The sequence below is a fragment of the Sinohyriopsis cumingii genome, chromosome 18 (assembly GCF_028554795.1).
Source record: "Sinohyriopsis cumingii isolate HCF-2022 chromosome 18, ASM2855479v2, whole genome shotgun sequence".
Classification (NCBI taxonomy): Eukaryota; Metazoa; Mollusca; class Bivalvia; order Unionida; family Unionidae; genus Sinohyriopsis; species Sinohyriopsis cumingii.
Genome location: NC_142978.1, coordinates 78,750,035 through 78,875,351, shown reverse-complemented (window position 1 = coordinate 78,875,351; position 125,317 = coordinate 78,750,035). Strand labels below are relative to the sequence as shown.

General features: G+C 35.0%; 1 protein-coding gene across 6 annotated transcripts; it reads right to left on the bottom strand.

The window, feature by feature from the left end:
• Positions 1-7,745: 7,745 nt before the first annotated feature.
• Positions 7,746-121,463, bottom strand: LOC149777124 (sarcoplasmic/endoplasmic reticulum calcium ATPase 1-like). Of its 6 annotated transcripts, none has more exons than XM_089941808.1 (28): positions 121,133-121,462; positions 120,885-120,902; positions 120,679-120,761; positions 100,472-100,576; positions 95,634-95,772; positions 95,164-95,244; positions 92,049-92,134; positions 87,951-88,017; positions 69,899-69,987; positions 67,261-67,344; positions 66,622-66,715; positions 65,742-65,872; positions 63,998-64,086; positions 61,632-61,734; positions 59,421-59,678; positions 58,697-58,814; positions 56,676-56,776; positions 55,238-55,360; positions 53,819-54,031; positions 52,847-52,940; positions 50,036-50,162; positions 46,147-46,349; positions 44,755-44,840; positions 41,399-41,532; positions 34,275-34,392; positions 29,359-29,476; positions 20,561-20,584; positions 7,746-10,827 (listed from the first exon to the last, which is right to left on the bottom strand). In XM_089941808.1, the coding sequence occupies exons 1-27, from the start codon at positions 121,248-121,250 to the stop codon at positions 20,562-20,564; spliced, it is 3,003 nt and encodes a 1,000-aa protein (XP_089797934.1). In that variant the 5' UTR covers positions 121,251-121,462; the 3' UTR covers positions 7,746-10,827; position 20,561. The 6 variants fall into 6 exon arrangements, with proteins under 6 accessions (XP_089797934.1, XP_089797935.1, XP_089797932.1 ...); XM_089941809.1 differs by having other exon boundaries at positions 7,746-10,000; XM_089941806.1 differs by lacking the exons at positions 20,561-20,584; positions 41,399-41,532 and adding an exon at positions 40,071-40,204 and having other exon boundaries at positions 7,746-10,000; positions 121,133-121,463.
• Positions 121,464-125,317: the final 3,854 nt, after the last annotated feature.

The following is a 125,317-nucleotide window of genomic DNA, read 5'->3' as shown; positions in this document are numbered from 1 at the left end:
CGAGTATTACTAACTGAATTGTTGATGATTTACGATTTGTACTCTAAAAACGTATTCTTTTAAAATATACCGGAAACCGGAACTAATGTTCAGGAAACAATGTTATGATTCAGGTACGTGATTCAAGACTAAGATCTGACGTATATTAATGTCAAGAAGAGAGAAAAAGAATCGTTCCCCCAAATAATTGTTTTCTTTATCGACTGTATAATTTAAAGAACTTTTTTAAACACTGAAACGCAATCTTTGTGGGGGATAAACCAACTAAGGTCAAAGAACTGTAATAATGTTTGCTGCTCCTCTGCAGTCTCTCCTGTTCTTTCATACGCTGACGAGGAGTCCGATTTCACACGAATGAATCCGTCAGAAGGCACTCAAGTTCGCCTGCTCACATTTATTCAGATAACAGAGGTATGCATTTGACGTCAGACAAAATGATAAATACTAAATGATTATAAAAGCAAATCAAGTGGATGATGTTGATCACAACGATATTTCATGTATGGTTATGCAGTAGTTTTTATATGTACGCTTATATCCGGTTTGGTGACTGAAGAAGCAACGAAACAAAAGAAAACTCACAATAATTGTACATAATCACCAAATTGTAAAACGTAGGACACTTACCTACATTTGATATTGTGTTCCATTTTTATTCAGGAAAATAGCGTAAATGTAAATAGTAGATATGATCACTGGATCCTAAAATGAGGTCACAATGACATCTGACATTGTGGAATATACTTTCATGACTGTATAAGCATCAGTATCCCAGAAACCGAATTTAATGTACAAGTCTATATGACAATTTCAGCGGAAAATATATGTATTATTAACCTACTTTTGATATCGCTAAGTCTTTCTAATTAGGATGCATGCACGTGTCATGGTTCATGATTATATAATGAATATTGTCTGAGAAACCAAAATATACAGGAGTATGTTTGCAGGCCGGGCCCTAGGATGTACAGGGCCCAAGGCAGCAAGCGATGAGCGCGGGGCCCAAGGCATTTGCCTCGTTCGCCTTGCTCTATGGCCGAGCCTATATGTTTGTTAACGATTACATGGCCACCACCCACTATAATGCCGGGGGTATAGCATAAAACATCTTGCATTTTCGTGGCAAGCGAGTTCATAACAGAGAGAAAGAGAGAGAGGCGATTCGAAATCGAGTAAGAGGAATGGTTAATCTGATACATTACCACCTCATCAATATGCTTAGACCTCGCAAATTTATGAACTCGTCCGAAATCTTGATGATCTTAGCTTAAATTGGTTAAAACCGGACCAGAAATAAGACCCTTAGCGGCTTAATAAACTTAGCTAATTTGATGCAGGACAACATCATTACTATGCAAGAATCTCGTTCATAATTGAACTCCAAGATCTCGATGATACAAGCCAACATTCGAAGTTCGATGAACATAGGATCATACACATGGTCTCCTTTGTGTTAAGAACCAATTGTTGATTGAAGGACGACACGTAACGTACGCAACACCATATTATGAGTTCCACGCTGCCAAGTGAGCTTACTAAATCTTACGGGTAATGTAGCAGCTTTATCCTATTTATGAAATGGTAGCGTATCAGATCTGTGTATTACTACTGCCAGTTCAATTTAACTTCGATATATTTATCTCACCGATGCACAAATCTAGTCTATCACCGAACGGTATTGGCATAAATTACAAAAAAGAGTAGATTTTCTAAAAACGTTCGGGACATTTGCTCATACAATGTCAGATACTGATGGACTGATATTGCTTCATTTAAAGGGAAGACAACTTCCGTCGTAAAATCTAAGAGTAAAGGTTTTATTACACATATATAAAGTAACGTGTCCATACAACACGGATGCCCATTCCAATCTGGTGCAAAAGAAACTGAAGAAACCTAAGTTTAATATGCAATGGTAATGTTCCAAGTTAAGGAAAGTCCATTACTCAGTCAAATGTTGTCAGAAAACGTTTAAGATCAAACTTGACATACGTTTCCTTAACATAAAATATCATTTCAATTTTATTTTCATCATCTGTGAAGACCTTCAAAAACACAGAGCAGAAATGAAATTCGTGACTATGACAAAGCATGACATGACAGAAAAAAAGACATGGTTAACGCTGCATGTTCCTTCTATAGATGGTAGCGGTGGATATGATCGTACGGAGAGGCAAGGCCGTCGCAAGATTGCGCAAAACCTCACCTTTAGCAGTGTCACGTTTACTCAGCACAAGTTCGTAAGTCGTGTATAAACTAAGTTATTATTACAAGCCATGGTTTGATCTCTAAACATTGCCGCAGGCTAGAGTTAATCTCTTACGCAAGGTTACCGTGACCAGAGAGAAGACCCGACATCTTGAATTGGCACAGGTGTTAGGATCGTGCGACTTCCCACCTATGTGTTACAGTTTAGTCCTAAGATTAGCGGAACCCGCGAGAGACCGGGCTGTGTTCTAAATCCGTCCCCACGTGGACAGACAGTGAGAAGGACATTTGTTCGCTAAGTCTGATAGGATGGAGTCAAAGCGAAACCCACTCGGAATTGAGATAGAGGGTGTGATAACAATTTCGATCCAAATTATAACTTCTAACTAGCAAGCGAAAATTTGGTCTCGCCCATGAAGATTGCTGAGCAATATAGGACTACTCCGAGGCAGCCACTCGTAATTTGGCGGTAAAACTTACGAGATTCTAAGGAAAGACAAAGCTTCGTGAAGGTCAGTAAGCTATTTGCTCGATTTTTGCAGAATATTACGGCATTGCAATTATGTGTAGTATGTATACTTAATAGGATTTTTCTAGTACGTAGAATTACCTTTGTAGTGTTTAATTTGCATGCGTATTTGAGAAATGAGTTTCAGTATTATGTAGAGTATGATGTAGATTGTTAGTTTGTGGTCAGAATTAATTTTGTAATTCGCTATTGGGTTACTTCGTAGAAAACTAATGCATTTATTCATGTGATATGTTATATTTTACACATGCCTAAATTGTGAATTTGGAAAATGGTTGAAGTGTGTAAGATTAGTTAATATGGATCTATGGATATATCAGAGCATGGATATTTGAATAATTGTGTACTTTTAGTTGTAATGTAAAGAAATGCGTCTGATTGCTGTGATATTGTTTAGTATATTGGGATTAGGAGTATATACTAATGTGTCGCAATTTATTGATCTATGTATGAGAAGTAATTGATACCGTGCTTTTATTACGACGCTGTTTTACCATACAAGAACGTATGAGTATTTCGATGTGAATGAATGCGTGACTGAAGAAATTTATTAGCCGTTATCTGATGATAGACTGGGTGTAGTGTGAGATGAGAGGGCTAAGGAAAATATTGTACCGTCCTTGTGTTTTCACAGGAAGCTATTTTGGGGGACAGAACTTCCGGTTCAGTTGAGTCCCGAGTCTTTAAGAGGGGAGACGGAAGTGAGACTAGCAAAGCAGTCGGAGTCGACAAGTCTAGTCGGTGGAGAGAGTCGATGAGGAGGAGGAAAATGAGTAGAGGAGAAAGTGGAGATGGAGTATAGGCTATCACAGGGTCGAGCGGAACGAGAGTACTTGGGAAATTCGAAGCACTGGACTATTGAATTGTTTTCAAATTGTTATTCGTTGAATTTCACTTTTTAGTATATTCAATCATTTAACCGTCGGCATTGCTGACTGGGGTCTCGGAGTTTAATATCTATCTTTCACTAATTTAGCTTCCAGCCAAAATCTAGCTTGGGTGAGACTTATATAATAATTTAAGCACCCCACCCCAACCATAACACTGACCACAGTGGCGGCATAACAAACCCATCCCGCTACAAGCGTTCCCCGCCATCGGAAAACTCCCAATGGCAAACTGTTTATTCTTTCAAATAATAATCATGACAATAATTACTAAACGCGTGTATTTCAATTTAAAAAAAAAAAACGTTTTTTCAAAGTAACATACGGAATAAAAGAACATGATCCGTGAAATACCCCCACTTCGCGCGGCAAGGCGCCCTTATCGCCCGCCTCATACGAAGGTCCTGAAGAGAGTACTGGCCAAAACACCCTCTATTCGAAGTCACGGTAGTGAAATTCCATGCTTGTCACTTCTCAAAACAGTTTCTACGGTTTTTCTACAGAGAAATGTGGCCCTAGACTCTTGGCTTCAAAATCTTATAGACAGCGCTGCCAAGTTGCACAAAGAATGTATCGGAAGGGATCAGTTATTGACTGCAGGTCCACACTCGCATACCTGCATGACAAAAGTCCTAACAATCCATCCAAAATGCATTACTCGTCTAGAGGAGCTTGGATTAATCAGAACACACGAATGCATTGCCTGCCAGCGATTTGTTTACACGTCACATCAATCCATTATGTATTTGGGCATCAATTAGCAAATAATTAAGATTTGCAAACAAAACAAATACAATTTTGCATCTCACGTGTACCTTGGCTCAAACCACCTTACAAAAGAAGAGTACGGTTGGTATACCTGTATGTAGATGGTATACTTATGTACTAAAAAGAAATTGATTTTATCCTCAGTGACATTTCTGGAAAATATGACAAATCGTTGTACAAGGGGAAGAATAGACTTAAGATTATTGCAGCTCTCTGTGGACTTCGAAATTACAAGTTCAGGGCTACAAGTCTCCTAAATCTTGGGTTCAGGAAAACTCAAGAGGAGACAAGGCCAGCATCAATGACTGGAGGCAGAAGCTCTTACTATTATTAATGAACACGAAGGTCAATCAAACAAGAACTTAAATCATGGCCAAAAGAGGTATACTGTCATCTGCACCAGCTGGGGTCTTCTTATTGTGACCATATATAAGGCCGGACCTTTGTGAAAATATTTGTGTAAGTATATGACTTATTTATTGTACTGCCTTGCACATTTGTGGTTATGGTTGTGCCAGTGTTCCATGCTCTTGAACGTCATCACAATTCATGATAGAATAAGCAAAAGGTATATACGAAAAGAAAAAGATGTAGGTTTACAATGATGCCAAGTGATGCTGACGTACTACGCATTAGAAAAAGCTTAGAAGTTTACTTTTAAGGATTTTGTATAATAAGGCAAAACTTCATCCGTTCCGTTAACAGTTCGTTTGATTTTACACTTCCTCTCCTTTGATTTTTAAGCCGGTCGAAACTGCACACTCAAAGACAAACTTTTGAAAGCTTAGGGCGAGTCTCAGTTGTAGTTAATGGGGGCGGGGCTATATAATAACATCAGAATCGGATGGAAAATAAACGTCAATTTTTACCCCTCTGCTCATTCATGGTTATAATAATCATAAACATTATAGTGATACATTAGTCTCTGTGAATCAAAATGTTGGATTCAGTGGCAGTAATAAGGACAGTTTGTCTTTTACCTCCATTACATAAAAAAATGGTGTAAATCTCCCGGCCTTTAGTTCCAACATATTTTACTGCTATAAATAAAAAAATTACACGAGGTGACTGGATGGAAATCCAGTTATAATAGCTTCGAAAATTCCTCTCGTGTGTCACGCTACAATCATAATAGATATGTATAAAAACATAATTGCAAATTAACAATTCGCTACTTTAAGAAGTGATCCAAGTAGGCCCAAGGTCGCTTAACTGACATTTTCCAAACAGTAAAATGTAAGAACGGCTGAATAAATAAAAAGCCCGGGTCAGTAAGGTCTTTACTGAAGAAATTTCTTTCACTGCTGTTGATTGCATACTATCTTCAGTGAAAACAACTAATGCAAGGTTTCTCTATATTTTGCGTCCACACGGCACATCAGCACCAACCGTCCACTACTAAAAGTCCTCTACATTTGGATACTGTCAATGTCAGTCAATTTGCTGCTAAACTATTTTCAAGATAAAGTTTTTCATTTTTTATTTATGTTTTAAGTAACGGTGGTCATATCTGCTGACGGATCGGAATCATTTTTTTTACAATTATTTAAATGTGTTCAATTTTTTATGCTTTCCAACAAATTTGGTAAAACTCCCTTTATACAAAGGAGTCGCTTAACGTTGTATTCGTTTTATTAAATGCATCTACGTTTGATGGGGATCAACAAATTATTTACTTTTTTGAAAGACCTTAATGCAAGAATAAAGGTCGTGTCATTCTGTTAGTCATATTTCGTCGAGAAATCATCCAAAAGTTGTATTAACAGAAGCCATAATTGGACTGCAGAATGCATTTTGTTGGAATAAATTTCAGGTTTCTCCGTACCAGGATGTTGCATGTTAAATTTTGGTCCAAAAATCCGTCTAGCAGCTTTTGTAGAATCCTTCAACGCTTTTTCGTTTTTTAATAACACACACACACACACACACACACACACACACACACACACACATATATATATTGCAGCATCGTATGAATTTGAAAGCTTTTCATGTCGAGATGCCTTCTGTTTAATTTGGTCACTTCTTCTGCGTTATGTCTTTTTTTTTTTGTGTGGGGGGGGGGGTGTACGCGTTGGAGAGGAAATCGTTTAAACGGTTGTTTTTTTTTTCCCATTGATAAAGGCGGTCATAGTTTATGGCAGATCGGCGTCGTTTATTAAATGCGAAAGCCCTGCATTCCGGTGTAATTTCTGTTAATTTTGCGGTGTTGTAGTTACTAGATTTTTGGCTTTATCTGAACTGAAAGCTCAAAGTAATTTTCATAAACATGCAAGTAGTACTACACTATTAGCGTTTAATTTTGGCGCTGTTTGCATTTTCAGCTAGTACCGCCAAAATTAAATCCCCACCAAATAACCACTATGCAGTAACTGTTTCGTTTGCTTTGTGGCAGTAAATGAGACGATTGAAACGTAAAAATCTTCCATGTGCCAGTGGAGTGTTTTCTTCTAGTGCTTTAGAGACTGATAGGCCTTTTTAAATGAGTAAAACTATCCAATTTAATTAGCTCAATTGTTTATGCTATACAAGTCTTCACCTTGACAATATATGTTTACATCATGATTTCAACCCCACCAAGACCCAAATTTTTCGTTTAAAAAAAAAAACAACAAAAAACAAAAATAAAAAACGAAAAAGAAAAAGAGAAATAAATAACAGCGGTCTAATAATAAGCCTTCATATCAGGAACCACTTTCCGTTCTATTGAAGATTTCAAACCAAAAGCGAAAAACTTGATCTGCCGGTGCATATAGCTTCATCGAATGTATAATACGGATATTTTAATAATATCAGTTTCCATTTGACTGAATGTCAACGACGACATGAGATAATTCCTCCTTTTTTCTTTTTGTTTTTACGACAAAGGACTATACAAAAAGCAATAATTAATTTTTAACATACGGGTTAAAGCCCCAGTTCTGATAGGTGAATGAATTAAGTTCTCTTAAACCTTATTTTATCTTCTTTTGAAAATTGTAAACCACAATAATTTATCAGGTAATAAAAATAATTCTCGGTAAATGGGGCAGATAAAAGCTAGAATTATTTTATGACACAAATTTCTCCAGACACAGTTTGTTTTTCAACTTTTGTTGAACCATTGGGATAAACACCGGGTAAATAGCCTCTTGAAATGAAAGAATGATGATTTATGACCGTTTTATTTAAGGTATGACATCCATAATAAAGTTATGGATTATATCTGGAAAAAACCCGAATATGAACGGTTACGGTATCCAAACCCAAATATGGACATTTACAGCACCAAACACAACTATGGGAATTAAAAATATCAAAACCCATACATGGGAATCAACAGCATCATGGCCCATATATAGAAATGTTACAGATTTAGTGCCCGATTTTTTTATTAACGGAAATAAGCATAATTATAACATACATCATGAACTGGTCTGTATCTTTTTATTTGTCTCTGACATAACACCAAAGCTGCCCTACTAAAGGATTGGGTCAAAAGGCCTGAGACAAGATAAAAAGGGCATAATACACTTATACAATATTGCTATCTCGACATTTTAACAATATCTATATTTCCGCCCTATTAACAACTGGACTTTTTAATTTTCATAATAAAAACGTAATTAACGCCTTTAAAAAAAAATTCAAATCAGCTCTACATTATACGAAGTTATTCTGGGTTGTACATTAAGTTTGTATCGTATGCTGCATATATAATTATTATAATTAATTCTGAAAACAAAATGGCACTGAATTGATTTATAAGTGTACTATATTTTCTATTATAGGTATGGTATTTTTGTTTACTAAATGGTGAAAGTACAAGATATACTACAAACAAATTCTCCATTTTTTAAATTTGTTTAAAAAAAATAAACTCCCCGATAGGTGAAACCTACATATTTCATATTTCTAATTTAAATGTGTTACAGTCATTGAAAATCATCTAATGTGGGATTTACAATATATTATATATATACACAAAAATCCACAGTTACAAATCTAATGATGCCATGGAGTCTTTAAGATGGATTTAACATTGGAACTGTCGTATCATAATCTTTCAAATAATCTTGATTTAAAAAATGCAAGAATGATAAATAAAATAAATATAACATAAAGCTCCACTCAAAAACACTTCAACACAACGTATCTTTAACAGGGATAACACACACATGTAGGTCCAGTGGTAAAAATATATCTGTTTTAACACGCTATGACGATTCATACACACACTCTCAGTTTAGTAACTCCCATCATTTAGTTACGTCGTACATTGAAAAGCTGCACCTGAATTAGATCTTATTTTTTAACATGCAATTTATAAATTCGCCCTCACTTTAAATGATTGGCAACGAGTCTCTTTCTGAACAATAAATAAAACAAATTTGAGTACACGGCTCATTTATCTAATGTCCGAATTTGTAGAAGTTTCCCATAAACTATCAGTTCAAATTAATTCATACAGTATGTATTCTTATTGTGTGCAGATACACCAATACTTTGCGTGCAACATCACAAAATGCTGCTTTAAATTTATTATAAACGCCCTAAACAACATACACAGACACACACACACACATGTTGAAATCATTGAACTTCGATACCATATTGCATAACACATCGGTATCTCCATCAACGCACAACCACAATTCGTATTTTTAATCTTGACAGTTACATGACAATTGGAAAAATACTGCAATAATTTCGTGGCCATATCACTAATATCGTGTTGAAAAATAGAACTTGTTGGCAGTTTAGTGTCTGTAAACATTAGATACACAACAAGCGAAACAATATGTCATAGACCAAGTTCTGTTAGGAATAAAACAAATCTCTATATGAAGATAATGCACTGGCAGTTACAATAAAATCTGATTTTTAAAAAAAAAAACGTTTCCAGGATATTGCGTGAATTGCAAAAAAATTTTTTTTTAAAAACTTCTGTGGCGATGGCATGAATCATATTCAGCTGCAAATACGCAAACACTTCTGCTCATCGATGTCGTTTCGTTACGACCTTGAAATTGAAGCATTTTGGTCAATGAAGTCGTTGCATTACAACGTTGAAATTGCAAAGATTTACACTGACTATATCCATACAACGCTTTCAGTACATTTCCGGCTGGTAGCAACCTTGTTTCCAAGAAAACTTACTCGATATGCAAGTTTATGGTACCCGTATAAATTCTCTTTCCCATGTAGTTGCAAACAAAGTCCTAAAGGTTTTCAAGCAATAATACAGCTACTGCGTGGCACTGAAAGGGCTACAATGTTGAGACTATTTCAGGCGCAGCTGAATTCGTTGTACGAGTCATCGATCACGCAAAGAACTCCCAAACTACAGTTTCACACTTGGTAATAGTGAGGTAAAGGTTACAGTGCTAGCCTTAACTACTGCAGGTATTTTCTGGTCGGGTATACCACTCAGAGCTTGGTTGGAAAAGACTTAAAATTCCAGTCTTCAGAATATATCATGAATAACTAATTTCTTCGTTGAATAGACTTTCCTGTAGTTCTACTGTCCACGAATGCCTCACTGAAATCCACACGAGAAAACGCAAAGGTGTTCCTCCCTAAAGAAACTTTTTTGCCTTGAAAGGATCTTCAGCAAGACTGGGAACCGCTGGAAGAAGGTAGTATGCGCTAAATTAGAAAGCCTTTACTTGCTTACAATTCACGATATCATCACCTCAAGCCGTTGCAGAAACAAAAAAAAAATATAAAAAATAAAAAATAAAAAAAAATCACATATTCGAAAGCAAATACAACAGCGAAAAATACACAAAAATCACTGAAAACGTTTGTATACATGCCAGCAGCTAACTACAACTATCCTAATATTAGCTACATTGTTATAACAAGAAGAAAAAAAAACCAAATATCCTAAAGTACAGAGCTGCATGCATACACATTAATATTTCCATCAAGACCAAAATGCGTATGTTGCGCAATTAATAACATTAAAAAAAAAGTAAATAAAACGCTGCCAGCTAAAAAAAAAAAATGAAATAAAATATGCAACTACAATCTTTCCTTGGTCATTACAAAGCATTAAACATTCGAAAATGTGCTATTATTCTTCACACAGTAGGCTAAACTACAGCATAGTTATCAACCGCACGCGTCCATTGTGCAGATCTTTTAAAATTATGTTCCAGTAGATTCCCAAGTTCCAACCTCAAAATGCGAATTTGACGACACGCATCTCACATAACAATCAAGTACACTACGCTACAATACACTACAAGAAAGAGTCCAGGACGAGATCAAAGGCTAAGGCTTCCAGATTAAGTCATATTTTGTCCACTTTATCGGCAGTCAATGGGAACCAGAGGGGGCGAAGCTAAGGATTGTACAATCATGACCTCTGCTCTATCGGAAGGATGAGGAGCATAATGAAATGTTTCTATGGCGACGTCACTCAACAGCTCCCGAAAAAGCCTGGGTATTCTGAAATCCAAATTAAGGTTCATCTTAGAATTGTCGGTCAGTGAGTTATACCAGTTTCAAAGGGTTCAGCTCGAGGAAACTCCGAACAGCAAAAAGAAGCTTGCAGGTTGTGACGTGGCAAAACAAGAGTAAATCAGGTTTGAAATGAAACGTAAAAATTGAAGAAAAAAAGCAAAACAAGTCATGCCTTCAGGAAAGAAGAAAAAACACAGTAGAATAACGGGAGGAGGGGAGAGCCCACAGTGAATGAATGTCAGGCTTCATAGAAAGAACTCTAACTTATAATTTAGATTTGTACAAGTGCAAAAACATGCATGCAAACATATCTCTAAAAAAAAATCGGTTATGTTCTATACATAGTCGATCACAAGATGTTAATTCATCCAAACCGGGTTGATTTGGAAATGCAGTAAATAGGTTCAGAAATATCTCCATGAGAGACTATGACGCTTTATTTGTGACCCAACTCTTACGTCACCTGACAGGAAGCTAGCAAGAGCTGGAACATAACTTAGTGGAAATATAAGGCAAAATGCAAACACCATAACACAATACATAATAGTATTACACATGCACAAATATCAAACACTGGCGATACATCAGTTCTAAAACCGATTGCATATTTGCGTTTAAAAAGAGAAAACAAAAGCAAGCTTTGATTACTGTTGGTGAAAATAATCTAATAGCACCTCTTACTGGAGCAATTAGTTATTTTAAATGTCCCCTATTAAAGCTTTGATATAAGTTATTATTTGTGATCAAGACGCATACACGTGAAATAGAGAGTACAAAAGAGTTTAAGCCATATATCAAATAAAAGACTAATTTCTAATGGTATTGCAGTCTGAAGCTCCAGCATTTTTTAGGATGTCCAAAACTTGAAATGTTCATTCCAGCTCAATCTACCTTTTTCCAGTGTTACATAGGAATGTTATATTCCAAATGCAATACATATTTACAATCAACAATATGATTCACGTCCACCTACTAGATTAAAATAACGGTAGCACTAAAAGATTTTCATCTTGAGAATGGACCTCTCACAAGCAATCAAAATCTATATAATACAAACTAAGATTACATCGGTTCGTTACTTATTTCTAAATATTTCCTTAATATCTGAAATGGTGACCTTTGTAGAATGCGTGTTACCTTTAAGATCAAATATCTGTCTTTTCATTGTAAATACCTTATAAACATCTTGTGTTGATTGTAAAACTTCTCTGCTGCTGCGTATTATCGTTTTGGTTAAAAAATAATTTCACCAGTGACGAATTTAGCTGTGTCCATTTCCAACATAAGCTACTCAAATTGTGAATTATTGAAAATAACTTGAAATAATCTACTGTCGTAATTTTAACAAATATGCTAAACAGATACAATATCCCGAATGTTCCCAGGTTTCATATTACATAATAAGATTAGCACATTCAATACTAATTAACCTGTAGAAATGGTATTAATATATGTATTCGATAATACACCATCAATAATTTTATCCTAAAAGTTGCATGAACATATATTACATATAAAAAGAACATAACGCTAGCATTATACATACTGTATGATAAGTATTCAGTCAGACAGATGGACCCATATACACAGATGGTGAAAGTATATCCAATATACCACCAGCTTATTGACAGGGTAAGCTCACAACCAATGGGGTATGACCCATGGTCAGTACTGGATATACATTTATGTCTGGTTATGTCGCATGTCCTTCAAACCTATATATGGCTAATGGGTATGGATCTCAACAGTTTATAAATTGTGCCCCACAGGAAGCTTACCCACAAGGACCATCCCTGGGTCAGGACCAGAGAGTTTAACCCAAAAATCCAATGTACTTGTCGCAAATGCCTTGAAGATGACAAAAACCAACTTTCAGATCTCTACCTACAAAACGTCAAATTTTTGGTTGAAAAAAAAAACTATCCCCAGAAATGGTTTACATTCCACAGTTATAATTAAATTTTGTAAACCTCTATCTTTATCTAAAGACTACCCCCAATCAGTTCACCAAGTTTAAAGTGCGAGTCTTGAACGGTGTATGAGATACAGTGCATTACTGATGGAGACACTGCATTACTAATGGAAAGACAGGCTTGAAGACAATTCCCACCTGTTTAAACGATGCATGGGAATAAAAGTCGTCACTTTATATTTTCACTTAAACATTATCACTGTCAACAATAGTTACGAAAAGATTTCAAATACTATCAATAATTAGAGAAAAATCTTTCGTTGATTAATAAGTACACCTTCTATGACATGAGAAACACAAAATAAATTTACACATCTCTGAACTTGACGATATAACTAATAATTATATACAATAATAATACTTGACAAGACTTTCAGTTTAATTTTCAATACTAATTATACTTTCAATTCACCTATAAAAAGCAGAAATTCTAGCTAAAACATTTTCAGCCAACCCTATGAATATGACATTCCAATTGTCTTTTAATTTTTCATCAAGCATAAATTTCCATTCAACTGTCATGATTACTATCGAAGACACGAGTGTGAGGTACATACAAGTAGTTAATCTGTGAAAAAAAACTGCAAGCAACCTATACACATGGCAGCTGAACATTTTTATTATAGTTTGTGGTTTTTGTGTCAAATTGTCTGTATGTGATTTCATGCTATTTAGTGATGGCAAAGTCACTACTATTGCTAGGTATTAAAAGGCTACAAAAATTGGCAAAAGGAAAATTTGATTTCTTCCTTTCAGATGATAATTTAAAAAGTTCCTGAGATTATTATCTATATGATACTGGACGGCAACACAGTTTCTCAAACAAACAAACATTCATTCAAACAATCAGTTTCCAAGAACAAAAATTTTGGTGTATTTTGCCAACAGAAATTGGATGCACTGTAGGTAACATGTATATATATATATATATATATATATGTGTGTGTGTGTGTGTGATTCTTCACCATAATAGTAAAACTTCACTCAGTGTTAAGCTAAGTGTGCAATTGCTGTGGATTCCAATTTATAAGAGTCACTGCCAGCCATATTTGCTTGGATAGTTCTGTTAAAAAGTGGTTTTAAAGGTCCTTTATACGATGTTACCAAACAAAAATAATGAATATAAACTAAAACAAATTCATGAAGTATAATGTCCTGCTCAATGATTCTGCAGTACATGCAATGTGCAATGAAAAAATATTGAGTAAAGCAAATGAACTGTAGTTAAAGATTAAAAGTTTTCTAAAATAATGCTAATGACATTACAAATTGTTTCAGGCCATGCAGATATCATGCACAGCCGTCATGCACTCGATTAAATGTCAAAAGGTACGCTTCCACTCTCCGCGGTCATTTCTAGTAACGATAATTTGAACCATTATAACAAATGCATACTGATTCTTCCATCATTAGTTTATGTAAAAACATTGTGATTTAAATCTGCTGCAAGCACAGATTGGAAATCATGCTATTAACTAGATCATTAATAATCGAGCGTTTATAGCAGTAACTGGTTTGTGGAGAAAAAAATTCTTTCTCAAGTATCAACTTACTTTGTCATTTCCATATTTATTATTTCTCCGTCTCCTCGATGTCTTCACATATGTACAGACGGTTTAACCACAAAACACGTTTCTTCTTCCGGGATGTGGGTCTTCCTTACCCTCTTATTTACATGGAATCATCAGCTTTTACGGTAACTTCCGCAGTTGTTCGATTATGTATAACCAATATCTGTGCAGCATTTACAGAACTCTTTACATTAACGCTTTTTTTTCAAATATCAAAGTTTGAGTTATCTACTTAAATCCCAATGTTTGACAGTACGAGTCAGAAAATTTTGCTTTTATAAGGACAACAATGCTCAAGCGTTTTCTGAAATTTTTTTAATTTTATCATATTATGCATTAGTGTTTCTTTACAACAACGAAGTCTCTAACGCGTTTTAAAATCATGCTACTTTCAGATCTTTTTTAGAAAATTTAATGTCACTTTCACATCTTTTAACTGGCACTGCTGGCCAGATTTCAAATAGGCACCAGGTATAATGATTTGGCAGTAGTATTTTCTCGCTTACAAAACCCACCCATGTGATTAATTCTTACCGAGATGTGTCATTGCTGATCATGCTTAACCTGCCCGTTTAATTGTAACTCAAACGTTTAATTGTAACTCAAACGAGCAAAAGAAGAAGAAGAAAAAAAACCTGCAAAAAGCAATCACAAAATATGTTAAAAAATAATGAGCAGAAATGATATAATCCGCCAGTAACTTGTGTGACGGACACACCACTTTAATACGGTAGTCAGCACTTGTACACCTATTATTACATCTATCAGTATGTTATACACCACTTGAGAGTAACTGTGTAATAAGAGAAGACACTTTTCTTCTCTTTAGCTTTGACAAGCCAATTGCAACCGAGCTAGATCTTTCATACCCTGTTCATCTATACGACCGACAAGAGATCTCAACTCTTCCTGTTAAATTGGATCTAAGAAACTTCACTCAAATGCAGATGAGAATCATGAGACCTTAAAATTGGGCCAATATGCAAAACATTAAATATACAAATAATCAGTAAATTAATTATAAAAGAACCATAACTCAATGTTCAGTGATATATATATAACCACGTGCTATGGAATGTTTCTTGATCCCCTCGAAACACTGGATTGGTTGATACTCTTTAACTTGAATATGAATCCAAACATAGCGTTTTGTAATGAATCTGCAACTTTTATATACAAAAGAATAACAAACGAAATTTTAATATTTCTGGTGTGCTGATCTCTTGTCAGAGGAAATATGCCGATAAAAATGCTACAGAAGAAAGAGATAATTCTACTTAGTTGAAACTGAAATTAGGAACAAGTTCTGAGGAAAACTTACAAAAATTCCTATATGCATGAAAGCAAAGTTTTGTATTCTCCAACCTATCCATTTCGACTAGACCATTATCACGTACTCAAAACTCGCGCAAAAGAAACCAGTTAGTAACGATAAAATATTATACACACTCACTCGTGGTTAAAAACAAAACAGGAAAATAACTGAAGACTAATCTCAGTAAATGATTTGCATGAAGATCCATTAAAGGACGGGCAAGACTGCTTACATCACTGTGGTCTAAACCACAGATGTATTCACTTGTTAAAATAAAAATCAAACTCAAAATAATGTTTTGAGCAGAATGCATATAATTATTTCCTATGTATCAAACACTGAACCGCAGAAAGCTTGTTAGGTCAAACATGCTGGAGGGAGATTAACACTTCGTGACACTGTAAACTTGAATACAGAGAAATGTAAAAAAAAACCAAAAAAAAAACCACATGCAAGTAATTTCAACCGAGAAGTACAATTAAAAAACTTGATGAAAACGTGATATGACTAATCGAGCAACATAATAACGAGGTAAAATGAATATAAAACAAAACAAAGTGACGTACTAAGAAATTAACTACCGAGGCAGAAATCATTTTAGCTTTTTCACGCCAGAAAAAGTTTATATTTTCATGTGTGTAATTGCGAAGTAAATATTCAGTGTGATTACATGGGTCTTCAGGTGAAAAGAACTCTTGCAATCTGGTCAACAAACCATCTCGTTACAAGAATGACAAGATTGGGACATGCTTGGTTCCAATACCAAAATCAGCTAAAAGCCAAAATCCGCAAAGCTCTTCACTTCCCTCGGCATGATATAACCTTCATAAAAGAGTTGCTATGCAGGAAAATCAAAAAATCCCAGGTTAACTATACCGAAGGCAACGCCAATAATCAAGATATTCCAGCTGTATAAGCAGCAACCATGTGCATGTTGCTGAAATTATTTGTATTGTGTAAAATATGCCTGACCAAGCTTTTTTAAATATTTCAACTCGAGCATAAATTTGTTTGCATCCGTCATTTATTTTTCTTTTGCTTTTTCATTTTATGGGCAGACAAGGTATTTAAAACAGTACAGACATATTGCTACGTCCTCTCAAAAGGCCTCTACGCAGACTGCCTTATCTGGCTTCGAGTTCAGTAAATTAAAGCGGAAATATAATTAGAGAACCAGTTATACGATAAGTCAGCCACCCGGGGTCCTTGGTCGATGGGTGAAAATTGAGATATAATGTCTTGAAACGACAACATCAACCATCAAATAAATTCTCAAGACAGTTTTGGAATGGAACAGACTAGATAGTCAGTATCTATGCTGTTTGTTGTAACAATCAGCCCTAACAAACTGCATAGACCCATATCTGCCGTTGCATGATGCAACGGCAGGTTCGATTCGAGTCTATGCAGCTTGCAGTTTCATGCGACTTGGACGTGATTATATACGATAACCATTTTATGTAATTTCACTTAATTTCCATGGGAACAACTTGCTCAAAGTATCTTAGTGGTCTAAAGAAATGGGAGAAAGGCAACCCAGTGACTAAGTGGACTTAGCACTAAAATCTAATAATTTCAGATGCATCAGGATTTGGTTAAAGAAGAAAATAAAGTGGTCACCAACAAACTTCCCAATCTTGAAAATCCATTAATCTTTTATGAACATCATGTTTGCAAACGTAACTCATTTGACATAAAAAGTGAAATTTATACATCCAATCTTCATTAAACATATTGTTTGCTATAAAAAAAATACACGTACAAAATATAGTAAATAAAAATGAGGTTACCAAGGAATTCTGAATTATTAAATTATCATAAGCGTCCAGAATGAAAAGCTAAGAAGGAAAAAAAAAGTTTTTTTTTTTTAAAATTAAGAATATTCTGTCATATGATTAAGTCAAATCAAACAAAACTCGAAAATTGTGTAGTCGTTCTAAAAAGTATAATTACTCTGAAAGTCGGCGATTTTCTGAAGCCGGAACTTACTTAACGACCACTTTCTATATATGGTATATTGCCAAAATAAGATCTCTGAAGAAGTCTATTTCGTTTAACAGTCTTGAGTAAGAGGTGCAAGATTATTAAATGTTTAAATTGTCCTGCCCATATAAAAATACGTTTAGCAAGACAATAATATATGAATGGCCGCCAGAATTGATTTCACAACACCAATGACAGATAACTGCTGTTGCCAAAGAGTGGGACTATGCCAGTATGCAGAAAATATTACATTATGAGGGGAGACCAATTATTAATTCATACTCTCAAACTGCTTAACATTCAAATATAAATGCTTAAGTTATTCTTAAAAAAAATAGGGCAATTTAATTTGTACTTGATATTACTGAATGTACTCGTCAACAAAAATCCACCCCACCCCAACCCCACCAAAAAAGAGGTCTAAGTGGGCCTGACTTCGTTTACCATTTCATTATGCAGGCTCGTGTTGTACTGTGCAAACATGTCATATGCAACATATCTCCCAAACCTTATATCACGTTATATGTACATATTGTTCTACATCCCCATAAAAATAGGTTATAAAGAAAAAGACAATTAATCTGCAATGTATCTTACTCATAATCGAGGTCATTCAAGATCTTGCCGAGTTAAACACATTCATCAATTTTTACAGAAGATGGATGAGACTTGTAGTCTCTAGACCAACAAGCAGTCAGTTAGTCATGAGCATGGCATATACTTAATACTCGATCTCACTTATTACAGAACTGTCCACGACAATGATAATATAAACTTATATACCAAGATGGAGCATTCTCCAACTGAAATTTAGTCTCGGGAGTGTTAACAAGCTCGGCCAGTCAGATACAAGATTACCGAATGCATATATCTTGTTCATATCCAAACTAATACAACATCCTGATAATACAAAATAAGTTTGATCCAAGTCTGATCAGTAATTTAGTTGCTAATGTGTCGACTAGCTCAGCCAATCAGAAGTTAGGTCACATCACCAGTATGCATAAATTTAGTGCATAATCACACTTGACCAGATCTTGTGGACACCTCATTTGATCTCTCTAGAGATGCAGATAATACGAACAACTGGCAATCAGAAACAAGATCACCTCATAAGTAAGCACAGGTCTCACTCGTAATAAAAATCAAACATGTTGACGTTACTGGCATATTTACTAACTTGGATTAAAAAAGGATAAGAAATACTGTCAAGTGGCAAAAAGCACGGCGAATGCTGTGCAAGATCACCTCGTTAATACGCACAAATGTTGCTCATACCCCTCCCCAACGACCTATCTTGATGATATAAGTTTGATATTCTTATTTACCAAGTTTGATAATAATACGATCAGAAATAAGTGACATAAAATGTTCATTACCTTGGTCAATCATATCTAAAACACCTCATTAACTTGTGTAGACCTAGTCCATGTTTGTACTCATCACAAGTCTTGATATTTCAACCCATTTACCAAGTTTGATCAAAAGTGAATCAGAAATAAAGTCTCTGCAGTGTAACATCTCAGACAATTATTAATATGTATTAATCCAAAGTGATTTTCATTATAGAAGGTTATATTCAAAGTTTGATCAGATGAAATGTATGGTTTCCAGAATGGTAATAAGTTCTGCAAATTATATACAAGATACCTTTATTAATCTACATGGATATCGCTCACTATCGAACATGTCCGTGCCGATATTATCCCACACTACAAGTTTGATCATGAGAGTATAATGATGGTTCCCAGAAAGGTAATAAGCTCAGTCTATCTGATGCATATCACTCATTAATGCAACTTATCCAAGATCTGGGAGAAATAACTATATAATATGTCTCATCAACACCCCCACCCTACTACCAATGTGGCAACAAGCTTACCCAATCTAATGCAAGATCACCTATGTTAACATGTTATCTCGCTCTTTATTGAACTTCTACAAAAATATTTTTTATATAAGCATATATTCCAAGTTTGATTTTTTAAATTATAAATCGGATAAATACTAGACTCCACCACTGCAACAAGATCAGCCATACCAGATGGTAGATCATCTCCTCAGTATGTGTTATCTTACTCATTATTGAATTCATCAGAGAACTTACTGAAACAAGCAAAAATTCCAAGTTCAACCAAAGCAGGAGTAGAAATACGGCCTCCACAGTGGTAACAAGGTTCACCAATCATATGCAATATCACATCATTCACGTGCATGAACCCAGCTCAAAATCGCACTCGTCCGAAATTTTGATGATACAAGCCCATGTTCCATATCCAAATGAAATCAGATCTGTATAGGAACTCCAGTGTGGTAACAAGCAATTGCTGATGAATGGACAATGACAACTAATGACGCACGAGTGACGTAGGGCTATGCCATACGCTCACTTGGCTTTGCAGCCAAGCAGTTTTGAAAAAAAGATGTATAACATGAGCAACATGTTTAATTACTGGTCCGCACAAGCGTCCTCGTTTCATTCAGCTCCTTTAGGCAATGCTGAAAACACAACATACAAACCTAATACCATTCAAGTTTTACGTCTGCACAACAAAGCAAAGCCACAAACATTTTTTGCGAGAAAGCATTTTATATATCTGCAGTTTGAAGACCCATTATATTATTAAACTGCTAAATTCCTTCAACAAGTTATGACTGTTTTTAATACTTCATTTTATTTTTGAGTTACTCCTAAATTTTGTGGCATGCATTCTACACTATACACAACAGTTCTAACTTTTAACAAATAGATGCCATACTAAAGGCAGTGCAGCACTACCTTAAGAATTAGTAACGTTGTACACAATTCACACGAATCTGCGCATGGCACTTAACAAATGTGCTACTGATCTATGCAAATACAATCAAGACCAGTACCTTAAATCCATCTGCTGACACCATCTAAATGTAAGAGGGATGGATAATACAATTAAAAGAAGGAATGGTAATGGGTAGGGGAAAATCAACATGAAACAAACGAGACATTTATCTGTATTTATCCGTGTAGATGCACATCCAACCACAAGCAGCATAAAATCTTTGAGGACAAGTTCGAGTAGAAAAGGAGGACATACACATTAAAACGGACATTTTTGGTGCAGGTGATAATACATAATTTTTACATCATTTAAGAAAGTTTGATTACACAAGTAATTTTAGGACTTAGGCTAAGAAGAACTTTCAAAGTGGGTCAGAGTGAAGAAGAAAATACTTATTTTAGCTAGATTTAAGACGGTCAAAGCTATCTTATGCACCTTAATTATTTTGATTTTATCTGCTTAATGCCTGTACCTTAACATCAAAAGAATTTGTTTTTGGTGGGATTGTTTTTTTGGTTCTCAAGTAATGTACTAACCAAAAATAGAAGAACCAAAAAATTTATATTTGTCCTTAAAAAATAAGAACATTTTAGTTTTTTTTATATGTAAAATTGGCGTTTTTTAAAATGATCTCAGTCATACATTCACCTAAGAACCATTAAGATCTTTAAACATGTGCAAGATACAGACTCTATACACACCATTTAAAAATACAAACCCAGCCTTGACTGAAGCACATAATAATGCAAGGCCTAAACGCCAAATGATATCTACTCTGAAGGCCATTTTTAGCCCCATAAAAGGTACAATGAAACTTTGTTTTAAAATTATGTCAATAATATATTTGTTTGCATGTTGAAAAAATGACTATAACTTGGACCAAGAACAGGCCTTATAGTAAGTACATCCTTCTTTGAGCCTAATCAATCCAAAATAACTTTATCTCAGGAATGTAATTATTTTCGTTGGCTTAAAAAGAATCTTAATATCCAGAACAAGCTCAAATATTTTATGATTTGCTGAAAGATCTGGGTCTAAACTGTTGGCTTAAAATAATATAATGTGTGAACAGCAGAAACTTGAATCTTTCAGCATGTTATTTTAAAGCAAATCTGGGTCTGCTTGCTACTGGATGAGCATAATACACAATGAAACACTAACAGTGACCAAAGTGATCTAGCAGTAATGCATTTTATCAGGGTTTGATACACACACAAGAAAAAGATGCAGTAGAGTTCAGAACTTTTCTGCTTAATATGAAAATATTTCATTGATATCATGTGCATAAGATCCTTTACTGAGTGGAACTTGACCGAAAAAGAATACTGAAGAGTCATCGCGAGATCACTCTGGTCTTCTTAGGTAAGCAAACAATTAAAAATTGAATCGTTTTCTTCACCAGTCATAAACTGCCTAGTCCTGGACTTCTGGACTCAGTGTATGAAGTACCAAACTCTCAAGTCAGAATAACAATCTTTTATTTTCTGCTTAGAAAATGTAGTTTTACTTTTAATGGAACATGTTTAAAACTAATCCTAGTAATAATTTTTAAAATATATGTCCCAATTTTATCTGTGGAGTTGGAAAACATAAAATGTATGATTTGCGTATATGCAGTGTTTCGCATACCATGCTTGCCTGTGATGTAGATCTGGTGAAAAGTGATATTTACTTAGGGTTATTCCATAATAAGGCAAATGGTGGATGGGGAAATGGGAATTGGGGTGGGGTGGTGTTGTTAAGGTTGGAGTGAGGTTTTGAAGGCACTTTGTTAAAGACTCAGAACTTTAAGCCATCAAATTAATGACATAAAACACCTTAGTAGTCTCATTAACTACACACCACAATATTTAAAGTAAGTCGTTTCTAACCCTACCCTCTCCACCTTTGATTCTGGAACAACCCTAATGACATAATAAAGATTTATTTAACACCAAATGTATGCTAAATATTTCTCTCATTGGGACACAAGAGTGAGAAAGAAGAGAAATAAAACAAGAAACAAGCATTAAAGTACAAGTCAACCAGGAAATGTAGGCGTTTGGTATGAACTATTTCAGATACAGGTTTAATTTTTTTGAGAATTTGATTAAATATACGTTTACCGCATCAAAAAATATTCCTTAGATGATCATTCTATAAATACTCAGCTATATACCCACCCTACGATGGTAGTGATCAGAGCTAATTTTCCTCTTTTCTAGACTCAATTCAGTGCCACTTTCTCGTTCTAAAAGTTCACAATGCTTGACAATTTTCATCTGGATATTTTGTGATGGCAACTAAGATGCAGATCACTTAACAGTCAGTAAAGAAAGGCAATGGTGAAAGTTACTTTAGTACTAAATTTGAGAACACTTTTTAAAATCAGTAAAGAAGGTAATGGTGAAAGTTAATTTAGTACTATATTTGAGAACAATTACTTTTTAAGATCAGTAAAGAAAGGCAATGGTAAGAAAGGCAATGGTGAAAGTTACTTTAGTACTAAATTTGAGAACAATTACCTTTTAAGATCAGTAAAGAAAGGCAATGGTGAGTTACTTTAGTACTATATTTGAGAACAATTACTTTTTAAGATCAGTAAAGAAAGGCAACGGTAAGAAAGGCAATGGTGAAAGCTACTTTAAGTACTAAAATTAAGAACAATTACTTTTTAAGATCAGTGAAGACAGCTACATAACTATGTTGACATATACTTTAACACACTGCATACGGAGGATTCTGGAGTCCAAAGAATAAAATGAACATGGGCTGGGGTAGGGGGACAGATGGTGTCAGACACATTCTTGCAATAATTAAATCAGCAAATATAATGTTTTCTCATAAGAGTTAGATGTAGATTGATACAAATTTACATGTTATATTATGAGTGGAAATAAAGCAAGTTATTTCAGTATATACTTCACATGCAAGGTTAGTCCCTGCCAATATACTATGAAAGTTCTTGTTACTGCATAGTCAGACATTAAATAGTTTGGCTGTCTTTAAACCACTTTACCTGCTTGTAGATCCTTCTAGACCAACTAGTTAGATTAATTTAACAAGTGTATTTTATGACACAGAATATACACCAAATCCCAACCTGCATGGACTCAGATCTGACATTGCTACAAATAATTTCTAGCAAGCTGTCTTGATCCTGGCCTGGTATTCTCAAAACATTTTGACAAAGAAACTCAAACTTAAGCTCACGCTCCAAACACAATGAAAGTCAACAGCTTTAACCAGAATGAAGTCAGAATTACAGAATATTTAGATTTCTCTTAACCTGGGTTTCTCAACTTGGCTTGAGCTTAGTTTCTTGTTCAGAATCTTGCAAGAAGATGACATAATCTGCCAGCATGAAATGCTATGGGTCCATGATAGAACTGCAGCTGGGCAGGTGCTACACTTGGGTAAGACATACCATATACACTGGAGTATTACTAGTATCCCACAGCAACAACACTGACACTGATCTGTCACTACATACTGAGCCAATAAATAATTAGTCAAACAGATCACAGATCCACTGCCACATAATTCAATGGCAAATATGAGTCTATGCTTTTTGCAGCTGGAGCAAACTGCTAAGCGAGTTTACAGTATACACCAGATGGATTTTGAAAACAGGAAATAAATGCTGACAAAGAGGCTCATTTCCACAAACTTAGTAAATTAATTCTTTTGACTAATATTTTTGAGCATATTTTTTCTTCCAATCCTTAAAAAAAAAAGAAAAAAAAAAAGAACTATGTATGTTCACTGTAAGGCTCTCAACGCCATAAAAGAAAACACTGTTAGCAACTAGTTTGTAACTTCTCTTGACTCGTATGGCCACAAATTTTACAATGACATTATAACCATTTTGTTGAAGTCAAAATTTAATGCAGGTTCAAAACTTCTGCTTTTTTTAAAATCTCACTTAAAAGTAAACTAAAAACTCATTTTCACTTATTACATTAATAATCAATATGAACATGTGACTAAATACAGACCTTCATTCAAGATTGAAGTCCTTGATCAAGTCTCTTGTTCAAATAATTTCAACTCACTGTGATCTTGGGAAGGAAGAATAAGCCCAATTTGCTCTCTTGCACATTGTGTGAAGCAAGTGATGGAGGCAGGAATTGTAGTGGGCTCCATGGTTACGGTGTCTGACTCGTGACCGAAAGGGTGTGGGTTCGAATCCTATCATCAGATCAGCCCAGGATGGCTACTATGGTCTAACATGGGACAAGGCACTTTACTCAAACTGACTTGGTATGAAATAACCTACTCGTGTTGCTGTGCCATAAAATACAATTACCAACCCAAAACATGTATATGGAAACACTGTCATGAGGAAGGTAATGAGCAAGATTAAATTGAGTTATGAATATAAGGCAGAGGTATGAATCCCAACAGTCAAAACCCCTCTTTCAGATAGGAAATAACATCTGGTTTAATTGCTATTTGCGGGGATGGGGGTGGGGGTGGGGAATGAGGGTGTCTTAATGTTGTAATTAATTCAAAATGGTTCACAATATTAGGGAAAATAAGTACTACAATGCTCTGAAAGGTAAACATTTCTCCCAGCAGAGTTAATACGTACAAGTTCAAAGTATTACAGATAAAAACGAACTATATGACAATGAGGTACAAGGGGAGAGAGAGAGAGAGAAAAAAAAATAGGTATGAAATGAAGTCAGAGAGAGATAGTTAAGAGTAAAGCAAGAGATACAGGACAGGAGGTACAGTATATACTCACACACAAGTCAAAACCAACTGCAAAGTGCACAGAACCAGAAAGGTCAGCACATAATGTGCTGTCATATCTGGGTCTATACAGCTTGTTATGAATATTCACTAGTACAAATGACATAGACCCTGTTCAGCTGGTGCATAATGCAATGGTAAATAAACTTTGCACTTGGAGCCCAATTTGTATGTGAGTATAGCTGGTATAAATATGACAGTGATATGTAAGAGTTAGGAACAAGAAGACAATGATCTGAATCAAAAATTTATGAATTTGTACTTAAAATGAAAAATAATTTTCCACATACTACTGTTATTTTCAATTAAGTGCGCAATTCTTATGTGTTTGCTGCAGAGTTTCTTTTTTTGAAAGAAACATCTCAATACATACGCACAATTGACTCTTTCTCAATAATGATAACCAATTAACAAAATTTTTTTCTCCATCGTTTATATTCTCCTTTCATGGAATGTCATTTCTGATGGAAAATAATACATATATTTACTGTGTATATTACAAAATGTACAAACATCATGGAATAAATACAATAACATTCCCTCTGCAATTACAAATATTTCCTGCATGACAAGGCAAAATGGGTGGCTTAAATACGACAATTTTTTAATACAAAAGAGGTTTTTGTGAGTGAAGGTAGGGGTGAAACTGATGCTAATGATGTATACATTCAATATCATCAATTTCCATATTAATTTATAACAATAATAACGAAATGAATAAATATTGTACATTATGGAGTTTTATATAGTGTTCTAAATCAAAATCAGAAACAGCTACAGACATTATGCATGTAAATGAAGACTTGAAAAGCAAATATAAGTTTCAGATTGATAAAAATTCCAAACTTCAGCATCAAAATGAAGTTTGCATGCCTCGTGGTCACTAGTCAAACAGATTATACCCTAAGTGTTCTGAAAAGAACTACACTTTGAATTAAATTTATACTATAACTGTGCCCATTGTATTGATATACTCAGCATCACAGATGAATTAAAAGGCCACCCATTATTACCTCCATGTTAATGTTAAAGCATTCTGGAAAAAATTAACATTTTGTTCTGATTTCCTTTTTCTCTCTAAATTCCTCTAAGTCAACTGAGAAAATCTGCACTCTTTTCAAGTCTATGGATATTTATTCTGACTGAGACAAACTTCATTCAAAGACAAGAACTAATCGTTATTTTTCCAGACAAAATCCTATTTACAATTTTAATTAAGTTACAAGAACTCCTGAAGAATAACAAGAATCCAAATAGACTTTAATTCTCGACTACTTTGTTGTTAGAGTTATTTTACACACAAGTCACAAGGGTCAAGGTCAGGTAATTATTTTATGCAGAACATTTGTTTTCCAAGGTCAAGTATGAAAGACGGCTGCATGGCAGCAAAATTTCAATCCAGATTTTGTTGGCATGTACAAATTTTCCAGAAAACTGACAAAATAGGGATAAAAATGTAATAATTCAGACATGTATACATCACTTTCCACTTTTAACATAAATTTTGTACTTCATTCACACCAAACAAGTAACACAAGGATATGGAATATAGGGGTTCAAAATCCTACACTAACAGGTATCACCCAAACTCAACACCATGCTAAAATTCAGTGAATACATGCATGAATTTGGTCCCTTTCTAACGTGTCTATCTTAATAGAATTCAATCTTCATCTTTTTTCATCAAAGAAAAGTCTGAAGACAGATTCAAATAACTTTATTTCTGTCTCTCCTGAGCACATTCAACCAGCTAACTAGACCTGACAAAATAATGTAATTAATTTTATTAGTTAATCAAATTGGCAGATGCTTTTTTTTAAAATCTGTATGGATACAATCTCAAGAGCAAAAAGTGAGAATATGTGAAGCAATGCCATTAAACAATATGCAAGAAAAATCATTAATGGCTTAGGAATATCATTTGATTTCTGCAAGTTACAAAGAAAAATATCCCCCAAAGCAAATCAAATCATTAAAAACAATCTTGGAGTTATGTGTCTTACAATGCTATATATTTGGTAACTATAGGCTTCCTCAAAGAACTATGAACCTTGCCATTTAAAATTTCAATTTTTGTAAGTCATATAAGCAAAATTAAAAACTATGTTTATTGTGATATCTTCATGCCCATAAAAATGCCTAGTCATTCTTGGCTTGTTTTGTTCTCTACTTTTTAATCTATAACCATAGCTCAAGCAAATTCTAAAACAATAAAATGAGATATTCTTACATTCAAACCATTTTATACATTATACTCTCAACAACAACCCCAATGAAGCAATAAAAAACCTGGATCTAAAAGGAGTGATACAAGTTATTTCACAATAAAAATTAACAATAAAAAACGGAAATATTTAAAATCTATTGCTTAACTTTTTCGATGGATGCCATCTTCCATAAAATCTCATGACATATTGCAATTGAAATAGCACTAAGAATGTTATGGGCGAGGAAAAGTTAAACGCATATTAGAAGGTGGAAAAAATATGTAGATCTGTAAAATGGTGGAACAATTTCACAAAACTCTGAAGAGACCAACTTTCATCTGACAGCTCTTTTCTGTCAGCATCAGATATTTTTTCTGACATATTGATGGAATATGAAAATAGATCAACTTGTGACAATGACCCCTAGACAGTGAAAGCAAATCAAGGACAGTTAGTAGCTATGTGATGTGATGTTAATATGAAAGCGACTGAATGAAGCTCCACCGGACCTTATTGCTGGTCAGTTGAGGGTAATTGTAGAATTAGAAACTCACACAGACCACTAAGTATTAAACCAGCAGTGAGAATCAATGTTTATTTATACCCGAGCTAAGCCATGAGAGTTTTAGCATAAGCAAATCTAACAGCTATGTAGGCTTAAAAAGTTCAAACTATTAAAAATTGTTGCATCCAATTCCCAGTAAGTTGGTAATTCAATCAAGCTGATTACATTTTTGAACTCAATGCCCTAACTTCAAGTCTGAACAGTACAGGCAAATCACACATGATATGCCTGTCTCCTAGACTTGTCCCTAACAATGACCTAAACCTTTGAGCTAGGGGCTTGACAATTGCATGATACAGTAAGGCTCTGGGTCAAGTTTCATAAAATTATCCGTTGGTCTTCAAAATGTGAAAATGTGGTCAGGAAACAGGCCACTGATTGACATTATCCCTTGACAGAGACACTGAGGCAGGGGACTGAACTGGGAATACCTGTTAATTGATACAGAATTAATAAGGGACAAGTTTCATTAAAATATCAGATTCAAAAGTTATATCATATATAGATATAGATCGCTGATTTGCATTTTTCCTTGCTAAGATTTTGACCACAGCAAAGGGCATGTCTAAGGTATATGACACACTGTCTAGTCATGATAAATAACTGGTTCAAGTTTCACTAAAGAATATCTTCAGTGATTCAAAAGTAAAGCACTGGAAAAGGATACAAGTCAGAATTACTTTTCTTCTAGAGGGCACCTTCATCTTGAGACAGTGAGTATGGATAAAACATGCAACGTGCCCTCTATATACAATATTACTTTACTTTTATTAAAATATCTTCAACTGTTCACCAGATTATCTCCATACCAGATGCAAATCATAGAACTTTCACCAGCTTCGACCTTGACCTCAAGACAGGAGATACAACTATTGTATACAACACTGTCTAGTCATGATAAATACAGGCAAAGTTTAATGAAAATCTCTCCAATAGTTACAAAGTTATGGGCCAGAGAAGCAAATGCTACTGGATGGATGGACATCATCATATATTAAACATAAGTGCAGGTGTTTAAAAAATGCTTATGAACAAACATCATCTTCAGAAAGATTAATGACTGAATTACTCTGACAATTCAGAATGTATATTACCATAATATTCCCTATCGATAATATGCAATATAAGTAGCATAAATATCTTGGATCACAACTTTGCATGCTCATTTACTTAAAGCCGATTCCAGAATGAACAGGGAAAAGAAGAAAAAAATTCACATCTAGCAGAAATTTCATATTTTAAATTACTCTATCACTGCTGCCATTCCTCAAAAGGTCATAATCATCATTCCCAAATAAACACTCCACACTAAAATTAGCAAGGAGAATTCATAAAGAATATTTTTACCATCCGCAAACTTTCTGGCAATAAACTTAAGTGTTTCATCAATGATGATCACTGGAAATGATAACTTCAAGACAGCTGCCCACTGCACCAAGTTCAGTGGAGTGATCTGGAAAATGGTCTGAAAGAGAAAACAATATCCATTGCTTTTTTTTGTCCTGCCCCCAAAAATGTTAACATACTTAAATCTCATGTGTATCAATTTTAACACCTTTGTGAAAGTTACATTTTTGTCTATACTTGAATTCATACAATAGGAAGTGGGGAGAAATGTCCAAGTTTTTTGCTGCGTCTTTAAATTCATGGGATTTTTAATTACTAAAAAATCCATACAAACTGTTACCCCATTAAAACTAGTGAATTCATAGTATTTTGATTTTGGACCTTTGCTTCAACCATATCCCCAGAAAAACTTGCATGCAAAGTCTAAGGTTATATTTATTGAAATGATAAATAAAGGATTTAACCTCTTCATTTTTGCAAGTCTAAACAATGAACTTTATTCTCCCACAATCCCACTCCTAAATGATAATCACAAAGTTAAAGCATTAAAATTTGCCAATCAATCTGTCAAGTAAATATGTATTGTAAATTTATAATGCATATAAAAATTTTGAAGAAAACATCTCATTGAAACTGTGTCCACATTATACAACATTATTTCTGCTTACAAAAGAAAGAATGTGCAGCCTTAGTAAGCCAGTTTTTCTCTCCTGGCTTATATAATTTAACATCTGGCTATTTTACTAAGCAGGTTCATGCAGAGTTGTAAACTATTTTCTAAAATGTATTTATCCTGTTCATTTTGTCTATCTTACCCAAGACTGGTAAAAGTAATTGCCAAATATCAAGGCATAAATAATGTGCATATACCAGCCTCATAATGAAAGTCACCTAAGATCTTGATGGTTGTACTGAAATTAGATGAGAGGTCACAAGGTGAGCCAATCAGATGCAAGACCACCTCATTAATATGCACACATCTCATTTATTACAGAAATTGGAAAAGATAATAATAAGTCTATTTACCAAAAACTGGAGCAATTCCAAGTGAAATTCATTCTTAAGTTTGGGTAAAAAAAAATTAAAAAACACCTCAGATACAAGATTATCAAATAAATATGCATAGGACTTGTTCAAAATCAAACTTATCCAAGATTTTGATTACACAAGACTATCTAAGTTTGATCAAAATCTGATAAGAGACCGAGCTGCTAGTAAGCTAACTGGCTAAGCTAACCAGATGCAAGATTACCTTACTACCCTACCCTGCTCTACTAGATTATCTTGACGATACTAACCAATTTACCAGGTTTGATCAAAATCCTATAAAATAAACAGTTGCTAGTGATGCAAAAATCTCAGTGAATCAAATGCAAGATCACTTTATTAATATGCATGACCTATCTCAAAATAAAACATCCCACATATTGATGCTACAAGCCTATTTGACATGTCTGATCAAAACCAGGTCACAAATACACTCTAGAGTGGTTAGTAGCTCAACCAATTGGATGCATGATCACCTCATTAATACACGAGGATCTCGCTCATATCAAACCTGTGGAAGTTAAAGCTGATGTAAACGCTAACTATTGTACATATGTTATGACATAAAAACAATACATATTCCAGACATTTTTATACGGCATCACATTATAAGTTATTCTGTGGTTTGGGTTAGTTTATGCTGGGCATTGCAAAGAAATGAGAAGAAAAAAAACTATATAGCAAATTCATTCCCAAAATTGCATTACTTAATTATTTTAATGCTAATCGTATTTCTAATTTATTTCATCTACTTTGAATGTTACATGTTATGTTTCAATTTTACTTTTTTTCAGCTTCAAATTACAGCTTATTCAATTTAATTCCTAAAGTGTATTATCTGCTTATCTAAGTAACTTGTTTTGATGAAATTTATGAATGATGTATCAAAAATTATTTTTAAAAATCGGTTTCACATTTTATTTCCACAAGGGAGACAAATCAGTATAAAATCAAAACTCTAACTGCTCTTCTTGAAATGCTTTCTTTTCTAGAGACACCACAGCCCCAATAAACTGACATCAGCCAATTTCTTGCTGAAACACCAGCTCTTTTTTTACCTCTTTCTTCAAAGTACTCTCAAAAAGTATCATAAACACAGAAATATTATTTACAGCTTTAACCATGAACTCTAGAACTGCTGTTCTCATCTTATCTCCTGCCAAACTGCAACACAAAAGTTACTTAAATTCAAAACAAGACTGACCATGGGTCAAATAGTCTGTGCAGACAGTTTTGTTCTTTACCTACGTCAGTGAAGTGCATCTTGTCCCAAACCTGTGATTCTCAACTGTACTCCTCAGAGGTTACTTCCCTTGCTTATAATAGGTACAGTATTTTTAAATTTGTAGTAGTGTTCATTTTATCAGGTGGGAGATCAACATTAACAGTAGGATCTTGAAAGCTCTTTACCCAGGACACTTTTCCATCAACCATACTTGAATTCTATTAACATGATTTTTGATGAGGAGATTTATAGAATTTTCAACTTTTGGTAAGAGCAACCATATTTGCTGGTGGATTGCCGTTGTTGATATAAATCTGAAATGTCTTCATGCCTGGATGATTTCTGTCATGTTATAATCAACAGTTTTAAAGAAAGTTGTTTAAATACTTTTCTCTTGCTAGTTATGTGGCCATATTTGTTGGCAGATTGGCATCATTTGTACTTGAAAGGTCTTCATGCCAGGACATTTTCTGTCACGTTCAGTAAAATATAGCCTGTGGTCTTGTAGAAAAAGTCTAAGTTTGGAGATTTTTAAATTTTTTGGTCACAGTAACTTTTCTATAATTAGTATTAGTAGCTATAAATGACAGTAAATATGCATCATTTACTAAAACTGGAAAATGGTTTCCTGCTAGAATGCTTTCTGTTGACTTAGACAAAATTCTGTTCTGTAGGTTTTGAGAAAACTTATTTAACGTGTTTTAGTATTTTTAGTAGGTATGCTCAGATGCACTGTGCCAAATGGGTTAAAAAAACCTGACTAAATGATTCTGTATAAGTTTAAACAGTAACTGGTCGTAGATATTTTACTTAAGGTGGAAGATGGACAATGTCTGACAGATGCAGCCCAAGTGAGCTTAAAAAAAATCAGGATATTATTCTAAACATGATATGTATAACTAGAAGAAATTTTAGATTTGCATGCACACACTTGATCTAACAAATACAGTAAAATCTTCCAATTATGACTACTCATCAGATTGGGAAGGTGATCTAATTTGCAAGAAGGTCTTTCTTTAGAGGGCAATTCTGCCCTTCTACAATAAGAATTGAAATGACCAAATATAATGGCTGCTATTCTGGACTGGTCCCATTTCAAGGGTCACATGGTGAGGTTTAACTGCCCCCATTCATAAACTGCTTATAATTAAGTGACTGAAAATCATCTCATTACCTACCCAATAAATTCTTATATGAGAAAATTACTTTCTAAAGAAAGGGACTGATGCTCTACTGGCTGACAAAAATGGCCAGGAATTCAATAGTGGAGTGTTGATACCATCTTTGACATTTTTCAGGTATAACATGGTTTCCTAATTAACTGCTGTGACAGAACATACTGGATCTTATCTTGGCATCATTTTCAATTAGGACCAACAAGGAGTCATAAGAGTCTTCTAGTGGAAACCCATGCTAATAAGACTTTCCATTTTGGTGGAGCAACAATAAAAAAGATTATTAAGATGGATGCCATGGTATCTGACATCAGACTGGCACCATTTCTATTCAGTGTGAAGGAGACATCATATGAAGACTTTTGGTGCAAGCACAATGTTGACAAGACCAACCATCTAGAAAAGGCAGTGATAAGATTTTTAAGATGGCAATCATACAATAAGTTGGATCAGAAACCATTTTCTTTTACAATGAACTAGGCATCACAAGAAATCTTTCAGCAAAAACCTCATGTTAATATGACTATTCTTTCAGAAAAATAGCGATAACATGATTTTCAAGATGACCACTGTGGCAGGTAATGTTACTATCTGAATGGCACCATTAGGACCAACAAGACATCATATGAAGCTGCTTAGTAAAAAAAGCCGATAAAAAAACTGATAAAACCATCCATTCTGTAGGAGTACTGATATTTTCAAGACAGCCATTGTTGTGACCATACTGGAAAAGAGAGCGACATCATTTTACTTTTGGACCAACAATACATAATAAGAAGGCATCTGTTGAAAACCCCGTGATTGTTTATATATTCGTCCATTCAGCAATAGTAGCAACAAGACTTTTAAGATTGCCAATGTGGTGGCAAAATTAGATGTTCAAGCAGGACCATTTTCATTTAGGACCAACTAGACCATGGGATGAATGTGGGTGTCAAGTTTCACAGCAAACCTGTAAGAAGTTTAGGACAAACTGTCACAAACTTGTGTTAATTGATGGACTGATGACAGATGATGGATGACGGACAAAAAACCATCTCATAGGCTCTTTTGGTCTATGACCAGTAGAGCTAAAACTTTACAAATCAAAATGTCTATTTCCATTCATCAAGTGATAGTTTTTGGTATTTACCCCTGGCTTTTGGTCCTTTTTTCAAATCCAATGAAGTTTTAAAGAGTTTTGTTTTAATCAAATCAAATTTAAACCAAATGCTAAAATGTTGTCTTTCTGATTACAATACGTCTACCCAGATAACAAAACTTAGCCTAATTACATGAAACTTACCCTAACCAGGCACTGCTGAGGCCAAAAGTCTGCTATTTTATAGAGGTGGCCACCTGAATGGAGATTCAAGCAGTATCACAAAGGCCTAACAGGGACCAAAATATTAGGCCTATCTACAAATGAGACTGCCTACACAGGGGATGTTTAATACGTTCAGTAATAGTGGATCATACAAAATACTTACTGCCATGAAGTCAACGTAGAGGATGAAGAAATGAAGGCCCATGGAAAGAACGATGGCACCAAGTAGCCATTTGTTGATCCATGGAGGCATCACTATCAGAGACTGGTTCTCACTCAAGCTGGAGAGGGAGAGGCAGACAATCATCAAAAAATGAAATTCTGAATCACTGTTAAATTCAGCTGACCAATCTTTTTTTATTAACAAAATAAATATCACTAACATCAAAAAAGCTCACCCATTCACAATCACACACACACATAAACATAAATATAAGCACACACACACACACACACACACACATAAAAGAGGAAAATTTACAAGTACAAGCACATAAAATAAATGTACACCTTTTATAAACTTGTACATATGCATACATGGTCTTGCCTTCTAAATAACCATGTAAAATTAATCACAACACACATGAGCATTAATTCATGCTTGCCAGCACACAAATGAAAAGTTTATTTCTTTACGAAGACAGGCACTGATTCTATTATGCCTATTAAAAAAAATCCCACCATGCAGTATTTATCTAAACAATAAATAGCTGGGTCTTACCAAACAAAATGTTCTCTTTCAAAAACCAGAAATCAGGTTATCAGGTACAAATTCTTTTCTCTCAGCAAAACTGAATGAGATCATATTAAATGCAATATAGATTGGAAATCTTTATAGCTTTTTAACTTGTCTATCTACATATCCATTGCAGTTATCTACCTGATTCTTCTATCTATTCATCCAATTCCTATACCTTATAATTTCACGCAAATCCTATTAATGTTTAAACAAGATTCCAGTATCTTTTGACAACTTCAAACAGAAAAAAATATGAAATCTACAACCACAGTAATAGGAAGCAATATGCTCACATAAATATTGCCCCGCCTCTACTGAATACCACCCCTATCCCAAGATGACAATATAACTATACTAAAAGAATCTGTACACAGTTCTTCTGTGTAACAAGAGTTTCAAATTATCTGCTGTAGTGGACATACTAGATGGCAGATTGGCATCATTTTCATTCAGGACAAAGCTGAAAATTTTTTTCAAGACAGCTGTTAAATCAGCCATATTGGATGTACAAGTGGGACCAACTAGATATCATAAGTCTACTGGTGAAAAAAACATGCCGATATAACCATCCATTTGGGAGTAGAGTTAATATTTTCAAGATGACCACCATGGTGGCAATATTGAGGGTTAACTTGCATCATTTCATTTAGGACCAATTAGATACCAAAAGAACTCTTCTGATTAAAATCCCCATGTCAGACTTTCCATTTAAGATTAGAGGTACACTTTTCCAGAATGCCACCTGGGTGGCCATATTGGACATCAGATTGGTATCATTTTTAGTTTAGGAGCAATAAGACATTACAAAATCTTCTTTTGAAATACCCATGTTGATACGACTTTCTGTTTTTGAGGAGTAACAAGATTTTCAAGATGGCTGCTGTGGTGGCCATTTTCATCAAGGACTAATTAGACATCAAAAGATAGTTCTTTTAGTGAAAACCCCATATTGACATGACCACCCATACAACAGGATGTTCAAGATGCCCTTTGTAGCAGCCATATTTGTTACCAAATTGGCACCATTGTCAATTATGCTCAATTAAACATCGTAAGAAGTCTTTTGGTGAAAACACCATAGCAATATGACTTTCCATTCAGGATATGTAGTTTTAACAAGACTTTGATATTGGACTTCAATTGGGCACCATTTTTTTTATATAGAAACAACTAGACAAAAAGTCTTTCAGTTTGAAACCCCATGTCAATATAACCATCCATTAAAAAGGAGCAGTGATAACAAGGATTTCCAAAAGGCTGCAGCAACAACAATAATTGATGTCCAAGCTGCACCATTTCCATTTAGGACCAACTAGACAATTGCACGAGTGTGTATGTTAAAGTTTCATCATAATCTTCCTAATAGTTTAGTGATAGTTTTAACAAACTTGTGCTAACAGATGGAGGATGATGGACATCAGATGACAGACAAAAGAATATTCCTTTAGGACTTCTGGCCTATGACCACTGGAGCTGAATATTACGGTAGCAAAGTGATTTTTCAGTATGCACATATTCAGGTGATGACATTATTTACCAAGCTTCATGGCAGTCCATCATAAACTGCAGGACAAGTTGCACTAATAACATTATGTCATACACTGACCTGGCCATAAAGTTAAAAAAAAGTCAACAACTCTAACAAAACTTGTGATAGAAGATTGATTTGTTGACGTGCATCTTCAAGACATGACCATAATGTTATATATAACAAGTTTCGTGGCAATCCACCAAGGAACCTCTGTTAGGAAACTAAATTAGAAGAATATGGGCATTCAGAGGCCATGACTCCTCAACATGATAATGTAAAATGTTTGAAATTCAACTCATCCAAGGACTAGTCAATACAAGCAACACTCCATGTAAGTTGACTGAGAAGTGCCATACCCTGTTCTAAAGGGAGTACAGGAGACACTACTGATAATGCCATGTAAAAACATGATATTAATTAACAAGGGCCATAACTTTGTCAAAATAGTGTGCATGAGATAAAATCCATAAAACACATCTAGGTTTAAAAGACAATGTTCTTACCAAATCCCATAAAAATATATTTAATAGGTCTTCAACTATGCTGACAAAAAGCAACATTCCAAGGGTCTATGTACAGAGAAGAATTAGCTTGACAAGGGCATAACTATGTCCTAAATCAAGTGGACAAGATCAATCCCATTAATGGTACATCTAGGTCTTTGAGAAAATGTTCATACCAAATTACATCTGAATATGTTGAATGGTTCTCATGTGAGGCCAGTTACAAGCAACATCCTATGGGAAAAAGAAGTCAATTGTCAAGGGCTATAACTCCAATTAAACTGGAGGTGATGAGACAATGCTTCCAAAAGGCACATCTAGTTACAAATAATAATGTTCATACCATACTGCATCAGAATATGTGACATGGTTCTTGAGCTTTACTGTTTTACAAACAACATCCCATGTGAATATTTGAAAGTTAACTGTGAAGATGTTCAACTCAATCTAAAATTGGGTTGATGAGGCAAAACCCATAAATGGCACACCTAAATCAATGAGGAAACATTCATATCAACTGCATTAGACTATAATAAACTGCTCCTAAGCTAAACTGGTTACAAGTATCTACTGTTATGGAGACTGAAAACTGATTTGCTCTGTGGTTCCAACAAGAAAATGCCCATGTGTGTCCCAACAAGATAACTGCAGTACAAGTCCTTGTTAATAGCTGGGTTTTTTTGCGGTGTGTGGTGGAGTGGAAAGGATAAAATTACCCCTTGAGGGTTTTGGTTTGGTTTGGCATGTTATGATGCATCAAAACTCTTAAGGTTATACTGTGCCAAGGCATGCATAATAAAATGCCCTTCCCCAAGGATACAACTGAACAGATGGCAGTAATCAAACCTGCATCCTTCTGGTCATAAGTACAATGCATTAACCACTGCAGCACCCCATCGTTGGACAATTACTTCACAATGGCAAATTCTATATCCCATTAAAAAAAAATATTTAAAAAGGAGTCAATTCCTCAAATGAGATTTAACTATTGGTTAATTAATGATGTTCAGAACTAATGAAATCTGTATTAAACCTGTTCATAACATGAAGCTTCTGCAAAATGGGGATATTTTCTTCATGTAAATGCACATAAATATAGGTATTTACTTTCAACATTGATGCTTCATGCTTTCTTTCAGTCATTAAATGTTTCATGAATTATTCGAAAAGTTTTTTTTTTTTTTTTTACCAATATGTTCTTCTAATGAGGAATATTAACAACACTTTTTTTAGTAATATTTTCACCCAACTATGATCAAAATCATTTTGAAGACTCGTAAACTTTAAAATAAAGGCTCAAAAATGTCACAATTTTTTTAATTCAGCATCTCCAAAAGAATTTTGTTTCAAGCAATCATGATAATAAAGACATGCATGTGATTTAAGTTGCCATAAACCTCTTGAAGAACAATTGGCACTAGCACTGAAGGCCAAGCAAGTTTTTTTTTATGATATGCAATTTGTTTTAATACAGAACCTGATGAAGAATTTCATATATACTCTTCTATGTCACTTTTTCATCATATACTGTATAGAAGTACTTCGGCATATACAATAAGTTTTAAAATGACTATATTTAAGGTGAATATTTCTGGCTGTTACCAAAATATCACACTTTAATATACAATTTCAAAATGTGTTGAAAATCCAACTCATTGCAGTGAAAATGCAGTAGGACTTGTTGCACAGGCTATGAATGTAAATCTAATACTACTAAACAAACTTCCACAAATCTATAACATGAAAGTCAATACTCGTTTAACCATGAGCTGTGCTCACACCATAGGTTTTTATGTATCAAATTCACTGACCATAGCGATACTGTTGACATAATAAGGAGCCAGGGGTCAGGGTTAACATGCAGGAAGTTCTGCATATTGCACCAGAACAGCAAGACAGTGGCTCCACATCAACAAGGGGGGACTACTCTGCTGGACTAGCATGTTAATTTCACAAAAATGAGCACCTCTTCCTTCTTGTTAAAGATAAATTACAAAGCTATAGCTCCATTTTACTGATAAAATGAAGCATTTTAACTGAAATGAAACAAGGTAAACCAAAACCAGAAAATAATCTCCTCTGATGTTGCTCACAATTCCAAAATGAAGCTTCTGCAATACAGCTATATAAAACCCATCAACAATTTTAAATTTTACTAGTAACTTCATTTTATCATTTTGGCCACTTGTCATAAAATTATGCAAAGAAAAATATATATACACAAAAATAATGATCAACACGTATCAAAGGAAGGACGTGGTTTTCTTGAGCAGTGGAGTGTCTGGTTTGGTATCTATAATTATTCAGAATCAAACAAATTCCTTAGAAAACCTGACCTATACGAAAGTCCAGACACTGCCCCCCTTGTTGAAAAACATGCAAATTTGCAGAGATTTATCTCATTAAAATAGATGTATAAACAGAAAACAATCAGCATGACTCATTATCCCCCTTGTGATGTCAGAGAACACAGCATGCTGAAACTGGTAAAGCAATGAGTCTAATAGAGGCTTAAATATTTTCAGGTGTATATGGCATAAAGATTACACCATAGCTTGAAAATTATCACAACATGCTTCTGCCAACATTTTTTAACAGGATCCCTAAAATTGTAATGATATAATGATAGGCAATGCTATGTTCTACGAGGGAGAGAGATTCTCTGGCCTTTCTAGGAGATTGATAACAGAGTGTATAAATAAGCTAATATAAAAGAAATTACCAAAGATACTGAACAGCCTACTGGTCAATGATCATTTTTCACAATATTTGTTTAATCAAGCTGAAAAAGATCATTTATCAAGAAACATCAAACCAATTTTGATCAGAGGAATACTGCTTTAAAACAATTTTTAATTACAGAAATATGTAATGAAATTAGCTTGCACTATGACTTGTACGTCTATGGCTTAGAAACTTCAAAATCCTTTTTAAAAAAAATCAAACAATTTAACCAGATGTTAAGATATTAAGTGAATTTTAAAAAAAATCTAAATAATGAAGTATTCCAGTCTAATAGGAATAACTTCATATAAAAAAAGATGGTATTATATATTAGACTCATTGTATGCACAGCAAACTTCCTGCAATCTTCAAAGAGCAGACTGGTTCCTAAATCTTCACAGAAAATCATATTCCCTGTCAAGCGATATTAGAACCAGTCTAAACTGTTACCTGGCTCCTTACCTGTTGAGTGAATTAAGCATCTCTATGACGACCAACACTGACAGTGCCATTGTCATTGGTGCTGGATGGTCGAAGACCTCACAGTCTACTCCAAAGAACCTTTCATCTTGGGCTAAACAATGAGCATGGTGGGTCTAGATTGGTGGAAAGTTCAAAGGTTAGAGGTTAAACAATAACCATGGGAAGCATGAAACAGACTTTTTCAACATTCAGAAATGTATCATGGAAGTTATGCAGTTCAAAATTGTAATATTCATTTGCAATGATTTCAGCAGCTTTTTCAAGACCCTATAAACAATACCCACCAAAATGCAAACAATGTTAGTTATTCTTACATATAAATTTTTTGAGGGATTATCAAATAAATTTTACCAAAATGTTTATGTGTTGGATGAGCTGACCATCAAGTATGTGCTTATTAAGGGAAAACTCAGTATGTAATGCTGCCGACTTAATTCAACTTTATTAGAAAGCTCCATGTACAGTTAATGTCTTCCATGACTATGTTCTACAATGTTGAGGAAGCCTGCTACCAACATGGGGGCATAGATTTTCACTTCTGTCATGAACAAACTTTCATTCAAGAAGTTTTTAACATCATAAGAAGCAATGAAAACCTATGTACCTTCAATGTCATTAAATGAATACCACCATAAGCCAAGCCAGTACAACTGGAATTTTGAATCAGAATAATGGTAAATTTAAATGGGCAGGTTAAGATAATATATAATTATTTCTTATCTGAATATGGCAAAAGAATAAAAATAATAAGTAAAAAAAAAAAAGAAAATAATTTTTGTTTCAAGTGTTCAATTTTGTAAACACTTATTTTCTAGAAACCAATCATGTACAATTAAATTGTCTGAAAAACTTATATACAAGAATTTCTTACTCCTTTTTTCATCATAATAGCCATTCATGAAAGTAACTTGTATACACACTTGTAAGTTGAGACCATCTGCAAACAATACAGATCCTAATCTGCCATCGCATAATATGCAAGCAAATCAGTATCTACATTGTTTGTTCTAATGATTACTCCTAGACTACTACATGGACCCTGATCTGCCAGTGCATTATGTGACGGCAGAGATGGATTTGTGCAGCTTATGGCTGAGTTCGACTTACAAGCAAGTATAGATGGGAAGAATGTCCTCTTTATTGTTTTTATTACTTTTCTTACTGTGCCTTTTTTTCTTGTGCTAGCTTGTTCTAAGATCCCAGGGTAGTGGTTTGCTTTATGGTATCAATACAAACAGATGAATGTATCAATCAAAGAAATCTCGCTCCATACTGAAGAAATTGGGTTTTGTGGGGCAAATAGTTACCTGTTGAGTGCATTCAGCATTTCAATGGTTACCAATACTGACAAAGCCATTGTCATGGGAGTGGGGTGGTTAAAGATACTACACTCAATCCCTTGGAAATTCTTAGGCTCAGCAGGGCATTGCATATGATGTGTCTGTTGAGAGATCAACCAATTTCCATTTTAACATGAAACAATAATACATTTATTTATTTTACCTTATGAAACATTGGTGTATCTGTGACAAGAAGCAAATGTTAATTCTAGACAACTACAATGATATTAATCTAGTGTAAAAAAAAAACTCCATTATTAAAAAGTTTCTTTCAAGTTGCGAAACTGAACTTGGTAAGCTTTAACAACTATCATCTTGCGTTTGAACCTCAATTTTGAATAAATGAACACACTTGTCAATGTACACAACACACTGCCTGTTTGAGTAGCAAGGAGACATCTATAAACTCCAATGGGGAGATATCTTAATCACGTGCATCAACTTGAATTAAATGCCACTTAATGTCAACTGAACAAAATTGTGCAGACCTTTAGAAAAATGATTTTACAAACCTCAAAAGTTATCCAAATTAATTTAGCATTTGGACCTTAATTATTCTGCCTAAACAAAATTTACATTTTGCTGGAGTGTAAGATGTTTCACGCAATACAATTAAGTGACACCTCAGATATGCAGGCCATATAAAGTGAATGATATTTCATATAGAGAGCATGTCCATTAAATGGTATCTCAATTATGCAGAGCATGTCAAGTAAATGATATCTGAACTATACATGGCATGTGAAGAGAATGATGTAGCAGCTATAAAAAGCATGTCTAGTAGATATCTCAGCTAAATAGAGTATGTCAACTAAAATATATCTTCATATTAAGACCACTTCATGTGAATGAGTGAGATAAATGAGGTAAATATAGTAAATTATACAAAATAATTATTAAAAACTCTCCATGACAAGATACATTTTAAAATCATTTATCAAGTTATGACAATGCTTCCATTAAAAAATAGCACCACCATTTTCCTTGCTGGAATGCATCAGTTTAATTCTAACAAAGGTTGTCTTTCACAAAATACAGGCCCACATCCATTTAATGCTATGATTTTCTTTCTGTAGCTGATTTATCATAGCAAAGAAAAGCCTACCAATAAAAAAAATAGTAGCTTTCCATTCAATTTCCTAAATTACAAATATTTAACAAACGATAGAGATATTTATTGTTAGAATTAAACTTTGCTTAATTTCTGAATATCTGAAACAAAAATTTGTATAGTCAATACAAAATACTCAATGAAATGAACACTATTATATATATATATATATATATATATATACACACACACACACACACACCTGCCAACCCTGACGAGTCTGTCTCAGTAAGGCAGTTGATTTTTTTCCGTAAGATTGACCAGTTTTCGGTAATGTGTAACAAAATATAAATAACTGCTATTGTAAAGCTGGAAAACATAATTAAAAGTTTGCCGCATCGCCGCTCAACATTATCTTTAACTGAAACGTTTGTAATGTACGTGTACACTATATTTACCAATAGTACAGCTGCACAAACTCTAGTTCCAAACCCTATGCAGCTCAATGACTTGTTGCAATCTCTCAACTTGACAGAATTCTTGGAAATTCTTTTTCATTTCACATTACGATGGCAATCATATCTCCCGCCAAGAGACATACCCAAACTGGTATGTGATGTCCAATAAATGTAATTGTGTCCTTTCCAGCTTTTATTCACAAGAATCTGAATACTCCTTTTTATTCTTCTGTGTTGATTATTAGCACTTTTCTAGAAGCCTAATTTCCCCTTTCGTCTTAAACATGCATCACTTTCTGGACGTTATTTTAAAAAATTCTATAATCAACAGTTCAATCATGCAGACACTTCTCATGAACAAATAGGTGCAGTTTAAAGCATCTGGGATGCTGCTGTAAAGTTAGTCCAGTTCCCTGGCTAATTTTACTAATTCTAGGATGAAACCCAGATCCAAATAAAACACAGCTGAACCAATTATCCGGATTTTTCATCAACAATAATTTTTCCGTAGTTTTTGCTTATATGCTGTAAGTCCATATTTTACAAGTAATTTTCGTAAGACTTACAGCAAAATTGTAAGAGTTGGCAGCTCTCTCTCTCTCTCTCTATATATACACACACAATACTTACCTTTATCACTGTATATGTTTCAACTTATCCAGGCGATACAGGATCTCCAATCTCCAAGCGTACTTGGGTACAAAAGTGTACAATTTAATAAAAGTTTCAACTGAGTTGGGCAACTACTGTAGAAGCGACGTGACTTTAAATAAGCCAACACAGCACCTAAATATTGGTCACAATGATGACTATGTAAAAGATGTCTCAAACATTTCTGGTTATCTGCAGTTTAATGCCATTTTCAGTGCATAAGTTATACATAGCAGCCAATATATTTTGTGGATGAAGAAGCTGGGAGACCCCACGAAGAAACACCAACCATGGGAATCTACTGGCAAGATTTCACATACATTTTGATCGGTAAATGGCAAGTGCTTTAGACCAATTGGTGATACAGGTCATACCATTTATGGAAAAGACAATGATTGCATATGCCTGAAAACAGTTCTTTTTGACAATTAATATAAAAGGTCCATTTTCTTCTCTCTTAAGTATGAGTTCCTTGTTACATTGAGTCTCCATTTACAAAACACACTGAATGTATGCTAAATGATGTTTTAAAATTAAAGCACAAAAGTTTAACATACAATCTAAATGTTAACATTGAAATCAAAGCAGCAACTATGTAATCAAAGTCTCCCACATGTGACAATAAAATTCTTGTAGGATTGCAACCCATGCCATTTTTTTGTTGTTGGTCTCAGGTGGGTTATCTTGGGTCGTTTATCTGTCTTTTCATAGCACATGTATTAGATTCAGCATTGTGCTATACATGTAACTGACAAACCTCAGCTTGAGAATCTGACGTCAATTTGAAAAATGTAACGTGCAAGACAAGTACGAGCACTCATGATGGAACTATTTTCTTCCCCCATTACATGAATCATTTGTCCAATTTAATAACAATTGGTTGTGAAAATAAAGTACTGGTGGTAGACACCAAGACAAAGATATCCTAGTTGGTGCCAACCTCAACAAAGATTCAGTTCATCTCACTATTCAATATAGGCATGACAACAACAAAAGAACAATGGTTCCATGGAACACAGTGGCTTGTCTGCAAAACATGATATTGTGTAACTCAATGACATTGCCAACAGGAAATTAGTACCCACATCTTGCCATGACTGAATTGGCAACACATCAATATGTTACATATTGCCAGTATTCAAGTTTTTACACTTGAATCTTACCAGTTGATAGTAGTTGAGTTTTGGTCCGTCTTCATACACCATGAACCACCATGCAGCTGCCCCCACTGTTGCACAACCCACATAGACTGAAACAGAAAGTGATTTTACATGACAACCCTTCGCATCTATCCTCATACAAATGTGCCTCGAAGAGACTGATGCTATACTGGTTGAAATAACTACAGAGTATTGAAACCATTATGATATTCCTGAAAAACTCCATTATGCCAGATTTGGTAACAAAACAGTTTTCTTAAGTTTGAGTTAATATGTTCATGTGATACCCATATAACTGGGGCCATTTCATTTATGACCAGCCAGATATTTTAAGTCTTTCAGTGAAACCCCATGTCACTACTACTAACAATTCAGGAGACATAGCTATAACAAGAGTTTCAAAATGGCTACTTCAGCAACCATATTGGATGACCGATTGGCACATTTTTCATTTAGGACCAACTAGACAGTAATAAAAGTCCTCAAGTAAAAAAATCCCATGTCGATACAGCTATCTGTTTTGGACAAGTGGCCATAACAAGATTTTTGACTATAAAGGCCATACTGTACATCAGAATGGCATCATTTCCATCATGGACAACCGACAGGAAGAAAAGCAGTTATTGCCATCCATTTTGAAGTAGTTATAAGATTCAAGTCTTTGATCTACTCCATATCAAATACTGATCATTTGTTTAGGAGAACTGGTGACAAAATAATTGTCAAGATGGCCCCAATAGCAGATATAAATATTTGGCATCATCTGTATTCAAGACCAACTAGACATTATATTAGGTCTATCATGAAACCCAACACTGATATGATTATTCATTCATTAGAAGCTGCTATAAGATGTTTAAGAATGATGCTACTGCAGTCATATTGGATGTCTGTGAGCCACCAGTTTCATTTTCGAATAACTAAGCCCTGACATGAATATGTTTAAAAGTTTAGTGACAAGCCTCTCCATTGTTTACAAGTAGTGATAACAAACTTGTGCAAATAAACACCAGAAGAAAAGCCATTGCACAACCTCTTCTGAGGTTTCAATTGAGCTTATAAAAGGGGAATTTTGTTGGAAGGCCCTTTTAAAAATAAAATCTAAAAGCTGAAACTTTCATGTTTAATATTTCTGAAACAAGTATCAATGTGCCATCCCAACCATAACTGCATCAAAACATCATTGTGCAATTGTTGTTGTTATTGTTATGGGTTTAATACCATTTTTCAGCACATCATAGGCTATACATGGTAGCTGGTATATCTGGTGGAGGAAGAACCTGGAAAACCACTGCCCCATGGGAAGCTACTTGGAAGCTTTTTCACATACCCATGCTGGCTGAGCATAGCACAATTAATAATGAAAATATGAAAACAGGACTGCTCTATGATTACCTCCAATAGCCATGTATCTGAAGAAGAGCCAGCCGGTAATGAGGGATTCCTTGGGGCTCCTTGGTGGTCTCTTCATGATGTCCATATCAGGTGGGTTGAAGCCAAGGGCTGTTGCAGGGAATCCATCAGTCACCAGGTTTACCCACAACAGCTGTACTGGGATCAGGGCCTCAGGGATGCCAAGAGCAGCTGTCAAGAAGATACTGAAACACACAAACCAAAAACAGTGTTACTACAACAATATAGATAATGATGTCAAATAGATAATCTTCATAGCTACTGATGTCCTGTACCAACTAAATAAGAGTCCCTTGAAGTCTAAGAATCCAGTCTGATTTGTCCTTTTATGCTTTTCAATGAGTATTAAGTATTGATGAGTACTGAAACCATACGTGATATTCTTTAGGAATGCTAGCATACTAAATTTGGCAGTATAAATATTTTCCTACAAATTCAAGTCAATATGTTCACAAGCTATCTTTGACCTTAAACCTGATGTCATGAAGATCATTGAATTGTCTTGGAAACTGTCAAGATAAATCCACATGCTAAATTTGGTTAAATCTATAATTAATAGCTTTTGGGGGAAAAAATTCATTGGAATCATTTGAGTTATTCTTCACAAAATCAGTTCAATAAAAATAAAACGCATTTGTGTTATCAAGCTCATTTGACAGTCCAGCACAAAACAAAGCCAAGATTTTTTTAACCCTAAAATCAATATCTGTTGTCAATTTGTTTGCTGAATGCAACTAAATACAATATCTAATCTAAATTCATTTGTACATCTACATGTGACTGTGTTCATAAGCTTAATAAAGTACAAAAAGGCAAGCAATCCCTTCTGACATGATGCCTAAGTCAGTCATGTCTTATTTTCATTTTCCTTCATAGAGGTCTAAAAATATTGGTGGTCAGATCTGCACTTTGTTCATTCCAAACAAATGTTCAGTAGTGATTAAAACATTTTCAAGATGGACACTATGACATCACGCTGGAGGTTTGATAAACACAATTTTCAATCAGGACCAGCTACGTATCGCTAGTGTTTTGGCAAGATGCCCATGGCAATAGGATTTGTTCTACAGAAGTAGCCACAAAAAATATTTAGAATAGTTATGAGGGCACCCATTTCAAGGTTCAGCATCATTTCAACATAGGCATTACTACATATTTAAAGCAATAAGTGTATTAAAAAAAAAATAGTGACTGAAAAGAATTTCCAGAAATCAGAAATTCAATGTAAGACCATTTCTTCTTTTTAACTGCAGTGTTATAAACATCTCTGATATATTCTTCAGTGCTGACAAGATCTTCAAATTAGCTACTGTGGTGGGCATACTGGTTGTCAGATTTAGGTCAAAGAAGACAACTTTCAAGTACTTTGTTCATAACCCCATTTTATAATGATTATCCATTCAGGGTGCACAGTTACAACAATATTTACATGACAGCTGTTTTCACAGCTAAACTGTACATGCAACTGGCACCATTTTCATTAAGGAGCAACAAGGTATCATAAGAAGTCTACTGGTAAAACCCCACATTGATAAAGCCATCTATCTGGGAGTAGAGATAACATTATTTTCAAGATAGGCCCCATCGTAGCCATGTCATGGGTTAGTAATTTTCATTTAGGACCAATAAAACAATGAAGGAACTATTCTGATGAAAACCCTATATTAACTTTTCCTTTAAAAGGAGTAGCCAAGTTCAAACAAAATGGTTAAGATGACCACACTATTTTAATTTAACATCAACAAAACATTACAGAAGTCTAAAAGTGAAAACCCTTCATGATGTGATCAGTAATTCCAGAGAAGTAGTAATAACAAGATTCTCAAGCTGGCCACCATAACAGCCATATCAGATCCAGGATCAGCATTTTCATTTAGGATCATGCACACATTATATGGAAACTTTTTGGATGAAAATCATTTTCAATATGCCTTTCTGTTCAGAAGGAACAGCAATAATAAAAAGAATTTCTAAATAGCTGCTGTGGTGGCCGTATTTGACATCAGATTGACACAATTTTCATGTAGAACCAAGGAGACATCATAACAGGTCTTTTATTGAAAACCTTATGTTGATACGATCATCCATTCTTGAACAGCAATAACAAGATTTTCAAGATGACCACTATGTGGCGGTCATACTGGACATCATAGTGACAACAAGTTCATTTAAGACCAACTGGAGATTTAAGAGGTCTTGTGGTTGCAATGAAAGACTTTAAAGATAGCTGTGGTGGCCATTTTGGAATGCAGATTGGCAAAACTTTTATTTAAGAACAACCAGGCATCATAAAAAGCGATTTTAATGAAAGCTTCATGTTGCTATGACTAATCTTTCAGATGGAGTTGCAACAGCATGATTTTCCCGATGGTTAACATGGTGGACAACACGCTGACAAATTTTCAACTAGACATCAGAAGAAGTCTTTTAGTGGAAACCCCATTATGATATGACCATCCCTTCAGGAGTAGATGCAATAACAAAATCTGCAAGATGGCCGACATGATGGCCATACTGGATGTCAGATTGGGATCATTTTCTTTTAGCACCATCATAAAAAGGTATTTAGTGAAAACTCTACATTTAGGAAAAGTAGCAATTACAAGATTTTCAAAATGGACCAACTAAACATCATAAAAAGTCTTTTAGTGAAAATGCCATGTTGATGATCATTTATTCAGGAGTGTTAACAAATCTGTAAACTGGCCACTGTGGTGGCCATATTTGATGCCCAGGCAGTACCACTTTTATCAAAGACAAACTAAAAAAAATGTGCTGAATGAGTGTGTAAAGTTTCATGACAGACATCCAAGTTATTGTTGTTGTTATAGGGGGTTTAACACCATTTTTTTCAGCACAAGATAGGCCATACATGGCCACCAGTATACATGGTGAAGAAAGAACAAGGGTAAACCGCAGATAGAACCACCGATCCACGAAAAGCTACTGGCAACCTTTCTCACATATCCACATTGGCCAAGCCTGAGACTCGGACCCACACAGACAGACTTATGAATTGCAATGGTCAGCGCTTTAGACCACTTGGGACCCCACAATTATCCAAGCAGTTTGGGAGGAGTACTGTTAACAAACCTGTGCTAACTGATGGAAAGATGACAGACAACATACCATTCCACAAGCTTTTCTTGTCTATAACCAGTAGATCTAATATCACTATTACTATCTCTTCAACATAAGTAGCTCTAACAATATTTTAAGATGGCCACTGCTTCGGACATAATGGAGGTCTCTTTTATATTATTTTCAATCTGAAAAAAACTGACATCTTGAGCAAAAACCCAATAATATGACCATTCTTTCCACAGTAGTGATAATATTTTCATGGTGGCTATGTCGGTTATCATTTTCAGTCGGCAACATTTTCAGTTAGGACCAACTACAAACGACAAGTTGTCTGAGTGAAACTATCCACTCTACGAGAACAAAAATGTCCATTGGCTCTCAGGCTGTCATTAGCGATAACGACATTTTCAAGATGATAACCATGGATGCTTGATGTCCAACGTTCTAGTTCTAAGAAGACCTCAGTATGAAACCATGCCAAGTTTCATGACTTTCCTCCAAGTAGTTTCTTCTATACAGTTTATCAAACTGCTGACGTGCACTGTAGACCCATCGCAGAGGCTCTTCTGATCTTCAACCAGTAGAGATAAAAGACAATGAACAAACTTAAAATGATCAAAAGAAATTACAACTAAATGTGTATGATGATAAAATATCACATGTTGAAGATCATATTAAAGCGAAGATTCCACTTTTATGGAATTAAGGATTTCATATATGGCTGTCAGACTTTTAAATCAAGACAAAACATATTTGTATTCTAGAACATGTGATTCTCAAAACTCACCAGACCACTTCTCCAATGTTCGAAGAGATAAGATAGCGGATGAACTGTTTCATGTTGTTGTAGATGGCACGTCCTTCCTCCACAGCTGCGACAATGGTGGCAAAGTTGTCATCAGCAAGAACCATGTTTACACAGTCGTCAAGGATAATAAATAAACTGCATAGAACATTTTTGTCACTTTTAGCCTCAAATTATTTTACATCATTAATACATACATGCCAACCCCTGATGAGGAAAAAGTGTAATCCAAGTGGAAAACAAAAGAGTAATCTGAGCAGACAAAGAGTAATCCACATATAACATAATAAAATTCAAATAAGCATATGTACAAAATGATTTATTTACCCTTCTGGTCCTTTAACATCAATTACTGCTTCAAACTTTGATATATAGCACTGTGAGCTTTAAAAAGCAATGGTCTCTCATACTGCATTTCAAAACACTTTGACCAGCTGATATTATGAATGTTTTGCACACGAGTAGAGAACCAAGTGCTGGGTGACACAGCCTGGAACTGAATTCAGTTTTTATTTTTGTTAACAATATTGAACAATCTCTCACAATCAGCATTAGAATTTTAAAAAACCAATATTCCTTTCATAACCTGACAAAGAAGAGGATATATATATCTTCCAGTTACTGGATATTTTAGCTGGGAAATAAGGTGCCATTGCACATCAACTCTGCATGAAGTACATTGTCAGGTAGAATGGAGTGCCAACTTGATACTTCAAGGGTTCTCCTTGTAATTTATCAGCAGTCTGTCCTGCAACAAGTTACATCAAATGACAGGGATAACCTGATATGTACAAAGATGGAGACATTTTTCAAAATATAGAATGCAACTCCTTAATGAATTCCAGTAATCACTGATGCATTATCAGATGAAAACCCCATACATTTCTGCCAACTTATTTTTATTCAAAGCATTATCAATCAAATCAAAAATGTTTTCTCCTGTGGAAACTACTGTTAATTCGGGTAATGAAATTGGTGCACTCTGACTGCCCTTTCATTGTCAAAGCCTCTTACACAGACTGGGTACAACTTTTTATCATCATAATCACTGCTAATGTCTGCTGCAATATTAAACGGCCCAACTGTCATGGCTTCTGCAATTTTAAGCAAATTATCTTCTGCTAAAGACCTAACAATATTAGATGATTTTGTTCTTGCAGATGCATATTTCTGCAATTTTGGAATCAGGAAACATCTGTCTGAACAAAGGACCAATATAGCTTCTACTGCTAGGGGTAGTCCGTGTTCTGTTAAGAACTTGGTAAACAACGCCTCTGCATTTATTAGTTCTACTTTAAAAAAGAAGTTACAAGTTACTTTAGTATTGGAGTTTGTAAAACAAGCTAATTCAAGGTTTCTTTGTTTTACCAGCATGACCAATATTAAAATCCTTTCCACATTGCCTGCAGTGGGCATGAAGCTGCCCTAGAAAGGAATGCTGTATTGTGTAATTCATGTATTCATCTTTGAATCGGTTTTTCGTCTTTGTCTAATCCGTGAAATTATCTGAAACATTTTTGCTCTAACACATGCATCTACTAGAATAAATCTGACTTGACTTTTAGCACCAAATACCTACAGACTAGTTCCGTATCAGATATAAATTAAAACAAAGAATCTGCAAAGATTAAAAATTAGAAAACCAGTCTGTTCTCTCCTGAAAAGCCATACAGCTGCTATAAATAGAAACCAAGGTTAAAAGTTTGAAAGTAAAATCAGCAGGTTTCTTGGAAATAGGGCAGGTGCCATAAATAGAACATAATACTGTTAGGAAAGTAACGGACAAGCATACTCTTATGTCGTAGTTACGTAGAATCCATCTTTTCTAGAATATGGTCTGAAAGATTAATGGGATGTTAATAAAAATAAGAAAACAAATTAATTTTTTGGGGAGGGGGACATACCGAAAACGCATAATTCGAATATATTTACATGTAAGGCCTAATTTAGTGAAAAAAGCATAATGGTTACAACAAAGGTGTAATGTTTGGCATGTATGCTGGTATAATATACTATTATTACACTTCTGTGATATAAGCATTGTGAAGTGTCAAACCATAAGGTGTGATTTGGCAGTAACTATACTAACTACTCACTGCAACTTTCTTCCTATTTATTGAGATGTTTCTAACTTTATTTTGTAAAATTTGCTAGTTTCTGATTTGGATGCTTTTTCCAAACCTAACCAAAACTGTATACACTTATAAGTGAGTTTGAAATGAAGAAGCCTGGGCTTCATGTTAAACAACTACATTTATCTGCATGCAAGACTAATTCGTTTTTTTCTCAAAGAAATTAACCTGCCCTAAGGAAATGACATTTTATTACCCTTCCCATTGGACTCTACATTATATTGGGGGGGAGGGGGGTCAATGGACCTATTAAAGACTGATCAGTTTCCAATGTGTATGAGGTATACTATCAAGTTCTGTCAAATTCTGTGAACAGATAGAGCACATACATATTCTCGACTGCACCCTCATTTTCTCAGTCTCTCAAGGAAAACCCAATTTTTAAACACATCATGTAAGCTCCAGCAAGGAGTATCTATTTTTAATGCCATGGTTCTCATTGGGAAAAAAGTTAATAATGCACTTTTTAAGATATGAATAAAGCCTTTATGATAACCTATTCTCAGAAACTAGCAATAAATATGAAAAAGATGCAACAATTTTCAGCCACTGTAAATACAATATTTCTGAGACAAAAATGGACCAATTTTTTTTTTTTAATTTTCATTTATGACAAGCATTAGTTCCAGATTTGTATTACTCTTAAACATTAAAAGGATATCAGAGGCAGATTTGGCAACAGCTGTTCCTGATCCCATAGCAATACCAATCTCGGCTTTCTTCAAGGCTGGAGCATCATTTACACCATCACCAGTCTTTACAGAAAGAAGAAATAAAACATCAAGGATAATGGTTAAGAATCAGGTAAAACAATTTGTGGTGGTACATGTGTGTATCAAAAAAGCTGAATGTTCAATTAAAAAGTGAGTAAAACTACAAAGATTTCATTTTATAAAATGACATGTATCGTTTTTTTTAAATGCCTTACAAAAGGAAACAAATTATATTAGATAAATAAACTGATTAGTTAAGATAGGTAGATTAACAGACTGATAAACAGAAAAATCAAAAGATGGTTACTGTTCTGATATTTAATCAACTATTACATGTATGAAAATGTTCTCTTGATCAAAATACCCCATTTTTTTGTCTTAAAAATGTGCACAAAGAGCATATATTTGCTCATGTGCAAATTTACAAATATGTATTGCCAAATTTTGCAATGAACATGCTTTCTGCACCACCTCCAGTCATGGTGCAAATTTACATACATGCAATTTACCTACACATGTAAATATACATATGGATGTAAACATTTGCAAATGTAAAATGTTGCACAAGGATGGGATAAAATAGTTTTTTCAAATGGAAGGATTCTTTAAAACAGTCGCTGGCTAGTATTTAGTAATCTTATTCATCCCATCTCCATTTATGAGACTCTCACTTAATTTTGATAGCACTGGTGGAAAGTTTTGTAGAGTTAAATACATCATTTTTCCAGGACAAGGTTAAGGTCATGAATAGATGATGGTGCTCAGGCAATATTGTAAAGGTATCATCATCTTCTAGCCAAGCTAAATAATCTACATCCTTTAGCCAAAGCATTATCTGCTTTCATAAGAAGCTGCTGTTATCTAATAATTCAATCTTTTCCTTATCAGGATATGGAAAATAAAAACCTTTATACACCTACCATAGCAGATATTTCACCTTCAGCCTGCAGGTGTTCCACAATTTTACTCTTGTGTGTTGGCTCTACACGAGCAAAGAGTCTAGCTCTCATGACAGCCTGTCTTTGATCCTCGGGGGAAAGCTCATCAAACTCTCTGCCAGTGAAGGATATACCTTCTGTGGATTCATTCTCTCCAAAGATGCCAATTCTGCGACAGATAGCTTCAGCAGTGGCCTTTGAACAAATGAACAAGAAAGAATAGGTTTTGAATTTTTTTTAATGCAAAATATGTCTACTGATAATGCTACAACTTGTTTTGACAAATATCTAGTTCCATGTCCATAAAAAAAACAATGCAAGCAATGTAAATACAGTACACAATATAAGGTTCCTCAATACAAGACAGTCCTTTTTGAAAGGCAGGTATGGTTATGAATCCAATTTCCTGGGTTTGTGTGCTTCCACTCAAGTTAAATCAAAAGACTTTTCCAGGAAATTCCTGCGCCTAAAATATGCAAACATAAAACATACGGTACGCAGGTTGTTCAATCAAACTTCTGGAACAGCTTACCAACTATGTGACCCAGATGTTTAAACTGATAAAATATATATATATATATAAAAAAAAGTTTATTATAATGATGAACAGTTCATGCCAATATTCTAGGAACTGCAAGACAAAAAGTGGTCCAAAATAACTTTCAAGGGAACCAAAATTATTTTCCAAGGATATTCAATCTAAAATGTCAATTTTCAACGAATTCAAGAGCAATAATTAAAAAAAATTGAGATTCAGTACTTTCAAGGTTTTTAAGGAAGCGTACAAACACTGCACCACATTATATAACATGCAGTATGTATAAAATACCTCAGTACCAGGCAACCTGACATTCAATGCAGCCCATTTTTAAGACTCCCATGAACAGCATCATAGTGATGGAGTTGTGTGCTAAGGCACTTCTACAGGAGCTGTATTTATCCATGTGTACTGTACACCCCACTAAAACCACCTGAAACTTCAATCTGAAGTTGTCACAGAATCCACAGTCAAAATAGTATCTATGCAGTTTTATTGAAATCAGAAGGACAAACAGCAAATCCTAATAACCCAGAGAGATATGAGATCTGGTTCTATGCCATCCATAGTTGGGTTTGCTTTTAATCAAAAACAAATTTAACAACATAACTGCATCCACTATATTTACTGTTGTCTATTTTCATGGCTATCAAATTTGAAGTTTTTGAAAAATGACATTTTCATCATAATATAAATGCATGGAGATTAGAATGTATCTTATAATATTAACAAAACAATAATCATTGTTAAATCAGAGAAATCTGGTAATGCACCAAAAGAACCAAATGAATTCATATTATACAAGAGGAAGGATAGCTACTTCATATCTTTCTGTTTGCATTTTCTTATTTTTTTTCCATTACCTTGTTATCACCAGTGATGACAATGACACGGATTCCTGCATCACGGCAGTCTTTGATCGACTGTAGTACCTCTTCACGGGGAGGGTCCAACATGCCAACTACACCAACAAAGGTCATATTGGTCTGCAAAGAATCAAACAGCATGTTGACATAATGCAGTGGACAATTTGTGGCATTTATCTGTGTAGTATTTACGGAACAATTTGAAGTAAGAATCATGAATGAAAAACAAAACCCCTAGATCTGTGTTATATGACAACATTCACAATGTAGGTAAAAAAATGCCACTAATTTCATCAGTACTTCAATAAAGAAAATAAGTCCATGATTAAGGATAGCATTAAGCTGCAAACATGGAAATGCGGTCTTAAATATAAAACATTACTTATTATTAGTCTACAGTACAAACATTGTACACGCTACTGATCACTATATTGTAAACAGTTAACCATGTAGCTGAGTGACATTGCTTGCAGCTAACTGTGATATAACAGTGAAATATAATAATACATCCTGAATAAGTGAACACAGTAAATAACAGAAAATCAATATCATAAAAATTAATTTAGTTCAACAAAATAGCTGTATTCACAAGAAGCCCAAATGGGCCCAAGATCATTAACCTCCATCACATCTGCCAAACATCCAAATGCAAGAGCAGTTGGGCAAGAAATTTGGGTCAAATGGATATCTTCTGTCTAAATTTTTCTCACTGCCATTAATAGCATATGTTATGAAACAATTGTTTCAAAGTTTTACTATATTTTGATCACAAATCATCATCATTTGTCAAGTACTGAATGCCAGAATGCTGTTTGTATAAGTGGGGGAAAAAATTCAGTATAATGGTTTTCTGATATTAAGTTATTTTTAAAAAATATTTTTCTATATTTAGTAACATCTGTCATATTTGATTGTGGATTATCATCATTTATATAACTCTAAAAGGCCTTCAACCATGAACACATTCTGTCAAATTCTGGGCAATTATATTTTTAGCAGTGGTGGCCATATCTGTCAGCTGTTCAGTCATTTGAACAATTTGACAGCCCTTTAATCACAATGCATTGTCAAATTCTGTTCAACAGCATCTCATCAAAAGTTGCTAAAAGGCTTTCTAGTACTGACAGCAATATGTAAAGGTGGATTGTTCATACTAGACTGCTCTCTAACAAATGAAGTTGTTGAAATTAACAACTGTTGATGGAGATGACACAATGGATGAAGGGACCAAACCAAACACTCAACTGTCCTTACGGGATAGTGAGCTAAATAATTTTGTTCACAATAATAGTGATAGGATTGTAGAAGAGGTGAGCTGCCTTAGAACAAATCAAGAAAATGTACTGCTTTATATATGTTTAATTCAATACATCTGTAAAGTTTCATATTGGCAATTATGACTTTAAATTCCAACTGCTACAACATAATTTCTCACCTCATACTGGATGAACTTTCTTGAGTCTTCCAAATCCATTCCCTCCCTAGCAGGTGGGTTGTCAATGGTAGCCAGGGCTAAACAACGTAGGGTGTCACGACCTATGGAAGAAATATATGGTATGTCTGCATAGCAATAATAGCAATTTTTTAATGTATATTTTTTGATGGTTGAAAACATTTACTTCTGTAATACTACCAACTAGTATTGCATTCTACCTTTTCAGTACTGTGTCCTCAGTCCAGTCTGATGTTAATCTTAGCCAACATACAGAATACCATCTTTTTTGACCAAGGTTACAGGACATCAGAATTGGGGAGGAAGAAGGAGTCTTTAAAACAGTAGCTGGCTAGTATTTAAAAACTGCAGTAATACATTACCTGGTAATAGAAGACTGGGTTACATGTTGTGCCATCACTATAATCCCCAAAGGAAAACAAAAGCCTAAGCCTGATGCACTCAAGATCAAAGGTAAAAGAAGGTAATGTGAGACCACCAGATGGCTGCCCTCATAACATCATCCAAATAGGAAAGATTAAAATAAGCTCAAGATGTAGCAACAGCACTAACAGCCAAGTTCAGAGTCCTTGGAGAAAGAGACTGGTTTGGTTCTGTGGGTTTAATGCTATTTTTCAGCACCTGAGAGGATATTGACATAGCAACCAGAATATTTGATAAAGAACCTGAGAACACCCAGGCAAGAACCATTAACCCACAGAAAGCTAATGGAGAACTTTATCACATACCAGGACTGGTAAAGCTGAGACTCAAACCCATGCAGGCAGAGATGTCAGTGAACTGCAAAGTGTCTAGACCACGTGGCTGTTCGAGGCCCCATAAGAGAGGTAATATCAGCTGAAGAAGTCAGGAAAGCCAAGATTTGATTGAATGCATTTGATTGCTTTACAAAAAACAAAACCTTCCCCACGTATACAAAATCCTAAGGGATGAGATCCAACTTCTACAGTTTGGGAGGATGAGATAGATCACTGCAGAGCAAAAGAGGAACAGATCATTCAGAAGTGAATTTCTTAAGACATTGTGCATCATCGATTTGTCAAAATACTGGAGGATGAGGAGCCCTAATGACTGCAAGTTTGATGCAATTACCCCCATCACCTTGGAAAAAACTTTCATGACAGAGGCAAGGTCAAATGAAGTGCTTAAAAACCTCCTGAATGAAACAAAATTTGAGGCATTTTCTGGATGGAGTGAAGATGGAGATGTGAAGATTAATGGTGACCACCCAGCTGCAGGACTTTTTGGTATTATGGTGACCTATGTTATTACCATAAAAATCAGTAATTTTATCAGCCAATCAGATGAAGTCTTGTATCTTTGAATTTGGGAGACTGAGCAGCATGGCTGAAAAGCATCAATGTGTATCGAATTATTTGATTTACTTTCAGATTTCTGAAAGTTGCATTTCCATTAGCTAATACAAAGGTCACCAGAACATGACCCAAAGAGGTTGCTTGTCAGATCTTCACATAGGACAGAGGCAATCTGATTTTAATCAGACTGCAAATCATTGATGATGCCCAACCAATACCCCTAAAAAAGAGAGCTAGTTCAGCTCCCACTTGGGCTGCAGAAAAGAGCAAGACTCAACATCAGCGAGTACAACTTCTTAAGGCTGACCCCCTCCCTCCTTGCGCAAGGACTCACCTCAATCTACTGTCTTGCCCGCAAAGACGGACACTGTCATCTTCAACAATATTAAGATTTTATATTCATATCTGAACATCAAAAAATGTACACTATATATGCAAGACAGTGTTCCATGGAGCTAATGTAATTAATGCTATTAATATGAAGTGATGATGTGATCTGTTCTTAACAGATTACAAGTATCTGGCTTGGAGAAATTTACAAACTGTTACTGGTCCTGCAAGACAAGAGATGATAATCCGACTATGTGAGCTGTTTCTTGAAGGGAAAAAAAATCACTTGTCTAGGATATTCCTCTTTCCCACCTTATTAAGATGGGGGGACAAGATAATTTTTTAAGTCCTTTGTACCTGTTCCATAAGCCTTGACATGCTTCATGATCTCATTCCTGATGGCTGGAGACATTGGAACCTTGTTTCCACCAACACGTACATGTGTGCAACGATCCAGTAAGCCTTCTGGGGCACCCTAAAATTGAATGAAGAAATTGATTAAATCAATTCTACTGACCAGACTTCATTTTTATTTGAATTTTTAACTCCAGTTCTATTAATTCATGTTCTGCACATTTGAGGGTGTAAACTTAAAGCAGACTTCATGGTTGACAAAATAGGAATTTTAAAGTGGTGTAAAGTAGACTTGATGGCTGATAAAACGGGTTTACAGTGGTGTAAAGTAACCTTCATGGCTGACAACACTGCAGCACACCGACAGCTGCCAGTGCATAAATAACCACAAACAAAACACAAGACAAATCCAGATTATGAACAATTTATCTTGCATAAGTAAAATAGTTTGTTAAGACCATGGTGCTTCACACTGGCAAGATCTAAATAGACTAATGTAATACCAAGGTATTATCACATTATTTAATTATCTCCCTCATTAACTTCTCTCCCCTGAAACATATGGCTCTTTTATTTTCTCAATATAAAGATATCTATCTGAATTCTAGAATACAATGCTGAATGACATTAAAAACTTTCAACTTTTGTAAAAATTAAAGCAAACTTAATTTGAAAATTTCTTGGCTAATGCACAAGAAACACATTTAATTTGGCTGATTAACATTACCTTGCAAAACATCTTTGGTCCATTAGGTGTCCTTGTTGGTTTATTTGGGACACAGTAGACACTCATGGATTTTCTGTCACGGGAGAACTCTAGCGTGAATTCCTTTTTCCACATCTGCTGTATGATCTGATTGCAAACTGTGCTTCTCTCTTTCTTGCTCAAGCTTGACTTGTCAGTATTGTAGAAGTTGACTTTCTCAACCAAAACAGTCAAGGCAGTCTCAGTAGCCTCACCCACCTTCTCAAAAATATCCTTGGCCTAAAATTGAAAAGAATCAGGTATTTTACTTGCTGGTTTAGAACCATTTTTATAAATTCTGATGGATGCTTTTGTCAACACCAAACATAGATTAGCCTGCTAATCAGAACAGATAGTTCAAAAACACAGGTTAAATACGACAATCAAATATGTCATGTTCATGAAAACGGTTGGTTAGTGGTTATTTTTATACACTGAAAGTTATCCGATAAAATTTCTCCTCACAGTTCCCTAGTTTAATTACAAAACACTCTATTCCTAAGGATTTTTATATTCGATATACATCTGTAATTGTATGAAGGAAAACAAATCAAGTGCTTTAAAATACAATTGAAAGCAGTTTTTGGAACAAAGGTAACCTAACTTACACATAATGATGTTAATGAACAGATTTTGAAATGAACCATTCAAAATCTAATGAGTTGTATTTCAAACTAAGACAAAATGACAACTATGTCATTAGGCGAGTTCTTACAGAAAACCCCTACCCCAAAAATATGAAGTGTAAATAAAATTATCAATCAAGTGGATAAGTGGACCTGTTCACCTGATAGTCAAATGCAATATCAGTTCGCCAAGAAATCTGAGTCAACAGATGCTTTCTACAGAATTTTCTTTCAATGTTGTTAACTGCACAAGTGGTGAAAAGAAAAGATTTAAGGTCTCCACACCTGCTGGCATATTAACAGTTTTTAATATAAATTGTAAAGGTTTTTCTACTTTTAGTAAAAATATGCTCAAGACAAATAATGATAAATGTACGATCATGAAAAAATTAGGGAAACATGCACATGAACCTAAAAATGCAAGTACCGTTCATTTCTGAGAAAAGTAACTGGCCTGATTTTCAGGCCTCTCAAAGAACTCCAAATCCATAAACCAAAACTTCTCCCAAATGCAAAAGCAGTCACACTGTCAGTTTCAAACTTTGACGGTTAAAAGAATGCAAATTTAAGACTTTTTAGTCATTTTTCAATTTTTTCAGGTATTTTCAAGACCTGGAAAAGGAATTTTCAAATTAGTTCCAAAATTCCATGTCTGTGCATGTGCCTTAATAAACCTATCTTATGGAAAACAATATTCACTACAACAATGACCAACATGTACAGTGACCCATTTCGTCTGTCGTACACAAGCCACTCCAATTTGCTGCCTAGCACCTATGACTAAATACAAGCTTCTGTTACTAGACTATTTGGAAATCTTAATCTTTATTAAAGCCAATATTTCAAATTTACACAACTTGCACAAGTAAAGAGTGGTAACAAGGCCAATCAATCAGATTCAAGGTTATTTGTATAATATGCATGGATCTCGACTCAATATGAAACCCATCCAAGGTCTTAATACAAGCTTATATTTCAAGTCTGATTGTAAACAGTTCAGAAATATGGCTCCCAGAGGGGTAACAAGCACAGCCAACTGATGCAAACCACCTCACAAGTATTTGTCATTCTCATGCATTATTAAACACATGCAAGATCTTAGTGATATAAGCAAATGTTCCAAGTTTGATAAAAACTGGATCAGAAATATTTCCTTTTTACTATAATGATACTGGGAGAGAAATTAGTATCATAGAAAGGCTCTCTTTAGCAACCTAGGCTTCTGAATTATTTAAATGTTTAAGAATCTTATCTTTGTACATTTTAGTGAATTAATTGTGCAAATGAAACTCAAAATTTCACAGTCTGACCTTTAATGTGTACAAATTCCCCATTCCACTAAAGGCTAGGCCTCATTTTGAAATTAAAGAAATGTCACTGATTATAATTTTTAGTTCATTAGCTGCATGTAAAATATATTTCCTCCATTCAAAGTTGATACAGCAAATATTTAAAATCCCACAGCATGCTAGAATACTGCAGGCAACAAAGAGAAGTTTAATTATCACAGTCAGATATAATGCAAATGTGGGATTAAGTGAATGTACAAAACAAAACTCTCTCATACCTCATTGTAATCCACACTGGAGTCATTGCATATGCCGCAAATCAACATGAGTTCTTCCAACCCACCATAGTCATTCCCCTTCACCTTCTTACCATTAGTGTACCTAAAAATAAAATTCCAGACTGACTTAAGAATAGTTTGAACTAGTGCCAGAACTGATGGGTATATCATAAAGGACTCTGCTCTCAACAAATTGCTTGGCAGGACCTTGAAAAGAAAACCAAAGGTCAGAGAAGATGGGCACTTATTTCATAAGATAAGAATTCTTTATTTCAGACTACAGGGTCCATATATCTAAAGTAAAATATCCAAATATTTTACACATAAAAGATCATAGGTATCTTATGTACAAATATACAAACACATCTATAACTACATAATGTGTCTGTCATTGTTATCAACAAAATTATGAAAGACATTTCAAGAATAATTTGTTCCATCTCTTATAATCCAACAAATTAAATGAACGTCCTGATTCCAAAGAGTGTTAAAGATTAAAAATTTACTATCAGATATTCTTTTCATCACTAGAAAACATACATTCTGTGTGTGTATGTGTGTGCTTTGGATTTTTAACGTAGCTTTAACAATTATTTCAGTCATATCGCTACGATGTCTGCAGTGTGACAGTTTATAGTGATGTCTAGCACCAGGGCATCATGTCCCACCCAGTCAATTCATAGAACGGAACTGGATGCTACACTTCTCAAATGCACACAGTACAACTGTTGGCCATACCAGTTCACTAAAGTATGAACACTGTAGACAGGTATTTGATTTTAAACATTGTCCAATGACTGACCCAATCAAATTCCTTACTTTGATCTAAAAGCATGCAAACATCAGTATACCATGTTCTAAATAATAGTCTGATATCATTCTTATGGATTTAGTGGTTGTCAGAACCTTCAAAAAACAATAACCCATCAGTTTATTAGACTTGCTTTCCACAAATGTGGCAAATTGATGACCTTCTGCACAATCCCCAAATACTTATACTCACAAAAACAAGCCAAACAATTGAGCCTGGTACTGCTCTCCTATCTCACAATACTTAACAGCTGACCATCTGATTCAGCAGGCTTATGTAGCACTGCAAAAATGCAACATACAACTCTATAGAACCTATATCCCAACTTTTACATGTCAATTTTCCCAATTTATACAAAAGAGTGATGAAATTTATTTCCAAAGATAGGACTTAATTCATATCCACAGATCTTGCTCATAATCAAGCTCATTCAAGATCTTGATATAAACCTATCTACCAAAGCAGTAATAATAGTTTCCATGCTTGTTCCCTCGGGTGCAAGATCACCTCATTAATATATAAAGATCTCACTTATTAAAGAATTGGCTCAAGACCATGATATAATCTTATTAACCAAGTTGGAGAAAACTCAGATTTAAATTTGGTCTTCAGTGTGGTACCAAGGTAAGATAAAAAGATGCAAGATTATCTCACAAAAATATGTGTTATTATTACACATAATCACTCTAATCCAACATCTTGATGATACAAGTCTAATCAAAATTGGATGAGAAATATGGCTTACAGCATTGTACAAACCAAATCAGATGCAAGATAACCTCATTGATATCCATGATCTCACTCATGATCATGGATATCTGAGATCTTGATGGTATACATGTATTACCTCTATAGTGGTACAAAAATAATGATTGCCCAGTTACATCTAACAATAATCCTTAATATACAGCGGCCTCACTCATAAAAGACTTCTTGACGATATTAGCCTTTTTACAAAGTCTAAACAAAACTGGTCAGAAATACCAAATCTTGAGTGGTAAGATGCTCAGCCAATCAGATGCCAGATCATCTCTTTAGTCTGTGTTACACTTCAATACCATTGATAAATGTGCACTGAAATCCTGATCCTTGTAACTTCTTAACAATCATGCCATAATACAACTACGATCATCGATTTGTTTTAAATGTTTTGTTTGACAAGTTTTAAAGTATTCAATAAGGATTGTTGTCACCTGTGGATAAAATGTCTTGCACCCATCAATTATTTATCTGCCAGATTATCTATGCTATATATGTAGCACACAAACACAGGTTGATCGGGTTGTGGGAGGGGTTGTTGCAGCCAAACAGCATTGCTGGTAGAGGCATGAATAATTTATACCAACAGACTAGAAACGTTTTTTCATCATAATCAGATATGGCCTTTAGACAGGTAAGAAACTGTTGATGGGCACATAGTGGACTCTGCATGTACACAGGACAATATCACATATCAACTTCGCCTTACTGCCAGGAGTGCAAATAAATCAATTCTATGTATCAAAAGATCTCTGAGACAAAGTCTTGGGGTGAAATAATCTGAATATTCACTTACAAATCTCCCTCTGGAGCATAAGTTGATCCAGTGATATCAAATTGCTGTATGTTGATCTCACTGCCCTCAATCTTGCTGAAATAGAACATCTGAAAGAGAAAATACAATTCTTAATATTCCTAAGCACAAGGAAGGGATCACTGAAACAAGAGGAAGATGCTGCTGTTGTGGCTTTAAGGTCATTTTTCAGCACAGATGATAGGCTATACATGTCAGCCAGTATACCTGTTGGAGGAAGAACCCGTTGAAAACCCTGGGAAGAACCAGTGACCCAAGGGAAGCTTTCTCACATACACATGCAAACAACATATTAGAGGATATAGTGAATCGAATAATTCTTAACTATATTTATACCAATAATTCTTAACTATATTTATACCACTATGTGACATATAACAGAATCCATGGACTTATCATATAAATGGATTTAAAATGTCAAGCATTGTGAATTTTAGTGGATTCAATTAGAACAAATGTTCAGTTAATTTATGTGACATATTCCACTCAATAATACAAGTATACTGTAGACAGTTTTGCAATTAATTTTCCTTTCTTCCTAACTATCTATCGATCTAGTCTGGCTTATTGCTTTTCCAAAAATGTAACTCACTGATGACAAATCAACCCTTCAGATGGATCTGACTTACAAAATACACCATGACTTGTATACTCTGACCACTAAATACATACACTTTTGCATGCTGTTTGTGCAAGCGTCAACCAACAAAACAGATCAGGTTTGTACACATTTAATACAATTTCCCCTTTCATCGTGTACCAGAGTAACCAGTCATTAAAATCAATGTGTACCTGGTAGATGTTTACTCAAATTTTCACAGCCCTACAATGGACAGAGGCGAGATGTCAGTAATCTGTAAAGGCTAGTGCCTGAAATCATTTGGCCACACAGGTGGCTGCAAGTGTAAGTAATCTGACAATTTCACAAATATGATGTAATGCAACCAATACTGTGCACCACAGAACTGTCATATGTCACTTACTTTGACGTTTTCTGCTGGACTAGACACTGCAACCTTAGTGAATACATTTTTTATTTCTGGTTGATAATTTTGTAGCAGCTGAAATCAGGAGTCCATCATTGCATAACATGACATCAGGTCTGTTTCTATACTAATCATGATTATGAACTGTTGCCAAAGTATCTGACTCTTTTCAACAAAAAATGAAAGAAAACCTTTCTATTCAACCTTCCACTCATCCTACATTTGGTGAGAATGTCCATTCTGCCATTGACATTGCACATCTGTGCCAGCAGTGACTTAAAGCTGAAAAGAATCTGTAACTCTCTGCCTAACCATGCTCAACTATGATCTCACCTTCCGGAAGTTGACCATGTGTGTGCATGCACAAATATAAGGAAACAGCATCAACTGCAGAACTCAGAACTCCTTTAGTTCATATATTTTCCTACTATAAACGATTGCCAGGATTTCAAAGCATCATTTTGTATTAACCTACATCTGCATAGTTTGGAATAGACAGAAATATCTTTATGATCAAATAAGTATCATTACTTCTTAAAAACTGTTTTTAGACTCCGATTTATTCTGTTTATTTTAACAGTTAAATAACAAATTGTAACTGCACACTGCATTTTTATGCATGACCACTAATTTTGTGGGGTTTCTAATGCATAACTGCTTTCCAAGTGCACATATTCGTAACGTTTTTCATGTTTTTCACACTTTTGTGCCTCGGCAGCATTTCTGGGTAATACACACACCTTGCTGACAGACATCTGGTTAGTAGTAAGAGTTCCAGTTTTATCGGAACAGATGACTGAAGTGCAGCCCAAAGTCTCCACAGAGGGCAAGCTTCTTACAATGGCATTCTTCTTGGCCATTCTCCTGGTTCCTGGAGATAAGAAAAACAACGTATTATCTAAACAGGTCTCTACAAAAATTCATCATATGCTCTACTATCTAAAGAAATAACCGATAACGTTTTAGGCAATCCATTTTCAAGATACCACTTTATCAAGACCTGTTAATACATCACATCAAAGATAACAGTATTTTACAAAACTATATTTCCATGAGGTGATGACCCATGGGAAGCTACTGGCAAACCTTCCCACATTGGTCAAGCAGACTTGATCTCTTGTTGACAGGCGTGATATGTGTATGACATGAAAATTTAAGCACTTTAGACCACATGTCCATGAAGGGTTCAAGAGAAGTAAACAAAAGCATAACAGAAGTACAGATGGACAAAGAAGTACAAAAGTCTATAAAAATTTAAAATAATTTCTCCAACAGCCTGGGAATCTAATCAGGTCATCTGCTTATCACCGTGAAAAAAATGTTACATTTCATAGTGCAATGATGTACTGACAGAAGTAGCACAACAAAATAATCCTTCTGCCACTGTAGTGTGAGCATAAACTAGAGTACATGAAGATGCAAAGCTGCTCAGCCCTCATATGAATTGCTCACGGAGAACACATATGATGCACTGTATTCACAACAGAAAAAATGATCTTCTAGAGAGATGTCATTTATTGCTAACTTCAAGTAATAAACTGATCATCAATAATTTTTCAAATCATGAGATCTATTGCAATGTACATTCTATTTTGTTCTTGCATTAAAAATCTTCCTTACCGAGAGCCAGACAAGTCGTTATTACAGCTGGTAGACCCTCAGGAATGGCAGCAACAGCCAGAGCCACAGCAATCTTGAAGTAGTAGATGGCACCCTAAAAAAGATGACACGAGTGAAACATATATACCGAGTGATGTGAATACAGATGCTAATTACTTTATTTACCTGTATGTAATGCACACACAATTGCAAACAGCACAGATTTTGATCTGCTTCATATACTGACAGATCTGGCTAATAAACAGCATAGACTCTAATCTTGTGACATTACATTTTGCTTTAAGCTGAAATGCATAACTAGAAATGGATCAAAGATTTACGAGTAGTCTATATCTCTGCTGAATTTTACCCTATATTGTGGCCATTTTTTAGTGAATATACGATAATTATGTGGGTCAAGACAGAATTAATACACAAGTCGATTCAGAGTATATGATGAAGCACAGACTTCAAAGTAAAAATAAATCAACTTACAGACCAGAAAATACTGTACTGTGTGTGGGCTACATATGTATGGTAGAATTTAGGAATTAAAATATACATTGCAATCGCCAATAATGGTCACCCCTTAAACTACTACCTCTTAAATGAAACCATTCTCTGATTCAACTTTTCTTTTCCATTTCCTCAAGTACTCACCTTAACCCATGAACCTCCATGAGCTGGGTCATTGAAATGTCCAATGTTGATGGCCCACACAGCAATACAGATGACAGTAATCACCTACAATAAAGCAGAAAGCACATATCAAATAAAAAACTTGAATAGTATCCTTGATTTTAACTTCTGATGTACACTACAAATATGTACTATATGCAGTGTGCTAAATCGTCACCTGCCTGCCCATCCAATTTCATGGCAGACTGGGACAAAAAATGAATAGCCAGTCCATCCAGTCAGTTGGATTTTTGGCATATCAAGTAAACTGAATCAACAAAAATATATTTTTTTTATTAAATTAAAAGAAATATTAAAAAACTAAGTGAAAAATAAATAATAGTGCATTGTTTAGATGACCACTCATGAATGTGGGTGATATGAGAAGACAAATGACTTGCATTTAATCTTGTGTTCACTAGATGCTTGTAATTCTAAATAAAGACAATTCTCCTTCTATACAATGTCTAATGACACATGCTATTAACAATTCCCAACATCAACATATTGATGTTTGCCACCAGAGGCTATACAAACACAGCAAAGGAAATTTATAACTATTCAAAAGAAACATGAAATTATCAACAACAAAAAAGATAGCTAGGTTATGAAGTCACTTTGAATATGGAAGCAGGACACATAATAATGCTCTTCTAGTTTATATAGCTCAGCATCGTAAATGATATTTGAGAATAGCTCCATGAAATATTTTGTGAGCCTCTCATAATATTGCTCAAATTATTGTAATATTGCTTAAGTTATTGAATTTGTTTATTGCACAAATGATTTCAACACCATTTGTATCAACATACAGAGCAACACCACCTGTTTGACATCATGAAAAAGAGCGGTGTACAAATCAGCTATGTTGATCCAAGCATTATGGAAAAGTTCATGTTTGATACAAGTTTATTAAAATTAAGTAATAAATTTATTTCTCAGAGTTACAAAGTAAAAATTTAAGAGGAACTTATGTATTGTTAATTAAATTCCAAATAATCCAAAATGTTCTATTACAAGTCCAAAAGTACAGAATATTTCAAACAAATTCCAATATTTTGAATGTGCTGATAGAATAATAGTCTTGAATAACTAATTTACCAAGTCTCAATGTATGATATAGTGCATTCGACTTGTAATCAAAGGATTAAATACCCACCCACCCCTTTCAGCTGGGCATGATATGCCAATGAAGTGCCATAGTGCTTTTAAAAACCAACCAGCCAACATTAGCACAAAAGACGTTCACATTGTTGGGAAAAAATCTGAAAGCCCTTTATGGCATGGTGTGTTATGTCAAATTTGTTCAATTTTGTAGAGTGCTTCTTGAAAAGAAGTAGCTTAAAGGTTTTGTAGTTTTAGTAAAAGTGCCATATCTGACAGCAGAAAGGCACAACTTCTATCAATATGAATGCCCCTTCTTTCAAGGTGCTGTCAAATTTTGGCAAATTCTCTCGACTGATTTGATAAAACAAGTTGTTCACATGTTTTTCTATGTTTAGCAATGGCAGATATATATGATAACCAATCAGCATCATTTATACAAAATTGAAAGCCCTTTGTGCCAAGACACATCAAATCTGGTCAACTTACGTCAACTGATTTGAGAAAAAGTTAAAAGCAGCCATATATGCTAACAGATAACATCATTTGAATAAATCTGAAGGAAATCAAGCTAGGATGCTTTCTATCAAATTGGGTCTGATTCTGCAGAGTGACTTTAAGATGAAATTGTTTAAAGGTTTTTCCATTTTAAGTAATCATGGCTGTATACTTGATGGTGATCACCATCAAATGTATACATCTGACAAGTTTTCATGTTAGGATTGTTTCAAATTTAGTTGAATTCTATTAAGTAGGTTCTGAAAATTCAATTAAATGGTTTTACATTAATGGTGGCCATATTTTTGTTGGTACATGGTGTAATTTTAGCAAATATGAAAGACTTTTATATAAAGGTCTGCATGCTTCTTCTCAAATTTGGTCCAATTTTACTGAAACAATTTGGAGTTGTTATTGTATAAAGGGTTTTCCATTAAAAATGGCAGCCATTTTGGGTGAAGAATCTGCATCTGAATGACACTGATGCCAGAATGCCCTGTAAAATCATATGCAAATTGATCAAGCAGTATTTGTCAAGTTGCTAACAACATAACAAAATAGATAACACACAACTGACAACAAAACATGCCATAAGCTCACCTGTAAACATACTGATCTGAATACTCTCTATAATAGTTTTTCTATTCCTTCTTTTTGTCACTAGAGAATTTATATTAAAATTTGACATACTGACGGAAAAATTAGTGCTTTTAATTTAAAAGCATTTTCTATTATTGTTAAAAATTATACCATCAGGGTTACAAAATCAAAGGGAGAGAACTACTTTTAGGTCTAATCTTATACACAATACTGAGTTGCCTCTCTTGAAGAAAAAAAACTGAAAATAGATAACACAATTGACAACAACAAAAAAAAAAACATCCTATAAGCTCACCTGGCTCTACAACTCATTTTGATAAGAGATAATATTTTAGAGTTTGAGTGTGGACTAGAAATACTACAGGGTGTATTCAAGGACAAGAATAAAATAAATGTGAAAATAGCTTAAAAGTCTTACCTTGGATAGCTGGTTTCCAAATTCATCCAGTTTCTGTTGTAATGGGGTCTTTTCCGCCTCAGTGTCCATCATCTCATTTCGGATTTTACCTAAAAATAGCAACAACAAAAAATTATGTAAAAAGGTCATAGAATGGTGAAACACAGTTGAATCAATTCAAAGATTATACAAATTATGAAATCTTAAAAGACCTCTTGTGATCCCTAATCAATAGTGATGAAAGAAAATGCCTGTTCTACATATCAATAAGTAATGACTTACACAACCACTGTTACAATATAATACTGATACAAATATCAACTTGAAGGTCTTGTCATCTTGCAATGGACTGTCAGTGGTAGAGCGCTGCTGTTTCAGAGGATGTTCAAGATGGGTAACCTGGATTGCAGACAGACCTGAAAGGATATCCAAAATACCCACAAATGGGCAACTCACTAGTCATTATTCTAATTCAACCGTTTTGACCATTTTTAGCTGCTCGACTTAAAAGTATGCTAGGCTCAACTTGATCACCACATCATTAGTTTTGCACTGAATGAATGCATCAAAAACCCTCTTGGTGACATAGATTAATCAGTGACAATTAGTTCTACCATCAGTTTGTCTTTTCTATGTAATTTCATGTCATTGATTAAATCTGGAGGGCATTATAGTGCTATGTAAGAACAGAAAAGAAAAAAAAATAGTACTCTTTCCTCATGCAAGGAATATTTTATCTACAACAGGCCCAGGTGCTGAAGCATAGACAACTAATGATTTTGTCCCTCGCACTGTACTTCCTGCAGCTGCAAAATAACTACTGCCAGTTCTCACTCTGAGGAATTCTTAAGTTAAAAAAAAGTAGGATTGAATGTGAATTCAATAAACAATATTTTAATGAAATCACTGTGATGCTGAACATATTTTAATAGAAACTACTTTTTCATCATGTGATAGGTTGCACTTTAGTTTTGCTGCTGTTGTATTTTGTTCTTTAACAACCATACTTCTTATCCATATTCAAATCTGTAAACATATTCCTAAACACATTTTCTTGCCAAACTAATAACATTGTTCTCATACGAAATTATTTTCAACCATCTTTAGTGTTCCATTTATGGTGGTGGTGTTGTTGTTTTTACATGATGCAGAAGGTCTGCTTTAACCCCATGTGAGAAGCTCTTGTCACTGAGGCAAACCATACAGAAGATGTATTTCTCACCCCAAAAGGGATCATTTGAACCATGTTAACTGCTATAAATACTCCTCCAGAAGTTATTGGGAACAAAACCAATTGTAATCTTCATAGTGTTTCTTTCCACCATGATGCATTTTCCCCAATGTATGACTGATGTCCTTCCGATTCTTACGAATCACTTAACATGAATTGTATATTACCATACTATATGCACAAAGTACCACTGACTGGAAACGCAAGTTGTGCAAAAATGAATTTTTATGTAATTTCTTTCCATACAGAACTCAGTCTTAAAATTAAACTTCTTGTAAGATTCTGACCTATGGGTTAATCAAGATTTGACTATCTTTTTGTGATTGGCATGTTCATGATCATTACATGCAGTAAATTCCTTGAGCACTTCAACAAAGTAAGCTACTGAGCGACATTGAGAAATAAATCCAGTCATTACTAGTTTCATGTGGCCATCAAGCTCCAAGTAAAGCTCTATTTTCAACATACACTGACATATAAAAATCTTTGGCAGACATCATTCAAAGTAATGAGCACATAATCATGGCATGGAGAGTTTAAGTGGTGTTAATTAACATAATATCAGATGGAAGAATAAACTCATGGTATTTTACTATTGTAAGCATACTGCTCTGAATGCTCTCTATAATAGTTTTTCTATTTCTTCTTTTTGTCACTAGAGAATTTATATTAAAATCTGACATACTGACTGAAAAATTAGTGTGCTTTTAATTTAAAAGCATTTTCTATTATTGTTAAAAATTATACCATCAGGGTTACAAAATCAAAGGGAGAAAACTATTATTAGTTCTAATCTTGTATACAACATCAAGTTGACTCCCTTGACACAAAAAAAACTGACAAAATAGATTAATGGTTCTACCTTGGGCAACTTCCTCCTGGGCAAAGGCTGGACAAGTGCTTTTTAAAGGCACACCATATGACATCAATTAATGAATAAAACCAGGTCACAGGCCATATTTTGCCCACTCATGCTCTATACCTTGTTACTAGTCTAGTAACTCCATATATTTTTTTAAACTATTGTTAGTAATGAAAATGACAGCAGGGAGAAGAGAATATACAAATTGCCAGTAGTCATCAAACAATGAATTTGTATGAAATACTGCTTTTAACTGAGTTGTGAGATCTCACTTCATATTTTGACTATCTGTGAATGAATTACTGAATGAAATCTTGATTATGATGATGGGACTTAAGAAGAAGAAAAAAGTCTTGTTACCTTTGAATCAAAGTATAAAACAATGTTACAGGCATATTTTGTTCAGCTCTTAATCAGAAGTGGAGGTGGACCATTTACTACACATTTCTCACATTTGGGGATAAGCTTACTGTAAGACTGAGAATGGGCACAGAAAAAAACAGTAACAGCTATTTAGCTTCTCTCCTGCAATTACACTGGACAACAAATTTTTACAAAAGTCATGTTACTGAAATAAAATTAGTCAATTCTTATCAATTTTTATGTGCTGAACACGAATATGACAGTCAAATTGCAAAATTGGCTCTAGTTTTTTTTTGTAATCTGCAAGAAATTAATGTTTACATAACGAAATGCATTCCAATAGTAAAAGGTCAACTGTAATAGCCTACCTATAAAAAATCAAGTCATTGACTACATCTTAGATTTCTTCGCCTGTCTCTTGTACAGCTGTTCGGGAGCATCTCTGAGGAGTGTCCAGCAGTAGTCAGCCAGCATTGTAGTGGACCATTTTCCCTGGTATCTTTGTTCCATTGTTGCGATATCTTGATGAAAACGTTCGCCGTGTTCATCACTAACAATACCACAGTTGCTAGGAAAGAAATCCAAATGGGAATGAAGGAAGTGAATCTTTAGAGACATATTGCAGCCAAGTTTCTTATACTTCATCAACATGTCTTCTACTAGTTCCTTATAGTTTTCTGCCCTCACATTTCCGAGGAAGTTTGTAGAAACTAGGTGAAAAGCATTCCATGCTTGTTTCGCGTCACCTTCCAGCAAGTTGTTGAACCTGTCATCTTTGAAAAGCTCTCGAATCTGAGGACCCACAAAAACTCCCTCTTTAATCTTTGCTTCGCTGAGTCAAGGGAATTTTTCATGCAGGTATCGGAATGCTGGCAAAGTCGGGTCAATGGCTTTCACGAAGTTCTTCATCAAACCTAGTTTGATGTGAAGGGGTGGTAGCAAGATTTTCTGAGCCTCAACCAGAGCTGGGTGTTGGATATTCTTCTCTCCAATGGCTACATTCTGCCTGTGAGTCCATTCCTTCCTCATGTAGTGCATTTCCCTTGCTCGGCTATCCCACTCGCATAAGAAACACATGTATTTTGTATATCCTTGCTGCAGTCCCATTAAAAGGGCAACTACCTTCAAATCACCAAAGAGGTGCCAGCTGTACTTGTTATACTCAATGGAATTCAGTAGCTGCCTTAAGTTATCGTATGTCTCTTTCATGTGGACAGCATACGCTACTGGAATAGATGGAAGAATGTTTCCATTGTGCAAAAGCACAGCCTTGAGACTCAGTTTCGAAGAGTCCACAAATAGTCTCCATTCTTGTGGGTCATGAGTGATTTTTAAAGCATTCATGAGGCCCTCAATATCGGAACAGAATATCAGATTACTTTCCTTTCTGAAGAAAGGCTCCAATTGCTGGTGGCGCTTTCGATATGCAGTAATTGTGACATCTTCTTCTAGAAGATTCCATTGTTGGAGTCTTGATCCTAGCAATTCTGCCTTGTTCTTTGATAAGTCCAAATCACGAATCAGGTCATTTAGTTCTTCCTGTGTTATTCTGTGTGGGGTTGATGATGCACCACAGTGAAAATCTGGATCACTGCATGCTGATGGACCAGGAGAAGAACAGGTCGACTCACCTTTGTCTTCGTCAGATGAATCAAGAGAATATTCTGCTGGAGGTTCTGGAATAGGAAGTCCCTCACCATGTGGAACTGGTCTCAATGCAGACGGAATGTTTGGGTAGACTATTCTCGACTTCTTTCGCTTCGTTATTCCGCCAGAAAGAGGAGGAACCAAGCAGAAGTAACAGTCATTTAGGTGGTTGCTTGGCTCTCTCCACGCAATTGGGACTGCAAACGGCATTGATGACCTTTTGCAATTCAACCACTGTGAAAGCTGTGTTGTACATGTAGCACAGCATATATGCGGAGCCCAAGGCTTGTCTTGGTCACCAACCTTGCATCCGAAGTAAAGATGATATGCCTTCTTCACTTGAGAATTGATACTTTTCTTCTGGTTGGCAAATGTCACTTCCCCACAAATATAGCAAAAATTGTCCGCGGTATTAACACACTTTCGAGGCATTACTGTTCTTTATTGTACGTAAATGGATAAAATAATAAGTTTTATGTAACAGTAGCTTGAACTGTCTCGCACAACGTCTAAAATATTTTAAATGCTGAACCTATCTGATTGGGCTTTATATAGTACACTGCTTACGTCAGCTTCAGCAGCCGCCTGGCATTAGTATAATAGGCCTACACATGTATAGTACACTGCTGACGTCAACTTACTTCAGCAGCCGCATGGCATTAGTATTGCATTGCATCAGAAAATGATGCAATCAACTGTGGATGATGTGAGCATGATGGTATTATGCAATGTTACATCATTATTCCGGATGTTGCTGCAGTCCTACTGGAGAAATTTACACAGTGAAACATAGAAAATGAGGTATATGAATATCTTCAAAACGAGAGCCAATACAAATTTTTCACGGTTATATTCGTGTTCGGCACACCAAAATACTACAGATTAGGGCCTTTTCAAGTCAGTAATGATTTCACTGTTGACCAGTGTTAACAGTGTGATCTTTCCATTCCAATGATATTATACACTTAACAATTCATCCAAGTATCTTTAGTTTATCTGCAATAAGCTTAACAATGCATCCAAGTATCTACAGTTGATCTAAATAAGCCTAAAAATTCATCCAAGCACTGACAGTTTATGTAATAAGCCTAACAATTCATCAATGTATCCATAGTTTATCAATTTTTTTATAAAATGTGTACATAATTGATCACAAACATGAGAAGAGACCTAATATTGACACTGGCCACTATGGAAATAAAATGGTTATCAGGAGACTAAAATTTTCTTGTAATTGAATCTTCACGTGTATTGACCAGCTTGAAAGATCTAAACATCAATGGAATCTTGAACTGGTGCATAATGAGCTAAGTTCTGATGCATGGTCATTTCACATACCTTTACCGATTTTCAGGCAAGTATGCACAGAAGTGGCAATCTAATACTGTTTGACTGATGGCATCTTGTACTGTAAAACTGATGGTATCTTGTACTGTAAGACTGATGGCATCTTGTATCATAAGACTACTCATGGCATCTTTATTGTTAGACTGATGGCATCTTGTGTTGTAAGACTGATAGCATCTACTGTTTGTCTGATGGCATCTTTATTGTTAGACTGATGGCATCTTGTTAGACTGATAGCATCTTACACTGTCAGACTTGTGGTATCTCATATTGTTAAACTTGTGGCATCTTTACTGTCAGACTGATGGCATCCTGGCTTGTTAGACTGATAGCATCTTGTATTTAAGACTGATGGCATCTTTTTTGTTAGACTGATAGCATTTTGTATTGTCAGACTTGTGATATCTTGTATCATTAAACTTATAGCAGCTTTATTGTTAGACTGATGGCCTCTTGGTTTGTTAGACTGATGGCATCTTATATTGCCAGATTTATGGCATCTTTTATTATTAGGCTGATGGCATCTATATTTTAACTTGAGGCATCTGATTTTGTCAGAGTGCACCTTATTTTCTATAAACCAAACAGCGGCATGATTTTTCCTGATCACTCTTAGGAAATTATTCAAGATATATTTATTCTAATAATGTTACTCACAATTTTGTTAAATCCTCACCGAACCATTCATTTCTATCAAGCCTCAAGAGGAACGAATTCTAATATTCAAAAGAACATTATATGTACCATGTAACCAAATTTACAAACCATCTGAGAAAAATGACCTTTAAAACTAACTGAAAAGCAAACTGTGAATTAAATTCACTGTTTTAAATGTGAGTGGTATTGGAGTCAACTGAAAGCACTAACTAAATGATACCAGTTCATGTTGTTGTAAATGCTACATAACTATATTTGATACCTCTAGCAATGCATTTGTTCCACACTAGATATCAAATTTTTGGTTATTATTTATATGCCTGAAGCTCCAGGAATGTGCTCATATCCTAACATTGCTGGAACAGAATAGATGTGAGTTTATTTATGGTATACACTAGTGGTGGAAAAATGAGATAAAAATAAAACAGTCTTAACAGGCACCACAAGCTCCACTGCCTAGTTTACCTACAGAGCTATGTAATAAATCTGTGCAATTTATGTCCAAAGCCTGATTTCCATAGGTATCTGAGCTAAAGGTGTATCTTGTGAAAGTATATCTACACACCTATAACTAAAGCAAAGAATACTCTGACCTTGAAATTGGATGAAAGATCTTCACAAAGCACAAAAACGATTTTAAAAGTTGGTGTTTTTGTAAGTTTTATTATCTGACATACCATTACTGATGCCACAAGTCAAGTATAGGTCACTCACTGCATTTAAAGGAGTAAAACATGTTAATTCTTCTGATGTTATGCCAAAGAGTACAAAACATATACATTTCAATGCCAGAGACCAAAATAAATCCATTGTCTTTTTGTGCCCTGCAGAGCAAGCAGTCTGTAATTTTTATGTGTCCTGCATCAATTTTGCTCATCCTACTTGTACATGATACAGATTTGCTTAAACTGCCACTCATCCAATCAAACGTCTTGGAAAAAGTTACTTCTTGTTGTTGTTGTTGTTGTTGTGGGGTTTAACGCCATATTTCAGCACATGATAGGCTATGCATGGCGGCCAGTATTAATGGTGGAGGAAGAACCCGGGAAAACCCGGGGAAGAACCACCGACCCACGAGAAGCTACTGGCAAGCTTTCTCACATACCCACATTGGTTGAATCCTAGACTCGAACCCACGCAGACAGAGGTGAGATGGCAGTGATCCGTAACGGAGAGCGCTTTAGACCACTCGGCCACTCGGGACCCCTAAGTGACTTGTCCTTACCCAGCCACCACTCATAAAGACGAGAATTTTCTAGCCTGAATTCCTTTTGAATGGTGAAAATTTAGCAAATGCAGCATATAAATATCATCAACTCATTCATCGGAAGGAGCTGCAATGACTCAGTGATTAATGTGCCAGATTCAAAACCAAAACAGTCTGGGTTCAAATCCTACGATCAAACCAGATTGGGTCAGATACCATGGTGTATCCTTGGGCAAAACACTTCACTCCATTTGCCTTGGCACTAAACCTACATGTGTTGCTGTGCCGTAAAGCAACAAAACAATCAAAACCGACCTTTCCTTCAGCAGCATACTGCATTATATAACTCGTGTAATATTTTGCCACTAAAGCTTTCTTTTGTAAAAGATTTTCATATTAAAAGCTGTCGTGCATTATAATATCCAACTATTGCAGTTTACAGTAGATTTAAACTGGTGCTTCTTGCACAGGTTATCAATTCCTGCCTAAAGGAATCAATCAAGATTCTCCCATATTAATTCTTGCCACAATACATGTGGAAATTTGAATGCGATACAAACATAATTTTTCTTTCCCAATCAACAGATGATCAACATCACTAGAGGATATGAGTCCAAAAGAATCCCACCTCAGAGCTAAATAAGGAAATCTACTGATGCAAAGATACATGCAACATAAAACAGCATAAGGAACACCTAAATCTACCAGAGGCAAAGATAAGTGTATAAGGGTACTACTGACGTAAGAATGTGCAAGTAGAACAAAAGTCTTTATCAGAAAACTGATGGGATGCCACAAGATTGGACTAAAGCCCAGTATTTAAGGTGATGCCAAGGTTGTACTACCATACGTACTGACATGGATACACCCTGACAAAGGCGATTCCCATAGCTGTACTGAGTGATACACCCTCAAGAAAAGGATATGTCAGGTATACTGTAATGGATTCCAGGTATATTTAAAAGTATTTTTTATATTTTCTTTTAAAGTTTTTGGTGGTGCACTTATTTTTAAATGGTACATGAATGTTACTGGTACTAGAATCATCCAACCATACAGAAAACTGTATTTGTTCCAATCTGTATTAAATTCAAATTGCCACAATTTTTCATGAATCCTGCCGTATTTCATAACTAAACAAGTTTTAGTTTTTGAAGAACACAGTAAATAAAACTTTGACTTTCACCAATGCATGATTTCTGTGATTCAAATCTGAAAATATTTTCCCCCACAAACAAAGTTTTAATTTGTGACGAGTATAGAAATGAAAACCGTACATCAAGGCCAAGTCAACACCAACAGTGTCCAAAATATTTTCCTAATTTGTTGCCTGCATAAATAAATGGTAAATGTTGACTAGCAAATTGGTAACCAACTTGAATAACCATGCAGACAATTGTTTAATGCTCCCCATGTTCAAATCCCTGAGTATCACACATTTCCTTCAACACTCTTCTTCAAATAAATGCTGATGTTTTAATAAATACAACTACTTAGCAAAATGCATAAATAAATGTAATTTCTCTCTCCCTTTCAAAAGCAATGCTAATTGATATTACTGTCACCAAAGCCAACACACATTTTGCAGTTCTCCATTTACAACATTCAGGAAATAGAGACAAATGCAAAATAGGCACAGTATTGATTTCACATTTGCTGAGTGAGGCAGAAACTATCTTTTACTTGGTTCAGAAACACACATTAAAACGCACAAACCCAGTGCAGCTGGTGCTGCAGAGTTTTTTTCCTTTGTATGGGAAGATGTAAACATGAATGGCACACTGGGTTAGAGTGCTTGACAAGACGAATCAGTTTTGAAACTAGAAGTTTTGCATTCAAACCAAATACTGGAAATACGTGTTTCTTCTAAATGCAATTTAAAAATAATTTTCTAAGATTCTAAGATCAACAACAAGTTTTAGTTGCTAAAAACCTGTGTGGCCACAGGTAAAAATTTCCAATAGACAAAGGATAAAGAATTTACTGAGAAAAACATTAAGATTATCATCTATAGAGAGTCACAGGCCTGACTTGAATGCCCCCAATCTCATTGATAAATGCCAAAAACTCACCTCAGGCAGACCTAATTGATTCACTATACTGGATCATGGAAGATCATTCTACTGTATATACTCACTCCAAGGAGACTTCACAAAAGGTGGGCATTAAGCACATCCTTGCATTATTGTGTACGTTATTTAAAAAACATTTTTTTATACCATGAGCTTTCTCTGATTAAAAATACAATTTATCAAATAGTGCCTGCCCTATTTATTGCAATTCTATTTAAAAAAGAACCTGACAATTCTATTTAAAAGCAAAACTGAAATAGTCTGAATTGTGATGGATTTTAATTTCGCATTAAAAATCGACAAAAAATGATTGGAAAAGAATTATGCTATATACAATTCTTAATGTACTGAGCAAAGGAGAGACTATGCAAAACAAAAAACATAACCCCCTCCCTGAAACAAAAAAGACAACGGCAGATTTTCTGACTAAAAGAAACAAGAGAGAAAACAATGGATAGTGAATGAATCCATGTGTAGAAATGGTTCAACAAATGGTGTTCACTCAGACATATTCAGAATGACTGCAGTTCAAAGTGTGTGTGTGTTGGTCTGTTTGTCACTTACAAATATGATTACATAAGATAGGAGAGGGCAAATAAGTGCTATGGATCACATGCATCAATAGGACAATGTGAATGAATGCTATGGATCACTGGGAAAAAGCACATAATTGTGCTGGGGGTTTCAAATATGCTGTATGGTATCTCTGGTGCAAGAAAGTTTCCTTCTAGTTGCCCATAAGGCACACAAAACCTCACTGCCAAAATAAAGATAAAACTGGCTCACTGCCAATGAAGTGAAAGATGATCAATACATTCTGCTGCAAAAATGTCTTCCTGATTTTTTTTTTATTAGCCTGGGCAACAATTAAAGAGTTTATGGTCAATGATCACTGATATGAAATAGAGAAGAGAAAATGGAATCTTCAGTCAATACATTTCCAAAAGTGAAATAGAGGACATAAATGCCAATTCAAAAGTCCAAATATATTCTTGAGGGAACAGTTACTCAAATGTGAAGAATTCAAACACCAATACGGGAGGCTTACAGAGGATGCATATAATAATCACAGGTCATGGATTTAATCATTTCTGCATAAATATTTACATTTGCAGCATTATATACCTTTAATCACTGCCAAGTCTGACTAAATCTCAGTTTGATACAATTTCCATATCAGCTAAAATAACCATGTCCTGACTAGTGGACAGCTGTTTTAGCAGACAAGGAAATTATAGAAAACTGCGCTGGACTGATTCAAAGCATGTAATTCTGACCAAGTCAATATTTATTGCAACAATTAAATCCAGGATGCACATGCTTGTGATAATGAAAAGTTTGAATTTCTTAAATAAAAAACAAAACAAAAACAAGGATACCTAAATTAGCCTACTTTTTGACTCCATATGGGCAAATGGACCCACCTTTGTCCACTGCTCAAATCAACACTTCACTTATTCAGACAAACTGGTATATCTGACACAATCTATTGATCTGTATAATGTATCACAACTTAATGGGATGCTCTTGTTAAGAGAGTTTGTAGCCACTTTAAAATCCATTAAAATCGATACCCTGTTATAAACAGTAAATTGACTTAATTCACTTCAAGTGAATTCACCATTTAATATAGGGTATCAATTTTCATGTATTTTAAAGTTCCTACAACTCACAAATTAACAAGAGTCCCTCAAAGGGATGATACTCTATTCAGTGTAAGGAATTTCCAGGAATTAAAGACAAGACTATTTCTTCCTTTTAATTGTTAAGTGTCGAAGCCATCTTTGATATTTTTCAGCGATAACAAGATTTTGAAATTAGCTGCTGTGGTGGATACAGTGCATGTCTTCTTGGGACCATTTTCATTTCAGACCAAGAATACATCTGAAATCTTTAGTGCAAACCCCATGTCATAATGATCATCCATTCAGGAGGAGGGGGAATGACAGATTGGCACCATTTTTATTTAGGACCAACTAGACATAAGAAACCTTTCTGTGAAAAGCCCACATTGATATAATCATTAATTCTGGATAATAGCAATTAACAAGATTTTCTAGAGGGATGAATGTGTTTGCAAAGTTTCATAGCAATTTTTCAGAGTTTAGAAGAAGTGGCAATAACAACTGTGTGCTTGCGGCGAGACAGATGATGGATGTAAGACATTCAACAAATTAGTTTGGTTTATGACCAGTTGAGCTAAAAACCCAAAGAACCAAGAAACTTGCTGCAATAATATAACCCATTAACCAACAATTCAACTATGATTGAAATGACAATGTTTACAAAAGAAGTAAAACTAATAACCATTAAAGTAAATGCATTCAGTGTCAAAAATTTCTGCAATATTTTAACCTTGGACAGCTTCTGTTTTGTTAAACAAAATTGTCACACACACACACTTAACAATAAGGTACCTAAGAATAAGGCTGTAAAGCGCTTAGAGCTTCTAAAGATTAGGCGCTATACAAAGTCCTCATTATTATTATTATTATTCCCTGATAAAACTATGGTCAAGTCATTGATCATATTATAAAGTTTTGATATTACTAGAATATTTATTTTGCTTCAAATCATTCTGATTTCAAATTAAACAGACCTAATGTTTTGACTTTCAGTTATTGGGGTGGGAAGAGGTTTTTCATGAGAACAAGTTCAATGAATAGAGTTCCTTTTAGAACATTTCAATAAATGTGCGATTAAAACAAAATCTTCTTATGAATAAAAATAGCAATTGCGTCTTATAATAATGGCACATTAGAACTATGTAATGGTAGAGACATTACCACCCAATACAGAAAACTTCATGTCTGCCACTGTACGGCCTCAGCAGGTGAAGTTGTTCTTAATAACTATGTAACCAAGAAAAGTATGTCATTGCCTAATTTGCAAAGTCAATTAGTAAGAGTTTGATTATGGCAGTCATTTGAGAAGCATTAACGTCATTAGATTTTGCTTTGTTAATATTGATAAATGATAACAGGATTTATTACTCATAACAGATCAACATGTAATTTTCGGGGGGGGGGGGGGGGGAGCTTATGCAATTGTAAATCCTGAAGAAAAAAATCTTCATTGGCTTTATAATGTGTGTGCGTGCTTGTAATGTACACCATATACAAGGCCTCACCTATAGCAAAGTTATTTTTATGGATCCCATGAACAAACTTACATTGAGAAACCAATGTATAACTCAAGTCAAGTTTGCCACAGGTTTATCATTTCAATGGTCCAGTAAGCATACACATTTTTGGCCGACTTAATACTACCTCTTTTTTGTTCAGGTCTATCACCATAAACTGTGTTTGTGATGGTCATTTTGAACCTTGGATGACCTATGGCCAAAATTGTATCCATAGGTTAAATCTAAGTATTAAATAGGTCAAGAACTGGGTGAAAGGATGTTTCCTAAATCAGGTGTGACTGAAAGTGTGTTCTGACTCCAGATTTATTTAACTTTCCCAGTAGAGGAATGCCCCCTGGCTTTAATGCTGGTAACAGATGAACCAGTCATTATCAATAAACAATCCATCATGGCAAGGACATGTTGATTAACTGCTTAATTTCTTTCCCACCTGATGCCTCTGTGCTACTTGAAAGCCCAGTCCACTGTACATTTCTCAGTAAAACACTATGCATAGTGAGAAAGTACTTTCAGCTGCTCCATGGCATTTCTATATTTCTACAAAACTGGGCAAATAGAATAATGAATGATTACATTCAAAGGCACAAGTCAGCATTCAAAGGTTATTTTTCTCTGCAAAAGCATCTACTACTTACATGACCCAAATTTGATTGCTTGAGTATGAAACTAAACTTACTAAAGGTAAAAGCCTTTTAAGTGGTCCTGAATTGCATGTACATGTAACTCCGATAAAGTCCCTGATATAGCTGATTATAACATTTTAGTTTCAAATTGTTACTTAAATAATTTCATCTAACATATTTTTCTATTTGCTTTCAAACACTTTTTGGATACCAATATTTTCTGACCAAAATAATTTTATTTCTGCACTCAAGTGTTTGGACACAATTGTGTTATGCCATGATAAGAAATAAATAACACTGTTTTGAGAAAGTGGAGGAATTACTGCCATATCAATGGAAATAGTCTTAAAATATTACACCAACATAGTTTCTATTTGCTTGCAGACCCTTTTTTCTCATGCCCTATAATTCTGTACCCTCTTGTACAATAATTTTATTTCTGCACTCAAATGTTTGGACACAATAGTATTTCTCCAATTACAAGATCAAAAAAAATGAGATACAAATAATGTTTTGAGAAAGTGGAGGAATGGCTTGCTTATCACTGGAAATAGCTTCAGCAAGTTAGGAGTCCATTTTTATATGCATTAGAATATAATTAAATCTGTTATCAAGTCTTGTACAAATTTTGTCACAAGGCAACACAATATTCCTGCAATATTTATAACTGACCTTCTACTCACCTCCCATGTGCTAACAACAAATGATAGCAAAGCAACAAAGAAAAACCCACGATTTCTTTTATAATTTGGCAATTTAAAGTAACAATTACTCCTATAAAATTTTCCATTTTCATTGTATTTCATGACAAACAATGAAACCAATGTAACCTGGTTGGTTGGTTGTTATGCCTTTAACGCTAATTTTTAGCACATGCTAGCCAGAATAAACTGTGGCAGAATACCTTAGGAAGAACTACTAACCCATGGCAAGCTTTCTCACAGACACACATTGGCCAAGCTTGAGACTCAAACCCACACAGACAGAAGTGAGATGTCGGTGAGCTGTAAAGGCAATCGCCTTACTTGGCCAGCCAGGACCCACCCAAAGTAAGTTGAACTGATGGAGATTTTTGAGGATGGTACATGATGGTAGTCTACGAGATTAAAACTAGGGTTTATTTGTTTTCTTTTTGCTGCATGTGCAAACAGTCATTGATTTCATGCTAACATTTTCTTGTGGGCTGAAATAAATTTGAGGAAATTAGCAAAAACTAACTGTTTCATTCACCAATGCAGGCATGTAGCAAAGTGATTTCTTCGCTGTGCTACCTTGGGAGTAGCCTGATATCTTACATGTGAATGTGACAACTTTGTTGTGCTAAAGATCAACCTGCTATCTTACATGTGAACATAATTACTTCGGTTAAAAATGTGATTAATGTGCTGTGCTACTTAAGGCAGGGTTTCCCTTTACCTTCATTCTGCTTAAGAGACCCCATGTTTTTTTACCCCTAGTTTTGATTTGGTTTTTTTACTCAGTCTAATCCACAGTTTTAATATCAAGGAGATTTTTGACTCAATCTTGCACACCTAGAGGCTATACTGTTAAGATGTTAACTCATTCGGCCCCGATCCCATCTGTAGGCGTGATCCGGTTTCTGCATTCATTGGCCGATCCCGCCTGTAGTCGTGAATTGTTTACTGCATTCAATGGCCAATCCCGTCTCCAGGCGTGATGAATGTGTGTTAGATACAACATCTCTGATTGGTTAGAAATGGTTTATTCCAAGAACTAAACTACTATTAAACCAATCAGAAATGATTTTACTTTCATTTGTGGAAATTTCAATTGTTCAGAAGCCAAGGGCTACAGTTTGAGAGCGGTTTAACTAAACGTGTTCTGTTCGTGAAAAATCGTAAATGATGGCGGGCGGAAGAGTGATTTTTTATGAGAGCAAAAATGTGGAGTTTCTCTGGTTTGATCTTGAAAATATTGAGCAAGCTGAGGAGAGATATGTTCGGCAGTTGGATATTTTGTGAGACTTAGATTCGGACATAGAAGTTTCCGAGACTGAATTGTCCGAAGATGAGGATGCTGACAGCGATGATGATGGAGTTCTTGCGGATAAACGTTGCACATAATTTTGTAAATACTGTATAAATAAGTTGTGAAAGACTTTGACAAATAGGGAAAAAATTACATCAATGTGTTGACAAATTCATTTGAAATAAATGGTGAAAATTTTGTGGATTTTAATTGGATATAAGAAGAGAAATTAAGGTAAGAGTGAATGCATGTGCACGATGTTTTCAAACAGGTAAAAACTATGGGGCACAAGCAGCTAGACACAGCTTTGTGTTTCTGAGGCACAGCAGCAGAGATACTGAAAACAGTGCTGGGGCCAAACGAGTTAAGAAGTCGCCTGACATCGTACATGTAGCCTGTGATTACTTTGTTGTCCTACTTGTGGGGTAGCCTTATAATTTACAGGTAGACCAATTACTTTGTTGTCCTACTTGTGGGGTAGCCTTATATCTTACAGGTAGACCGATTACAGTGTGACCCCGCTATAACACAGTAGTTGGGAGCCATAGAACCTGACCGCAATATAGGCCGAACCATTTTATAAGCAACCAGGTCAGTTAGCTGAAGAAAATTATGCATGTACCCAAAAAAATTGCGGGAAGGTGGTGTAGGTAATAAATGCGGGTGGTAAAATACGTGCTTCATCCGCAGTTACCATCTTAAATAATATACCTGTAGTGAAAACAGAAAAGACATATAATAGTTTACTTTATTTAGAGAACCATGAATTGGTACATATACGTGAATACTGTTTATATATACATGTCTAATGTATAGCATGAATAGTATCAATACCGTGTACTCACCCGCGAACCTCATCATATACATTGAATCCACAATACAAGTGATTCCATCTCAAATATGCACACACACACTGCTTAAAAATATTCAATAATTTTGTCACAGGTCATATTGGTCTGAATTCAGTGGAAAAATATAGCACAATCACGCAACAAATGACGAAGCACATTTACTTTTCAGTACACCCCAAGTCGATAAAAGTTAGGCATAGTTTGCATTTTAAGCCACCGCTGGTAGCATTCGTAAGCATAAACTTTTTCCCTAAAAAAAGAGTTTTCACAGCACAGTTAACATGTTCCAGTCACGATGGAAAATGCAAAAATCCATCAGATTCCATCACTTTCATTAAAGTTTGGTACTGACTTCCTTTGATGAAAAGTTCTTTGTTTTTACTGAAAGATTGTAGTCAGCTTTCTCTGATGAAGGGTGCATGTGTTATTGAAATCACAGCTAAAGGACAGCTTTGGAAAACCAAACAAATGCCCATTTCTTATTGTGGCAGCAACATCAAACAAGGGTATTGCATGATTGAGACCAATTTTTCCCCATTCCATTTGCTTAGTACGTTTTCATAACAGTTGGTGCTTCAAAGGTAATCTGTTTCCTTTGAAATATCAGCAAACTATTTTATCTGGGTACATTTTTAAAAAAAAATATGGCCGTCATTTGGACTATTCTAGTTACTATCCCTCCATGCCTACTGTATAAACCAATAAGTAAGATGTAGGGGTTTTTTTTGTATTTTTTTCTTCAAAAATTACATTTGTGGTAGCAGCGTGATGCTGCCTTCCACGCATGCATCTGAAAATTACCAAAGGGTCAACAGACGATAGAGATGCAGGTGTTCTGGTCTGATGGCAGGGATTATTACAGAAAATGTATGTTCTGAAGGATTTAATTCTGAGTGAAAAGAAGAGGAATTTTACGTACCATCCACATACAATGTCAGTTTTTGTAAATATATTAATTACTAACGAGGGGCCGAAAATCCGATGAAAGACAGATTATGAGATAATACTTGTCAAGTTGATCTCCGTTACCAGAAATGTCAACAACAAAAAAGGGGATATTTCATAATATACAGTACTCATGCTGTGTTGTAATTTTTGGGACAGCCCAAAAAAATTAATTGTTTTGTAATATGAAAACAAAAAGAATATGGTAATATGAATTCTTTGCTTACAGATCAAATATGGAAGTTTCTATGATCATTTATTTATCATTCCTTTATACCGGAAAACTCCAAATTCTTTTTATCTTTTAAAACTATATTACATGGAACTATTGCACTGAAGTGTTACACCCGTCCTAGGCAACCTTGCCTATACAGCAGTATTTTGATGTCCCTAAACAGCACAGAGTGAGGGACTACTTAACATCAGTCTGCCAAGACTGTATAAGCAGAGATCAGTTTGGGGAAAATACATTTTAAAAAATGCACCCACTTGCAGATTGTTTAGCTTAAGAAATCAGTTTGTGGTAAATACAGTAAAAAAAATGCGCCCCCTTGCTGGTTGTTTAAATTAAGCAGACACATTTTGATCCCATTTCTTAAGCAAACATTCGCAACATCAAGATTCCAACATCACAATTTGCACAAATTGCAATCAAACAGATAAGTAACATTCTGTTATATTGCCTTTGTCAGCTTTAGAGTGTGAATTGACACGCATTACTTGCATTATTAAATTTAATTTGCTACAATCTCACAGCACTGTCAAACAAATTTGGGCACCTTGTGCTGGTTTTGCCTCATTTTATCCCCAAACACTGGGTTGGCTTTCCACTGCATAGCAATGAAAGCTGAAGCTGGCTGGATGATCCAAGTTAGGGAACATCATAATACTGGGCTTACAATATAATCCAATCCAAACATTTACTGAAGCCACAAATAGGCTGCTAACACATAGTAACCAAGTCACAAGAAAACTATTACCGACCTGAACAAGCAATGACCATATTGACCGATTGTGCCATGAAAGAATTAACAATGACTTTCGAGCGTCAGACTAACAAAATATCATGAGATGGGGGGGTGGGGGGGGGGGGGCATTTTTAAAAAAGTTTAAAATAAAAACATCAGGACTCACCAATTTCTGTGTTAAGTCCAGTTCCAATTACAATACCACGGCATTTACCAGCAGCTATATTTGTTCCCTGCAAAAAGAAAATACAATATCATAATTAGGTGCAAAACATTTGTCAATTATTGCAAAATAAAGCCTGCAATACATACTAACAGCTTTGTAGTGCATGGAGATTCAACTTAATTGTAGATCATATTCTTCATACTCGGGCTAAAACTTGCCGAATACTGCTTTAACAATCACTGTACCTATCAATATTCACAAAGCCTACCAACCATGTTTTCAAATACCATGCAATATATTTATAAGAATTAAAAAAGAACACCTTTCACAAATTTTGTAAGCTACACTTTTGTGTTGTTAAAAACATGTTTGAGGTATAAGGGAGTTGTTGTGGGGTTTAATGCCATTTTTCAGCTCAAAATAGGCTATATATGGTGGCCAGTATAAATGGGGGTGGAAGAACCCGGAAAAACGCCAGAAAGAACCACCGACCCACAAGAAACTACTGCCAAGCTTTCTCAGATACCTATAATGGCTGAAACCGAGACTCAAAACAATGCAGAGGCCAGATGGCAGTGATCCATAATGGTGAGTGCTTAAGACCACTCGGGGCCCTTTATAAGCGAATTAAGTGAGATACATAATTTTTCACTCTAGTTCTGAAAGTGATGCAACTTCTGAATGGAGAGTTCTAAAATTCAATCTATGCCTGAGGTCTCAAACCTGAAGAACCAAAGGCTACAAGAGGACTAGTACACTGGCCCATAGGCCATATCACAGAAGAAAAACTCTGCATTATTAATATTTTTCAAATTCTGGGTGTTGTTGCAGGAAATAACTCCACTGGCCACAAAGGCAGCATGTTTGAGACCACTGACTGAAGTCAGACCTATGTGCATTTGCAGAAGAAAATCTTTTGTAAAGTATAAAGCTTTACACACTTTTCCAAGTGTATTTCTTTAACTGTATTAACATTTACAAGTTTGAGGAAAGTGAAACATGAAAACTGAGTAACACTATCTCAAAATTACTCCCCTTGTGGAAACAGCTCCCCCAAGATGAGTGTGTGTATGATTTGGATTTTTAATGTAGCTTTAACAATTTTTTAGTCATATTGCTAGGATGTCTGCAGTGTGGCAGTTTATAGTAATGTCTAGCATTGGGGCATCATGCTGCAGACTGAAAATGGCATCCAAGGGAAAATAAAATAAATTTTGTGCATTACAGTTGAAAACATACGCTGGCTATGTTTTGAGAAAGAAGTTAAGTCGAGTGAAGAATGTGGCAGTGAAGACGCCTTTGTTTTGCCATGTATGTACAGAGGCTAAAGAAAACCTCCATGACCAAATGTGCACACAAAAAGTAACTTTCAGAACAGTACACTGGCAAGGATACTTGATAATCATAACAAAAACTGCCGATTGAAGGTCCACAACACCAGGCAGATTTTAATGCAGTTTTACAAACTAGACATAACAGTGAAAGTGCTACTTAAGTGTGTACATAGGTTGAGTGTAGAAGACGTCCCTTTCTTAAAATCTCTTCCTAATTTAATACACGATTTAACAACTGCAGAAATTGATGCCATTGGCATTTTGAAGAATTCTGCCAATCAGTATGACTCGGCTACTACCTGTTTAGAGGTACTGGAGAGCCTATCAAACATTGTTGAGGATAGTCTTGTATGTGACCTGCAAAATTCGTCATTTGTGATAGCAATGGCAGATGAAAGCACTAACATATCCAACAAGAAACGGCTTGTCATATGAGCTCAGATTATTTCGGATGACATGAAACCATCATCATTATTTTTAACAAATACAGAATGTTCAGATGTTTCTGGCAAGGGAATTGCCTTATTGGCTTTAGTCACATTATATAACCAATATTTTTGTTGGGTATATAAACAATTATTTTTAAAAACTACTGAAGACTGATCATCAGCTTGAATAGGACTCAGGTTTGGATTTTGACTCTCTCTGTTTTGCCTTACTGAGTCAAATGACTTACATGAAACCATTTGTAGATAAAACAGCGATCTGAAAAGATCTGCAGCACACAATGCATGGCCATTCATGACTTTTTTTTAGCTTGACATAATTGTAGAACAAAAAAAATCTGATGCAGGAAATAGTAAGCCTGGTCAATTAAACCTTACTTTACACATCATATCAACTGTGAACCATCAAAGTGGCTGTAGGCAATAAAATAATGGGGTGCCAAATAAGGCTGATGAATTGTCAGATCTATCAAGAAAATCCTGATTGTACTGTGACATGTGATTATTCTTCACACCTATACAAATTAGACTTCTACAGTGACATGTGATTATTCTTCACACCTATACAAATTAAACTTCTACAGTGACATGTGATTATTCTTCACACCTATACAAATTAAACTTGTACAGCGACATGTGATTATTCTTCACACCTATACAAATTAAACTTGTACAGTGACATGTGATTATTCTTCACACCTATACAAATTAAACTTGTACAGTGACATGTGATTATTCTTCACACCTATACAAATTAAACTTCTACAGTGACATGTGATTATTCTTCACACCTATACAAATTAAACTTGTACAGCGACATGTGATTATTCTTCACACCTATACAAATTAAACTTGTACAGTGACAAGTGATTATTCTTCACACCTATACAAATTAAACTTGTACAGTGACATGTGATTATTCTTCACACCTATACAAATTAAACTTGTACAGTGACAAGTGATTATTCTTCACACCTATGCAAATTAAACTGGGCAGTCTGAAAACTCTGGCAAAATGATAATACCACAAATTTAAAACCAAGACTAGGAAATTAACATGCACTAGTGCAATCTGTGCACTCTGATACCTCTCACTACAGCTTGCTTGTAAGTTCTTTAAATAGGTGTACTTGTGTGGGAAAACCAAAACTGTGAGGAGAATGGGATCCGAGTTGTTACAAATATTCCAGAGGATCACCTGGAATGCTGGGAATTCAACCCATTCAAAGACTCATTAATATAAAAGAAAATCATAAGAAACAATCAGGGGAATACAACTCCTGCAGCTGTCTTGGATTGTTGGATTGTCATGTGTTCACCAGTACTCAAAGTTTTGCACAGAAACCACTTCTCATCTTGCAAAGTGATCTTGGCCTATGCTCTTTTAACCTTGAAAAGAAGAGGCTTCTTCTTTACCCTAACTACAAACTGTCCACAATGTTTGGACCACGTTTGTGAAGGAGAACTAATTTAATGTGCAGATAGCATTTTCTTCCACTTGTCAGTGACTTTTACAATTGAGGCCTGAAATCAACAGGTTTTTTCCCCAATCAAGTACACACCATCCACAATGTTACATAAGAACAGATGGTCGAAAACTTCTTATTCAAAGAAAACCTTTCTTCTTTCAGTCACAGTGCGTGTGTGTGTGTGATTTGGATTTTTAACATAGCTTTAAAAAAAAAAATCAGTCACATTTCTACGATTTCTGCAGTGTGGCAGTCTATAGTAATGTCTAGCACTGGGGCATCATGCCGCAGACATGTAGCATGATGTCCCACCCAGTCGCATTATCCTGACACCAGGCCGATCAGTCCTAACACTAACCTCTTAATGCTGAGTGCCAAGCGAGGCAGCTGTTACGTCTTTGGTATGACTCGGCCGAGGATCGAACCCACGACCTCCCACATCTAAGGCGGACACTCTAACCACTAGGCTACCGGAGCGGTCTCAGTCACAGTGACCATGACCCCAACTTATTCCTTTACCCTTAAATCAACAGAGTTCTTTCTAATCCCATATGCAGGCTATTCACAGAGTTTGGTAACTGTAAATGGTGGTGACTGTGCAGAAAGAATTTCTTTTTTCTGTCACAATGACCTTGACCATTAAGCATGAAATCAACAGGGTTCATCCTTACTGCAAGTGTATGCCATCCAGAAAGCTTGATAACTTTAGTTCTCTAAAACATGGTGGTTAAAGCATTTTTCTTTTCTGCTTCATGCACAGTTACAAATACTAGTTGAACAGCATAATCATTAACAGTCAAAATTCTGGTATTGTGCATCATTATTTGTATTTACTTCTAAGATACTCACAGAGAAAAGAATGTTTTTCTTATCTTGATTGACAGCTCTTGGATCTGGGATGGGATCGGTGTGCTTCATTACACTCACACTTTCACCTGTAAAAAACCCATAAAAATCTCAATACATTTTTATTTATTCATTTATTCAAATTCTGAGTCCAAGTCAGGACTATACCCTCCCATGACAGTTCAAAACTTTCACAGCTTGGAGGAAAAGTGTAATGAATGAAGCCTTTGTTGACAACTGTTGTACCACTAGTCACATTAAACATACATTGTTGTGTGTTTTGATCTTTCTTTATGGCAAAAAAATATGTGCTTCCAGTCAATTCCTATTTTTCCAGTGCCAACCCTAGCACACACACCCCCCATAAAAAAATTAAATTAATTTGTACATCTAAAAGAGCCGATTTAGGCCAGTACTTTAAGCACTTAGTACATTATATATACTAATCATTATATGTATAATGTTAAAAAAAATACCTACCCTAATTTTAAAACCAGTGTTAACAGGAGAAACACATTTATTTTGGACTTAAATAAAATACTGTATTTACCTTGTTAATCTATCCAATAAATACAGAAAAGAAAAATATGGAGGAGGGGGTTTTAATCCTTAGGGGCTTAAACAGAGTAACCTGCTTGAAACAAGAGTTAGGAAAAGGTGGGATTTCAATGGACATAACTCCTTTGGAGTCAAATGTGTGAAATACAACTCCTTCAAAACTCGCCAATACAACATCTCATGTAGTGATATGAAGTTGATCAATAAGGGCCATGGAGTAAACTGGACTAAATCCATTAAAGGCACTACTAAACCAATGCAACAATGTTCTAATTAAAATCTTTCTAATTATGTCTATAGGTTTTTGAGCTCTCCTGATTACCAGCTGCATCCCCTGTGAAGATATGGCATCAATTAGCAAGGAACATAACTACGTCCAAAATAGTGTAGAAAGGAGGGCCACCAATGTTCAAATGAAAAGAAACTAAGAAAAAAAGAATTTTACAATTGGGAATGTGCACATGGGTTGGTATTGTTGCTTGCAATTTACCTGTCATACATTAACATGTAGTAAAGTGATATGAACCCCTGTGGGCATGTGGCAGGGTGATTTCCTATAATTCTTCTTTTAAAGCAACAAATGAGCATGAAAACATCTTTATCATGCCAACTGGTTTCAAAATAAATTTTAACAAATCTTGTGGAAAATTTACAGTCGCTATTAATAAAAAAAATTTGCTATTACTCTAAACAGATTAAATACAGGTATGATGACCACATAAAGAACTAATGAGATTTGTCTCTGCTTTACTGTAGTATTTTGTGCAGAATTTCTACACTGACTGTATGGGAATTCTTGCATGATATTCTATAAAAACAGAATTCAAATGGATACTTTGCTGGGAATGTCAGAACATTTTACAAGCAGGATGACTTGTTTGCAGAGCTGCCAACCCTCCAGACTTGCAATTAGTGAAAAGTGGGATAAAAATTAGTGAATTCTGAATGCAAAATTATATCATGACACTAAGTCATAGTCAATGATCAAGACAGCATTATATGAAATTCCCAAACTAAAACTAAAAGATATTAATTAATTATTTACACTGATTACATGTAAGACTTTATTTGCAGCCAAATTTACTGATATACACAAATTTCATGCTATTTTTCATTATATGATGCAGTGACAGACTTGAACTTCCTCAATCAGGCTATGGTAAATTTGTTTTTAAAACACTGTTGCTGATCTCCAACTGAGAAAGACAGGTTATGTTCAACAAGAAAGCTCACAAACAATGCTTCAGCGCTGGTAGTATGCAGGACTCGAGTAGGTGGCTTAAAGTACTCCAAAACTGGGGGTGCTATAGCCGTGTGCTTTTTCAAATCACCCTGGCACATGCCCACAGGGGTTCATATCACTTTACTACATGTTAATGTATGACAGGTAAATTGCAAGCAACAATACCAACCCTTGTGCACATTCCCAATTGTAAAATTTGCGGCACACTACCGTGTCAAAAGCATAATGTACATCAATGTTTGATGGGTGAATGCTAGGCCAAATTTTGGTCTACTCTAATCTATACTTCACTTTTTGTGGAATAGAAATCTTTTTTCCTTGGAGGTGAAAATATTTTAACTGCAGTGTTGCTCAATATCGAAACTGTATTAATCCAGAAGATGAAACATCGAACGGTGAACAATTAGTGATGTCAGCACATGTGTGGAAAACTGAACTCAAGCAAATTACCATGTATGCTAATCTTTCAATCTAAAAATTCTAACACTTGAAAAAGCTGTCTTCATGTAGCTTCCCAACTTCTAAGTACTTTTTGCTACCAAAGTGCTTCATCATATCATCCCTGTCACCATGCCCAATGCTACAATGTGTGGCACATTGTGTCAAAAAGTATAATGTATATCAGTATTCGATGGCTGAATGCATGGCTAATTTTTGGTATATTCCAAACTAAGCTTCACTTTTTGTGCAATACATTTCTTTTTCTTTGGTGGTGAAGACTTTTTCAAGATGCAATGCCAAACGGTAATTCAAATCAGTGTTGGCAGTGCATACATGGAGAAAAATTTGTTAGGCCCCAGTTACTTTCAAAATCTTTGTAAAACTATTCTTATATATTTGTAGATTAAAATACACTAAAATGCTTGCTACTGGGCCAACTGTATGAATTGGCTATAGTTCTACTAATATCACGACTAGCAGTACACCGGACCATTTCAGCAACTGCCGATATCACAACTACCACTTAACAGGAAAATTTAAAATAACTGACAATTGGGGGACTTCTTGATTTTTTTGGCATGCGGCGTGAATCCGTGAATCGCTGTTGAAATTCATGAAATTCACGCAAAAATCGTGAGGGTTAGCAGCTATGTGGTTGTTGTTAAAAAGGATTTTTACACCATAAACTAGGATGCCACCAGTCTAATATCAAAGTAACATAATCTCAATTCACAAATACTTTTGAGTAGCCATGGTTACCACATTTACCCCAAGTTTGATACCCTTGCTGTAAAGCATAAATACGAACCATCAAATAAAGCATAATAATCAAATTTCTCCGATATGATATGAAGCAGCGAATAAAAGTATACTCACCTGTCAAAATAGACTGGTCTACCCTGAGGGTAGTGGAATGGACAGTGGTGACACGAATGTCAGCAGGGTTTTTATCGCCAACTGCAAGTTGAAGCAAAGTAAGTGTTATCCAAATGAAAAGAATTTCATGCCTTAGGTCTCAAACAATAATGCCAAAAAGATTAAGATAAATAATAAAGGTCTGTTGAATTAAAGTGGAATACATTTTGGCTTTATGAAAAAATAAAATATTTGTACATATCAATTTCATAGCATACAGAACAAAGTAGTTCTTAATATTCATAAAAATACCATTTCTTTGGCAGATATTTTAATTAGGAAAGATCAACAATATAAACTTTATTTATAAGTTAGGCCATGATCAAAAAAAAAAATTAAAAAATAGAAAATTTCCAACTAAATTTTGTGATTCTAATCTTTATACTGCTATTTGTTCTAACAATAAAGTTCAACTCTCAACCAATGCTTACCTGAGATTTCCACAACATCTCCTGGAACGAGAAGACTTGCCCTGATACGCTGTACTCCACGATGGTTTTGCCTGACAACCTTGGCAATTTCGGGTTCATATTCCTTAAGAGCTTCAATGGCACTCTCTGCATTTCGTTCCTGAGAAAAGTCATGATATCATTCATCATCATTCATTTGTATTTCCAACAGAGAAAAGTGACCAAGAACCTTAGCATCTTTCAGTAAATCTCCGAGACCACAGTGTGTGTGTGTGTGTGTGCGTGATTTGGATTTTTAACATCGCTTTAACAATGTTTCAGTCATATCGCTATGATGTCTGCAGTGTGGCAGTATATAGTGATGCTTAGCACTGGGACATCATGTCACAGACATGTAGCATGATGTCCCACCCAGTCACATTATCCTGATACCAGGCCGACCAGTCCTAACACTAACCTCTTAATGCTGAGTGCCAAGCAAGGCAGCTGTTAGTACCATTTTTGAAAGTCTTTGGTATGACTTGGCTGGGGAACGAACCCACGACGTCCTGCATCTGAGGCGGATGCTCTACCACTAGGCCACTGGAGCAGTCCTGAGACCAACTTACTCTCAAAGTTAAGAGCAAATGGTAAATCATACCCTAAGACCTAGTCTTCACAATAAAACTAGATACATGTAGGCATTATAAGCACAGGGTTTAATGGCATGCCAGCACAATCCTGGCTATATAATATCAGTTAAAAGTACAATACAAGTTTCAGCAATATAAAGGTAAACATTTCCAAAACAACTTCTGGAAGATGAATCCTACCACATAAATGTAAACATGTAGTCCTCCAAGATTAAACAAAGGATAAAAATGTTAAAATTCTATTACACACACACATACACACACATATATATATATATATATATATATATATATATATATATATATGACCAATGTAAAAAAAATATCAAATCCTTTAAGTATAAGATGGACAGCATTAACACTAGTTATAGCACAAGGCAGCACTGAAACACAGTACTAAATGTTGCAAAGGATTAGTACATTACAATGACTAATACATTAAACTATTTATTAAGAACAACCCATGCATTATGTCTATTACTATTCACAATATCACAACGATCATAAAATTTTTACAAAATATGGCAATTTAATTATCTTAACTTGAATTTATGCTTACATACACACACATTCCCAATCCCTAGAACAGTGCTGTACAACTTTTTTGACACCATGGGCCAATGAAAAATGTTTTTCTTGAAGCTGAGGGCTACAGCATAAACTGAAAAGCAACGACTATATAGTTGCTCGAGCTCTTGCAGGCCATTTAAAATCAGTCAGTGGGTCACATGCAGCCTGTAGGCTGGACAGCACTACCCTAAATGGTTGAACAGTCCTACAAAAAATTTACTAGAACTCGTTTCTAAACCGTTATCATAGTTTTCTATAAAAAATAAAAAATTGTGGACATAAGCTATCTTGCATGTACTGTCAAATATTATGCTTTACAACATATGTGTAAACAACACTCTCAAATGTGCTTTTATTGATTGTAAGATTACTGTTTAGAGCCAATTTTAATTTCCTCTACTGACCAGAAACTGACTCATTAATAATTAAGTGCAGCCATCCTGCCTTGTCATGTATTCATACAAAGTATTAGAAGATATTAATGTCAGTGTCAAATTAATTAAAGCTATAAAACATACCATAAGCTACTTGATAAAATGCTAAAAACTACTACTGAGATATGAAAATTATTTTAAAACTAAATCCGATTACTGAAAATGGTTTATCATCTACCGCACCTATTTCACTCAAATATCAAAAGAATTTTGGAGCATTTTTATGTCTCTAATGTTGTAAGTCACCAGAAACTGAAGAAACAATGACATTTTAAGATAGAAGTTTTTTTGCTCAGCTTGAGTGAAACCAAAATAACTTAAGTGATTTAACCTTTCAGGGGAATATTCACACGAGTCCATTGCAATAAAAGAACATGCATTTCTGTGCATCTTGCATGTGTGACCTTAATGATGTAAAGTATCTTGTGCATATCAAGCTTGCATGATACACATGCACACTCCTATATCTATTCAGGGAGGATAAGTCCTTAATTAATATATCAATGAAACTATCAGTAGGAGGCCTATTTTTATTTATTTTAATTTGTCTTGCATATAAATGTTATGCAAAGCGAAGGAATATTATGTTTATTTTCAAGGGAAAAATAATTTTTTATTTGTGTTGCTGACAACATATGCACTAAAAAGTGTGTAAACAGTCACATGTACATTATGATGTATACAAAAGCTGTAATTTCTACATGAATTTCAAACAACCGAGTTTTACTTTAAATCTGTGTTTCCTGCAATGTATACGATCAAAAATGTCAATATAGTACCTAACAGAGGTATAACCAAATAATATATAGGAACAGTTCAAACAAACAATGACACAATCATTCACTTCCAAAAAGGCTTTCAAAAGTACTATGTATAATGTAATCTCATATTTAGGAATTTGTCCCATGTCTGAAATAACGCATAATACCAAGCAAAAACTCTGCTTTTGCTTTGTGTCTTTATTAAACTATTAAACACAAGATGATAAAAGTGTAACATAGTCCAAGAATCTTCGAGGTAATCTGTATATTCAAAAACAAATATAAAGCCACCTTGACACCAGGCAACCATTACAGGAAAAGATAATGGAGGAAACTCCTTTAAAAAGACTGTAGTATCCTGATGGCTGAAGACAATGACAAATCTGTGTTACATGACAACTAGTTAAACTTGGAGGACTTCTTTTAAACTTGACTTACACCTGGACAAATATGTTTCAGAGATACATTTCTGTCCAACTGTTTACAATCATTGCATAAGCATCTGATGTAAATGCCAAACAAGTCCCATCAATATTTCAAACAATGACAAATCACAAAAAGTTACTGCAAGTTTTTATCTAATCTTTTTATGTATGTCTGCCATTCATGAAATGCCTAACAGGTAGTGGTATTAGATTTTATCTTTCCCAATGGAGAATCTACTACATTCAGATATCTGCTTTCCCATGTGAAATTCACTTTCCCTTTGGCAATGGGAATTTGGAAAGCCTGATCTAACTCTGTTTAGAGGCAATAATTACAGTAAGGTAAATTGAGGCACAAAAGACGAGTAAGGAAAATGCTTACTGATGTACCTGTTAAAACCAAGCTCTGACAGTGACTGTAACATCACTATGTGGTTCAAGTTGATATAATATCACTCATCTTTTATACATTAGTCTAAAGGGCAAATTAGGAACAAGGCAGGTAACCTGGGTTGGAAAGACATCTGTATCAGAATAATTTTCAGATATTTTGCAGAAACATTTGGTGTTGGACATGCTGTTAACTGTGATTCTACTTCCAGTCACTTTAGCCAGATTAAATGGCGCATGAAAGGTGACCATCGTAGGAAGCAAATTATCACAGGAGAAAATAATCCAATGACAAGTTTTTATTTAAATACTACTAAAAGAAGCCATACTTAATGGGAGATAAAGATTTATAGGGTTTTTATTTACCTCAATGCATTGGAAGCCACATATTTGAATGAGCATGTCCCAAGAAACATTCATACTAAGTTTGATTGAAACTGTCAAGACCATTCTTAAAATCTGAATTGAGTTTTCATTCTTTGCAATGAAATAAATGGGTGTCACACTGAAAATAATTTTAACAGAACATGTTATAAATCAACATTCATAATTTGTTCAAACCTCCTCAGCTATTCTAGAAAAGCTGAAAATAGGTTTTCCACCTGGTGGCTAAAGATGCTAGGGTAGCCATCCGGAATAAAATTTTAATAGGTCATATCCTAACAAATGTTCTTACCAGCTTTGATCCAATTGACTCAGCCGTCCCAGAAATGAATATGAGAACAGGTTAATCATAAGGCTACTATAGAACCTATACAACTGCTAGGGGGGTATCCTCAGGCAATTTGATAAAGCATGACCTAACAAACATTCATACCAAGTTTTATTCAAATTGGCCCATCATTTCTAGAAAAAAAAAAAATTTTTAAAATAATAAAAATATGGTTGTTTTAAAAGTTGAAGCACTGTGCCTTGAACAAAAATTCTCTAAAGCATGTTTTATAATACGTTCTCACCAAACTTGTATCAAAATTAGCAAATCCATGCAAGAGAAGAAGTGACATTCTGGACAGAAGGTTAAAAACAAGTTTCCATATCGTTGCTATGGGGGCCAAACTGTTGCGAATTAAGTCAACACCAACACAAGTTTGAGAAGACATAACACATCCCATATAAAACCAACCTCCGTCAAACAACCACCTCTACAGTACAGCCGTTTTTTAATGTGACTCTTACACAAGCTCTACTGTACAAGACGGTAGTATATACTTGAATAAAAATCAACTCCAATTGCAAACAAAGACCCAGATCTGCTGGTTGAATAATCCACCAGCAGATCTGGGTTGATGTTGCTCATAGTTGGATCAGACTTGTACATAAGTGTATATATATTGATAAATCATGTCCCTAAATCTATATAATACAAGGTCCTAATATTTAACAGTCAAAATACAAAAGCCATTTAGTAAAACCTAGCAAATCACTTTCCAAGGAATCTTGATTAGTTTTGACTTGTGATTTAAAATGATTTTTTTTCTCTGTCACTTATTTATTGAACCCAAATGACGAGAAGTTTACTTGATTCTCTCCAAAGCATGAATTGTTTAATGTTCACTAACTTTTCACTGATTTATAACACTACCCATACATTAAACAATAATATAAATCTTCCACTCTAAATGGTCTAAGTTTATCTTGATAACTCACCTGCCAAACTCCTACTATAGCATTACATATCAAAATAGTTAATATAACAAAGGGTTCTACAAAGGCTGTAACTTGCTCTTCACTTTCTTCAAACCAGGCTAAAACCTGAAATGGGAAAAAAAAGAAAAATAATTACTTCTCTAGCTGTAAACACTCTTTAAAATGCATGTGGGTAATTATTCTGTATGAATTATAAATCAAACTGAAAATATTATTTGACACATTTCTAAATTGCAGAGGGGGAGCCAATTATTATATGCTGAGATATTTATTAAGCTGTCAGTTCAGCAATAAAAAATAGAGGTATATAAACTACTATAAATGAAACATACAATCCTTCTACAAATATGGGACTAGACTGAATGGCAATAGCTTTAGGTAATTGCACAATCATCAAAGAATGGATCGGCTGGCTTCACCTAGACTGCCAGATATCTTTGCCAAGTCTACCATTTTTTAAATTAAGTAATATTTTTTGGAATTAAAATGGAACCATGGAAGCTGAATAAATAATCATCAAAACTAGAGTTACTTTCATGGCTCACCGTGGCAAAAGCAAACCTATTTTTAAATATCTTTTAATCCCACCCTGATCCCATCCCAAAGCAGAAACAAAATACATCTCCCTCATATGACTGCATGTGGTAATTTAGGTCTAAGAATATTTGAAAATATTATTTATTGTTATATGACCAGTAATATGATTAAAATCAAACCTTCACAGTTCTATGTGAAGATCTGATGGACAAAAATAAGATGTCATATTCTGTTGACCTTCTGGTTCACCAATCAAATCACAACTTTCAAATTCTGAATGTGGCGCACATCATTCGAAACATGTGATTACTAATGATAACACTCCCTAGCACAAAACTGCAATGTTTGATATGATATAATACTAAAAAGAAGTAGACCGGAAAATCCAAAGGTCACCAAAACATTAACTTTTATAGGTGTGTGTCAGATCCACAAATAGGACAGAGATATGATTTTAATCAGATTTTACAAACCAGCTGTTTTCAAACCATAGGTGTGCTGATACCAGTCAGTGGCATAGACTAGATGTCACAAAAGTTATCAGCTACTTCTATGAAACAAATATAATCAAGTACAATAAATAAATCGTGTTGTTTACAAGCAAAACCAACTTCAAGATAACAGCAGGTGATAAAAATTTTCGGTACCAGCAGCATTTTGATAGTTGTAATATTTTCCACTAGCAACGAACAGACCATTTTCTATGTCCACTAACATATTTCATGTTATTTAGTGATGGTTACGTTTATAGAACTTTATATACTTTTTATCTGGTTCATAGCAAAGTAACACCATATATCCACTATCTTAGTTTAAAAAATAATTGTCTTGATGAAAAAAATTAAATAGTAATTGATTATGATCAAATTCTCTGTGTACATGTATATTAATTGTTATACAAGTTGTACTCTAAAAACTAGGGGGGAAAATGTAGGATGATGAATCCTTACAAGATACAGTATCTGACACCCTGTTGCTTGTTGACAAAAATAATAAGTACTGACATAAGCTACACTAGAAATATAATACATAAGGAAACTTCAAACAAAAAAAAACCTGTTCCCTTGAAAATCTTTTGATTTGCAGTCTTACAATGGAATACATGATGTGCTTCACACATTAATATACCTTAGTAAAAACAAAATTACTGGGTGGGGGGTGACCAAATTTTGGCATATGAAATATTTGTGAAAATGCATAACAGATCATAAATAAAATTATGTAGTATCTGAGATTAATTGGTGACAACTACAACTGTTTCTCAACCAAAATAATAATATTTTAAAATTGTTCAACAATGAACAAACAGAAATCATGCTGTCAACATCATTAAATGCATACCAAGATTACTTGGGAATTTCCATGCATTCATTACTGACAGAAACCACCAACGTACCAGTACAGTTGATAAAGTAACATGGACACGGTATTACTATTCGTTACCACAGGTGATAATCCAGCAGTAAATCAGTAACTTCACACCTGTACCCATCAATATCCTTTCATAACTAAGAAATGACTAATTGAGGCAACCTGTTTCATATGTTATGTTTCACCATAAAAGTCTTTTTTTTTTAAAGTGAGGTTGGCACAGACAAGTTTTTCCTTTCTATCTGAAGGATTTACCCTATTTTGCATTCAATATTTATGGCTTTTGAGTACTTTTTAGCAAGATATATGTACATTTTCTTGCCATTAACACATTTACTTTTCATCAGCTCTAGAATGGCTTTTGCTGCAAGTTTTCTCCTCACTAGCTTTTGCTCTGCCATATGTGGCCTTGATTGTGTAGATGTGCCATTAAACTATATTATAATAATAATAAATACTATGTAATGCAGTCTTTCTGAAGCATCATCTCTGCCACTTATGTAACGATTCTAGTGTTTATCTGATATGCATGACTGTGAATCAAAAACCCATAACTTGGATGAGCTATTTAGCAGATTCTTTTTAGTCCACCCAAAACTGAGATGGTACACAACTCATAAAACAATTTTTTTTGTGTGCAGCAAAGTGTGACTTATCAATTTCTTTTTCAGTGTAATTAACATTAATAAACCCTGGTATCCCATAATAATTTTAGTATTAAAACAAGGTCAGAAAAAAATTGCAGGATAACATTTCCTGACACTAGCAGTGCTAGCAGATGTACATTATCACGTTTCTATTACTTGAATTAGGTTTAAACTTTGGTAATCAAATGGATTATTACTACTGGAATCTACTAAATCAACAACAATACAACAAGGTCAAAAACAATGTTTAAAAAAAGGTTACTTGATCATGTATCATCTTTCAACAAACCCTATATATGCTTCCTTGAAGGACAAGGCCATTTGCAAACTGCACAGACCCAAATCTGCCGTCACATAATGTGCCTGCAGATATGGATCTATGCAGCTTGTTTGGATTAATCAATATAACAAAGAGAATGTATCCAGATCTACAAACGCAGTATGCCATGGCAGTTATGGACCTTTGTTGTATATGGTAATTTATCGAACAAACCCTCTATATCAGTGCTGTCCAACCCGCAGACTATATATGATAAAAATTTCATCCCAACTAGTATACATGTACACATTACTCTGCTTTGGACATGATATTTAACGTAACAGAAGATGGTCTGTATATTTTCTACTTTCAAATCATTTTCATTTAGAGTTGGGTACAATGGCAAGCCACATTTATATCAGCAAATTTAATGCTCTGGGGCAAAGGCCAGACACTTTTTTAAAAATATCCATCTGTCAATTGCTGGAAGAAAATATTTTGCTTTGCTTTACAACAACATATTATATCCATTATAGCTGAAGAAAACAATTCATGAAAAGAAAAGAAAATGTCTCAACCAAAAAAAAACTGAAGGCCCTCTCCCCTCTAAAATTGAATGGTCAGCACCTTATAGTCAATGAATTTGCTTTGTACTAGTTGCACTGTGAAAAATAAGTGGAATGATTAAGCTTACACTATAGTGTGCACTGTTAAAGACAGCGTGCTGACCTTGAACAGGAAGCATTGACAATGAAGCCTACAATAGCTGCACTACTGATGTGACAGGGCAACTAGGAATGAGATGCCAATACTCAGCAAGATATTTTCCACCCCAGTAACACTAAAAAACACAATCAAATATCTAGTTGACTGGAGATTCTGAAAATCTTAGAATCACTCACAATTTTACGAAGGGATATGTGTACCATATATACTCACATATAAACTGAATAATTTAGAAAAATAAATGCCAGGAAGAAAGGCAGAAAACTTACAAAATAAGGTCTAAACTTGAGAATGTTAAAAGTTTTGTTTGCTAACTAATGGCTGTAAACCTTGGGACATGAAAAAATAATTGTTTTATTCCGTGTCCCAAAACTTGTATGCATGTTAAAAAAATTAATTTTCCATGTTCCAGCACCTACTATGATTGTTTTTGTTCTTTTGCACGTGCATGTTTTCTGATTTCTCCAACATGAAATTAACGAGGCAAATAAAGATTTCATCTTTAACAGGCCATTTCGAATTTACCCAGGAGACCAGACTGAACTATAATGTACACTACTTACACAGTGCAAATTGTGCTTAGCATCACTTAAATCCTTGTATATTAGATGCAGATTTTGCTTTATTGTTTCTACCAAATAGCATTCTTCCAAATCACATTTCAGCCAGATTTGTACTCCAATACTGTATTATCACAGCAAACAGGATCTTTCTTCCTGGCTTTTATTTTTCCTAAATTATTCAGCTTATATGTGAACCTATATAATTTTGAGCATGCATCATCAGTTGTTTAAAGACGTAAAGCTGTAGCCAGGAACGATGCAAATCTGTCAGAACACAATTTCGTCAAAAATATCAACACTGTTGGTAATTCTACGTTGAAAAACAATAATCACTTTCTTGTATAATACATGTAATTCCACTGAACATCATATACAAAACTCTTGTCAAACTTACCACATCTTCATTGGCCTTGATTATGAAATGTACTCAGTATATCGTTTAATGTCTAATGATTTAAGATTTTAGGCCATATACCAATGATATGTCCTTACAAGGTTACACTTCAAATTTCATTCCATGGTAGCCAAATGGCAAAACATTGCTTATGATCATATATAAATAGGAAAATAATAGCAGTCAAGCTTTTTTATAATTAGTAATATGTCAATATTATTATTAATAATATATTCATTAATATATTTATATTTCTTTGCCCTCATTGCACTTAAAATTCATGTGAAACTCAATATTTTTATTTATTTTTATAGTTATTATTGATGGATTTCAACTTTAATTACATTTGTGTGTTTAATTTAGTCAATGGATCTTTTGCTTTGTGGAAATATTCACCTGATGCAAACATGTACATTCCTTCTTATAGGTAAGTTGCAATTTCTATTGATTATAATAAATGCATGCTACCATTGTAGTGAAATAACGGAATAATAGAGTTGTTCCCCATGGTACGTTAATCTGGGCCAGCCACGATATACTGCTTTATTTACATTTATGTGCTTTGGTTGACATAGCTTTTTTTAATAGCAATTGAAAGAGGGAAAGTCATAAAAATCTTTACAAATTGTAACCATGCGGCAATAGCAAAAATGTTTTAATATGTACCGACAACACAGCAATCCAGGTTACATAGCTGTTTCAATTATGCTGATCCACATGCTCAGGAGTTACTCTTTTTCAATGATAAAAGTGATTCTACAAATTAAGGTAATCTCTTAAGAAAATGTACATGTGTTTAATTTTATGTAAAGGTTAAAATTATTAACACAGAGTGACTAGATCATCATCAATCTATTCTTGTTTTGTCTTCTGGACAGGCTGACTGTCCCTGTTGTTTTTTTTTCTTTAGACCAACCATAGCATGTCCCCCCCCCCCAGATGCATTACTTCCTCCTGCATTTTGTCATAACCGAGGCAGGAGTTGCAGTTACTCACAAAAGAAAATTACAACAAAACAAAAAAAAAACACCTTTAAAAAAAGTGCCTTCTATTGTCAACATTCTTCAGTCTGAAATTTCATATTATATTTTCACCCCACCCACACTTCCAGATAGACAATCAATTCACATATTATTGGGGCCCTGAGTGGCCGAGTGGTCTAAAGCACTCTTTGTTACGGATCACTGCCATCTCACCTCTGTCTGCGTGGGTTCGAGTCTCGGATTCGGCTAATGTGGATATGTGAGAAAGCTTGCCAGTAGTTTCCCGTGGGTCGGTTGTTCTTTCCGGGGTTTTCCTGGTTCTTCCTCCACCATTAATACTGGCCACCATGTATAGCCTATTGTGTGCTGAAAAATGGCGTTAAACCCTACAACAACAACAACACATATTATCTTCACATAGTCATTTTCCTAATTTCACAACTGAAAGTATGCAATACATAGAATACTGTCTTTGACAAGACCTTATTAGCTTTAACGGCCAAGTTAACACAATATCCATTCACTGAAACATTATTAAGATGGTCACATGTTGAAATCAGGATGATTACTGTTTGTGTGAACATGTTGCTATACAAAATCTTCAGATCACAGTCAAGACTGTTTATGCTTTTATGGCAGTGACAGTATTTGTCCACGGTAAAATTGTCCTATAAATTTATGGCCACAGATTGTACACATTTCAGTTTGAAACAAAATTACAGACCATGTACACTGAGCAGAATTAAGCTGTTTCCAGTTACAAGAGCTCATAAATTCGAGTCTGAAGCCACTTGCTTGACTTGTGGGCGTTTTTAATGGCAAATCATCATATAAATGAATATGCAGAACTCAAAAATAAATTGTGATGAAATTCAAGTTCCTTGTGTGCTGTACATACATTGGTATGAACAGCTGTATGGTACAATATTAAAAAAAATTCTGCTAGGATGCCAGTCTAAATCTTCCCGAGTAAAGAGAACTCTTATGTTGATTGTTCCAACTGTTTGTAAAAAAAAAAAACTGAATACCAGTATTTATGTACTACTCTGTGCAAATATTCAGTACATGCTTATTTCTATATTTTCGGTAAGCTTTTGGATAAAAAAAATAACTTTTCAGGCTGTTCAGAAACATAAAAAAATTATGTAATTCTTTGTCTGAAAACGAGCAAACAAAAACTCCTTCTTGCCAAAACAATTGTGGTGAAATGTTCTGAGGTGCCACAAGGCAATGTTCATCAGTGGTCACCTACTTTGCTACAGACAACAGTTTTTAGGTCTGTTGCCAACCTCCTTACTCCCTCCTCCTAAATATAAGTTTCGTGAGGAACTGTCCATTTTACACTACAATGAAGGTGAAATACTAAAAAAATTCAGCCACAAAAAGACTCCCAATGACACCCCCTTTTGCCTGGCACAAATGCCTCCCTGCCCTTTCAACACCCCCTCACACTAACACTGAACCCAAACAAATCCTCACAGATGTCTGGCTACACCTTAACTTAAAGCTTAAGTTACACAGCAAAGAAATACCACTTTTTGTTTAGAATGTGTACAAACAGACATTACCTGCCTAGTTAAATACATGTACATGTAGCATGTCAAATTTATAGTTCAATCTGATTAGGTAATTCAAGGACTTTTCATGGATAAAAATATCATTTGTAAGGAAGAGTAACCATGTCCAAATTTGTGAAGAAAGTGATTATGCTGTGTGGAATCAACACAATTTCAAATTTCAGTCCTTCATTTTGAACTATGAATTCACTTTTTATTAAAGTCATAGCTGAAGATTTGGGCTGAGAGGGGCTGGAGTGAGATACAGAAATCTACATAATTCAGTACTTAGCAGCCTGTATGCCTTAGTGTCTATGTCTTGAGGTTTGTCATGTTTAACCCAAATACATGTATATACTCAGTTCATTCCCTCTTGTTCCCTTGGGATTTCAAAACAGGTTGGTCCATTTATCTAACATTAATTTCCTGTCAACAGAGAAGGCCACTGGTTGTGTGTTTCATTCACCGTCTCCATGGTTGCTGTCCATTTAGTACATATGCATGGAGGTGGGAGGGGGTAACCCAAATGCATATGCTTGCATATGGGGGTTCTACTGATAATGTACGTATTCATAGGAAATGAGGGGTTAATATTATCAATCCTTGATAGTTTCTCCATGAATTAAATATAGGCTGTTCTACAGAATGGAGGGAGGGGTGCACCAAGTGTACATACGCGCAGGGGGAGGGGTTTAAAAAAGTATGCACGTGTACAAGAAGGGGAAGAGGTCAAGCTTTGCCAGTTTTTTGCATGCATACTAAATGGATGGCCCCATATTCCACCTTAAGTGCTTATGTCAATCCAACTGAATGCATCCATCACTGACTACATGTACCTGACAAGCCTGATCAACTTTAATGGCACAGTTAAGACAGTGTTCGTTCATTTAAACATAAATTAGTTACATATCCAAATGAGGTGGATTCCTAATGAACATACTCAATAAGCAACATCAGCTCACTTGGTAAAGCATCAGATTCGTATTGCAGGGGCTGCTGGTTTGATACCCACCCAAGCCAGCCCAAGTGGGTTGCCTGTGTCCTTGGGAAAGGTACCTAGTACTCATTTTCATTGCATGGTATATGGTAGTCAATAATGTGTTAAAAGTACATTTAAAACCAACACACATTAATTCCCAAATATCCTATTAGCAGCTCAATTAAAGTATTATATAATTTGTAATTATTTAACAACACACAAACCACAATTCCAGTGTGATCAAGTTTCTAAACCTGTACACTTTATTTCTTAAGATTTTCATCATTAAATAAATGTTTTTGCATATAGTTTCAGAATTCAAGCACTCTTACTAATGTGCATTTTTAAGCATTTTTCCAGTTCTCAGCCAAAAACTTTCAAACTCTTTTTAAAATATCCATCAGATTTCAAACATGTTTCAATAATCTGTAGAAATCCTGTAATTGTTATCATTCCACAAGATAATGACGTCAATGAAAAATACAACTTCAAACATGAAGCAAAACATCTGCAATGTTGTAAACTCCTACCATCTACCTTCCATGAAAATCTGCACAGAACTGGCCATAATGCAAAAAAGATAAGAAACTAAAGATAAGAAAGCTTGTTTTAATTGTCCAGCTAGTGGAAGTAAACAGTGCATTATGGCACCAGCTGGAGAAAAACAAAACATAGCATTCAGCAATGCTCAAATTTGATTCAAGACTTTTTTGAAAGTTAAAAAAAAAAAGAGTCTACAGTTAGTTATGGACAGGTCTGTACATTGTCACATGCTTTGTTTTAATCCAGGCATAAGCATTTTATGTAAACATAATTTATTATTTAAGACACAGTTTAGTTCATCTACTTACTTTGCAAAAACTAAAATGGATTTCTATGTTCCAAGCATGTCTAGTTTATTGTAGCCTTAGGGAAAAACAGTTTGAATTAATTATTTCTGAAATGAAAGAAGAAAAAGAAAACAAAACAGTAATTACACAACCTGCTTTATGTACGATACTTAACCACCTGCATATTTTGTCCAGCTACATTTCTTTAATGCTGTGGAAATGTTTATCCACTGAAAAATCCAAGTCACCAGACTTTGTTGCAGAGAATTCTAGTTTCTCCTTTGGTAGCCCATTGGACCACCACAACAATTAGTGATCTGTCCACCCCTGTAAAAGAATTTCCTGGAATTCCAAATAATACCAATTTTCTCTTTTTACCTGCAAAGAGATTTTCAAATTAGCTCATGTGGTAGACATACTGCATGTCAGATCATTGACAACATTTTCATTCAGGAAAGTCTTTTGGTGAAAATACATGTCAATATGACTATCCACTCATAGGAAGTACATGTAGTGGGATGTATGACTGGCAACATTTTCGTTTAGGACCAACTAGGCATCGTAACAAGTCTTTTGACAAAAACCCAAGGTTGATACAGACAAATGTCTGAGAGGAGAATATTTTCAAGATGGCCATACTGAAGTTTCAATCTGCATCATTTTCATATGGCCCAAGTAGATACCATAAGAACTCTTCTGATGAAAATTCCTTGTCAAAATGACTAAGAGAAATAGCAATAAGAAAACTTTCAATATGGACACCATTGTGGCCATATTGGATGTCAGATCAGCTCCATCTTCATTTAGGGCTAACAAGACAGTATAGAAAGTCCTCTGGTAAAAACCCCATTTTGCTATAATTTCGATTTTGGAGCGTAATAAAATTTTCCAGACGGCTGCCACGGTGGACATCAAACAAATACCACTTCCATTTCAGGATCAACTAGACATTCTAAGAAGATCTTCTAGTGAAGGCACAATTCAAAGTCAATAAAAAAATAAGTAGTGACCATTATGAATATAGATATGGTCATTGTGGTGTCCATACTGTATGCCTGAGTGACAGCATTTTCATTTAGGACCAACCAGACTTCACAAGTCTTTCAGTAAAAAACAATGTTGATATATGACCATCCACCCTGAGTAAGCAAAAACAAGGCCCTCAAGATGGCATTATAAGAAGCTAGATGTACAAGTGACACCAATTTCATTTAGGACCAAATAAAATTCTTAATGATTCTGGCTTAAACCCAATATCAATACAACATTTTGTTCCGGACTCGTGATAACAACATTTTTAAGATGGATGCTGTGGTGACCATATTTGATGACCAGAAGAGATAAAAATTGCAGAGATAATACAAGTGTTATCTTTAAAAAGAAAAACACTAAGATCTTTTCAAATACCAACTAAAAATAGTTTTTTCACATTAAAAATCGTCACTTGCTATGAAAACTAGGAGGATGCTTTCCACTTATCAAAAATCAAGAATCCCGGCTTGTCGTGATTTGCAGCATACAATGATGATCACACCCCCAAATTATGACAATGTTCTGATGGATACCAAGCAATCAAAGAAAGAAAAGACTAATTCTGTCTTGTGGGTAATGCTATTTTAGCTAGGGAAATTAAAAAGATCGTGTCTTGTCTTCTCCTGTATATTACAGATCAATTATAAAAATGATGCAACAATGCACCTTGAATACAACACTATTATTGTAAATCTGGCATTGCATAATGAACCACCAGATTTGGGTCTGTAGAACAAAGAACAGACCCTGAGTTAACAGTGCATTATGCGGTGGTACAGCAGAGTCTGTGTTCTTTGCACTTGGATTCGCAACTTAGAATATAATATGGTTTGTGGTTTTGTTGATTTAACACCAGTTTTAGCACATGGCAAGCATCTGTTGAAGGAAGAACCCAGAAAAATCACGGGAAGAACCACCAATCCACTGTAAGGTACTTGTAAGCTTTTTCACATACCCAGTTTAGCTAAACCAGGATGCAAATCCATGCAGAGATGACAGTGATCTGTAAAGGTGAGTGCCTTAGACCACCCTGTCACCCCTGAGTATATGTGGCATCATAACTTAAATAAATGGCAATAATTGTATTGGTGTGTGCAACCTAACAGATAATGAAGAAGGACCCATCTAATTTCCCACACAGGACTCCAAAATCCCCATGTAACAAATGCAATTTCTTAGGTATTGATTCTAGAATGAAATTTTAGATGCAATTTATCACATTTCTGCTTTGCAACTGAGGAATTTCATGAGGCACTGTTTTTTTTTTTACAGAAGTGATGTATAATACTGTATTGGCATGATCCAATCTGACAAGATGCAACTGAGGAGGCTATAGAGTGAAAGAGATGCAACAAGCTCTGCTGTCATTCATGTACCATGGTAAATGAAACATGAGCAGCAAGTGATCCAAATACCAGTCTATATACAGCTCACACTTTTCAAGCAGCCTCACACCTACAAAGGCATTCACCTCAGTTTCTGATGTTAATCTGTACTAGTATAGCAAAAACCATATCCATCATCAGAGGCAATAAAAGCACTGTAAAAAAAAATAATCAATTCATGGCATGTCTACTTTGGCTACTTATATGCATTCGTTGGATTACATGCACAAGTGGAATACAGTGATATGTAAGGTGTAGTGACAAAAATGATATTGGTGAAGAAGTCCTCTGCCTTGGTGCAAACATTTTCTCTAACAATACCTTTCAAGTCTATCTTATATGATCTCATTTTCTCAACTATTCTCAGATGAATAAGGAATCACCAGCTTTTGCAACTAAACCAATCTATTTTTCAATGGAGATGCATCCAAGAATGATAGTGTGGTTTCTCCAGCACAAGTGTCTGCAATTCTAAACATGCATTTATAAACTTATTTCTGCAGAATATAACCTTGCTTTGGTGATAGTAAACTTCATTAAAAAAAAAAATTATGATAACTGTAGAGTCACAGAATATGGGGAAATTACTCGATGGCTGTTTTCTATTAAAAATGATGCAATAAAATAAAATATTGGCTACACAATTCCACTGACAGGCCCCATGTGTCCTAGTGGTTTAAAGTGCTCACAGACATCTCAACTTTGCCAGTGTGGGTTTGAGTCTCAGCTCAGCCGATGTGTCTATGTGAGAAAACTTGTTAGTAGCTTTTTTTGCTCCAGTGGCACAAGTAACTAATTTAACATGCCTTCCTTATTATAAATATTAAATTTTATTTTAATCTATCAGTAATGCATACGTACTATCATATCTTTTATTAAATACTGCAATATTTTCCCAGGATTTACATGCAGTAGCAGTTTGTTCCACAGCAGTGTAGCAAAGTATTGAAAGCTTTGCTTAAATTGCAGTTCTTGGTTTTGGTTGCTGAAGATTTCCTTGCAACGATGATCTCAAATGGTAGTGCTGAATAAGGTTTGAATAAATCCTGAATGTACTCTGGTGCAGCTCATGTCAATACATATACAAGAACTGGCTTGTGAAAATTGATCCCTTCATATACTGTACACCATTTTAGTACTGTAAACAATGCTTTTGATGAATAATCAATAGATGAACCTAAAATAATGCATGGTGCCCTTCTCTGAAATTAATAAATCCTGTCAAGCTGAGATTTGGCAGTTGTCCCATACAGCTGAACAATAATCCATTGTTGGAAGAATATATGTATATTGTGGTACAGAATATGAGTTGCTGTAGGTAAATATTTCTTGAATCTACAGGAGGTATTTTGGACGCTAGTGCCTTAAAAAAGTTTTCAATATCATCATCTCATTATTAATTATTATCTGCAGTACAATGAATATCAGCCAGAATTCTTGAACCCTATAATATCACATGTAGCTGGCTTGCTGTAGGTTATGAAATGGCCAGAGCATAAATTTCCTTTTGTGTGCATGAAAAATATTAAATGTCAATATCATAATCATAAAGCAGCTGCTATGAATTTTATGGTTTGTTTCTCTTTAAATACAATCCTTTATTATAATTATTGCTTCATATTTAGAATTAAAATCATGCTGTCATTTTCCAGGTCATTATCATGTTCACTGTATTTATAAGCCTGATATAACCTGTATGCCTGTGGCAACAGTTATTTTCTTGCATGAATTAGCAAGGACTCTAAATGGTGCAAAAGGCAGATCCATTGTTTGATGTGATGTGGTGTTCCACAACAACACAGGAAGGTTATTAAGTGCCAAGGCAATTAAATGAAAGTACCTTGCCAAGAGAGGCAATCTGATTAAAATCAGATCTCCACTGTCCTGGGTGAAGATCTGACAGCGACCACTTACGGTCATTTTCTGGTGACCGTTGCATTAACCAGTGGAAATGCAGTTTTCAGAAATTTGAAAGTGAACCAAATCGATAGCCATACACTGATGCTCTTAAGCTATACTTCTCAGTCTCCCAAACAAAAACAAAAAAGACTTCATCTGACTGGCTAATACAATTTGTGATTATGGTAATAACAGGTCATCAGAACATGACTCCTAAGCAGTCTCTGTCAGATCTTCACGTAGAACAGTGGAGATCTGATTTTCATCAGACTGCCCAGGGATGCACCATGGTAGGATTCAAACCCACATGGTTTCAACTGTCAAGTCCAGCATGCTGACCAGAGCCAAATTCAGCTCCTCAGATCTGCAAGCTTAATTAAAAGCAAAATGATTAGAAGAACTCCGACCTATGCTAATATGCTGTTTGGCAATGATTTCTTTCTCTCATTCCTTTTTCTTATTGAAAAGATTATTTATGACCTACTTGTACTAAATCTGGGAAAAAACTTCAGCAAATTAATGTGTAGAAGCTGGTCATGACTGTGCAAGAAAACATCAGCAGAGGTAGCAGCCATTTTGAATAATTAATCTACTTTGTCTAAGCTTACAGTATTGATTTTTATGAAACAAATCCCAACTTTAAAAGGAATGCCTTCAATATGGGTCTGCATGATGGGGTCACTAATGTACTATCACTTATTGGTCATACAGCCAAAGTTTAAATGGATTTTATATTGATTACTGGACTATAAGGCATACAAACAATCTAAACATTGGAAATACTTAACTGACATTATAGCTCAACATTGCAACCATGTGAATACAGAGAATTTATACCCTAATACATTCAGATAAGCTGATGTAAGAAGTTAATAATCCTTGCCATTTTTAACGAAAAACAAAAAATGGGCTTAAAAAATCACTTATCCACAGTCCATGATCCTACTCTAGTCAATTTCATGCAGAGTCCAGTTTTATGGCATCTGGATCCTTATTCAATGAAGCATATAACACATTACATTCTGTGCCAAACTTGACCACATTAGCAAATATCTTTACCTCATAAATCCTACTGTTTCATTTCTGTTTCTGCTTTTATCTTTATCAACATGCCCCCCTCCCTTGCAGGATGAGGGATATAAAATAGGCCTCATACACCCTCATATACACAAGGGGAGGCAAAAAGCATGCCGAACATCGTGATTGGTAGGTGAAAGTATGAATTGTACCATCAGATCATGGTTCAATACATGTCATGATTCATTTTGAGGTACATAAAACTGTGTCCAAAGGTCAAAAGCTTGTGTTGCTGACCTAAGGTTTCCAGAATGTATGGCCCCTGAACAAAATGGGATCATGTGACTATGTCCAAAAACAGATTTGAGTATGTCTTTATGTCACGAGTCTCTTACACCAACAGAGTTGTTGCTGAACATCATTTCTCAGCGCAAGATAGGCTATACATGCTAGCTAGTATAACTGATGGAGGACGAACACAGGAAAGCCCCTAATAAGAACCACTGACCTATAGTCATTTGTCAAGAGATGAAACTCGAAAGTGACATTGAGCTGTAAAGTTGTCAATGGCCTATCACCACACATTGGAAAATGCAGTTTCCATTGCTCATAAAATCCAGTTGACACAAGTGCCCCCTATAATTACAGAACTGACGCTGCCAATATTCTAAGTGACATTTCCAAAAAAATCTAATTTGTGTATGAAAACTTCAATCCCTAAGTGCGTTAATTTATTTTCAAGATTTTGAAAGAATAGTAAATAATTAATATTTATCTATATGTATGCTGATTTCCATTATGAAGATTATCTACTTAAACTACTAAAAGCTGTGAACTTTGCGTACAAAGTAAAACATGTGACATACGAATAGGGGACTGCCTGGGTAGCTCTAACTAGTGCTCACATGGCATTAACATAAATGCGATTCTAAAATACAGTTTGGATATGTACATGCAGTATACAATCCAGCCAGAAGCAGTCTAGTGGATTCTGGACTGTTCCAATAATTATTGCAACCAGTGCAATTATACATGGCTGTGTAATGGATTGAGGCTAGCATGTATACAAAATTGATTACTTTGTTGTTGTAATATGGGGAGTTTAGGCCATATCCTGATAAAAAGGAAAGACCGACTAAAAATTTGGCAAAAGCGCTTATGTATCTTGATCTTTTTAATGTTTATTTTGCTACTGTATTGTTCAAGATATTTCAACTGTCCCTTGCACATGGTCATACCAGTGAAACGGAACACTGGCTAAACATATCAACACTGATGAACAACATTAAAAGTGTAAACAGCAACTATAAATCAAGACACGCTTTAGATGCTAATGAACATAAACACTGTAGATACACAGAGTGAAAAGGAGATTGTTTGATCAACTGGACAATGGCTGACCTCATGACCTGGAGGAAAATATTGCTTCAACCAGGGGCACAACTATTTACCAAGGAAACTTACAAGTGATATGGGAAGGAATAGCATAATATTCAATGGTATAGAAATCCACTGCTTGAGATCTGGGACAACTAACATTTAAATGAAATGTTACATCTATTCCTGCAACAAATATTTAATTAAAAATTGATTAACCCTTTACCTCATGCAAGTGCCTTTGGATGCCTCTACTCAATTTGCATGGAAGCGCCTTTTGACGCATGATGTAAACATCTGCCATTTTAAGCCGGTTTTCGTAGCGCCACCTTCAGGGAAAAGCCCTATTAGAAACTACATTCATTTCTGCAAATGACAATTATGTCAGATCACGTGGTCACTGTTGTTGCTCTGGTCGATATCTGCTTTTTAAAGTAACTGGGTCGCAATCTCCACTATCCAAAATGAGGTTGCAGATTTCATTCAGTATTTACGAAGTTTTCACAATTAGAATCACAACTATGAAAGATCCAATAACTTAGGTAAAGGCTCTGATATTGATGTAGGCAGCAATTGGTTTTTTTAAATAAATTTTCAAATTCAGATGACTCATTGATGCAGACACAGACGAAAAAACTTGTAAATTTCTAGTATGAGAAATGGCAGCTACAGTTGGTCATGCAGCCTCACTGACATGACGGTGAACGAGTTCTCTCAAGATTTTAAAGCATATAAAAAAATTCTTCCACGAAAAATAATTACATAGCTATAACAATCGGACTTTACTCTCAAATTTTTTTACTTAAAATATGTGTACCAAACATGTAAAATGGTTAAAATTGCTGTTAAACATAGCATACACTACATTGCTTAACAGTTAACAGGCAGGCCTATGCGTATGGAGTCAAATAGGTAACAGGCATTCTATTTATAGCATGCTGCACTGGGTAACTCTGCTCTATGAGGTTAAGAGTTAAGTTACAAATTTAAACGGACAATTAGTTTATTGTTTCCAGTGACAAATATTTGCTCACTGAATTGTCCCTCAAAATACCTACCACACAGTGTCTAATTTTCCCCATATAACTTTGAAGTTGAGTGTTTGCTGATTGCTGTTGGAAAGAAGCTACACAAGCGGTAACCACACAAATGCCTTATGAATCAACATGTCTACTACTCGCTGCCTGCCTAAATAATCACAGTCCACACCAGCAGGAACTCATGCAGAACCCATAAAGACACAAGACTTGTAAATGTTTGTCTTGTGACAACACACTGACATATGATAGTGGGGACCCATGAGGCAGAGTGATCTAAGGCACTCGCCTTTACAGATCACTGATATCTCACCCATCTGTATGGGTTCAAGTCTTGGCTTGGCCAACATGGAAATTTAAGAAAGTCTGCAAGTAGCTTACAGTGGGTCGGTGGATCCTCCCAGGGTTATCCTGGGTTCTTCATCCACTAAATATACTGGCCAACAGGCATAGCCTAACATGCTGAAAAATGGTGTTAAACCCACAAAACAAACACTTTTAGGGTAGTGGTTTCTGTTATCTTTGTCTTGAAACACTGAATCTATCACAAGTATTATGCTTCCACAATCGTCTGCTAAAGAAACAAGCACTTGCCGTACAGCATGCAACAGCTACTTCTGTTGACTAAAGTTAGCTCATGGTATATGGCAAGTGTAAATAATCAAACCAATTACAATAGTTGTTGCATACCAAAGTGGCTTAATGGGTAACAGCTAAGTAAAATTATCACATGGGAAATTAAAATCTCTGGTAATTTGAAGACAAGATTTAATCATGTCATGTTAACAATAATGTGAGCCTCAAAGCTCTGGTAAACACGAAATAATATCAAATTTCTAGTCAGGGATGGCCAACCGTTTGAAAGTTTATGGACAAGACAGCAACAAAAATGGGAAAATACTTTGCTTATTTTTTATTTGCTGCTCTCAGATTGATTAAATGTGCTTAAACTTGTGTGGTACTTTCCATTAGCAGGACAGATGGTGAGTTATACATTAAAATTACGACTAAATTTATAATATATACGACAAGATATGATAGAAAACATATACAACAGTAATCTTGGGGACAATATCAGCAATGTTCTGTGCAACCTGATTCTTAAAGTTGGTTCTGAAGGACAGATTTTCAATATGTGTCTACTGCTTTCACTATACCCAAATAAAAGGTGATTTGTGTGTACGAATAAAAATGACATTTAAAAAAATAACTTATTTAAGCATTTTGCTCTGATACAACATCAGTTCAAACCAGGATCATGACCCAAAAGCAGGAGAGGAAGGGACTTATTGTACCAGCTACATGTATACCCTCAATTCTCTCATTCAGTGATGCAATATTCTGTATTATATAATGGTAGACTGAACAAAAATATGTCCAAAACAGCACTCACACAGCAGTTAGAAGATGAAAGCACTGAACTTAATGACTAAAATGTTCAAGTCCAATTCCCATCACTGGACCAGCCCACTGGCTACTGTGGTGTGTTCTTGAGCAAAGGCACTTGACTTGTCATAACATATTAAAACTGCTACTGGGCTGTAAGACACACAACCAAACCAGTCTATTCATAAATTTACTTTTGCATATCTACAGGACAATGTATTGGTTACACTAGCAAGTGTGCACTCAACATTGCTGTATGTAAAAAGACAGTCAAAACTAAACAATAATAAACAATGTGTACTCAACAATGCTATATGTAAAAAGATAGTCATAACTAAACAATAATATACAATTTCAATCCCCCCTTTCTGAATAATGTCCAATACTGAATATTTTTTATGTTCAGTACTGACAACATTATCACCCAAAACAATGATATCCAAAAATGGAACTAGCAAAGATTACACAGAATCTAGCCTGTATAACATGCTCATGCTATTTCTTAATACAAAAGCAATACAAAAACAGAAATATGATATTAGGCACAGTCTGAAATCACAAGCACATGCAACCAACCTTTTTGTGACATAATATTGATTTTTTTTGTATAGTGACTTGTGCAAAAGAAGCTATACTACACTGTATGGAACATCTGATGTTTGTATTCTCAATTATTGTCAACAGTTTGCATATACTTTAAAAATTGGTTACACAAAACTGCTTTTGTTGCAAAATAATGACCAGAATCTAATTTTTATTTGACTCTGGATAGTCAGCTTTTTCCAACACACCAGCCTGATCCAGTTTTTCATTGCCAACATTCAGTTCGCAAAAAATGGTCAAAGCAGCCACATGGAAAATACGTATTATTGATAGATGCTATCAAAATAGTTTGTTTTTATGGACTATTAGTGATCCCTTACAATCTCACCTGAATTACCTGATTTTCTGCATTGTTTTCAAATGTAAACTCATCTCTGTTCTACTAAATGAGCTATTCCAGTTCAACCTCGAGCTTATGGCTTGATCAAAAGTATGTGCAAGTCACACACACACACAGACATATATATATATATATATATATATATATATATATATATATATATATATATAAATATATATATATATATATAAAAATATATATATATATATATATATATATATATATATATATATATATATATATATATGTATATATATATATATATATATATATATATATATATATATATATATATATATATATATATATATATATGTGTGTGTGTATTAAACATGGTCATAATGCTCATCATATTTCATGCCTGTATTCAGGGTTTACAACAGAATCTAAAATTATGGGGAATTTTTCCCTCTGCATTAAGAAAAAAAAAAAAGAGATACAAACAGGGCTAAAAAAAATGTGTGATTATCATTTTCATGGCTGATTTTTTGCACAAGTAAGAAATCGACATGAATCCAGCAATCAAGCATCCTAGGATATACTCTGCATATTACAGCATCCTTTAAACTAACTGGTTAATCAGGTCAAATACTGAACAACAAAAACCTTAAAGCTTATGAATTCATAATCAACAATTACATGTAACCCCTGATCTTGCAATCAAGAACTGGTGACACTAACATGTAAGTGTTTACACCATTTTTATAAAGTATATATTGTTTGAACACAGTCACAATATACAGGAAGAGTATTGTATCAAATAAAAATATACATGGTGAACAAAACCTGTCTGGTAATCTGCCATCAATGTGAAAATAGCCTTGGGATTAGTCCCTGCTATACACCATTACTAGATATCAATGCATCGTGGTTTTGATGGTGAAAGGACTTTATTTACTGACCAAATTAGTCACAGGATGTCAAATTTAGTACAATATGAACTGGACAAAAAGGAAGACATCAATATAAATTTGTTTTCAATGCATCAAATATGTCCAACTGAAGCTATGTAAATAAGCAGTTTTATGCAAATTAACCTTGACTATTGCCATATATTGACTATTCTTGGCATTGTGGTTATTTTCAAGCTGAGAAATAAACCACACAATTTATTTAGAAGAAAAAATGCTTTCTATATATGCATGAAACATTTATTCTTGGCTGATAGTGTTCATGGTTGTTGGAGAACTGATACCTTTGTTACAGAAACAGCTGGTGAAAACTAAAGGGTGGAAAATGGAGTGACAATCCCCATTTTACAACTGATATTTTCTCGTCATACTTACGAATGAAATCACAGCTGCTAATAAAAGAATCTTCACTAGTAAGTCGTCGAATTGTTCTAGGATGAGTTCCCACAGAGGTTTACCTGAAGAAATACAAAACCTGTGTTACTGTAGCCGGTTAAGAATTCAGTTATCCGCCATAACATCAGATTAACCTCGCGAGAAGTCCAAACGTACCGAGACAATGACATATAAAATCCACTCACCTTCTTCTGCGGGTAATTCTGAAAAGAAAAGAAAAAGAATGAATAAGTATAAATATTTCTTGGCCAAATATAGGTATTTATATCACGTAAACGGCAACAAAAAGTGCACACGATATTAAATACATTTATCGCGTACTTCAAACTGCCGAATGCATAACGTGTCGCAATGACGGGTTCCATGTGGGTGGACGATAGGTTGTAATTTTGCTGTACGAAAGAATAAATACTGAAGAATAAAAATTACTTACCATTTGGACCATACTTTTCTCTAGCCTTTTTGACTTGATCATCTGTCAGTCCAACATTTTCGTCCACATTAAAATGTTCTAAAACTTCCTCAACTGATTTTGTATGAGCCAACTCCATTGCGAATGCACTTCAATGTTGAGTTGAAGATATAATCCTTTAAATCCGACTTAAAATAATTGTTGATTCATAAGTTTTGATTAAAAACCCTCAGTCTACCGATCCCAGTACAGATGAAATCCCTTGAAGAGTGCGAAAACACGTCCAAAAAAAGTCCAATTTGTAGATCCGATCTTATATCTCGTTACGCAGCACTCGCATACGAGAAATCTTCCGTTGATGACCGTGTATGGTATGGGAACTGCTCACTATTACATAGGGGGACGATATATACCTTTTCCTATCTTTGTTTTCACAAATTTAGTGCCTGTCAGAAAATATCTTTCATCCTCTAACATTAAGAAATATCTATAACGATAACTGTTTTACTGATGCGTTAACTGATTTGATAGGATGTGGTGCAAATTCATTATTCCCTTTAATAGACTGTTCCAACATATATATATATAAAATGTGTTCCTTCATGATTGGCCCAATTGGTCCAACTATTATGACGTCAGAAACTAAGCGTTTCGACATGTAGCAGATCTATTTTCATCTCATACGTGTATGTATATCTCTATGTGTCTATTTACTCCATCAACCGCGCAATAGATTGCATTTATGTACGAGAAACATTATTAGTTTATAAACTGAATAATTCAGCAGAAGCTTCACGGAAAGGCAGCATTTATAGGTATCAGAGGATTCGATTAAAATAAAATGATTGCCGTGGTTAAATTTATTTTAAATAACAAACTTCAGATTAGATTTGGTACGAAAATATGTCTACATTATGTTATGGGTGGGAGAGTGGGTCACTAAGAAGAAAATACAAGCAAACACTGAGCCATGTTATTTCCCCCACCACCCCATCATAACATATGAAGAAAAAAAAAATCTATTTTAAAAAATACCATCACGAATTAAATTTCAAACTCCCATATTCACTGACAAAAGAAAACAAAAAAGGTCTCAAAATCATCCGCTTGCACGGTTTTGTAATCTGAAAGCAAATTGCACAAGAACTATGTTAAGTCAAACGTTTGAGAAAGGAATTTAGTGTATATCTATGTTTGAGTCTGATAGGTGTAGCACCTTGGTGTTTGAGTCTGATAAGAAGGCCCAGTGGGGGGGGGGGGGATATGGCCCAGACTTCAACCCCAAAGGAGCATCGGTTTTTAACTGTACTTTTTAGATTTCTTAAATACTCGCGTTGTGTATTTAGTTCTTATTAAATCTTTATAAAGTAAATTATATGGACTTGTTTTTGGCATTCGATTCTTTTCCAGATTTAGGTAAAACCAGAGCTAGTGGCATCAAACTCCTGATAGTTGTATTATAGTTTGAGCATGATAGTTGTTGTAGCTGTTGTTTAATATTACGATAATTAAACTGATAGTACTTTGATCTAATCCTATATATGCAGTTAGGGTAACTCTACCCGTAAGAGACTGGGTTTGTTGGTCTGTTGGTTTTTACCGCACGTCTGTTTATTAAAGACTCATTATTAATGGAGTAAAGTGCGTTGCCAGAAGACACACCAATGCACTCGGCCCTGTGTTGTCTGGGTAGGATACAAACCAAAAATGCACTGACTGCGAGTCCGGTCACCTAAACGTTTCAAGGCTTTTACACATGCAGGGACTAAAGGGCCGGGTGTTGGGAGGGGTCTAAGGTTTCCAGAAACCAGCAGGTTAAAAAATATGCAAACACACAAATGTACAGCGACTTTTCATTTGAAATTTGACCATCTTTTTATCTTGTGTACGTTTATTCGGGTATTATGTAGATTTTTAGTAAATAGACACATAGACTATTTGCTTTGGTACCCTTTCGAGTAAAACCATGGCCCTTTTAAAATTTTGGAACCTCTCACCCCAACATTTGACCTGATCTGGCCTTGGACTGGATGGTGGTGCAGAAGAGGGATGCAATGATGTTGGTGGCAGTGGCGTCACTATGGTTGGTGTCACCTAGTGCGGTAACTCGTGGTGTCACCCCTATGGACCTCCTTCCTGCACGTTTTATTTTATTTTTTTTATATACAGTCATGTGCGGTAATTCATAGTGTCACCCCATGGACCTCCTTCCTGCACAAAAAATTCAAAAATTTAATAGACAGTCATTTTTGGTGTCACCCCTCTGATGGCGTCACCCTGTGCGGTCCGCACCCCACGCAACCGCATAGTGACACCATTGGTTCGTAGGAGATAAATATGACGTTTGAAGGTAAAATCATGCTGGATTTGAGCAGCGACACTAAAACCGGTTCGTTTTTATTGGTTAAACATACTTTCTTTTAGTGGATAAGTACTCTAGACCAGTGTTGTCCAATCCGCGGCCCGCCAGAGCTCGAGCAGCTATATAGTCGTTGCTTTTCAGTTTTCTGCTGCGGCCCTCGGCTTCAAGAAAAACATTTTTCAGTGGCCCATGGTGTCATAAAGGTTGGGCAACACTGCTCTAGGCATTTACAGTCACACATGATTATACATGCGAGCAGTAGTGTTCTCAAGACCTTTATTTACTTCATTCTTTTGTTATAAATAAAAACAATTTTTTATATATAAAAAAGTGGCAGGTGGCAACAGAAGGTCAGATAAACTATTTAAGTCAGGAATATTCTTGCAACTGTTAGACTATGACGAGATCTTGCTTTTGTTCGACTACCTTTTATGCTCTATTTAATCACGGGTGTATTTTATTATATTCATTTAATACAACGGGGAGGTACCCCGAACATATCTATTGTGCTTCTATTCATTTCTTATTAAAGAGAAACGTAGTGTCCACAGTCAGCGTACCAGATTAGTTAATTAGATTTTTAAAGCTAAAGAATTTCGCCGATTTTCATCACTGGTTGTACTTGCTATTTAAAAAAATAAAAGATCTTGTATATGATATATACTGTTAAAAGAACTTTAATTCAATTTATTTTGGTTCATGACTGATGAGTGTGGTATGGGCTGTAGACAATACAGTCTGGCTTAATTTCAGATGTGCATCTTCAAAAATCTGCTAGCTCTCCTTGGGCATTTACACTTCCTGGACTTCATAGGTAATTTGTAAAAAAAAAAAAATAAACCAATTTTTTTTTAAAAAAAGAAGCTTTAATACATTTTATATATTTGGTAACTCACTGAATGCACTTTCAGCAGCTGGAATTGTATAGTGTGGCAAAATTACATTTCCCTATTTCAATAAATGTTAAAGATAGTAAACTTCAGACTAATTAAACTGATCTTTGGAGCAGTCATTTGGGTTAGCCGTGTGCTGAGATCATGTACAATTTCCACCAGTAAATTGTCCAATTACTTTACCCGAAAGAAAGATAGATGTATGCCAACATTCTCTCCATTGCGCATGTTGCAAATGCAAATAACTGCAGCTTACACCAGTCACTGGGTCAGAAGTTCATAATGATCTGCATAGTTTCCCGATAAAGACCACATGTGTATTATTATTGTGTGATTTAATTCGATTTTGTGGCTGAAACGTTTAAAGTCGCAAACATCTAAGCAGTCCTTTTGAATAATTTTCACATTTTATTCGTTAGTCCCACAAAACCAGACCCCCCCCCCCACAAGATGAACAGGGAAATGTTTTTTTTTTTTTTAACTTTAAACTTTATTTTCTCAGCATAACAACCAATGTTATATTGACAAACAGGATCATTAAACTTGCCACAATTATTCTTGAAATATCAATAATAAATTGTGCAGGTTGAAAAGGTATGGAACAAATGAGGTTCATGGAGGTCAAAGGTCAAAGTTTTAACATGATTGCTTATTCTTTTAACGCCAGAATATGGAAGAAAGCGAATTTCCGTTGTCATCATTCATTTCTTAATTTCGTTACAAATGAATGGAAAGAAACATTTCATTTTTCACTATCTACTTCCTTCACTTAATACAACAGTATTACATTTAAGCTGACTTCACTCCTGTAGATCGAAGTTTTCTAATTTCCCGATAAGTAAGGTCATTGCACACGCATACTGCCACAAGGCATATTGTGTAAGCATGAGCATAAATAAGCATAATTAGATTATTTTTATGCATAGCTTTCAAAGTTAACGTACCGTTTTG

Bases quoted from the DNA above. Each gene is read 5' to 3' on its own strand.
- LOC149777124 (XM_089941804.1), bottom strand. From the start codon at position 121,250: ATGGAGTTGGCTCATACAAAATCAGTTGAGGAAGTTTTAGAACATTTT. The intron at 54,032-55,237 runs GTAATGGAAAAA...ATTTGTTCAAAG, and splicing joins TCATCACTGGTGATAACAAG to GCCACTGCTGAAGCTATCTG. The intron at 41,533-44,754 runs GTAAGATTCAAG...ATCTCTCAACAG, and splicing joins AACTCAACTACTATCAACTG to ACACATCATATGCAATGCCC.